This window comes from Adiantum capillus-veneris, chromosome 9 (assembly GCF_014529385.1).
Source record: "Adiantum capillus-veneris isolate H3 chromosome 9, ASM1452938v2, whole genome shotgun sequence".
Classification (NCBI taxonomy): Eukaryota; Viridiplantae; Streptophyta; class Polypodiopsida; order Polypodiales; family Pteridaceae; genus Adiantum; species Adiantum capillus-veneris.
The window spans coordinates 123,835,684-123,979,862 of NC_140939.1; positions in this window are offsets into that span (position 1 = coordinate 123,835,684).

Here is a 144,179-nt window from a genome sequence, read left to right on the forward strand (position 1 = left end):
CTTGGCCACTTGTGCACCTGCCCCTTTGCCTCACGTCGATGTGTGGATCCCAGTCTCCTGTCTCCCGTCCCACCTCGATTTCCCTGACTCAACATCTTGCTTCTTGCTTTTCTCTATGATTAGCCATGTGGCCTTGCATGAATACGGGTTGCCTTAATAAAGTTAAAAACATGATTTTAAAAAAATCACACTATCCTGACCATTGGTTGATTTGCAAAAGCATATGAAGATTACATTGGTGCACTTGCTTTGCCTCCTCTAGGCACAACCTTGAGCTTCCTTGCTCGGCCTGTATTGGCATATCCTGTAATAAATGTGCTCCAAGAGGCGACATCCTAATAATGAAGATTATCATGGTGCTTTTGTGAATGCACCATAGATCGACATGTCAACATAAGAATTTTTGAGGTATTGCTAAGCAAAGTTTGTCCTTGCAATGAGCACGCTCTCCAATACCAATGGGATAGGTGTGCAACGGGGCCAACTAGAGGCAATGGGGCCGTGAAGGAAGCTCATGATAGGGGATGGGAAGCATTGTGTCTGGTGTTGCCAAGGAGAGACGACAACAACAATAGTGCTACATGCTATAATCAAGAGTACAAAAGGGACGTATGATGGCATCGACAATAGAGCTAGGGCCACATAAGTTTTGTTGGACAACACAAAACATCAATGCCTAATCCATGGAAATGGTAGGGTTGAACATGTAGGGTGTAATCTATTGGAAAACATGGGAATGCAAGGGGCAAGCGAAGCAAGCCTTGTGAATGGTAGGAGCATGACATAGATCAACCCCAATGACGTAGAGAGAGAGAGAGAGAGAGAGAGAGAGAGAGAGAGAGAGAGAGAGAGAGAGAGAGAGAGATTTTGGTGCAAGGTATTGGCTCCTCGCCTCAACTCCGTGCCTCCTTAATAGAGCCCATAGACGCTTGCTTTTTCAGGCAAGGACACACACACACACACACACACACACACACACACACACACACACACACACACACACACACACACACAGGTACAAGTACCACTATTTGTTATTGGTCCGGACACTTCAAATGCTAGAAACCTCCACTTCCTTCGTGGGATGTTCTCCCTAACAACCCCCCCCCCCCCCCCCCCCCCTCCTTGGATTAATGTTGGTGGTTGTCGCTGGAGTATACTCTCATGATAACAGGTTGGTCATGATTTTTCATGAATATGACTCCTCAAAACATGTACCAGATCCGACATTTATAAGCAGGTGAGGGTTTACCTGTCACTTAGCCTTGGCGCTTGTGTTTTTCTTGTGTGCGTGCATAAAAAGTGAGGTTTTGTGTGCTTGGACAACCGCTTATTGTGTTGCAATGGAGATGGTGAAATATAAGGAAGCATCTTAGGTTGGTGTTTTTTTTTTTTGCAATTCTCTGCAGCACTTCAAAGCATGCTTGGATTTGGTAGCTAATGGTGATTACTGTGTTAAAATTGGTTCACGTGCAGCTTTTAGGAAAAACCATAGATACACCTTTTTGCTTGATAGAACTCCTAGATGATGTTCTGGCTCATATTTAAGGCTATTTTTGTACAAGCCATCATGGCGCATTAATTTTTTGATTTTTGCCATAGATTCTCTGTCCATGCTTTATGCTGCCTAAAAATTGGTGTTTTTTAAAATATTAGGGTGGTGTGGTATACCCTTGAAAAGTAGATGGTGGATTTGGTACTACTAGCACCAAGGGGTGACAGATGGTCTATTGGTTGCATACCGTGGTGTTACTCTTGTTACATCTAATACCAAGCTCATAGCAAGCTACAAGCCTGCTAATGGGGGCTACCTTTGATGTTGTAGTGTTTCCACCTTTGTTAAGGATAAGTTGACTTGATTTAGAAGATCTTCATCTCATTTGGCATACTAATTGTGGTATGCTAGATTCTGTATAGGATTTGGTTCTGCCTAGCGAAGTTGGTTACCTTAAAACTATCAAATGGTTTTTTTTTCTAAGCTGTGGATTTGGAGACGTTTTATGACTTATGGTCCTTGGAAAGGCTAGACAAAAGTTGAGCTTAATAAATCTGGCAATATAATTTGAAAAATGTAAAAAACTAATCTATGAGTTGCTTGAGGGATTATGATACTTGGATTAGAAGGGGTGGTGGCCTTCTGATCAAGATAATATGTATGCTATTACCTATTTTAAAAAAAAGTTTTTTTTTAAAAAAATGGGGCTATATTGAAACCATACCTACAAATACTTTCATAAATATATGGGATAAAAAAACTTCTCAAAACAATAAAGAACTGAAATACATAAACACTTTGGACAATAGTTTTAAGTTGAAAAAATTGTAAGTTGGACATGGATAACAACTGATATAGTCCATTGACACCTGTAAAACACATCCAAGGCTAATGTATCTGTTGTCTTGTTTGGATGGATGCAGGTGAGAACTCTATCCTTTCTTGGATTTCTTTTTGGCTTGAAGCAAATGAATTTTCGTGAAATCACTAGCTCTCACTACTATTTGGGACATACTTTTTATATCAGTTATTGTATTTTTACACTGGAATGAGATCTCATTCTTATAGCCATGTACATATATAATTCTAAGACTGAGTTGTTTTTGTACTAATCATTGTAACTTTTCTAAAGCCAGCTATCATTTGAGCTTGAAAGTTCATTTATGTCCTATTATATAAGTACAACTACACACACGTCTTATACATAAGGTTTTTCCAACTCTACGAGGATGTTGGCTTTGGAAACTAGCTCAAATCATAGTTCTAAGTTGGACCGACTGTCTATGTTTCCTTTTTTGGTTGGCTGGTGTTAGGTGGTCCCTCTTAGGCTATATTTCTGGATACCTGCTCATGGATATTATAGTCTCTGACTTTGCTAGTTTATGGAGTGCAGGTCAACCTACAGTACTAATCATAATTTCCTATTAACTTTCAGGATCACAAACATTATAAACTGACTGCTCGCATGAGAGTCATCCACAACCCGGATAAGCATACAAGGATTTTAGAACAAATTAGGTTTTACCTAAAGGACCATTCTCCAAAAAAAGCCTTGGTTGTTAGGACTAGACCTTTTTTTGCTCGACGGGCCAAAAGCTATGTTACTTCTTACCCTAAGTAATCCCTTGCTTACTAACAATTTTGACTATTGCAGACCCTTGCTCTTTTGCAAGGCCTGGAATTATCATCTGAACCCCTCTCTATGGTGGCAACCTCTCTTGTGCTTATATGTATTTGTAGTTTGGATGCTTCTCAATTAATCTATGATTTGGCCCTAGCCACGGATAAAAGCTATCTATCTTATACATGCTTTCTTTCAATGATTGGTCAAAATTTTGGCTACCTTGGACAAGGACTCCAAAGATGGGGTTGCTATGATTTCCCATTACATAGCCCAGGCTACCTTGGACAAGGACTCCAAAGATGGGGTTGCTATGATTTCCCATTACATAGCCCAGCTACCTATACTTTCTTTACAATACCAACAAGAGCTAGTCCTGTCTCTTCTTGTAGAGATGAGCTATCTAACTTTCTCAAAACATTATGTAGCTTCACTAGGGGAAGAGGAAGAAACACTCCCATATGGCACCTCCTTGACTTATGATCACCAATACTGTGTAGGCTACTTTTGGCCCATGTGGAAGGATGCATCTCACTAGGAAGACCTTTTCCAAGGAGTATATCTACGTATATTGTTGATTCCAAAGTGAACTTCTAGTTGGGTGCACCCAAAAACAATATTATGTGAGTGTTTTGACTTACTTTTTGGCAATCATGAAATACTTGATAATGTGCTCATTGGTTGCAAGTATCTACAACCTATCAAGAATCTTATTTGTGCAACCAAACAAAAAATATGTTCTAACTTCCTCCAAATACACTGTAACCCCTTTTTGCTAGTAAAAAACTCCTTTGAAGTTACTCTTAACCTCCCCAAACAGATATTCCATCTCTTCACATCAGATATCATTCAATGCTATGAGAATATACCTATGGAAGGAGAATTAGGGATGAAAAATGTTCTAATACAAATGATTGGGTTAGCATTTAAACCTGCTAGGAAGAATGGTTTCTTCTACATTTCTATCTTTAATAAACCAAGGTGGATTAAGAAACCCCACTCTTCTCACCCCTTACACTTCAATGAGGAAAAACTATTTAGTAACATTTCTTGGGTTCTTGATAACTGCACTATTCTCTTTGGAGGACGATGCTTTAACCAAAGCCTTGGCATTCCTATGGGATTTTTCTGTTCACTCCTTATGTGTAATTTATATTTAGCCTTCTTTGAATACAAATGGTGTCTCAGAACCATGGGTGATAAAATTGACTATCATAAACTCTCCCTATTTAAGCACACTTATAGGTATATGGATGACATCTTAAGCCTCAACAGTAAAAATTTTTCAGAGGAAATTAATCTTATTTACCCTAACTGCCTTAAGATTGAACCAACTTATGGCCAAGGGTTTACTACAACCTCTGGCTTCTTTTCTACTTTGGTACAATTCCTTAGCTTCACAATTACACTTCATAACTCCTGTAATGGTGGCTATGACTACCGTTTCACTTGGAAAAGAGACCTATTGAATATCCCTCCCATAGAATTCATAAAAAAAGAACAGTAATCGACCTCATAAAGCTGCTCTTAGTACTTGTGTCAGCCTCCTAGATTTGATCTTATATTCTTCCTCTAACTGCCTCTTAGCATGGGAAGACATCAAGCTGCTTATTCACAAGTTTTTCTTTAATGAATTCAAGAGGAGCAACTTAATAAGCAAAATCACCAAAACTATCTCTTGAAATGACTGGCTTGGCTTACAATTCAACCATGCCAACCTCATCTCTCTAATTAGGTAGTAGGCCCATACACAATGGGCCTACTACTGACCCATTGTGTATGGAGCCTAGGACACGGCGGGTACACACACACACACATACGCGCACACACACACACACACACACACACACTCGGTCACAACATCTGATCTTGATAGCATATAGGGGGCTTCTGATTGTGTCTTGAATCACTGTATTTGGCTACAAAATATGACATCCGACCTTTTACACTCAAACTAGATTTGAATTGTTGCCTTATGGGAGTTTACCTTATGATTTACATAATAATTATTGCTATCTCTTGCTATGGAGAAACACTATGGCTAAGTGAAGCTTTCCACTATGCTATTTTGGTAGCATGGTACCTCTAAAAACCTTACCCTATGGGAATAGTCCCTTCTGGAAATAACCCTTGGAAAATGAAACCCCTTGTCGTTCTAACTTTAAAAATATTTTCCTGTATCGAGCCTCCTGGCTTAAACCGCTACGGGGAAATCTATGTCGCCACCGATCCCCTTCCCTTTCTGATGATGATGGCGGCCCGCGACGAGGCTTGTAGCTCAACCTTTCACAATATCTCTAGGGCCCGCTCATGATCCCGAAGGGGATTGTGCACAGCTGAGGGCTTGCAGAGGGTGGCCATACCTGGCACGTTGTTTGGGTGACGATTGCGGACATATACACAACCACTAACCCTATGTAAAGGTGAGGGGCTCTTCCCTTCACTTAGACTTGGGTCTGTCTAATTATTACTAGTGGATGCTTGGCCCTGCAGTCCGCTGCTACTGTGTTGATTATTAGGATGGCTTCCACTTCAAAGGTTTTCTATTCACTATCCTTAATGTGTACCATGCTTGTTTACCACATTGGCTTTTTACCGCTAATCTAGGTTTGACAGAACCTCGTGCTTATGATGTATAAATGATGGTTAAATGGTTGATATTTTGATGAAGCAGATTAAGGAAGTAACTCACTCAAATGGTAAATTTGCAAATTTTATCTGGTTATTAGTACATACACAGATAATACCATAATGGTTATCTGACTTAATATTTCTACTGAGGTAAGTTATTGAGGGGGTTGTTTTACTACCTAAATGTGTTATATTATGGTGATAAGGGGGGAAACTGTTCTGACTGTGCTGAACACTGGTTGATATTCTGGAATGTTATGTGATGGTTCATATTCCTTCAGTAAGTATACTGGTGGGTTATGTGGCAGTTCATAATCCGGCAGTGAGTTACATTGGAATTTTGTTGAAAAGGATTTCGGCTTACAAGTTTTTAGAAAACCATAAGAATTGATTTACTGATGGAATTTGAGCTTGGAAATTGCAGGTTCTAAACTAGTTATGATACATTCACTTGCAGATAAAACCATGATTATCTAGTGTTGTCTGGCTTAATCTCTCTACTAAGGAGGAGATGCTTGTTTGCTTTGACTTACTTACATCCTGTTGCTGATTAGTCGTTAGCTTTTTTGGGTCGCAGATATCTCACTTAGTCCTGAAAACTTGTTTTTTCAACTACAGCTGGCTGTTGACGGGTACTGCCATAAATTGTATGTAAACTTATACATACATGCATATTCTAGGTTTGATGCTTGGCATAAAATCTATGGATACTGATCTGATTTTTCGTGCTTTACTGCCAAAATTTGTCCTAGTCTCTGGGTTAGGTCTTACTCTCATAAACTGGCTATATTTGGATATGGTTGGAGATGGCTGGATCTGGCTCTGGTTCTAACTAGTACATCTCTGGCTAATACTACTCTGGGCTGTTTTTAGCAAGATCTTTTCGTCCTTGCTGACCTTGCTGGACTTTCTCATGTTGGCCTTGACTTGCAAAAAATATGACATACAACATGCTGCTAATTACTAGAATTAAGGTTTGGCTTTTTGCTTTATACATAATCTCGTTTTTCAGCATAAATTCTGATCTGGTCTTGTTACTGATTTGGTGAGTACCGATCTGGCCTTTTGGTGCTCTACTACCTGAGTATGGTATGGTATTGTGATATGGGGGAGGCTATTTGCATTGACTAAACAAAAAACTGACCTTCAGCTTGGTACTTAGATTGCTGGCTTAGATCTGGTCCTTTTTCAAAAAACCATATTTACTACTGGTAATGCTACCTTAAAATATATGTAAAACCGTATGTATACATACATATTTTATTTTTTTATGCTTTTCTACCTAGAGATTTGGCACAACCTAGAATTCTAACGAGCATATGGTTACTAATAAGGTTTTGATGCTTTTAATACCTGAACATATTATGATGTTGAGATATGAGGGAGTCTGTTTATCTTCAAAGAAGCTGACGTTCAGCCTGTTGCTATATATTGCATTATTATGTGGCTTCTGGTTCTTATAACTAGCTCAATTATTGGATCACAAGCTATTCCATGAAATAATTAATGTATGGTATTTTTTGTTCTCGATAGCTGTTTATCAAAACTACTAGAAGTAGCAGTAGGCTGACCTTGATCTTGATCTCTCTTTTCATTATTACTGGGAAGTAGCACTACTATAGTGTTCAACTTGGATCCATACAACATAATTGTAGTCATGGAAAAAAAACATCGTTGATAACTTTGAACCGGTAAATTGAATACTCAAGTTTTAATTATGGTAGATTTTTTAACAGGTTGGTACACTTCAATAATATTGTCGAAAAAAAAAACAAACATATGATTACTACTTTGAGAAAGAAAATCTAAATGAGGATTAATGAAAGTACTAGGGTTTTTTTATATACTTGCCAAAGAATATATATACTACTTTAAATTAGCAAATCCTTGCTTGGACATAATAGTTTTGGAAAAAAGGTTGAAGTACGTTCAGTATTTTTAAAGGACAGTAGCTAGTCTAATAATTTTTAAGTTGGACTTGGAAAACAAATGATAGGTTCTTTGAAGCCTATCATACGTAGCCAAGTCTAATATATATGCTATCTTGACTATATGGATGTAGGTGAGGATTATATCTTGACTTAAAAAGGTTTAGCTTGCTGCAGTCCAGCTTTGAAAACACTTGATGATTCGATTGGTAATAGTTTTGATACCTTTGTACAAATTCATTTGGATTGATACTTCATTCTTATTATGTTGTACAACTATGAATCAAAGACTGAGTTATTTATGTACTTATCTTTGCCTAGACATCTTTAGCCAGTCATCTTTTTGAACATCTTGTACATTGGTGTGTATTTATTATAATTAAAACAGCTACACACATAGGTACAAGTACCACTACGTGATATTGGTCTAGACACTTCAAATGGCAAGGAACCTCCACTTCCTTCGTGGGAGCTCTCCCTAAATTGGTATTTGGCCTTGAGTTTTATGCCTCATAAAATTCCCCTCTTAGGGGGGGCGTGAATATTTTCTCCTCCTTGGGAAGCAGATCATGCAATAAGTCCTTTTCTCCCCCACTCTCTCCGCAACACTCGTCTGTGTCACTACACTCTACTCTTGACCCCCAACCTCCTCCCCTCCTTGGATTAATGTTGGCGGTTTTCACTTAATTATACTCTCATGATAACAGATTGGTCTCAATTTGCCATGAATATGACTCCTCAAAACATGTACCAGATTCGGTACTTATAACCAGGTGAGGGTTTACCCCTCACTTAGCATTGGTGCTTGCATTTTTTCTATGTGCGTACATAAAAAGTGAGCTTTTGAGTGCTTGGACAACCGCTTACTGTGTTGCAATGGAGATGGTGGAACACAAGGAAGCATCTCAAGTTGGTTAAAAGGTTTTTTTTTTTGCAATACTCTGCACCACTTCAAAGCATGCTTGGATTTGGTAGCTAATGGTGATTACGTCCATATGCTTTTTGGATTAACAATTTTTTTTTTCGCGGCGTCATCTCTCTTTTGAGATAGGATTGCACCACTGATTATTAATTGGCTCTTGATTATTGTGTTAAAATTGTTTCACTTGCAGCTTTTAGGAAAAACTATAAATACACCCTTTGGCTCGATAGAACTCCTACATGATGTTGTGGCTCATGTTTAACGTTATTTTTGTACAAGCCATCATGGTGCATTAAATTTTTGATTTCTGTTGTAGATTCTTTGTCCATGCTTTACGCTGCCTGAAAATTGGTATTTTTTTCAAGATTAGGGTGGTGTAGTATACCCTTTAAAATTAGATGGTACTACTAGCACCAAGGGGTGACTGATGATCTGTTGAGTACATACCATGTTGTTACTCTTGTAACATCTAATATCGAGCCCATAGCAAGCTACAAGCGTGCTAATGGGGGCTACCTTTTTTGTTGTAGTTTTTAACCTTTGTTAAGGATAACTTGACTTGATTTAGAAGATCTCATCTCATTTGGCATTCTAATTGTGGTATGGTAGATTCCGTATAGGATTTGGTTCTACCTAGCCAATTTGGTTACCTTGAAACTATCAATGGTTTTTTTTTCCAAAGCTGTGGATTTGGAGACGTTTTATGACTTATGGTACTTGGAAAAGCTAGACAAAAGTTGAGCTTAATAAATCTGGCAATATAATTTGAAAAATGTAAAAAACTAATCTATGGGTTGCTTAGGGGATTATGATACTTGGATCAGAAGGTGTGGTGGCCTTCTGATCAAGAATCATATGTATGCTATTAATTTTTTTTAAAAAAAATGGGCCTATATAGAAAACATACCTATAAATACTTTCTTAAATATTTGGGATGAAAAAACTTCTCAAAACAATAAAGAATTGAAATACATAAACACTTCGGACAGTAGTTTTGAGTTGAAAAAATTGTAAGTTGGACATGGATAACAACTGATATAGTCCATTGACACCTGTAAAACACATCCAAGGCTAAAGTATCTGTTGTCTTGATTGGATGGATGCAAGTGAGGACTCTATCCTTTCTTGGATTTTTTCTTGGCTTGAAGCAAATGACGGTCCGTGACATCACTGGCTCTTACTATTGTTTGGGACATACTTTTTAGATCAATTATTGTATTTTTACACTGGAATGAGATCTCATTCTTATAACCATGTACAAAGATAATTCTAAGACTGAGTTGTTTTTGTACTAATCATTGTCACTTTTCTAAAGCCAGCTGTCTTTTGAGCTTAAAAGTTCATTTATGTCTTATTATATAAGGAAGACAACTACACACACACACACACACACACACACACACACACACATAAATAAATATAGAGAGAGATTTGGTGTTTTGCTGCCTCCTTGATCATGGAATGTGCCGTTGTGTGTGTGCATGTGTGTGTGTGTGTGTGTGTGTGTGTGTGTGTGTGTGAGAGAGAGAGAGAGAGAGAGAGAGAGAGAGAGAGAGAGAGAGAGGAAAGAAAGAAAGAAAGATTTGTTAACTAGTTCAAATTCTCCTTGTTGAATATTGAGAAAGGACTTCTTTTTTGTTTGTTAATTCAACTACCATTTTTTTGAATGGATACTGATTCAACTTAGGTTTCCTTAAACATTTTGGAGAAAGAAAAGAATGAGTGCTACCACAATCTATAAGTAATTCAAACTTTTCACTTGTTGGTTTGAATTAGTTTGAATGATCTCATATTGCTTGCGCGCTCCAGGATTGTCAATTTCAGCAAACAGGGTTGCTCTTTCATCTTCGTGATTTATTAGGATAGGCTCTCCTACTTTTGCATATGCGGGCTCCTCTTCCTCTTCCCCTGCCATGTCCTCCATTTCTTCCTCCTCTTTGTAAGTTACCCTGGTTGACTTGAGGTTGGCGGCTAGGCATAGTTGTAGCTCTAGGATCTAACTCTTGGGGATAGTTATGCTTATAGTGTCCCATATGACCACATACATAACATCTTACATCAGGGAAGGTTTGGTTCAGGGTTGCTGTAGCAGTTACTGTACGCCATTGACTTCCTTGGTTAAACTGTTATAATTATAATAGTTTTTTGTGGGATTTTTTCCTTTAGCTGCAAGAGTCTTGGCCCTAAGAAGGGCATCTTGAATTGATATAGGTCTCATGGCTTCGAGACATGTACTCAGAGGCTTGTTGAGACCTTGTTAGAATCAAGCAATTTGTTGCTCCAAGGTCATCTAGGGAGCATAATGTCATAAAAACACAAACTTGGTATAGTACTCCTCAAGTGAAAGTCCTAACTTCCATAGACCAAAGAATTCATTCATCTTAATGTCTTGGGGAGCAGGAGGAAGATATTGTTGTTTGATGCCTGCTTCATCTTCTCCCAAGTTGGGTTACTGGTGGGATTATCTCTACAGTGTTGTTTCCACCACAGCTTGGCCTCACCACTGAGACATAACATACTCAATATTGTTTGGTTTTCCTGAGTACTTCCTATAGCTATGAAATAATAATCCATATCCTCTAATCATTCTTCTACATCCCGCTCTAGATTGGGTCCTTCTCCCTTGAAAATAGGGAGTTGGACTTGCTTTAATAGTAATTTCTTTTCTTGTGTAATAGTGTAGAGGATATTTATGCAAGGGTTACCCTGGGATTAATTTAGGGAGTTTAATGTTAATTAAAACTTTATCTACTTTATTTTTATTTCAAAGCATTTAGCACGTCATTCACATTGCAATGATGAAACAATAAATCCACTAGTCTTTATTCCAATAAACATGACATACAATATTCCGGGAAAACCCATGGTATATACAATGACTGATACAAGAAAACTTAATATGTACAAGGACATCAACACTCCTAGATAAAAAGCCTATGCACCATGGGTGGGTTGGATACAGGAGCAAAAATTACAACATCTCTTGGACCTCTAAAGCTAGGACCTACACCCATGGGCCTGATTTTTCCTGGTAGACTATGGTAGTTACTTCATCAAATACCTATTGGTTTTGTGACACTAGCCTCCGTCCACTTGAGTCTTTTAAGATTTAACGCAAACCCTTCCAGCTCTCTCGCATCTATGAGAAAGACTCTACCAGACCTTCCCTAGCTGATTCCCCAAGTGGGTGGAGAAAACATGTAATCCAATAGCTTCATTACACTCTTCCCTACTGTATATCTTTGGGAGGTGCATGCTCCCATAAACATGATGTTGAAGATCAGAAACTTGCAAAAGGCCTGATGGAATTCTTCCTACACAGATGGGGACAATAATTCTCTTCTCTCTCTCTCTCTCTCTCATTTCAATTACACACATTTTTAATTTCTTTTGTCAAAACCCAATTTCCCCTAATACCTTAATGTTTTTCCTCTAGGTCCAAGACCTTAATTAACCATGCTCTGATACCAAGTGAAAGGGCCCCAACCCACCTGTACCAAAATATGGATGGGGTCCTTGTCAAGTCTCTAGGCCTATGAAAAGTCAGATTCTCTAAGTAAGAAGGGTCCAGGGAATAGACATTTACCATTGAGAATGGCTTGGGCCTATAGACCTAGAAGAAGACCTAGTCTTGTCTCTCAACGAAAACGAGACAACATCTTAAAAGTCCAAAACTCTTTTGGCCCTATAACTTCCACAAATTGAGCTAAGGTATCCTCAACCAACACTTTTTCCCCCCCTAACAGATGTGAGGGAACAACTATTGGTGGACTCCTCTTCCAAGTGGAGAAGTTTTCTATACATTTTTAGCCAACGAGGATGGATAGTTACATGACTAATCAGATCCCCACCCATCCGTGATCGACAACCTTAGTCAATCCCCACTTACCACCCCCACTCACACATGATTCTTTTATTTCCTAATTACTACCACATTATTTTGACATTTAAAATAACTATTTCCTTTTTAGATCTCTTGAATAGTAATTCGTTAAGACAAGTCATGAAAATCAGCATTAAAAATAGTCTTTCAGAAAAAAACATCTTTACACTTAAGACAAGGTACAATCACTTATAATATTTCCTGACAACCCTGACACATACTCCACTTGTCTCAAGCACACCTATACATGGGTGAAACAACATCACCCTATAATCTGGGTGGAAACCCATCACCCAAAGTTTGGGGCGCCCATATCTCAAACCATTACCTATATAACCGGGTGGTTCCCCTAGGATAAAAACGGTATCTTAAGTAGTATCCACAAACATAAACATGTAGGAGGTAAAGACTCCACGTACATGGGAGAAACCGACTCATCCATGGCTAACAAGCCATCATTACTCATCACCTGAAGGGAAAATATTCCAAGAAATGAGAGATGTCTTGAGACAAGCTGTCTTAAGGATGACCAATCATTCTTTCCCAAGTCAACCAGCCTTAACCCAAAAAAATCATTCGTAATTTACAAACAATTGCACATTGGTTTCTTGGAAGATGTCTTCCGTTTTCAGCCAGTTTTACTTTTCTAAATCCTTACACCCTTTTTTACATATGCAATGTTAATACTTAAAGAAGAACTTGAATTATTCATCTTAAATTATAATGAAGACACACTTGGGACTAGTCGGGCATTTGTTGGAGTGCTGGGACATGAATGCTTACATCTGTAGGCCTACTACTAGGCCCGGCCTCGTGGTCATGTGACGCTCTAGCCCTCTTGGGAATATTGCCCTCCTCATCATATTAAGGGTTTTCTTGGGTCCTCTTTGGTGCTATGACTTCGATCCTCTCTTAATTACTTAGTTATTGCTTTCTTAGTGATTTTTGTGAAGTATCTCTCTCGCACGAGATATTTCTGGCCAGGACTCTGAGTCTGAGAGAGTTGTGAAGCAAATGGTCCTATTTATAGCTTTTTCAAGTACTCACAGGCTGAATCTGGCAGTTACTTATTGCTCAAGCAACCCCTAGGCTCAAGAAGGGACCATCTTCTGCTAAATCTAGCCTGAGCAAGTCCAGATACTCTCTCCTACTACCTGCCTACTCAAAAAATCAAGCGTGCTAATTTTTTGTGCTATTTTGATAAATATTTGAAAAAATAATAAGGTTTATAATGAAACTCCTAAGGTTTAATAATTACTAAAAATCATCTAACTATTTTTTAGATTTAAAGCGGCAGTGAATCTTCCAGAGAGGATAGCGATGTTAGTTTTTACCCGAATTCAGTTTTGAGAGTTCCTAGCTATAGGTTTGTCATGCTTAAGATTTTAAAAACACCAATATTAACTGCTTTCAAGATAGTGTTTTACCTATTTGTACGCCCAATACTTTCACCTAAAGCTTTGAGTTCATTTTCCTGCAGCTAGAAAGGTGGAAACCTTACAATCACCCCAACTTAAGAATTTAAGATGTCCTGATCTTAACTGAAATTGGGAAAGTCTTTGAGAAGAGAGATTTTATCTTCCCAAATGGCATCTTCGGTGGGATAATCCTTCCACTTTACCAAATGTTTCTTGATTACTCTATTTCTAAGAGCTCTTTGTGTAGTTTTAAGGATACAACCTGGCTGAAGTTCGAGCACTCCTTGTTGTTGCATTACAATCTGTTTGTCATCCAATGCATGATTGGGATTTGGAATGTAGGGTTTTAGTAGGCTGATGTGAAATACATCATGAATTTGATATATTCAAGCAGCTTCAATTTGGAGGCTTGATCATTGAGGACCTTGATTATTAGGACCGAATACTTGGGACTAAGCTTTTTGAATTATCCCAGGGATAGGTTGCTTCTTTTCGGATGCACGCGAAGAAAGACCTTGTCTCCTTGCTTGAAGATTAAATCGGATCATTTTTGGTCCGCATAATTCTTTTGACGATCCCTAGCAGCTTGAATATCTTGCCATATGATTTTGGTTTGGGCTTCCATTTCTTCCAACATGTTCTTTGAGGCCTCTACCCTTATAGTAGGGTCTGAAAAATTCAATGGTGATATGCATTCATGCCCATATAGATCATTGAAAGGTGACATCCCAATGCTTTTATGAAAGAGAAGTTATAGGCAAATTCTACCAAGGAAAGGAATTGAATCCACTTGCGAGGTTCTCTACTGCAATAAGCTTGAAGGATATCTTCAATTACCTGGTTTACCCGTTCTATCTATCCATCTTTTTGAGGATGATATGCCAAGCTAAAGCATAGTTGTGTTCCTAAATCTTTAAATAGAGCCTTCCAAAAATTGGAAGTGAACTTTGCATCCCTGTCACTGATAATTCTCTTTAGAAGCCCATGTAGTTTAAAGATTTCTTTAACAAAGATCTGGATTATATCTCATGCGGTGTAAGCGGTTTTTACTGGTATTAGGTGAGATGCTTTGGTGAGCATACCCACAAATACCATTAGAGAGTCATACCCTCCCTGAACCGTGGAAAGACCCATGACAAAATCCATGCTAATGAATTCCCACTTCATTTGAGGTATGTCCAAGTGTTTCAGCTTTCCTGGCATTATCACTCGTCTAGCCTTGTTTCTTTGATAGGAAAGGAATTATCTGATGTATCGAAGTACATCCCCCTTCATTATGGTTTGGAAGTAGCTTTCCCTTAAGGTATTAAGAGTTTTTTCATATCCCAGGTGTCCTCCTACTGGGGTATCATAAACTTCACAAATAATTAATTGTTTAGGAAGGTATCTTTAGGAATGTAAAGTCGATGTCTGTAGTAAAGAAGGCCATCCTCCATAGAATGGTACTTAACTAGGGAATTTTCTTTTTTTTGTTGCGTCTACCTGGCTGAGAATTTGAATGATTTGAAGATAGACTTCATCTTTCTGTGACCTTATCCAATATTGGATTGTTGGCCATGGAGATGTCTCCACGGAAGGCTTTTTTGCTAAGGGCATCATCAACCACATTTTCCTTGCTGGGTCTTTACTTTATTTAAAAAATATATTCCTAAAGAAATTCTATCCAGCATCTTTGTCTCATGTTAAGAGTTGGTTGGGAAAAGATCCATTTTAGACTCTGATGATTAGTGATCGGCTGAAACTGGCATCCCAATAGATAATGTCTCCATACCTTGAGGGCATGAATAACAACTAATAATTCCAGGTCATGAGTTGGATAGCTCAACTCATGAAGCCTTAAATTTTTGAAAGTGTAGGCAACTCGTCGGTCTTTCTGCGTTAAGACTCCTCCTATAGTGAGTCCACTTGCGTCTCTTACCACCTCAAAATCTTGAGTAAAATTGGGTAGCTTGAGTATGGGAGCGGAGGTGAGATATTGTTTCAATAGTTGAAAACAATCTTCTTGTTCTCTCTCCCATGTAAGCTTGGAGGATTTCTTTAGTAGTTGAGTCAAGGGTGCAACAGTGAGTGCATAATCTTTGATGAATGTTCTATAATACCTAGAAAACCTCGAATTTCACTGATAGTTTTAGATTGTTGCCATTCTATTTTTTCCTTTCGCAGGATCCACTGAGATCCCCTTAGAAGATATGATAAATCCAAGGTAGTTGACTTCAAGAGTACAAAAAATATATTTTCTCATCTTGGCATATAGTTGATGTTGTCAAAGAATACTCAAGACCTTGCATACATGTTCCTCATGCTCCCTAGCATCTTTAGAATATACCAATATATCATCAAAGAATACCAAAACCAAATCATCCAAGTATTCAGTTGGCCTCTAAATCTTCAGCCTTGTTTAGTTTGACCAGGAAGACTTGTCCCTTACGTGAACCTTTAATAAGCCTACTAGCCTTAACTAGATGGGCTTTTGATTTCCCATTACGTCCCTGAACTAAAATTTCCTCTCTTAACTCATTTCTAAAGGATAAACTACCCTATTCACAATGGATGTGAGCTTGATTTTTGATTAGCCAATCCATTCCCAAGATACCATCGTAGATTCCTACAGCTAGGGTGCAAAAGTAGGATGAGGTGGGAACTCCTCCTCCTTCAAATTCTACTTTCTCGATTGAATATTGAGAAAGGACTTCTTTTTTATTTGCTAATTTGACTACCATTTTTTTGAATGGATACTGATTCAACTTAAGTTTCCTTAAAAATTTTGGAGAAAGAAAAGAATGGGTGCTACCACAATCTATAAGTAATTCAAACTTTTCACCTTGTCGGTTTGCAGTAGTTTTAATGATCGCATATTGTTGAAGTGCTCCAGGATTGTCAATCAGCAAATAGGGTTTCTCTTTCATCTTCCACATTCATTAGGGTAGGCTCTCTTACTATTGTATATGCTTGGGCTCCTCTCCCTCTTCCCCTGCCACGTCCTCTATTTCTTTCTCCTATTTTGTAAGTTATCTTGGTTGACTTGAGGTTGGCGATTAGGCCCAGTCGTAGCTCTAGGATCTAACTCTTGGGGACAATGCTTATAGTGTCCCATATGACCGCATCCATAACATCTTACATCAAGGAAGGTTTGGTTCAAGGTTGCTGCAGCAGTTACTGTACGCCATTGACTTCCTTGGTTAAAATTTCCTCTAGCTCTTCATCTATAATTGTTACAATTATTATACTTCCTGGTGGGACTGTTTACTTTATCTTCCTGAATTGATATAGGTCTCATGGCTTCGAGATGTGTACTCAGAGGCTTGTTGAGACCTTGACAGAATCGAGTAATTTGTTGCTCAATGGTCATCTGAGGAGCATAACATCGTAAAGGCACAAACTTGGTATAGTACTCCTCAAGTGAAAGTCCTAGCTGGCGTAGACAAAAGAATTCATTCACCTTAATGTCTTGGGGAGCAAGAGGGAGATAGCACTCTATGATAGCCTGCTTCATCTTCTCCCAAGTTGGGTTACTGGTGGGATTATCTTTACAGTGTTGTTTCCACCACAACTTGACATCTTAGCTGAGAAGAAACATACCCAAAATTGTTTGGTTTTCCTGAGCAGCTCCTGTGGCTATGAGATAATCATCCATAGCCTCTAACCATGCTTCTACATCCCGCTCTAGATTGGGTCATTCTCCCTTGAAAATAGGGAGTTGGACTTGCTTTCATAGTAATTTCTTTTCTTGTGTAACAATGTAGATGCTATTTACGCGAGGGTTAACCTGAGATTAATTTAGAGAGTTTAGTGTTATTTAAAATTTTCTCTACTTTATTTCTATTTCAAAACATTTAGCACTTCATTCACATTGCAAAGATCAAACAATAAATCCACTAGTCTTTATTCCAATAAACGTGACATACAATATTCCGGGAAAACCCATGGTATATACAATTATTGATACAAGAAAACTTAATATGTACAAGGACATCAACACTCCTATATAAAAAGCCTATGCACCATGGGTGGGTCGGATAGAGGATCACAAAATACAACATCTCGTGGCCCTCTAAAGCTAGGGCCTACATCCATGGGCCTAATTTTTATTGGGTAGGCTATGGTAGTTACTTTGTCAAATACCCATTGGTTTTGTGACAGTAGAATACCATCTACTGGAAAGGTTTCATTTGGATCCTCTTATCCTATGAAATTGTCTACTTCAATTACTCCAAGCTCCTCCGTCCACTTGAGTCTTTTGAGATTTAACACAAACCCTTCCAACTCTCTTGCATCTATGCGAAAGACTCTACTAGACCTTCCCTAGTTGATTCCCCAAGTGGGTGGAGAAAACACGTAATCCAATTCATTACACTCTTCCGTACTGCGTATCTTTGGGAGGTGCATGCTCCCATAAAAATGATATTGAAGATCAGAAACTTGCAAAAGGAGTGATGGAATTCTTCCTGCACAGATGGGGACAATATTTCTCATTTCTCTTTCTCTCTCTCTCTCTCTCTCTCTCTCATTTCAATTACACACATTATTAATTTCTTTGTCAAAATCCAATGTTTCCTATTACCTATATGTTTTCCCTTTGGGTCCAAGACCTCAATTAACCATGCTCTGATACCAAGTGAAAGGTCCCCAACCCATCGATACCAAACATGGATGGGGTCCTTGAAAGGTGTCTAGGTCTATTAAAAGTTGGAGTCTCTATGTAAGAAAGGTCTAGGGAATAAACCTTTACCATTGACAATGGCTTGGGCCTATAGACCTAGAAGAAGACCTAGTCCTGTCTCATAGCGGAAACGGGACAATACTTTAAAAGTCCAAAACTCATTCAGCCCTATAACTTCCAAAAATTGGGCTAAGTATCCTCAACAAACAAATTTTTACCCCTAACAGATCTGAGGGCACGGCCTCTGGTGAACTCCTCTTCCAAGTGGAGAAAATTTCTAAACGTTTTCAGCGCGTGGGGATGAATAGTTACATGACTAATCAGGTCCACCCAACCATGATTGACAACCTTAGTCAATCCCCACTTACCACCCGATACTCACATATGATTCTTTTGTTTTCTAATTGCTACCACATTCTTTTGCATTTAAAATAATGGTTTCCTTTTTAGCTTTCCCGTACAATAATTCGTTAAGACAAATCATGAAATTCAAAAAACATACATTTTTAGACTTAAGACAAGGTACAATCACTTATAATATTTCATGACAACCTTGACACGTACTCCACTTGTCTCAAGCACACCCATACATGGGTGACAATCACTTATAATATTTTGTGACAACCTTGACACGTACTCCACTTGTCTCAAGCACACCCATACATGGGTGAAACAATAACACCCTTCCTTGTTTATAATCCGGGTGGAAATCCATTACCCAAAGTTCAGGGCATATGCCAAACCACTTGCCCACACAAACGGTGTGGTCTTCCTATGATAAAAATGGTATCTTAAGTAGTATCCATAATAATACACATGTAGGAGGTAAAGACTACATGTCCATGGGGAAAATTGACTCATCCATGGCTGACAAGCCATCATTACTCATCACATGAAGTGAAAATATTCTAATGAATTAGAGGTGTCTTGAGACAAGTTGTCTTAAGGATGATCAATCATTCTTTCCTAAGTCAACCAACCTTAACGCAAACAATTCATTCCTAATTTACAAATGATTGCAAGTTGGTTTCTTGAAAGATGTCTTTCGTTTTTAGCCAAGTTTACTTTTCCTAATTCCTTATGCCCTTTTTTACGTTTGCAATGTTGATACTTAAAGAAGAACTTGAATTATTCATCTTAAATTAGAATGAAGGCCCACGTGGGACTGGTCGGGCATTTGTTGCAGTAATGGGGTCTGAATGCTTTCGTCTGTAAGCCTACTACTAGGCCTGGCCTCGTAGTCGTGTGACTCTCTAGCCCTCTTGGGAATGTTGCCCTCCTCATTAGACTCAGGGTTTGCTCGGGTCCTCTGTGGTGCCATGACTTCTATCCTTGCTTAATCACTTAGATTTTTCTCTCTTAGTGTTTTCTGTGAAGTATCTCTCTTGCATGGAGAGATTTTTGGCCAGGACTCCAAGCCTGAGGGAGTTTGTGAAGCATAGGGTCCTATTTATAACTTTTTTTGGTACTCACAAGCTCTCAAAAGTTGAATCTGGCAGTTACTTGCTACTGCTCAAGTAGCCCCTAGGATCAAGAAGGCACCATCTCCTGCTAAATCTAGCCTGAGCAAGTCCAGATACTCTCTCCTAGTACCTGCCTACTCTAAAAATCAAGCCTGCTAATTTTCTGTGCTATTCTCTGCTATTTTGATAAATATTTGGGACAATATCTAAGGGTTATAATGAAATTCCTAATCTTTAATGATTACTAAAAACCATCCAATTATTTTTTGAATTTAAAGTGGCAGTGAATCTTCCAGAGAGGATAGTGGTGTCAATTTTTACTCGAATTCAGTTCTGAGAGTTCCTAGCTATAGGTTTGTCGTGCTTAAGATTTTAAAATACCAATTTTAACTACTTTCAAAATAGTAGTTTACCTGTTTGTACTCCCAATGCTTTCTCCTAAAGCTTTGAGTTCATTTCCATGCAGCTAGAAAGGTGGAAACCTTATAAAAGCGATGTGTGTGTATGTGTGTAGCATTGGTATTGAAGAGAACGTGTGTTTGTTTGCGCATTGAAAAAAATGAGTGAGCTAATTAGAGGAGAAAGGTGGTAATGGTGGGTGGCTTGCCTTCTCATCAACATCAGCACGTAGGAAGCACGCCCATGGAGGTATGCCAGCAACACCTCTTCCATCAATTCTAGAGACGACAGGTGCAAACACCATCCCTACTAAGCACTTATCAGCGTCTGCTCTATTTGCTTGAAAGAGCGCTTGCTTTCCCTTGCCCTTGCCCTTGAGCTCAAAAACAAAGAAGTGAGAGCTCATGTACGTGGAGTCAGTAATTGGATAAATCCAATTATAATGGTGCAACCTACCAAGTAAAATAAGAGAGAAAAAAAGGAAGAGAGAGAGAGAGAGAGAGAGAGAGAGAGAGAGAGAGAGAGAGAGAGAGAGAGAGAGATAGAGGGAGGGAGAAGAGCCATTGTGTTGGTTTCAATACATGATCGTTGCCATTAGTTAATACCCAGCTTTGAAATGGGCTTATCAAAACTAGGATGCACCCTTTGATCACTTGCCTACATAACGCAAGTTTTTTCCTCGATTGTCAAGCCAAACCCAAGAGTCTCTCTCTCTCTCTCTCTCTCTCTCTCTCTCTCTCTCTCTCTCTCTCCCCCCCCCCCCCCTTTAAAGGCGGCGACCTGCCGGTGTAAGAAATTACGTCGATTGAGCAAAAAAGCCACGCATAGGTAAATTTCTTGTGATATGTAGTAGTTGGCAAGCTCTTTTCTTGTGAAACGGCAATGTTGTCTCTCTCTCTCTCTCTAGCGTGCACCCCGGACCCCACTATGCACTCAGCTGACTATCTGCAACCCGCCCTCCTCCATGCCGTTGCCGCCTATTCACCTTCCTGGAAACCAGCCCCAACACCTTCTGGACGTCCTCAGGTTGCACCAGCTCAGCTTCATTTTACTTTGACCACATGGCAGCCCCGAATCTTATTTTCCATAATAGAGTTATATAAAAGATTCATGTTTAGCGAGTAAAGATGTATCAATTTTAAACAATTTAATATTAGCGAGGGGCCTAAATGACTTTGAATTGAGCCTCGACACAAATTTACTGCTCGGAGTTTACTGCCAACTGGCCCGACCATCTCATGGAAACCTGCCCTTCCCTACTGCGGGTGAAACTCTCGGCCATCGATCGTTTCACACTGGCCATACAATGTCCAACCGTTCACAACTTCAAAAAGAGGGTCCCAAAAAATTCAATAAAAATCGTCGAAAAGAAACCAACAACTAAGGTTAGCAGTTGCCACATCCTTGTGATAGTAATTAGCAATTTCCACGTCCTGGTGACACACCCCCCACTTGAAATCACAAACGTCCTTGATTGAATGCCATATATACATGCCATTAATGATCTTGTGTTGTTAGCACGCTTTTATCATCTCCTATACCCGCAAGAAAGGTCAGAACACATAGATACAAACAACTTAATGAGACCTTCATACTTTTGTCATTTCAATCTATGATAGAAGTGAGCATAATACCTTTAGCATTTTACAAAATCCATAAGTACATCTGATGTGCTAGCATAATCATTACCCCTCCTTTAAACAGGTTGAGTTGGGGCATACGTAGCCTGTAACCCAAAGGCCTCAAGGTAAAGCTGCAATACATTTGGTGACTCTAATAGATCAGACTCTTCCATCCATTTGCATCCATAGGTGGATAGTTCTTGAACTTCACCAAACTGCCTCAAAGATTTTGTCCTTTGTATGCAAAATGGCAGGAACCTTTTTGCCACCTTCAACAATCTCAAAAGGTGCCTTGCCCATGGATGAATACATCGTATTGTTGTACGTATACTCAAGCATAGGCAAATACTGTTCCCATTTTCCCTTATTATGTGACACATAACACTTCAGCAGATCCAAGATAGTAGCATTAGCCTCTTCTACCTGTCCATCAATGTGTGGATGAAATGAGGATGAAAACTTGAGCGTGGTGCCCATGTTTTTAAATAATCCTCTCCAAAACAAACTCATCATGCGAGGATCACGATCACTGACAATTGACTGTGGCATACCATGGTACTTAAACACATTGTACATGAACAATTGTGCCATCTGGTTAGATTTTATCTTCTTCCTGACATGAATAAAATGGGCCTGCTTGCTGAACCTACAAATAATGGTGCATATACCATCATTCCCTGTCGACGCTCTTGGAAAATCAAAGATAAAATCCATAGCAATGATTTCCCATGGCTTATCCAGAATCGGTAGTGGCTGTACTGACCGTGGTGCCTTTTGCCTGTGAAACTTGACCTTTTGGCAAATCACGCATGCTTGCAAAAAGGCATCCACATCTCTCCTAAAAGTAGGCCAATAAACGAATGGCTCGACCGCTTTCACTGTCGCATCTATACCATGATGACCTGCATATAGTGGGACATGGATTTCTACCGTAACCTTAGGTCGCAATAGCCTAGTGACGCATAGTCTCCCATGCATGATCATAAAACCATCCTTGAGGAGGTAGTGCATATGGCGTTTCCCATGTTGCAACTGTTCAAAGATCCATGCAAAATCTTTATCTCAAGCATGTTGTTCCTTCATGTCATCAATCTCATGATGATAAGAAATTGACACATCTGAAATTTGTGGCTTTCTTGATAATGCATCACCCACAACATTCTTCTTGCCTTCCACATGCATAATCTAGAAGTGGAACATAGAAAGAATGTTTGCCCATTGCATATGCTTTTCTAATAGCTTTGACTGTGTCAAGAAGTATCGCAAGGTGTGATGATCTATCTGAACAACAAAATCAGTACCTAACAGGTGATGCTTCCAACTAGAAAGCACATGAATCATGGCCAAAATCTCTTTCTCACAGATTTGCATAGTCTTCTCTGGCCCCTACAAAATTTTGCTTTCATAAGCCAATATCCGTACATCTTCCATTATCACTACTCCGATGCTATTGCCACATGTGTCACACTAGACCACAAATGACTTCCTAAGATCTGATAAAACAATCATGGGATCTTAAGTCAACTTTTTCTTTAAGAGACTGAAAAGTGAAATCTCTTTTTGGGTCCATCTGAAAGTGACCTCTTTCTTTTGCAAAGCGTGAAGAGGTGAAGCTATCTCTACAAAATTCCTGATAAACCTTCTATAGTATGAGCACAATCCCAAGAAGATTTGAACATCATGCACAATCTTCAAGTTTGGCCATGTCTTAATAGCTCTTCGAACACAATGGTCAAGTGACACCTATGCTCCTCTTCATTCTTCGAATAGACTATCATGTCATCAAAGAATGTGCCAACAGACTTTTGATGCGAGCGGAAATCCGGTCCGTCATCCTATTGAATGTAGCAAGAGCATTTGTAAGACCAAAGGGCATCACTAAAAACTCATAGAGACCAAATATCATCCTAAATACAATCTTGTGCACATCCTCTGGCCTTATACGAATCTGATGGTATCCGCTCTTAAGGTCTATCGTGATGAAAATTGCAGCACCCTCTAAATGGTCAAGAATATCATCAATACTTGGAATAGGAAACATGTTCTTGATGGTATTCTTATTCAACACACGGTACTCAATACACATGCTCCAAGAGCCATCCTTCTTTTTCACTAGGAGCACTGAGGAGCAAAAAGGTGAAGAACTAGGCTGAATCAACCCCTTGTCTAAAAGCTCCTCAACCTGGCCCATAATCTCTTTCTATCGAGCCGCACTAACCCTGGAGGGAGGTCTGTTTGGTGGGCTACACCCTGGCATGAAATCTATTGCATGGTCCTCATGCCTCTCTGATGACATTGTGACAATAAGGATTCAAAAAAACAGTCATTAAACTCTCACAAAAATGCTGACCTTTCTTTATCTAACACAGATAAATTTGAATGACAATTATCTGAAACATCAGGTGCAAAAATCAAGTACACAGAAAGATGATTCTTAATTACAGAAGTGATAGCCGAAGTAGATGCAATACGGACAGACTCCCCTTTAAGCTTTACATCAAGGATGTGAGTTTTGCCCCTATGTTGTTGAAGGGTGATCTTTTTGTTGAAGACATCCAGCACTCCATGTATATGGAACATCCACGAGATTCCCAATAGTGCTCACACCCTTCTAATGGCATGATATAGAACTCTTCTATGTCCACATATGACTCAATATGCAGACACAACTTTTCAATGATGGGAGTAACACACTTTGAGTGGCCAGGACATGCCAACCCTACCTTTTCCGTGTACCCCATCTCTTCAGCTTTGATGCCCAGCTTCATAGCTAACTTTGGTGAGATAAAGTTTGCTTTGGCACTTGGATCAAAGAAAATAAGTGTCGTCTGGTCTCTGACTATACCCCATGCTCTGCATAACTCGCTGGCATCCATGCTTGGCCTATCACCCACCATGTCCGGCACTAAACCTGTCATGGACTTGGGCTTCTTTCCTTTCTTGTCCTCTTTATCATCTGAGTCAGCTGGTCTTTTCCTTTGTGGACAATCCATAGCAAAGTGACCAAGCTGCTCGCATATAAACCATTTATTCTCATCCATCAAGACCTTCTTTTCCTCAAGCGAGTTACGCACAAAAGGCTTCCTTTTTTGTTTCTTTGCTTGTGCAGGTAGAACTCTTGGCTAAGTCCTTGTCCTTGTTGACCTTTTCTGACCCTTGTGATTCTTCAAGAGCTGTTTTCACAAAGGGCTTCTTTGCTGAATTTTTCTTTTGCTACCCCCCTTTCACGTTGCCCAGAGACCCACTGTCCTCTCCCTTCAACAATGCAAGACCAGTGTCAACAACTTCCATAAGCTAAGTGAGGGTAGCCACTCTGCTCTTTGAATAGTAATCTTGAAGCCCTTTAGGCATCCCACAACAATATTTCTCAAACTGCTCTATCAGTGGCGCAAACCTATAGGAGGTTACTGACAGCAACGCTTTACAAAACCTCCAATTGTACTCCTATAGGCTCTTGCAAGTAGCCGCAGTGAGTTGGTGCCAATCCATCATGACATTGGCTTCAAATTCATTTGACAACCACACATACACAAATATTTGCTTGAAATATACCCATGTGGTGGGTGCTTGTCCTTGCATCAACAGTGTCGTCCACCAAGTAAGCACATTGCCTTTCAAGAAAGTGGAAGCTTTCCTGACCTTAGAGGCCTGTATCAAACTGTTGGAGGAAAGCGCTTGCAAAAAATCCATAAACCTTGGGTTCTACACCAGTCGAGTGAAAACATTCAGAACGGCAACCAAATGAGTCCTGAATGCATCATCTTCAAGTTGACCAGTCATAAAGCCCTGCACTGGAGGAGCATTCACATCAGCAAGAGGTACAAACAGGGGTGGCCGTGAACTCTCACCAACCTCACACACTGTAGGAATTGCCTGTTTGTCTTGCGAAGAGGAACCCTCTTCCATAATGCCTTTCCCTTTTTCGGCCATAGTGTACTCCAACGTTCCTGTACTCTGTGTCTTCACCAAAAACCAACCGAGGCTCACTTCTAGAGGAAAAAGTGATTCGGTCCCGGCGACCTAAACCGGCCCGTAGGGCGGTAGACTTTGGCTTTCACCCAAAGAAACTTTGCAAATAAAAACCTGTTGCTAGAATTAACACTTCAAACACACACGGCTTGGAAGCTAGAGCGCTACCAAGTAGACGCTGACAACCTATTGGCCCCAAAGACGGGCGTCCCTTTTGGTATTTCTTTATTCTTATCAGAATGGGGATAAAACTTGCATTTCCCTACGAGCTATCCCGCATAAACCAGGCTGAAAAGACCTGGTCTGGCCCGATTTTGGTAGCATAACCATACTAGGAAGCTTCACAGACAAAATCCCCACATAATGGATGACTTTCCCAACGCATACAGACACTTTCCCAAACATGGGGAGAACTTGTAGCATGTTGAATTCTCTATTTTCTACCCGAAAAATGCACCAGATTGCATGTACAACGATCCCCTTGCTTCCTCGGACCTCCACGGGGTATTAGGGATCGATTAGGGCCAAAACCCTAAACTTGCAAATCTACACATCAGACTGTAAATTCTTGTTTTGGGCTCCGTTTCGCGTGCCGATCGCATGCGTAGCAAGCCCTCGAGCCCCAGAACCTATAGGGCTACTTGCCCTCTGAATTGGACAAGATTTCTCGCGTGAAATCTCTCCAACTTAACCTGTACCTGTGGGGGATTAGCAACTAGTCAATACCTGTGCAAGAGGCTCTTGCCTTGGCAATCGCGCATGAACCCACACAACTGTACATACAGATGAAAAGCCCTCGAGTGGGGCATCACGTTTTTGTATTCAAAGGGGGAGAAAGATGCGCGAGAGCGGAATCATTGGGCTACATAAGACAAGGGAGAAGGCAAACTTTCCATTAAAGCTCTGAAACCTGCACTTGCTACTCACCCACACTTTGTAGTCACTTATTGAGTAGCTCACAGACCGCAATGTGTCCAATTTGCCTCTTTTGAGTTGATTTCCTAGTACCCACCAACTTATAAGTGTATCGAGGGGCCTAAATGACTTTGAACTGAGCCTAGACACCCTTTTACTTCTTGGATTCCAGTTCCAACTGGTCCGACCATCTCGTTGGCGACTTTCCCTTCCCGACTGCGGGTGAACTCTGGACCATCAACCGTTTCACATTGGCCACACAATGTCTGGCCATTTGCAACTTCAAAAAAAGGGTCCCCAAAAATAAAATAAAATCGTCAGAAGAAACCAACAACTAAGGTTAGTAGTTGCCACGTCCTCTCGTGAGAATAATTAGCAATTGCCACGTCCTCATGACATATATCCTTTTGCCAATACTCATTTAGACTAACTTTGGCCAAAGCATAATATGGCCTTCTTTTAGTCTGGTTATAGACCGCCATATCATTTTGGGTGCTTGTCCAAATAATGGTGGCCTTGCTTGGAATGGCAGGTGGGGTGCTTTTGGCAAGGGTTACACAATACCAAGGGGAAAAACAAATAGATTTATGGCTTCTTGCTTTGATTCGTCCTCATAAACATGGTGGAGGCAGTGCTAGTTTTGGGCGATCCCAATGTCCCATCTAAAACCATCTTGAATTTGGCACCGAGTTGGCATCCAACTAGGATTTGGCCTATTAGGCAGAATGGTCATGTGTAAAGCGATCAAGCATCCATAGCCTATGTGCCTTGGTTTGATAGGGGAAACTTCGAGACATGGCAAGTACTCTTTGCAGTGTGTAACCAGCCTTAGTTGGCGAAATAAGGAAAAGCTCTTGGCATGCCCAGCCCAAAAGTGTTTACTTTAGCACTTCTCACAAGATAAACCGTATCTATAAAGCAAGCAAAGAATAAGTGGACGATGCTGCTTTAGCAAAGAATATCATATTTTCAAAGCAAATCTTATGGCACATCGAAATCGGAAAGGAAAGAGAGTTTTCCATTTGTTTTTCAAGATCATAACATCATTCACTCACAGTTGAGAGTATTGCAACAAAAAAAAAAAAGAAACCATAACATGATTGGAAGGGTGGCTTTCTTTTACATTTTGAAGGCCATAAATAATTTTCTCCATGTGCTGCTCAATGAACCTCCTTTGAGAGGTTTGCACGGACTTTCTATGTCGTAAATGATCTTTGACCTCGATGCTCGAAGTTCAAAAGTTAGATACATGTATTCGTGTGTGTGTGTGTGTGTGTGTGTGAGAGAGAGAGAGAGAGAGAGAGAGAGAGAGAGAGAGAGACCCATTCTCTCGATGTGTGTGAATATAAGAGACAAAGTCGACGTGTCATTTTTCGAGGTGTTGGCACATTGCACGAAGGCTTCCCACATTTGCATTGCATTAATGAAGTACATTGAGCTCAACAATCAAGCATATGAGTCCAAAAATTTGTTATGGATGTCATGCACACATTTCGTGTGTGTGTGTGTGTGTGTGTGTGTGTGAGAGAGAGAGAGAGAGAGAGAGAGAGAGAGAGAGAGAGAGAGAGAGGCTCTCACACCGACACTAGAGAGAGACGGAAGGGAGAATAAGCATTGGTTTTACATTTGCATTGCATTAATGAAGTACATTGAGCTCGACAATTTAGCAATATGAGTCCAACAATTTGTTATGGATGCCCTGCACACATTAGTGTGTATGTGTGTGTGTGTGTGTGTGTGTGTGTGTGTGTGAGAGAGAGAGAGAGAGAGAGAGAGAGAGAGAGAGGGTGAGAGGGCTCTCACACCGGCACTAGAGAGGGACAAAAGGACACTAGAGAGGGACGGAAGGGAGAATAAACATTGGTTTTACATTTGCATTGCATTAATGAAGTACATTGAGCTCGACAATTTAGCAATATGAGTCCAACAATTTGTTATGGATGCCGTGCACACATTAGTGTGTATGTGTGTGTGTGTGTGTGTGTGAGAGAGAGAGAGAGAGAGAGAGAGAGAAAGAGAGAGAGGGTGAGAGGGCTCTCACACCGGCACTAGAGAGGGACAGAAGGGAGAATGCATCGGTTTTACAATCAACAATTGACAAAGCAACAATGAATGAAATCCACCGTCGAGAATCAAAAATAAAAAAATCGACATCGACATCTACGAAATTGAGGATTGACAAAATTAAGAGTTGACGCAATTTAGAAAGTTCAATTCGACAAATCCAAGGTAGAAGATGTGCAAGCCCAAGGTAGGAGCAAACTTCAACAAATGGCAAAGGTGGATGACGGGAGGCAACTCCGACAATTCTTAGCTATTTTTGAAGGTTTTTACGATAGATTTCTTTGAGCTTTGTCAGTTCTCTCTCCTTTTGGGTTGACTTAGAATTCAAAGGTGAATTTTAAAATTTATACGTGGGATTGCACTAAATCTAGGTTTTCTCGAGCATTTAAAGGCAAATTAAATTTTTTGAGGTAAATTATAAAATTTTGTAAAGGGGGTTACACTAAATAGAGTTGAGGTATAGTGCCTTCTCCTAAAAACTTAGAAAACTTGCATATGAGAAATTATAGGGGCAACTTGATTATATTTGAAGGCTTTTACACTCAATTTTTCTATACCCCCTAGGTTTCCCAACCTTCAAATCTACAATTTAGAGATAAATTTCAATTTGCAAGTGGGATTACACTAAATTGAGGATTTTCAAGCATTTGGCTATACCATATCTTTTTTCAAACATTTTAGAGTCAAATTTACTATATTTGAAGATTTTTGTAGTAAACTTCTCAGCACTAGCACTTGCACTTTGTAGATTTCCTAAACATTAATTTATGTTCTCTAACCTTTGTAGTTTCTTTTCGAAAAGAAATTCTCTTAAGAGCTCGATTTGAAGTAACTAAAAAAGAATACATGCAAATGTTGGCATATCCTTTGCACAAGGGTCTCCAACCAATACAAGAAATGCACACTGTGATCCAAAACATACACAAACATTTTCGCAAGTACACCATATTTCTATCAAGGACCCATCTTCTTCTTAAGCCGCTTTCTCCTGCTTAATAAAAGCCATTTGCAATTACAGACAAATATCAAAAAATTTAGATGGGATAATACTAAACCTAAGTTTTTTCCTCCAAGGATGTCATAACATTCAAATTAAATCTTACGAGTGTATGGCCTTTCCTATGGATAGATAGAGAGAGAGAGAGAGAGAGAGAGAGAGAGAGAGATAGAGAGAGAGAGAGAGAGAGAGAGACCCTTTTCTTGGCACCCGATCCACTCTCTTTCTTTCTTTGCCTTGGTCTCTCTCTCTCTCTCTCTCTCTCCTTTCCAAGCCCTTTCCTTATGTCACGTGGCAAGGGACTCCAAGGTGCATTAGATATAGTTTTGAAAACTTGTAGGTGAGATTAATCTTAACCTAGGTTTTCTTTAGCTGTGGGGTACACATTAGACTTTTTCTATTATTTGATAGTTCAGTATCTATACTCTTTATAATGGAGTTTGGAAAATTAGAGGAAGGAGCGGGCCTCCACATGTTGTTTTTTGGTTGATTTGCATGGCATGTTGGATCAACACCGAAATTCATTTGTTGAGTCCCTGTTGGGTTGTCCTCTTACCATAGAAAAATTAAAGAGCCTTTGAAAATTGAGTGAAGTAGTTCAGATTCTATGCGATTCCATTGTTTTTCAATGTCCTGCAATAGTTAAAACTAGAGAGAGAGAGAGAGAGAGAGAGAGAGAGAGAGAGAGAGAGAGAGAGAGGGCTCTACTACTAGTAAGTAAACAGAGAAAGAGAAAGAGTGAGGTGGGTCATCATGACCAAAACCAAGACCTTGATCAGGATATCTACTAATGATCATATAGAGGCAAACAAGGGACAATAACTATCCATTGGTGGGGAGTGCTTGGTAGTAGAAGATGGATGCTCAAGGCAATAGGTGTGTATGGGTTTACTTGAGCCACTAAGAGTTTGGTCTGGTAGCAAGAGAGTAAACAATTATTGGCTTAGGTGGGAGCAGTTGTAGCCACAACTCGGACAAACTCTGTGTGTGTGTGTGTGTGTGTGTGTGTGTGTGAGAGAGAGAGAGAGAGAGAGAGAGAGAGAGAGATGTAGAAGCCCATTTCATTGTCCAAACTTAGGGGAAGCATTCTTCTCCATGCTCTCTCTCACCCCCCCATCAGCAACGATGGTACTCCCTTGTACATTAGAGCATTTTGGGGGTTGATGTACTTAGAGATATTTATCTACAGGTTATGATGGTGATATTGTAATTGAAGCGAAACGTTAAAATGGGTCATTTTCTTGCAATGGTGAACATAAAAACACCTTAATTGGGGATGCAAGGATGTAGAGCATCTTAGCATTGGATGCATTTGGGATTTTTCTATGGCTAGCAATGTTGTTTTAGCTTCTAGGAGCTATTGCCGCTGACTGCTTTAGCTTCACACATTTGGAGAAGTTATAGATTTTTACATCTATTGCAAAGTATGTATGTGTGTGTGTGCGTGCGTGAGAGAGAAAGAAAACATAATTTTAAACAACATAGGAACAATCCAAAAAGGGAAATTGGTGTGTGTGTGTGTGAGAGAGAGAGAGAGAGAGAGGCATTGTTATCTTCCTAGAGTGATTCCAAGGACTATAATTTCATTCTCCTCACACGTATGCAAATAGATACACACACACCTATCTATATATGACTTTATGTGTGTGTGTGTGTGTGTGAGAGAGAGAGAGAGAGAGAGAGAGAGAGAGAGATCCAATAACCATGCTTTCCTTGGCCATAGGAGCGCGTGGGTCAGATACTAGTTCCTTTAGAAACGTTTCTATACTCCAATGTGCAATGTCATTTGATCATAGTTCGATGTCATTTAAATGTGGATATCTACTCTAAAATCCCAACCTATATTGAAATAATCACAGTCGTTTCTTTACATAGTTCACTACAACATTTATCTCAAAAAGGAACAAATTAAACTTCCAAATTAGACCAAATTTGATCAACAAGTAACTTTTCCATGTTTACCATTGAAACAACTTAACTTAGTAGTCACCTTTTGCAATATATCTATTACTCCCTTTATATTATACCCTCTTTACAACCTTTCAAAGTATTTTTTTGTGAAAAAGTAAATTCTACAAACACAACCCTCATTTACTTTTGCATTACCTTTTCTTAGCATGCCACCGTGATTCTTTACCTTGTTTCGAGCATTGATGGGTACTAAAGCCTTTAGCATACCGGAAAAAAAACTATTTAAAGATACCTATTTTGTACTTTATCACTTCTTGATTGAACTATAAATAGTCATCATTTGGGTTGTACAATGTACCACAATAGTCCTTTTGAAAATTTGATAGTCTGCACAAAAGAATGTAGTGGGTGCCTTTTGTGAATTGTGATGTGTGAGCAACATTAAAGTCTTTTGTGAATTGTGATATGTGACCAACATTAAGTAATATGTGACTCATGTACTTATCTTTGTACTTACATTATGTACTCATGGGCTGCACATCAGGTGAACATGCTTTCTAGACAATAAAGACCTCTCATCGTGGGAACAACTTGGGAAAAGACGAAAAAAAATGTCACTTTGAGGTTTGGTGTACCAAGAATTTAGTGGTATTTGGCCAACTCAAAGGAGACAATGTTATCCTTTCTATACATATATAGGGTAAGGGAGCCAGTTTAGAGATGAAATTTTTTGGCCCCCGGGTTAGATACATATCCACCTCCAATTTAGAGGCAAGAAATTTGGCATATTCCAAGAATCTTGCTTATGTGTCATGTTGTGATTTGCTGAAAAGTGTACCATTACTGGGTCTTGAGTGTCTCTAATGCTTCAAAATGCCTCAAAAGTTGAATTGTTTCAAATGGAGCATTCAAATAAAATCTAAAAAATATTGATTTTGGTATCATTAGATTCACCTTTTCATGAGGTATCTCGTGCAATGCATAAATATTGAAAATGATGAGATTTGTAAAATCCCCCCCAAAAACATCACGTTTCCACAAAACGCCTCTAAACTGGCTCCCTTACCCTAATGGAGCTTAAATATTTTGAGGAAGGAGAGCTACTCCACATGTCATGCATTGGAGGTTCTGAGCCTTTGAGAGTTTTGAACCTTTGGGAGTGAAAAAAAGACTTGACTTTTGCACCTTTGAAAAGCTGCTCTTCACCTCACCTTCAAGTCCGTCAGACTCAAGCACATACTGGCTTAAAATAAATAGAATCCTAAACTATCACAATAACCCCCAGATATTCCCCCCTTCTTTTCACGTTAGAGAGAGAAATTGGTTTCCGACTTTCGACCTGGCACACACAGAGAGAGAGAGAGAGAGAGAGAGAGAGAGAGAGAGAGAGAGAGAGAGAGAGAGAGAGAGAGAGAGAGAGAGAGAGAGAGAGAGAGAGCTACGCACACACCTCTGTGCTTGTCCCTTTGCGCCCCCCTTTGCACCTCTCTCCCTCGGCCTTCGTCTCGGCCTCGTATTCCCTCTGGCTGGAGACCACCTCGTGATGCTATGAGAGAGAGAGAGAGAGAGAGAGAGAGAGAGAGAGAGAGGGAGAAAATCTGTAGAGACAATACGCAGTCATAGAAAGATGAGGGAGAAACCTCTACGAGGTTTATCCTGCAAGGACCAAGATCGCTTGCGGAGAGAGAGAGAGAGAGAGAGAGAGAGAGAGAGAGAGAGAGAGAGAGAGAGAGAGAGAGAGAGAGAGAGAGAGAGAGAGAGAGAGAGAGAGAGGCACGCTCAACTCATCTGCATGAGATATTGGTCTGCAGAGTGTGCAAGCAATAGAGGGAGAGAGAAGAGAGACTGAGGAAGGCGGTAACGAGGGAAGGGGCATGGCCCCCATATGTCCTGGACTACCCCATAGGGCCACATGGCCCCTCCCAGCCTTGCCACCTGCAGCGCACCCCCGCTACTCCTCCACCAAAACTGTGAGCATCCTGGTTGGATTCCGCCTTTCAACTATTTTTTAGAATTGACTAGACATACAGATCAGATAGTAGAAATAAATGTTGGAAATTTGATAGGAAAGTTGCACTGCCATCAGGGTACCATGCATGATGCAAGCCTCGTGGCACTACCAGGCGGCAGGAAGGGGTGAAGAATCCAATGAGAGTATGGGTTAGCTGACAGTTTGCTCTATGTGTGTGTGTGTGTGTGTGTGTTTTTTTTTTTTCTCAAAGGCAATATGCGTCTCTCGCATACCTTCAAGCCACGAGCACATAGCTCTCTCTCTCTCTCTCTCTCTCTCTCTCTCTCTCTCTCTCTCTCTCTCTCTCTCTCTCTCGCAGTCTCAAGCATGGCAGAGAAGAGGCTGGAGCACTAGCTGCTCTTTTCCATTAGGTGGAGCCGAGGGATGATGCTCTCTCTCTCTCTCTCTCTCTCTCTCTCTCTCTCTCTCTCTCTCTCTCTCCATGACCAGAGCTTGCAAAGTGCTCCCTAGGCTCTCTCTCTCCATGACCAGAGCTTGCAAAGTGCTCCCTAGGCTTTGACTGCTCATGGGCGTCGATCAGCTACCGAGAAATCGGATCTCGACATCATCATACCACGCTGTGCAGGCAGGGGCGGAGGTGGAGGAGGAGCTACTGAGCGGGAGCACAGACTAGTTCAACCTGGCGCTGTGGAGAAGCAACAACACTGGCCATTTCAAAATAGCCATAATGTGGAGCAGTAGCATTCGCAGGGCAGATGCTGCGAGCCCAGACGTGCAGGTGTTTGACTCCACGAAAGGGCTGCGGAGGAAAAGGTGTGTTTCTGCGGTGTGAGATAGATGGCGGAGAGAGAAACAAAGAGAGAAATATCTCAGCCTTGCCTCATGAAGCAGAGGTGACGAGCTCTGCAGGGCGATGTGGAAGGGTGGGGTGGGGAATATCTCCTAGAATCTTAGTGACTAATGAATTTTTCTTAAGTAGTGAGGAAATGACCTCCGCGACCTCGACACTCAAATGACATGTGTGTCTGTGTCCACTCTCTGAGAGAGAAGCCTTGCACGCCGTGCACCCTTTCTGCTCCCTATTGGCTCTTTGCAAGCGTCTGCCGGTGCGTGTGATAGAGATCTAGAGAGGGGGAGAGAGAGTCGTACGAGATGAAGTATTTTTCGTAGACATTCAGGACTCAACATATCCACATGTTGTGTGTGTGTGTGTGTGTGTGTGTGTGTGTGTGTGAGAGAGAGAGAGAGAGAGAGAGAGAGAGAGAGAGAGAGAGAGAGAGAGAGAGAGAGAGAGAGAGAGAGAGAGAGAGAGAGAGAATGGGCGCCTCACGGTGTTTGCATGCGTGAGAGAGAGGGAGAGAGAAAAAGGACTCCCGAGGACCCGGCCTTTTGAATTTGGAGCTCATAATTGAGCTTGAAGAAGCGTAGAGACCCGTTGTCATCGTTTTACTAATTGGGGTGCCAATGTTCAAAATCTTCAAAGGCCTTTGTATGAAATTGACCCACCTCACTTGGCTACCCTTGTGCTTCACAAAGTGGTTGTACCTTCTCGCGCTCGCTCTTGGGGAAATATTGTTGCACATTCTCTCTCTCTCTCTCTCTCTCTCTCTCTCTCTCTCTCTCTCTCTCTTCCGAGTGTCCCGTATACGTCTCGGCTTTCTTGGCTATGGAGCTCTATCTTTGGCTATGGAGCTCAAAGATAGAGTAGTTTAAGTGAGCCCGTTGAAATATTTTTTGGTGTAATAATTAGATGTTGGTAAAGTAAATTGCACATGAAAGCCGCTCACGTATGATAGCCTCTGTTACACCAAGACATTCTTTCTTGAGGAGAAGCTATGTCAGGAGGAAGTACCAAGGTAAGGCTTCCTAGGTCAAGTGAGGGCAAGTGGTACCATTGATATTTAATTTGTTAGCACTTAGTCTAGGTAATTTCTGCTCACTTGCTCTCATGTGCTTGCCTATCTTTTGGATGAACAAATGCATGGTATAATAATTAAGCTTGAAGAGCATCTTGCAATGGGATTACACTTATTGCGGGTATGTCCAACATTGGCATAGCCAAAAAGAAAGCTCTGAGCTGTTTTTCGCAAATGTAGAGCAGAGGCTTCATACATTTTTATCAGTCCTTGGAAGTCCTTTGGGAGAGCTGCAGGCGTGATGTGGTGTACTTTTGAAAGTACAAGCTGTGACGAGCTTTCTATTTGGAGCATTGTCCCTTGCATGGTACCAAATTGTAGGATCCGCTTGAAAGAAGCAAGGTCAAGAAGCACAAGGGTGTTTTTAGATTTTTTTGAGTGATGTTATGTCTCCAATGTAGTCCCTTGGAATGGACTTATATGAGGGAGGTGCCGAGCAAGAGCCAGCCAAGGAAGCTTCTTATTGTTTTTAGTGGACGTAATAGGAGGACATCAATCCACACACAACACTTTTGTGTAATTTTCTCTATAGTCAGGTATTCATTGAGGTCTATGGGATGAGGGCCCAATATACTATGATAATATTAGAGGAAATTGATGTTAGTGCATTGAACCAATGGCACTATACTTGCATGTGGTTGATGTCTTTCAGATCAAGCATGTCATTCTTGGAAGGCGGGGTATGTCCAACTTGGGGAGCAAAAAACTTTGGGTTTTTTTATAGTTCATGTGAAGCAATCAATTTCTCTCCAAAGTCATCACTCCCGCTCGCATTGCTAAGACATGTACGTTATGTACAAAATTGGCATGGGCAAACACATACATAAGAAGTTTGTTAGGATGGTGCTCTTTTAAAAAACAATATTTATTTGGCATGGGCAAACAAATTCATCGGAACTTTGTTAGGATGGGGCTATTTTAAAAACCAATTTTGTATTTGGCAATGGTTTGGTGAACATGTACATCAACTGAGGTGTCTTGACAAAATTGAGTTGTAGCCTCTTGGAATGCAATTATAGGTGGGACTTGCTAAGTTAGAGCTAAGAAATGAAACTGTAATCTCTCTGAATGCAATAGAGAACATTGTCTTAGATGCTCTTTTGAATGTTCTCTTGGAAAGAACTTACCCTAGGTATCTCCTCAACAAGGGCAAGTGTTTTGATTTTTAAGTTTTGTTAAATTTGTTCCTATGCTTGCATCTTTGGTGAGCATATTTATGGTCAAAATATTTGTCTTCAAGAGCTTTGTACACTTGGCATGCACTTTTTGCAGGTATGCCCGATGTTGGCAAGGCCAGGAAGCTCTAGGTTGTTTTCGACAAACGATGAGACAGGGCTTTCCCAAATGTGACCGGCAATGTGTACATCTGATTCCTGCTTGGAAATGCTTTGGTCAACATATAGGCTGTAATTTTTGAAAGTAAAGAAGTTGTAATGAGCTTCTATGTAGAATGTTATCTCTTGGATGATGGCATGGAAAGAGCAAAGAAGCTATAGCATACGGCCCTGCTTTTATCAAGGGCAAAGCACTTGATGACCTCTCTTTGAATGCGATTACTTATGCTTGCATATTGATGCATGTGGAGTTATGCGAGCAATTGACAAGGGTGAACACATAGAGGCATGTGCAATGTTTTCCCAATACCCACATCTTTACTTTTTATTAAACGGCTTTTTAATTCCTTGGACACTTAGCCCTTCCATGTATCACCATTTGAAGTCTCGTGGAGAGAACCCACCAGCTCCGAATGTCCAGATGAGAGAGAGAGAGAGAGAGAGAGAGAGAGAGAGAGAGAGAGAGAGAGAGAGAGAGAGAGAGAGAGCATAGGCTTTGGGTTTGCAGAAGTCTTGAGCTTTGCTAAGATTGAGTCTTCAGACAGAAGAAGAAGAAGAAGAGAGAGAGAGCAAGAGCCAACGAAGAGGGGAAATGGCAAGCACAATAGTAGCCATGGCTAGCATTGTGTGGCCGATCACTCTTGCCTTACACTCCATCTCCAAGGTCTCCACCTCTCCTCCCTTCTTGAAGCCCGCCATCCGTGCCAACATCTTTTCTCAAACCTACCGATCAATGCTCTCACTATGCCCGCCTCTCTTTGCTACGCTCTTCACCAAGGAGGCTCTCACTACTAATATAAAGATGAAGTTGAAATTTCCTCCTCCCTTTAGTGGTCTACTTGGAACCAAGAGTGCAGACTAGGCCTGTTATACAAAACTTCCATTGAAGGAGAGGTTCACTTACGGTAGTTTCCAGGGCCAAGGAATTTGTAGTCGTTGGTTGTGGAAGTGCCAACGCTATAGGTGGCAATTGCATCAAAGCACACACAAGAGCAATAATATGCATAACATCTATACTTTTTATAAAGTAGCTAAAAATTTCCTTGGGCTCTTGGTGCATTCATACGCCACTCTCCGCGCAGTCTTGATGGAGCCCGACTTTGTCGCAACACACACACACAGAGAGAGAGAGAGAGAGAGAGAGAGAGAGAGAGAGAGAGAGAGAGAGAGAGAGAGAGAGAGAGAGAGAGAGAGAGAGAGAGCACTTGCAGGGCTATTGGTCGATCAAGACTATAGTATCTTTGCCGGTCAGCAGTGTTGGTTTGACGCACATGTAGGTTCAACCAACTGAAACATCTCCTATTGAACTCTACTCCGCACGGCTGATCTGTTGCTCCCACCCTATTTCTTAATCATTCGCATAGATCATTTGCAAAAAATGGGCAGGATGAACTTCATTGCTGTGTGAACGCTTGCAATTGGATAGGGAAGAGCTTTGGCTTTCTGATTGGTGTGATGGGTTGACGATCAAAAAGGGGTTAATAGTCCAAAAAGATGGTGGGACAGAGGTGAATCTTGGCCAGCTAGAGAGATCTTCTTGGTGCATGCGTGCACCTTGTGTGTGTGTGTGTGTGTGTGTGTGTGTGTGTGAGAGAGAGAGAGAGAGAGAGAGAGAGAGAGAGAGAGAGAGAGAGAGAGAGAGAGAGAGAGAGAGCTACTACGTATGTTGCAATTGCTTCTTGCCATCAGCATCCCCATGGCCCGTAGGAGACTTAGCCTAACCAAGGCAACATTACCACTACACAACAAGGAGAGTGACATAAGAAAACCTTGCCAACCTCTTCATGCAAAACGTACCTAAGGAGCCTCGGCTAAGCACATTGGCATTATTTGGATATCTGGATTGCTAGCTTCCTTGGCTTATGAATGGTCAAAGCATATACCCACTATCTTCATGTGAGGGTGCATGTACAAGCGACTACTTTGGTAGCTTTGGTAGAAGCATCTATTGTGGAATATTATGAACACCAATCTAGCCGAAAAGCTAAGCTGTATGAAAAGCAGTTTTGAGGGTGAAAACACTAGCTATGTAGAAACCAAATTCTTTGGGTGGCAGCAATTCCATTGCAATAGGCTCCTATGTTGCACACATGACACTATTCAGTAAGGCGTTCGACTAGCTGGATCTGCCACGCCCCTACACACATGGCATCAGATGAGTTAACAATCTTATCATGATGGAAGCTCCCTGTTCATCATGTTCACATGAATGCCATGGCATTTAGTAGGTAGGAAGAGAGGAGAAAGGTTTTGAGTTGGTTTGAGGTGCCAACACTTGATGTGGAGCATTCTACTTCTTCTTGCAGCTTTCACCAGTGTTGTCATCAAGACATCAGCTCTCGGTGCTCTCCACCAATTGGCTTCATGTGCATAGACAGATAGCTTGTAGGAGATGGTTAATGGTGTCGACGGATGTAGGCCGAACGTTCCATGTGTGCACTACATATATGTCAATTGTATTCCAAAGGCTATAGAGCTGGCATTTATTTTTTTTACCTATGTCAAATCTCAAACGTGCGTTGCGCACATCACTCGAAGGGTGAATCCAGTCCTCTATTGTAAATAAGTTGTGGTAGCTTTTTCTGCCAAAAATGTATTAACAGATTGTACATTGCAACGCCAAGTTGTTTGAATACAGTCTCCTCTGGGCCTCTTTGAAGTACATGCTTTAATAATTTGGATTTTTTTATTTTTTATTTTTTACTTTTGGGGGAGAGAGAGAGAGAGAGAGAGAGAGAGAGAGAGAGAGAAAAATAAACTTTTGGGAGAGAGAGAGAGAGAGAGAGAGAGAACATGCTTACAAGTCACACCCTCAATTATGCAACAAGTCCTTCATTTTAATATGATGCTTGAAACACTTGCAAAGATAAGCAACTCAACGATCTTTGTTTGCTTTCATTAAAGGTGCCAATGGCACTAAAATACACTAATGAACAATATGTGCCTTATACATAGAAAGAAAGCATTGATATTTTTTCACCTCAAAAATGGCATTTTATGAGTAGAGGCCATGTTTTTTTAGCCGCAGCAACGCACGGGTCACATACTAGTTTGCTTTAAAAGAAAACCATACTTTATTGTGTGTGGAAATATTATATTAACTATGCAAAGAATGTACAATGAGCCTCAAAGTAGGTCTCTTTAATTTTTCTTTTGGGGTTAGGAGTAGCTTGAAGGTTTGCGCATAGCTGAATATCGAGAGGGAGAGAAAGATTTTATGATTGTGTGATTTTATGCGCAATTGAGAGAGAGAGAGAGAGAGAGAGAGAGAGAGAGGAGATGAGAGAGACAAAGTATTTTATGTAGATGGTGATGTCAAGAGAGAATTAGCGCTAGCAACAACACTCACCTACTACAGTAGGCTAGCACCACATAGAGATAGGGGTAGTGTAGAGGTTACGAGAGGGGATGGAGACTTGGCTCACGTCGGAGCTGCAAAAAGGAGCTGTTGCAAGGGTTGCCATGCTTAGAAAAGGGCAAGGGGATGGAGAAAAGGGAGAGAAAGAAACAGTTAGAGGGTCTTTCTCCCAAGGGCTCAACATGTGTGTGTGTGTGTGTGAGAGAGAGAGAGAGAGAGAGAGAGAGAGAGAGAGAGAGAGGCAATAAGTACGGCAAGTACGTGGATACATAAGGGTATAGGGGTTCAAAGCCTCAATCATGGAGTAATATAAACAAGCACAAGGTTGGGCATTGGGCAACTACGTAGCATAGAAAGGGGATTTGAACCGGGAGGAGGCAAAAGAAAAGGTGTACGAGTGAGTAGCAGTGTTTGGGAAAAAATCATTTTCACAACCAAACATGAGCGAAATTTTACTATTTTTACAATATTTTTCTCAAAATCTAAGCGGGATTTTTCCTTTTCCTCTTCCTTTTAGAAAGCATTTTCAAATTTCAAAGCAACGCAATTGTAAGACACATTTTTCTCGAGTACTGATGAGCAGCCTTTGGCAACCAAGCAAAGCCGTAGGCTTCGTGCAACTGAGGGACTGACTGAGGAACAGTGCGAGAGAGAGAGAGAGAGAGAGAGAGAGAGAGAGAGAGAGAGAGAGAGAGAGAGAGAGAGAGAGAGAGATGGGGGGATGCTAAGGAAGAGCAAGGGGTTTAAAGGTAAGAGGGGCCATGCCACCGCCGAAGGCGGCTCCGTTTTACTAGAGAGAGAGAGTTTTAGAAGGAAAAAAACCTCTCTAAGGGATCTGCGCCAAATCTACGGTGCCGCAAATCCCTTAGCACTACAAGAGACTATTCATATTAGCGACGCTCACACAGCGACGCTCAAAAAAAATATTTACCGGCGTCGCTATGAGCGTCGCAAATTTACAAGTAAGTTTGCGACGCTCATAGCGACGCCGGCTGGGCTAAAAAAAATAACAGAGAGCGCCCAAAAACTCAGATCTCAGATCTGAGTTTTTCGGCGCCCTCAAGCAAAGAGCAGGTAACGCTCTCCCTCTCTCTCTCTCTCTCTCTCTCTCTCTCTTTCTTCTCCACACACACACACACACACACACACACACACACACACACACACGAGGAGAGGAAGGAGAGCCAGGTATGCTCCTTCCCTCTCCTCACTCTCATGTTCCCTTCCCCTCTTTCTCTCTCCCTCTCTCTCTCTCTCACACACACACACACACACACACACATAGTGTTTTTGAGAGAGAGAGAGAGAGAGAGAGAGAGAGAGAGAGAGAGTACAAACATAAACAAAAACGCACACACACATACATAAACAAAGAATGCACACACACATTGAGAGAGGAAAAGAGAGAGAGAGCATGTATAAACAAAAAACGCACACATTGAGAGAGGAAAAGAGAGAGACAACATGCATAAACAAAAAACGCACACATTGAGAGAGGAAAAAAGAGAGAAAACATGCATAAACAAAAAAACGCACACACATTGAGAGAGAAAGAGAGAGAAACTAATTTAACGTCGTAGGAAACTAATTAAAATTAAAAGACCTAAAGATCTAGCCGACGAGGAGTTGAACTCAAGACCTATTATTCAAGAGGGAAATGGCATAACCAATCTATCATACTTGGCATGGGTGATAGAAAGGTTATACCATTTATCTCTTTTTATTGGCACACACATCCACACACGCGCACACACACAAGAAGAAGAGAGTTATAACGTCGTAGGAAACTATCCTAAAAGACGTTAAAGATTAGGTTAGATGTAGACTTACGTTAAATTAGATTTAGGTTTATTTAAGTTAAATTAGATTAGATTTAGGTTTATTTTTAGTTAGATTTACATTTATTTACGCTAGATTTAGATTTACGTTATATTAGATTAGATTTAGGTCTCCATAGATTGCGATGCCTGCATGAAGCGGGTGAAGAAAGCCCTCAATGGAATATAGGGTATTGTTGCCTTCACTCATGGTGGGCTCCGTCGATCCAAAAGTACTGGTGAAATGTCTTCAGAAGATAGGGAAGAAGGTGGATCTTCAGGGTGGCAAGAGTCACTACATCCCCGACAATGACCATCTAGACAACCTCTAGTCATTCAACAGCAACTTCAAAGTTAGTAACAAGAGCAAGAACGGTCCAAAGGGCCAATTGTTGTCCTCAGATGTGGATGGAGATGAGGCAGCGTCACCGCCGGAAGTTAACTCTCACATCTTTAGTGATGAGAATGCCAACTCTTGCCGAGTTATGTGAAAAATTATGTGTTAAATCAGTTTTAAGGTTCTTATAATCCCTGTTAGTTTAGTTCTTTGTTTTTAATATAACATAATTTACGTTAGATTTAGATTTATGTTATATTAGATTAGACTTAGGTTTATTTAGGTTTACCCACACACACACACACACACACACACACACAAGAAGAAGAGAGTTTTAACGTCGTAGGAAACTATCCCAAAAGACGTTAAAGATTAGGTTAGATGTAGACTTACGTTAAATTAGATTTAGGTTTATTTTTAGTTAGATTTACATTTATTTAGATTTACGCTTATTTACGTTAGATCGAGTCCACGCAAGAATTACTTACGGTTTAGGGTTTAGAGTTAGACGAACAGTGAAAAGATCTACTGTGAAAAGATGTTAAGATGCTGTGAAGTGCTACAGCTAGAGAAGAGGCAAAGGGGTTTTGTCCACTACATGCAGTATCATGTAGACGTGGGTATGTAGATTTCTTGTATCCACAAATATAGGTATTGACCAATAAAGACGAGATTATAACCCGGTGGTTCTGATCTCCGTGCACCTCTAGACCGAGGTGTGCGGGGATTGGACATGACTAGAGAATGTGAGGTAGAGAGAGAGAGAGAGAGAGAGAGAGAGAGAGAGAGAGAGAGAGAGAGAGAGATAAGACGAAGAATGCCAATAGAATATTAAATTTGTTGTCCAGGTTATAAGATTTTTATCCTCATTATGAGTAGTGAGGAGGATGTGGGACCGTCCAACCGAAACACCTATCTCTCAACGAGGGTCTTATGTCCTTGTAATCAATGCAAGCATGCTGTGCGACGGACAAGACGTGTTTCTTTGCAGCACGTTTGCGAATTTGGCAAGTTCGATCCATCTATTATAGATCGAGTTGTTGCCAATTATAACTCGTCGGACTCTGACGCTGGCCAACAAGCAGCAATCTTGCAACCCAATAGACGTGTTCGTAGGCGCTTTGGTCAAGCAGCATATGTGAGGCCACAAGATGTAGCCTTTGACAGCTCGGGGGATGATCATGCAGAGCACATTCCCAACGAGGCAATGTTTGAGCCCGAGATTGATGAAATGATCGAGACGATCATGGATTCAGAAAGGCTTATCTATGATGATATGAAAAGTGAAGCCGATACGCCATTGTATAATGGAGCACGTATGTCTAGATTGAAAGCACTCCTGGTTCTTCTCAACATGCAGGCAAAGTTTGGATGGAGTGACACTAGCGTCACAACGCTTTTCAGGTGATCTATTACAATTAGTTTACTTTAATAAAACTCTAAATGTATAATGATCTGATAGATTTTTACACGACTGTATCGTATTTTTATGTTGTGTAGATTTCTTAAAGAGCACATACTACGAGCTGACAATGTGATGCCAGATTCCCGAGATGAAGCAAGAAAGATTTTGCGAAACTTGGGGATGGATTACAATTCTATCCACGCTTGTCCTAATGACTGCATTCTTTTCAGAGGGGAATACATAGACATGGAGAAGTGTCCGAAATGTGATTCCGAAAGATATCGAGTAGATCTCCACGGGACAAAAATTCCACAAAAGGTTTTGCAACATTTTCCTTTGCTTCCTCGCATCAAGCATTTCTTCGAATGTAAGTCCATGGCCGCCCTAGCATCATGGCATGAGGAGAATAAATCTTCGGATGGTGTGCTACGAATTCCTGCAGATTGCGTAGCCTGGAAACATATAGATGGAACATGGTCGGATTTTGCCAGGGAAGCTCGAAATTTACGCTTAGGCCTGGCTATGGATGGCGTAAATCCATTTGGTCAAAGATCAACATCTTACAGTGTATGGCCCGTTGTCATCGTCAACTACAACATTCCCCCGTGGTTGACTACGAAGAAGGGGCACCTATGGCTAAGCTTGATTGTGCCAGGGCGATATAAAGTGGAGAATATGAATGTGTATCTTCGTCCACTATTGGAAGAGCTACAACAATTGTGGATTGGCATAGAGGTGGTGGATATGAGCCGACACACAGGACGACGAAATGCTTTGATCAGAGGCATTCTAATGTGGACCATGCATGACTATCCCGGGCTAACAGAATGCTCAGGTGATCTATTGACACTCCTCACTCAGACACTGTAAATCTTGTTTTTTCCCATAGTTGATCTATTATCATGTGTATACATGCAGGGCTTCAAACAAGCGGATACAGAGCATGTGTCACATGTGGACCTAGACTAAATGCACGTAGGGCGCCCTCACTGAAGAAGCAAATCTACGAAGGTCATCAAGTGTATCTTCCATAGAATCATGTGTTACGTGACGGCTTTTTGGGAAGAGAGCCACCAAGGATGTCTGCACAAGCATGGTTAGAGCAGAAGGAGATGTGCGATGAAGGATTGCCTCCAGGGATGAAGAGACTATCTCTATGGTACGAGTTACCATACTGGCCCCGACTCATGATCAATCACTTGCTCGATCCAATGCACATATTCAAGAATGTGGGTAATCTACTAGGGGACCATCTGACCGGCAAGAAAGATACTTTGGGAGCCAGAGTTGACCTTAGAAATGTGGATCGTATGGAGCAATATTGGCCGCAAACAGCGTCTGATGGATCGAGAAAACTCCCTAAAGCACCATGGATTTTCACAGGAGCCCAAGAACGCAAAGTAAAAGAGACCATTCGATCTTTGCGGACCCCCACTGGCGTAATGCACTCGCTCCGAACGTGTTTTACTAAAGAAGGAAAGCTTACCAGTTTGAAGTCACACGATTGGCATAAAATGTGTCAGGTACGTTCATAGTGGACTTTAATATCATTGCATAAAATGTGGACTTTAATATCATTGCTGCACATACTTTACAGTTTATTTTACCGGTTGCCATTGAGGGATGTTTGTCTCTCGACATCCGTAACACAATCTACAAACTTGCAAAGCTGGTGCAATGGATCTCACAAAAGGAGATCAACGTAGACTCCATACCATTCGCCAAACTAAATGCTGCGGAGCTTGTGTGCATGTTTGAGAAACATTTTCCTACTACCATGCTAACCATTCAGGTGCATCTTCTTGTTCACATAGTTGATGAGGTGGAAATAGCTGGCACAGTTCATTCCAGATGGATGTTCTTCTTAGAACGTTTCATGAAAACGCTTAAGGGATATATGCGTCAAAAGGCACGTCCGGAGGGTAGCATGGCAGAAGGTTGGTTGGTATCAGAGTCCCTAGTGTACATTGGAGAGTGGCTAGACAGATTTGATAAAGCCCGGGACACGCTATGGCGAACCATAGATGATGAGCGCATATCTGGGATTGTCATGTGCAATCTCGGTGTTGAGAAGAAGATGAAGGAAGATCTAGAGGCTAAAATCAACCGATTTTGCATGCTTCACAATCCAGTGATGCAAAAGTGGATTTCACAATATGAGGATGCAAAGCAAGAGCGACAAAGGGCACGAATCGAGTGGAGACGGGGAAGACGACCACCGATGCACTATCCGACGGGTCTGGAGAGCCTACCAACATTCATGAGCTTAAGATGGTTGCACAACCAATTGAAAAACGCACAACAATGCGGTGACGAAGTGACTGAGGAAGAGTGGGAGTACTCTCGGGGTTGCGCGACCAAGGTAAGTTTGCAATGTACGACTAGCTAGTGACTTTATTTCTAAAGGTTTGAACGGCCACTCATAATCTTTGTTCGTTGTAGTATAAGTCATACACAACAGCAAGGTGTAAAGGTCGACATTTTAGGGTGGAACGGATCGACAAAAAGTGTTTTACTCAAGATTGTGGAATCATGGCAAAATTTGAATAGTCTAGTCGACGACGTTCCTCTGATGCAGATCCTGTGGTGGCGGAACTCACTTACTTCGGCACGCTACAAGAGATTTTGAGGATCGATTACAGAGGATTTTTTGTCGACTTGTTTGACGTGCAATGGTTCAAGATAATCATGGAGGGTCGCAACGCTACTGTGCGTAGAGGAGAGTCTGGTTTTCTTGAGGTGGATTCTACTAAGAAATGGACTGACCTAAGAGACACTTTCGTACTACCCGAGCATTGTGAACAAGTAAGTATGTAAATAGTTAACATCCCCCTTTTACAAGTGATGTGCTTGAAAGCTCTCATGTAAGTTATGTGGCTCTGGCAGGTAATATTTCATCCTACAAAGTCTACATCAAACTGGTGGTACGTCATAGAGGTAGCCCCTCGTAGTGCAAGGACGTATGAAGGCTACCATGTGCCAATCACAACGGCATCAATGGAGGAGATCAGAGAAGATGCTCAATCAGAAGCCGCTGCGGTGGTGCCAGACGAGCATCAAGATGCTACTACTCTATATGGGGTGCATGCAGAGGAGCTACAAAATGAAACAGAGGATATGTGTTTAAACGGAGAGCTCTATATAGATATAGGAAGTTATGCTGAGTTATGCGAGGATGAGAGAGAGATCTCTTAAAGCCACAAATATTGTATTTGAACAATTTTGCTCCGTGTTGTAAAAGCTCTGGCTCTCTAAGTACCTTCCATGGTGTATAACGCTCTTTTCTACTCGTGCTCACATCTTTTGATTGAAAATTCTGAGTTTTCGACTTGCCTCTTCTATCACTCAATTCATTGCGTCATTGTATTTATATGAGTCATTACGTCATTGTATTTAATGGTCTTTGCGTCATTGTCTACTCTATTTATTCAATATTAAGTTTAAATATTCGTGTGTTTAATGCAGGTATAGATGATGAGGAGTTTCTTTCTTCTTTGTCACCGCAACAGAGACAGTGGTACGTGGAGCGTCATCGCTCTGGCGCATCATCGCGCGTTCCTACTCCATCCGCATCTCCCTCTCTTTCGGAGCATTCGGCGCGCTCCGAAGCTTCGGTGTCGACGAGACGATCTTCACACTCGTCTAGACACCGGCGCTCTAGTGGTGGCAGTGGCGGTTGTTGTGGGGATTCCGCCGCCGATGCCTCCACACTGCCTCGTGTTCGACGAGGCTCTTTACCCTCCCCTTCTTTGCCCGCCCCCACACCAGCCACAGCATCGCCATCTACGCGAGGTTTTGCGCGGCTGACTGTTCCTAGCAGCTACACACCTCTACCTACTCCGCCAGGAGCCACCCCACTCGACACTCCTCGCTTCGGGGCCCAGACGCCGGTGGAGACACCTGACGTCTGTACCCCCATCGACACGCCGCTAGAGACCCCTGCCGGGACACCCAGGTTCACGCGTCACCGGCCAGAGGGCTTGCCTTACTCCGTCGACTTCAGAGGCGGCATCATCATGGATGATGACGGCAAGAAGGTGATCTCGCGCATGCGTGGTCTTTCCTCTCAGCTGTTTAGACACTACATACTAAACAAATGGAGTGAAGTACCAAGTGATTTAAAAGCCAGAGTCATCAGCATACTTCATGATGAGTTTCCCGTTCCAACACGGGATCAACACTTCAATGAAGACCTGATGAAGATTCGAATGCGCGAATACTGCAAACACAAGCGTTCCGAAGTGCAAAAAGCAATCAAGCATGGGTGGAACAGGCCAGATTGGCTGGCCAAAGAAGATTGGAAGAATGCGAAGAAAGTAGCGCGCGAGAATCCCGACAAGTGGAAGCAACAAAAGGATGCAGCCAGAGCGCGAGTAGAGGCAGGGAGCTCGCACCACTTGGGGAGCGGTGGATGGACATCATTTGAGGCCGATTTTGTAAGTGTTTTCGCATTGCTCTTTATGTTCGATAGTTTAGGGTTTATGAGTTTTTTAATTCTAACATAATGAAATCTTTGTATGTTTTGACAGTGGTCGATGACAGGACGTGATCCCACACCGTACGAGCGCGAGTACGCAGGCAGGAAGGGCTTAAACGCCCTGATGGACATTCTCAGTTCTCGCGGCGGCATGGTTAGTATTAGGGTTTACTCTTTTCTATTTTTTGTATTGTTTTATAAATGTCGTTATATGTTTATACTTACTGAAAGCTGTCTTATTGTCTTTTTTTTGCAGAATCCGACAGATACGCCGCTTGGACGCGATGAGACGTCTGACTAGACGACGTCAGTTTAGCCGTAGCTAGATAGCATTAGTTTAGGGTTTCTCATAGCTTATGTATCATGAGACGGATTTTATACGTCTTTTTGAACCATGTATATTATTACATTTGTCACCGCAGTTCATTTTGCCAATCAATTCTTTATACCTATGATGTTGTACAATTGTCATTATTACATTTGCCAATCAATTCATTTTGCCTATGATGTGTACAATTGTCAATTTTACGCTTGTCAATTTTGCACACAATGCGTCTTGTGGGTGACTATTTTGGGTCTATTATCTACCCTTGCACTTTTTTTTAAAAGTGAATCAAGTACAATAAGGTTGATGGGTGGCAGGGCATTCAATGCCCTGTCACCAAAAAAATTTTCTCTCGTGCGTCGCTATAACCGTCCCTATTTATGGCTCTGGAGCATCGCTATAAGCGTCGCTATAGACTTCTGTGTAAACGTCGCTATAATCGTCGCTATGAGCGTCGCTATGAGCGTCTCTATATAGCGACGCATATAGCGACGCTCTCGTAGCGACGCTATTAGCGACGCCGGGGGTTATAAAAACCCAGTGTATTTCCGTCGCTAACAGCGTCACAAGAGCACACAACCTCTTGTAGTGTAGGGACGTTTTTTTCTTTTAACTCTCTCTCTCTCTCTTCTTTTTATTCAACTCGTTACCAAGAATCTTCACAGATTCCACTTGAGTCATGAGTTAGAAAGTAAGCTGACTTTGTCAAGTGAGTTAAGCGATCAAACTCTCAATGGTGATGTTGCCATAAAATATCTTTCTTCGTCATCCAGCTGTCCTAACCACAAGGCTCCCATATATATATATATATATATATATATATATATATATATATATATATATTATAATAGATAATGGGGGAGGGAATTCGGGTTCCCCCTGCCACGTGGCTGAAGCTGCTGAGTCCAGTGCCTTCGGGCTGTGAAGTCTACGGAGAGAGAGAGAGAGAGAGAGAGAGAGAGAGAGAGAGAGAGAGAGAGAGAGAGAGAGAGAGAGAGAGAGACGACTCATAAAGGCCTACTCTCAATGCTATTCAAGTCACGGAAGCAGTCGTACTATAGAGAGAGATTTGATTTAGGCTGCCTGTAGAGCTGCTAGCGAGTGAGCACGAAGCCACTCCCATGTATAGTCCCTACCATAGTACCATGGCTTTGTTTCTGATGTGCAATAGCTCTTTCCATGACTTGACTAACGTGCGCGGGCCAGTTGTAACCACTCCCAAGGCTAGCTGTTAGAGAGAGAGAGAGAGAGAGAGAGAGAGAGAGAGAGAGAGAGAGAGAGAGAGAGAGAGAGAGAGAGAGAGAGAGAGAGAGAGAGAGAGAGAGAGAGAGAGAGAGAGAGAGAGAGACTCTGTGTCGAGGAAGGTGCACTGTGCAGAAGAAGCTAAGGGAGTCGCCATGGTTTCAAGCAGCAGTTACCTCCAGCTTCGAAGAGTGCATGGCCATGTACCACCACACATGCTACAGGATATCATGCCCCAATTTGAGGAGTTTCATGCTGCACCGAAATCTCCTAAAGGGATTTGCCCATCGTGAGATGCATCCCACTCCGAGGGAGGTGTGCGCAGATCATGAGAGATCGACAACGACTCCTAACGCCGCTTCCGCCTGCTGGCTCCGAAGTCCGTGACCTTTAGAACCGTAGGTTATAAAATATAGACTCCCAAGGCTAGCCGTTAGAGAGAGAGAGAGAGAGAGAGAGAGAGAGAGAGAGAGAGAGAGAGAGAGAGAGAGAGAGAGAGAGAGAGAGAGAGATAGATAGATAGATTTTATTATCGTCCTCGGAGGTCAAATATGACCTATGGGACCAAAGTTACATGTGATGTAGTATGTGTATGGCTGATGAGTGACTCTCGATGCTCCAAAATTGTAGTGATGAGAGTCGCAATGGAGAGCCCACACTTTGGCTGGGAGAGGAAAGTGTGTAGGTCTAAGTTATGACTGAAAATGTGAGAGAAGCAAGTTCGGATGTGATCAAAATTTGAGCACTCTAGTAGTGTGTGGTACTCAGACTCTCGAACTTGCAGTGAGCATAATGTGCACAATCGATTTGACTCTTCTCCATTGCCCCAACGCCCTATCTCGGATCGAAGGAAATGGGAGCTAAGCCGAATTGCTGCGATAGTGCGTATCGCGGACAAGGGAATAGGCTCAAGCATGTAAGTGTGAGTACGGTTTCCTCTCTCAGCGAAGAACATGGTTTTGTAGTTGGGGGCAATATAGGTGGTGTAATGTATGAAGCGTGACCCACCGGATTTCTCCCAAGCCGTAATACATTGGCGTTGTAGAAAAGCTTCATTCACTTGAGAGTCAATTGAAGCATCATGTAGCAAGTGTAATGCATCCCATCTCCCAAACCACTTCTTTATGTCTTGCATCCATCCCGAGAGAGAGAGAGAGAGAGAGAGAGAGAGAGAGAGAGAGAGAGAGAGGTGCAGAAGAAGCTGAGGGAGTCGCTGTGGTTTCAAGTAGCAGTTGGCTCCAGCTTCGAAGAGTGCATCGCGATATCCCACCACACATGCAAAGGGTCTCTTTTCTCTCTCTCTCTCTCTCTCTCTCTCTCTCTCTCTCTCTCTCAACTAGGTGGTTGCAGGCGTGGAGCTCGCAACGGAGTTAAACTCGCCATGATGAGAACAGGGGGAGGGTTGATCCCTTTGGAAAAAGGTTAAGCCAAGGGCATATGAAAAGATTTTATTTTCAAGCCACGGCCCCCGGGGGGGAGCATGGGCTACCAAGTGGAGGAATCTCTGGAAGCAACCAGCTCGCCATAGAAGAGGAATCTCTGGAAGCAACCAGCTCGCCATAAAAGAGGAAGGAGGAGCCATCAAGAGAGCACCGGGGAGAGCTGCAGAACCTGCAAAAGGAGAGAGGGAGAGTCTACGAGCTGAAGGGGGTGTCCAAGCTAGGACATGGACGACGTTGTCTGAGGCTCATGTCGAAAAAGGCAAGGGGGGCGCTGAACCAGATCACTAGGCAGGGGGAGATGTACCCCAACATGGTGATCTCAGGCTGCATTAATCAAAGGTGAGGAGCAGGGCGTGAGCAGGTAATTAAGGAACAAACCAAGGGGCCACCTTTAGACACAGAGGAGGGCGGCCCATAAGGTGGTCAATAAGCAGGGACTCAAGAGCGAGCCACATGGCTGATGGGCAGCTGGACAGTGCTTAGATAGAGCTAATAAAGGGAGCTCTTTACAGGGAGAGCTTGCCATGCGAAGGAAGTTGGGGGAGGGAAGTCGCCAGTTGAAGAGGAGAGCCATGCTTAGTACATAAAGGAGCCAAGCTATAGAGCGAGACTGGCATGGGAAGGCATAGGGCTTTGTCAACAAGGTGGGACTCAAGAGGCAGCCAACTCAAGCGAGCGCTGCAGGGGAAGGGGAGCGGAGCTCAGATCAAGTGGCCCATCTCGGAGCAGGGGGGGACTCAGAGGGAGTTAGAGAGGGGTGTATCATCAGGTCGACAAGGCCATGATCTGAAATTTAGACAGCCTGGGCGAAGCTAAGAAGTGGAGATATGAGCCGAGGGCATCCAGTTCGAAGGAGACGCCAGGGAGCTCTGGAGGAAGGGCCGAGCTAGATAGCAAGGCCTAAGGAAAGGCGTCTAGGATTTGCAAAGGCAAAAAATCTTTGGGCATATTGGGTAGATGAAATCATGAGAGAAATAGGGTAGCTCAATCCACGATGAAAGTTTTAGCTGATGATGTGCTGTGCTTGACAGTCGACGGGCCGGAGGCTGATGGTTATCCACGATGAAAGTTTTAGCAGATGATGTGCCGTGCTTGACAGTCGGCGTGCCGGAGGCTGATGGTTATTCACAGAGAGATTGGGAGACCTCAGAAGCAGCGAAGGGGAGAGCTTCCTAGGTGAGGGTACACATTGGCGGCACCTTCAGTATAGAGAGGGAGAAAGCTGGGTGTGATCGCATGTTATTATCACACACAATACATAGTAATCAAATCCAAGAGTCAAACAGGACCTTAAAAATGCTATTTGAACGCCTTCATTACCACACAAAGTAGAATATATACAACACAAAATACATGTACATTGTATTAACAAGCAATTCTACTTGGTAAGACCTTAGAATTGCATGGAATGGTCTCAAGCTTGATGCAAACGTTATATCTTTGCATACTTCTTTTTTGGAACGTTTGTAGCATGATGGGGATGTGTAATAGGTTGATGCCGGGTGTGATTGCAATGCAATGGACACACCATTTAACCAAACTGTTTTTGTGGCATCAATCGCACACATTGGGGTCGACACGAGGCCTCAACTGGTTCCTCATGAGGATTAGCACTCTAAAAGCCCTCTCTCTCTCTCTAGCTCTCTCTAGCAAATAAGAAAATTTTAGGAGTAGCTTGAAGGTTTGTGCACAACTAGAGAGAGAGAGAGAGAGAGAGAGAGAGAGAGAGAGAGAGAGTAGATTATTGAAGAAACTTTATTGACCTAGCAAAGAAGAAAATTTCAAGAGTAGCTTGAAGGTTTGTCCACAGCGAGCGAGAGAGAGAGAGAGAGAGAGAGAGAGAGAGAGAGAGAGAGAGAGAGAGAGAGAGAGTTATAGCAAAGGATAAAAATTTAGGAGTAGCTTGAAGGTTTGTGCATAGCTGAATATCGAGAGGGAGAGAAAGATTTTATGATTGTGTGATTTTATGCGCAATTGTGTGTGTGTGAGAGAGAGAGAGAGAGAGAGAGAGAGATCTAGAGAGAGAGAGAGAGAGAGAGAGAGAGAGAGAGAGGCAATAAGTACGGCAAGTACGTGGATACACAAGGGTATAGGGGTTCAAAGCCTCAATCATGGAGTAATATAAACAAGCACAAGGTTGGGCATTGGGCAACTACGTAGCATAGAAAGGGGATTTGAACCGGGAGAAGGCAAAAGAAAAGGTGTATGAGTGAGTAGCAGTGTTTGGGAAAAAATCATTTTCACAACCAAACATGAGCGAAATTTTACTATTTTTACAATATTTTTCTCAAAATCTGAGCGGGATTTTTCCTTTTCCTTTTCCTTTTAGAAAGCATTTTCAAATTTCAAAGCAACGCAATTGTAAGACACATTTTTCTCGAATACTGATGAGCAGCCTTTGGCAACCAAGCAAAGCCGTAGGCTTCGTGCAACTGAGGGACTGATTGAGGAACAGTGCGAGAGAGAGAGAGAGAGAGAGAGAGAGAGAGAGAGAGAGAGAGAGAGAGAGAGAGAGAGAGAGAGAGATGGGGGGATGCTAAATAAGAGCAAGGGGTTTAAAGGTAAGAGGGGCCATGCCGCCGCCGAGGGCGGCGCCGTTTTACTAGTATATATATATATATATATATATATATATATATATATATATATATATATAAAATCTATTGGTCACCTGCACTTCTGCCTTCTGAGATGGCACTTGCTACTACCACCCGGAGTTTGTTATGCCCATCTCTGTTTTGCTTTCCTCTGATGAACGCGCGTCAGGGTCTCTCATCGTCGTGCATTGTTGTTCAATTTCCATGCCAATATCTTCCGTTTCATTTTCTTACCTTCATTTACTTCTTTTTGTGTTTTCATTTTCACCATCTTTTCCCCTCCCTCTTTCTCTCCCCTCCACCTGCCGCTTCACCCTCTCAAATCCATGCAAGGCAATCCCCCCTCAAAAAGAACATTGTGACACCTTATTTGCTCCTTTTACATCACCGAAAATCTTCAAAGATGCCACAGTTTGCAATGATTTTTAAAACCCTCAAACTCGGGCACCGTGAACAAGCTTATTGGAAGCAACTTCCCTATCCACTCAGGTGAGTAGCATTTCATGCTCCATAACGTCGCTACTTTGCAGAAAAAAAGATCCTTATGCCGTCTCCTTCTCATTCCACGTGGCCTTGTCGACTTCTCCTGTCTTGTTTCCCCGCACCCAAGTGGAGGTCTTCCCTGCTACGTACCTTACCCTTTTGTGTTTCCCTTTCTTTGCTTCTCTTTTTGGCCTGCCCAAAGGGCAAAGGCTATAGAGATGCCTTCTCTTTTTGCTGACTAAAATAGAAACAAATATTGAGTTGTATTTTCAAGTATTTTTTGATAGGTAAAAAATGCTGATTGGTTGAAATAAGATAGTGGACACTCAAGTTTGATTTTGGTTGTCAAGAAAATGATGACGCATCGGCTTTAGAGAAGGTAATTAAAGTTCACGTGCGCCCTATCCCTTCAGGTTGATATTGGCACGTTCTCTCTCTCTCTCTCTCTCTCTCTCTCTCTCTCTCTCTCTCTCAGGTCACTGAAGACTCTGCAAATGGATTTTGTCGTGCGCCTCACCCCCTATTTCTTCAGGTTGATATTTCACGTTCTCTCTCTCTCTCTCTCTCTCTCTCTCCCCTCAAGTTAGGTAAGACTCTGTGAATAGATTTCTATCGTGACTTCATTGATGGAGGGCTAGGCCACTTGCAGTAGTGCACGAGGAGGGTGAAGCTGAGTGGTATGACTGCAGTATATTAACGTGCTTGGGGTTGGACTGGGAAATGAATTGGGTTTGCTTGAGGATGGGGGACCGGGGTGTTGCTCGTCCATTGGCTGCGTAGTGCGGCTGCATCGAGGGCAGGTCGAGGGTTGCATTGGGGGTTGCCAAAGGTTGTACGCCTACATATAGTGGTCCGTGCAAACTGTTGGTGTTGTTCCATGTAGGTGGGTTGAAGCGGACCCCCTTCCTGCAACAACAGACTGTCTTGATTCGTACAAAGTATCACCTTCTCTGCAAACGCTGTCTCGAATTCTCCTTGTGCCACCAATAATAAGTGGCTATTTAGTGTCGAAGCAAATCTCTAGTTCTCGATTGTTGCCCGAGTTTTCTAGGAGAGTTAAGACTCAGGGCTTGGAGTAGGGAGTACACTCATGTGATCTCTGTCGCAAACCCATTATTGTGTAGTACGCATCCTTGGTTAATCGATGACCAGGTGGAAACAAAATTAGCATAATTGTAGGATTTTGTGTTCGGGCTCTGGCCATAACGCAAAGTGGGGAGGAAGGCAAGCAACAAGTGGGATGGGTGAGACTGACAAGCTGTGAAGCTCTTGCCTTTTGATCATGTGTTCTCCTTTCTTGCAACTTAGCCTCATGGTCAAGTTTGTCTACAGATGCTGAATTTCGATTATTTGTGGCTCTTTTCGCCTTGGTGAGTGTGAAGCAAAATTGCGTTTTGTTGTTTAAATCTTAGCTTCCTTTCATGGTGACCTTTTTGTTCTCCTACATCAAGCTCGCAATAATTGGGAAAGAGGCTCTAGGAGCATTCATGCAGTGCTCTGTAGAGGCAGGCAACGTTCTACTTGTTTATTTGTGCTATAAGTGCTTGGGTGTTGTTCCCCTTATTGTAACTTAGCCTCATTTTATAGTATCCTTGCATATGTTTTCTTTTGGCATAATTACTTATATTTGTACCTCTTCTTTCAACTTAGCCTCGTGTTCAAAAGGTTCTTTTTACATGTCGTTGATTCTCTTAAAGTGGTGATTTTTTTCTGGTTATTGATGCTTAACAAGTCAAGGTTGAATTTGAGTTGCCTTGTGTGTTTGTTTATTGTTGTGTCATGCTGCTGCTGCACAAAAATTGCTTGTGTTTTTTTTTTATAAAATTAGCCTAATGCTTAAAGCTCCTGTTTGTGGGGCTAATTTGCTTTTCTTTTTTGTTTGCTTGATGTCCATGTTTTGGTGGTTGTGCTATCGATTTATTGTGTTTGACTTAAGTCAGTGGCCATGGAAATGGTCTTACCGCCTTCTTGTTTTGAATTAAGAGTTGAGATAATAATATTTTATCGGATATTGTTTTGTGTAGGTGAATTTGGAGATTAGTCTATTGAAAATTTTATGGCCTCGGAAGAGGTTTAGGATTTTTTCTTTGGGTCTTGCAAGTTTGCATTTCAAAAATGGGTGATCAATTGTTAGGCTTTACCCCTATTTTGCCCAAGGCACAATAAAAGGGATACAAGGCTTTTAATATACATGCCATGTCTCCCTTGTGTAGTAGATAAGGGTGTACAACAAGAGGACCAACCCATTGTAGACCATATGATGAAATGTGTAATTGCAAGAATAGTTGATTGCAAGGAAGCCCAACCTCCATTTGCTAAGTGAAAACTTTGAATCATGAATTTGTTTACTTATGTAAATACCTTGCGTAATGGCAATGACAAGAAAATAAAGACACCACCTACACGAAGAAGAGCACAAACTTGAATGTTAAAGAGAGTATGTGTATATTGTGATTGAGAGTGTAGAATGTAAATAGTTACCATAATCTACATGCAGAATAGTCTCTACAAAGTAATTGCCACTACATCATTCTCGTCTATAATCTCTATAGCCTACACATTACACATGAGTATTTTATTTGTGTTGCTCAAAAGATTAACATTCTTGAAACTTGTCAAAATATCATTCTTGTCTGTAATCTCTATAACCTACACATGATGTATTGCTCAAAAGATCAACATTCTTGTAACAAAGAGGGAAATTAGATCAACATTTTATCTATTTGATTGGTAAAAAATATTAGTGGTTGATAATAATATAGAACTCCCTAATAGCTACCTTGAAGTGGAGGCCTTGTGATTTTATCACTTGTTTCCCTCCAAGGCATGAAGGCATCTACCTTAGATCATGTTGACCTCCAGTTGGTCTTGTCAAACCCTCATGAATCTCATGATTGTCATTTACTTAACAAGTCTAGTAGTTTATTAATGGTCTAACTTAGGTAGTTACTAAGAAACGACGGATATTCTTGTAAGCGTTCCAAAAAAATCAATTTCACAACCATACAAAACCCCCAATAGGATAAATTCAAAGAGGAAATTTTGTAAAATAGCCGAGAATTTTCTTAAATTTTTCAAGCGGATTCTATCCTTCTCCTTTAAATTTTCAATCAGCTCAAGCCTAAGCTGAGGCACACTTTTCTCGAACACTGATTCTTGTGACTAAAGTTTGGGGAAGCATTTGTGTGAAATTGTTTTATGTTTTCTTTTCCCCATAGAAATAGTGAGTGGAGAAGGTATTGATAACCAAAAAATTTACGAGAGTAGCCCTGCCCAACCCAAGCTAGGGCAACTGAAGACCACATCACAAGAGACGGCCGACAAGTGAGCTACGTTGCCACATCAACAACCACAACTAAGAGCTAACAAGGGAGACCCTAAGACCCTAACAGATAAAATATTGGTTGATGTAGGAGCCACCCGGAGAGAGCACACAACAAAAAAAAAAGTTGAGAAAAGTATGCCAATGAGCTAGGAATGTTACCACCCACCCTAGAATGTCCGCTAATCGGACACAAAGGAAACAACAAATAATGCCGAGAAGATCCTAAGTCACCAAAAGGGACATTGAAAAAAACTGACACGGATCGTTGCACCTGTCTAGAAGATGCACATGAGGCTCCTCAGTAGAACCCGAACCCTCCATAAAACTACCACGTGTGAGCAACCGGCCATAGGGGCCTTCTACCGGATTTTGAGGGCCTACACCCTCTGGAGAACTTCGCCCATAGCTAGTGAGTAGAGGCGCATTGGAGTGAGCTTAGTCTGAGAGGATTGGGGTGTGGATGGAAAAATCCCCCCTTGTAATAAACTCCCCATGGAAATTGCTTGCACCATCCCCATCTCTTTCCCCCACGAACTAGAGCTTGCCTAGCTCTCTGCACATTAGCTCACCGTGAGACATGTAAGGTTTTCCTCCCAATAGGAGGAGGCTGCCAAGCAACCTTGGTCCCAAAAAAAGGGACCTCCAAAGGAAGAGGCACAATGGAAATTATATTATATTGAGAATAGTCTTTGTTCTAAAACCCATCAAAACATTATAGTGAAAACATTCTTGGCTCTAAAATTCATGAGATCATTATATTGAAAACATTATTGGTTCCTTTTCTTTCACTTTTTTTAATATCCACTAAGCTTGCAAAAGAATCTATAATATAGATTCTGGCTCAAATGAAATGGGTTAAACCATTAGGCTTCTCACATATGGCGCTTCTCAAGCCCTCATTCTCCGTATTCGCAATGCCCTCATTACCTATCTCTTTCAATTATAAGAGTTAGATACTATACATATTATATCTCTCAGGTGTTATTTAACTCAAAGATTTCTTTTTCAATGTTTAATTTTAGTAAAGAAATTGTTACAATGTTTAGATGTATGCACGCGCGCACGCGCGCACACACACACACACACACACACACACACACACACACACACACACACACACACTAGGTCACTTTACCTAGATTGCTTCTCAGTGAATTCACACACAATTCACTCTTGCTTTGGTTTCAATTGTGGGATTTGATGGTTATACTGTCTCGAGGTGTGTCCACTCTTCCTATTGGGAGCCTCTGGGGTTAGCAAAACTTATGTCTCGCCTATGGGTCAGTTTTTTTTCGACTTATCAGGTGGGATATACCCCTAAGCTTGCTTGGATTAGGTTGCTACTCTTGTGTTGGTGTGAATGCTCCCCTATAAAACTTACTATCAAAGGGTGTAATTACCTTGGCATTAGTTTATACAAAGTCTTTAAGGTGACCCCCCTCCCAAGCATGATGGGCCATGCTATTATGGCTCTCTCTCACCACTATGAAATGCTCTTTTGGCATCAACCTCGCCCTGCTCACTCTGCACCCCATTAGCTTGTGACGTTGTGGATGGCTCATTGGTGGGATACCTACACGCACCTATGCTAACTTTGTACCCAAAAATGGCTCTTAATGGATTAATTACCCCTGGCATCATTTTGTACACTCTCTTAAAAGATGTCTCTCGTCCCGAGCGTGAGACAATTCTGATGCAAGCTGTCGACCCTACCTATTGCATAAAAACTCTATCCTGGGTCCCTCTCTTCCTTCTTCCCTCTTCTATCATCTCTCTTCCACCAGCGCCATCGTGGTTTAATTGCATATTACACATGGAGCTGCAATCTCTAATTCATAGCTCATCTTGCCCTAGGAGATTTCTTGTGCTAAACACACCATGCGAGCTTCCATTTCCTACTAAGGCAAGGGATGAATCTTCTTGGTTCTATGTTGGTTCTTGGAGCAGATCCTGCAACAACTGTCACCAGCCTTATTCAATTGATAGAAATTCTATATAAAGGTGAGGGATTCTCTCATCCCTCACTTAGCCTTGAATTTTATCTGGTCTTGCATGAGGTGAAATGAGGAGCGTGGTTTGCTTACCGGCTCGCTCTCTGCATTATGGAAATCATTGATGATGTTGAAAACCTCTCAGGTTGGTGACGGTATTAATTTTTAATGGTAATCTTTAAACTGTTGCAACTTGGATTTGATGATCTTCCCCAAAGTTGATATTGTTTTACTCTATGATACAAGTAAATCTACTGTGGCTTAATCTGCTGATTAACAGGTTTAACCCGGTCATGCCAAGCCAGTTCATGTTTCCTATAAATTCTTCGCAAATTGATATCTCCATGAGATTGATTGAGCAATAAGAGCTCCTTCTCAGTGGTTTAGACTAGAGGATAATTTTTGTGGTTATAATGGCTCAGAGTGCCTGCATAATTAATGAGCTTTTAAGCTTCCTTACTTGATATTGATATTGCTTTGTTAAAATGGGGCACATTTGTTTTGTATAGGGTACTAAAGGATATATTTTATCTAAAAAAGAATGGTTCATTATTTGTTAAAGTGACGGTTTTCAACTTACCTAGTGCTAGGTTGATAAACTGGCTAATTTCAGGGCATTTTTCCACTAAGTGATAATGTTGATCATTTAAGTGATGGTGGCTATTTGTTGACTTGGTATGCTTGGCTGGAATGGAATTATTAAGCTTTCCCACTTATAGTCTAATTAGACTTAAAGATATTCTATGTTTTTTGGCTGGGATGCCTAGTTGGGTTGAGGTTAATAAACTTTTTCTATTTTTTCTGATGATATGATTAAACTTCGGTTCACATACTAGTAGTAATAGGTTTTACCAGCTTAGTATCATACCTACCTAACTTATGATGCATACTTTGGTGATGATTATTTCATAACCTGCCTGGTGCTTGGGAATCTGTAAGGGGCATTTGGACTCTGGAACAAACTAAACTAGGCAAAGCACTACTATGTTTAGATTGTATAACAAGAACTTGGGATCACTTACATAGTTTAGTTTTGGAAATATGCTCAGTTGATGTAAAAGAGACAGAAGTAAAGCGATCCATCCCCTTCTTGGATTGGTTACTAATAACGAACATGACTCGGGTAGTTAGTACTCTTATTGCTTGGGTTAAAAATCATTGCAGTTCTTTGCATGGATATTACTTTCCATGCTACTGTTTATGGTACTTACACTCTTAACTGAAAATTTGATCCTAGTCACCCCGCTATGGTACTAATCTGATAGCCTTAGATGGTAGCCCCTAGACATTAAAACTGTTCTTAGTAAATAATTCTGGCTCTTGTTGATCAAGTTCATTGTTGGTTCCTGATGTCTTCATTGATCCGGTATTTTTAGAAGTACCGTCCCTTACTTCGGGTTTTTTTGGGTGTCCCTTTATTGACACTAATAAAGTAATATTATTATGTCTTGGCAATACTCGAGCATAATTTGTGGGTTTAATATACCTGGATGGGGCATTCAAGAGTGTCAAACCAGGGTACTGAGGCTTATTTAGAAGCAATTCTTGTCGGATGTTAGCATATGGATGTATTGACTCTTATAGAATTTTTTTACCTCAGATATATGTTCTGCTTTTGGAATAACTTGTTACCTAAATTATTGGTTAATGGTTAGCTTATCTTTTTGAACACTGTGATTGGACATCACTAATAGGTTGGTTATAAGCTGATTGTGGATCTTGCTTGTATCACGTGTAGCATTTTTAGGTCTACTTCTTAATTACAAAAAACCACTTTAGACTGTTAGTGGCTTTAGCAAAAAGACAGTTCACTTGAGCCCTTATTATTTGGAAAGGGGGTGTTTCATCTCAAACCTAGTTTATCAATGGTGTACACTTTGATGAATGTTGATTTATAACTTATCTAATGCCTGGTTTATATTACCTTCTACTAACTAGCCTATGCTAATGCGATTTAACTAGGAAGGATTTAACATTTGTAACTCCTAAACTGCATGTTTGACAGTTATATTGTTTTGATAGTTAGTGAGTAAACCATAGCTGGTTTGGACTAAGATCCGATCAAATCATTGTTCATTTCATTACAAAACAAGGACATATTAAAAATAGAGAACTTCATGCGATAAAAAATGGTTAAGACACTTGGATCAGAAGGGGTGATGGCCTTCTGATCAAAATTTAATCTAAGTAATATGTATAATTTTCTTAAAAAATTGGGTTAACTGCTACTTTTACAACCTATTATAAAGATACCACTTGGATTAGAAGGGGTGATGCCCTTCTAATCACAAGCCTAAAATGAATTTTATAAAAACTTTTTTGAAACACACATTTTACCTGATAAGGAGGAGTAATGGCCTCCATGTCTCACTGCTTGACAACATTATTTTTTTTGGCTCGGAGGATTCACCTTTCAATACCCCCCTATATAATGTAAGTTCAAGGGGTATTAAAAAACCCCTCTTTTAACATGTCTGAATGAATAAAATGACTCCTTATTTTAAGAATTTTTTTCAAAATTGAATATAAAACCTCCTTATTTTAATGTATCTCTGTTAAATTGCTTAAAATTTTTGCATTTAAAAACCCCTCCTTTTGAACTCACGTTATACATTAACATGATTACATAGTGCACCCCCCGAGTTTTTTGGGAATTAATACTTGGTGAATTAAACTCTTCATGCATGGTAGGTATAAGTTTAAAAAGGTTTTAAGTAGGGCATCGATAATAACTCATAGGTTCATTCACACATGTAAATACGTATTCAAAGCTAACAAATATGTTGTCTTGTTTATATGGATGTAGGTGAGGACTCTATCTTTATTTATGATCTTTTTGGCTTTGCTATTGTCCGTCATCTATATACTTGGCCTTTGTCACTTTAGTATTAGTTGTTTTAACTATGTTATGTACACATCACTAGAATAATACCTCATTCTTATTACGATGTACAAAAATGAATTAAAGACTGAGTCATTTTTATGCTAATCCTTGTCCTTTCTTTAAAGCCAGTTGCATTTTGAACTGATATGTTCTTTTGTGTATAAGTATTAGTTTAAAATAGCAACACGCACACACACACACACACGCAAATATAAGTAAGCAAAGCTAAATATTATAACTAAATATTCAAGTTAAAATCCTCTCTATTTTCTTTTGTGTGTGTGTGTGTGTGTGTGTGGATAGAGTATTCCCCTTATTGGAGAATGCAAAATGCTAGGTATTGCAGCTAGATGTGACAATTGTAACAAGTGGATGTGGGTGTTTTACACCTATTACCCATTCAATACATTATTAGTTTTAAATGTATGTGTTGTTTGGTTGGTTCACAAGTGAGTCTCTCATCCCTCAACTATGAATGCTTGTGGTAGAAAGCATCTCCTACCAAATTCATTTTCTTTGTGAGTTTCACTTTGTGAATTTGATTAATACTAAGTTCTTTTGTAAATTATGATTATGGATGTAATTTATTTTGTATTGTAATTCCAATCTAAATTGTATCTAAACATATGATTCCAATTGTGGTTAAGATTATCTACATAAAACACACACACATAATGCTTCATGTTGCTTACCCTTGTCAGAGTTTCAAGTGTCTCTAACTCAAAGGTGGCAACGGGTGCTAAGTAAGTTCAAAGAAAAATAGGTGATATCAATGAGGAGGGGTCACTATGCTCAATCTCTTGATCCTGTTGAGCATTATGTTGTAAATATTTTTGGAAAGCCCTTGATCGTGCACATTTTGTGGAATTATAAGAAAATTTGAAAGATCTACAAAGCACATGTTGTTGCATGTAAAGGCCTCTATACTCGACTTGATCATGTCCAACCAACCACACACTACTTAGTAACTCATTTACTTTATTTTTAATCTTAACCAATAAGCCTAAGGGTACTCGTGCATATCGGCTATCTTGTGGCTTCACAAGTAGGGGTACCGAGGGAGCTTTTTGAGGGATCTTTTTATGAAAAATGGACCAGATAGCAAATTTATTGAAAAATCTCTCTCCATGAAATTTGTACTGGATTCCCTAATCTTATGCAAAAAGCTCTCTTTGCCAAATGTGCGTCAAGGTCGCAGTCCGTCACCCAAAATTATGCTGCCACATCAACAGACATCGCTACAACATGGTGGTTGGACATCTTATGTGCACTTTAAGAATGTCCTTGCACACAAGAAACAATACATATGAAGACACATGCATAAGTTTTACACACAAAAGCATTATATGATATGACTCATGATTCTACAAAATAAGCAGTAGATTTTTCACCCTCAAATACAGTTGAATTAAAATACGAGCACCAAAGTAAATGGTGCTGGATAAAAATTCTTTGATGCATCACTTGGTCCATTGTAGAGGTTAGCCAAAGACAATGCATGTGTGCATGATTCAATTATTAAAGGATGCAATGCACAAGGGGGGGAAGGGGGCGGGGGGGGATGTACTTAACAATTCAATAGAGAAAAACACACCTCAATTGGCATGTTGCTACAGGTGTGAGTGTCAGTAAGACTATACATGATCCATTTACAATTGTTTTTTTAGTAATTTCTCGAATATCAATTCTACACAATTACTTGGGGCAAGGTCATGTAAGTCTACTTTACTCCCATCCTGCTAGAGCAACTGATTACTATCTGTCATGTGTATGCCTCCATTTTTTTGTCATTGATATCCTTGTTTGAGTTGTCAGCATTGACTGCAAATCCAGGCGATGCTCCATCTTGCCCTTTTGCTGCTTTTTTAGATTTTTCTGTTGTTACTGTCGTTGGAGATGGTATAGCACTAACTCTTTTTCTTTTGGAGAGAGACAAACTAGGAGATGGAGACACTTTCTTACAGTTCTTTCCTTGTTGTCTTGGTTACTCTCTAATAAACAAACAATATAGTAATTATCAATCAACAATTAAACTAACAATAGACATTTAGCAATATACACTCAAAGAGAAACCCATCCAAAGCCTTTATCGAGATGAACCCAAAAATTATCAGATCGCTTTTAGGCCACACAACAAGACTTTTTCTACCTTCTTCAGAGTATTCATTTCTTCGTCTATGTAAGAAACATGAGGGAGAGGAGCGTCCTTGCCATCATATACTTCTAGCACTGCAACGGAGAAGCACCCATGTGGCCATCTGCTCCCATGAAGCTTAGCCAAGTTTGAAGTCTTTTCTATTTTACCAACACCAATTGCCTCTCCATTGTAAAGAAACTCAACGCAAGCATCAATATCATATTTCTTGGCCATCTTTAGTTTGAACCCAAAAGCAAAGCACAAATGACTGATCTGCAAAAAAGAAATATAATTTTCATATGTTTTCTTCTCTCTATTTCTTTCCCCCGTACTTTTGCTCCGTTTAATGCCATCTTTAACCCCACTCTCCCTCTCTATCCTGTCCCTCTCTATTATCTTTTTCCTCTATTCCTCTCCCTTCATTTTTCTCTCAACTCTTTAAATATCTACCTGCTTGTATCTCTCTCTCTCTCTCTCTCTCTCTCTCTCTCTCTCTCAACCAATTGCTCCTCCAACCCTCCCTTCCTCCATCTCTAGATCTTTTTCCTCTATATCTCTATCTTTTCTCTCAGTCTCTCACCCTTGAATTCTTCTTCTACCCAATATATCTCTTCTTCTTCAAACCTCTCTATCTCTCTCGTTCAATCCCTTCCAATCTCTCTCCAACCCTCCCTCCCTCTCTCTCCCTCCCTGTGTATGTGTGTGTGTGTGTGTGTGTGTGTGTGTGTGGACCAAAAACATACATAATGGTACAAAAACTGTGTGTGTGCGGGCCACACAGTTTTTGTTCCACACACACACACACACACACACACACACACATACATACACATATATACATATATATATATATACATATATATATATATATATATATATATATATATATATATATATATATATATATATATATATATATAGAGAGAGAGAGAGAGAGAGAGAGAGAATTGAAGATGGAATATGCAAGTGAAATATAATCAAGTCCTTAGTGCATTTTGAAGCAACAATGCATACTTTCTTATTGGGTTGGTGGTGGGGTGCAAAAATGCTCAAGTTTACGGCATGCAACACTATCTTACTACTTGCTTTGATCCCTAAACCCCATGACTCAAAACATTTGAATCTTGATATTCACATCTTACAAAAAAAAAAAGCACTTGCTTCACTCTATTGTTTGATGTAAAATCGCACACCGACTTGCACCTTTTATTACCAATGAAACTCAAGAATCAAGAGAATGATCTATATCCATTACACTGAGGGATACTCAAATTTTAAAAAAGAAACATCTGCAATGCTTTTGCATATGTATATATCGTAAAAGTATCAACAGTGGAACAAAGCTGTCCTCATTGTAAAACTAACGCGATTAAAAAACATTAGTACATGGGGGGGGGGGAGAGAAAGATGGATGGTGGGTGGGAGAGAAAGAGAGATCCATTCTCTCTCTCTCTCTCTCTCTCTCTCTCTCTCTCTCTCTCTCTCTCTCGGATGAGACATGATCAATTTATACAAACAAAAAATGATATTTATCTTTCTACTGTATACATGTGAATGGATGGAGCAATGGGCAAGTAGACAATCTTGCTTGTGAGTATGACACATCCTTCAACACCCAAAGACATGGTTCTGCAAGAAACACCGTACGATGGTAAGCCTTCAACTTTCATGCTTAGATCTCTTGCCACTTCCATGTGCATTGGGAACCATAATCTGATATGTCAGCATAATTGATGCAGCAAGGTGAGACCCATGTGTGTAAGTGGTTGATACGATCAATTTATACAAACAGTAAATGTTATATATCTTTCTGTTATATACATGAAAATGGATGGAGCAATGGGCAAGTAGACAACCTTGCTTGCGAGAATGACACATCCTTTAACACACAAAGACATGGGTCTGCAAGAAAAGCCTTCAACTGTCATGCTCAGATCTCTTGCCTCTTCCATGTGCATAGGGAATTGTAATTTGATAGGTCAGCATGATTGATGCAGCAAGTTAAGACCCATGTGTGTAAGTGGTCAATATCAGAGAGAGAGAGAGAGAGAGAGAGAGAGAGGTGATGGCCACTTGTAGAAACCTACAAACAATAAAAAACACAAACCCACACCCAAAAAATGCAATTCATCTTAGAATGTAGATCCATCCACCCAAAATCTAGTCAATTGACATCTGAAAATTTGAGGCAAAATCGATGTTTTGATATAGAAATCTTCGACCCAAAAAAATTTGAATTGGTTGAGCAGATGGTCTTGTTCACATAAGGATCGAGGCCACCAATGGAGAATAGCTCACCATAAGCACCTGGCTTCTCACTACCCACAAACATGACTGGTAATCCTCCTCTTAAGAGCACCATAACATACTGCTCTGGCTTGCCAATGGTGGTGGCCATAGCACAGGATGTCAGAGATGGATACTCCATCCAAGGGCACATTTGTCGTGATATTCAAGGTGGGCATCCTCACGCCACAGCCACAACCACAACCACAACCACACTTGACAAACGTTTGACTCTCTCTCTCTCTCTCTCTCTCTCTCTCTCTCTCTCTCTCTCTCTCTCTCTCTCTCTCTTTGTAGCATTATCTCTATGTTTGTATCATTTTCTAATCCAAGTGCTAGCACCCACTAGAAACGCCCAATAAATAGAGCTATATAAGCCTTTATAGAGGCAATCCCTAATTCCATCTCTCTCTCTCTCTCTCTCTCTCTCTCTCTCTCTCTCTCTCTCTCTCTCTCGTTTTTGAAGACCAGGTGCTAGCACCTACTCCTTGAAAGAGTATGTGTGTGTGTGTGTATGTGATAGAGAGAGAGATAGATAGACTTACCTTGAATTCAAGCAACAATAAAAAATTATGTAGCAATTTAAACTTCAAATGTGTTTATATAGGCATACCCAACTTCAAACCCCTTTCCATCTATCTCTCTCTCTCTCTCTCTCTCTCTCTCTCTCTCCATCCCTCCCATCCTCCCTCCAATAATCGTTATTTTAATCTTGCTCTCTTTCTCCATAGCATTCTCTCAATCTCTGTATGATATTTCCAAACTAGGCGCTAGCACCCAGATCATGGATACATGTGTGTGTGTGTGTGTGTGTGTGTGTGTGAGAGAGAGAGAGAGAGAGAGAGAGAGAGAGGAGAAAGAAACACACACACACACACACACACCCAACTTCTCTCTCTCTCTCTCTCTCTCTCTCTCCTCTTGTCAAGCTCTGGCGCCCACTCCATCCCTCCCATCCTTTTTCTCCATCCCTCCAATCCATATTAATGTCAAGGATGCACAACACTTGAACGAGCGCTAACACCCACAACTTTGATATGCAAGAAAGAGAGAGTGTAGAGAGAGAGAGAGAGAGAGAGAGAGAGAGAGAGAGAGAGAGAGAGAGAGAGAGAGAGAGAGAGAGAGAGAGAGTATGGGAGGGAGGGAGATAGAGACAAAGAGAGAAGGAGAGCAGGAGTTGAAGGTAGAGGACCCTGTAGAGGTTGAGAGAGACATAGAATTTAACCTTTTAAACTTTTATAATCAAATGAGATAGAGAGAGAGGGGGAGGAATGGAGGGTGGATGGAAGAGACACACACACACACACACACACACACACACACACACACACACACACACACAGAGATTAAATTTGATATCCCCTCTTAGAGAACCATATATTGAAACTTGACCAAAATATACTAGAAAAGACAGTAGAAAATAGATAGAAGACAAATTTACTTATTTTTTTTTGGTACGATCGATTCTGGTAGGAGAACAATTAAGCCTCAAAACCCATGAAAGAATAGACCTATACCTGTCACCATCCAACACATGCAACCAGTTAGAACATGGGAAACCTTGATGGGAAGATAGGTATCCAAATAGTCTATTCTGCTTGTTACTGCTGTCCCATAGCCCTAAACCTCTTCACTCTCCTTGTATGCATTTCTTGGGAGTTTTTTCTTTGCTTCTCTATCGAGCATGATCCGTTTTTTAATGGTGTTTTCTATAATGGGTTTGCTGGGTAGATTTTTCTCTACCATAGTTTGAGATGGTAGAATAGTTGTTTCTCGTTTGATGAGGAAGACTGATTTGCATCCTTCTTGGAAATCACATATGGCGGAGGGACGTGGCTTTCCATTGGATAAGTAACATCTCTTGCGAGTTTTAGGACTGGCATCCTCAAAGGATGGTATATTCCCCGTAGTTTGGCTTTCGATAGAAAGCAACATACCCTGTATTACAATTTCATAAACCAGATATTATCTATCAGTGGTCTATGCTCAATGATATCTTCTAAAAGTAGCTGTAGAATGCTAAGCCTGAAAGCATCATTTTTTGTATAGTGCTTACATGTGCATTTCTTAAAAAAAACTTACCCCACAAGTGGATAGAGTGAGAGCCTGAGAGGATATAGAGAGAGAGAGAGAGATAGAGAGAAAAAGAGATTAAAAACTCCATTTTGGGGTTATGTTGCTGATATAAGATATATACTACTTTTAAATAAGAAGTAATGTATGCTGCCAAAATTTTGGCAGAGTTTCGTTTGTAAGTAAACTCATTTTTCAAAAAATAAGCCGGCCCTCCTTTATTAGGAGCCTCACATGAGGATTTCGTTTTTGATGATAAGCCAGAATTACTTGACAAAGTACGTACGTATTTTTAAGGACACGGTTATGTCAGACTTTTAACACCAAGAAACATCTTTTCTCTTTTGTTAAAATTTTGGCAGAATTATGTTTGCAATTAGACCTATTTTTCAAAATAAACATGCCCTCCTCTCTAAGGAACCTCACATGAGGGAAAAAACCATTTTGAAAAACTTTCCCAAAAGTTATATCAATAAGCATAAAAACAACTTCCTTTCCAAGTAATTTGATCAAATTTTGAAGTATAAGGCCATCCCTTTTTTCCTTTACCAATACCAATTACACAAGTTACTTTGCTTTATAAGCTTAGTGTTTTAAAAAAAAACCAATAAGATATTAATTTAGGCTAGTCATTCTCTTCGTAGATAGGAAGTCTACCTGAAAGCTCGAGGTTGTCATTTGCACAATGTGTGTTGGCACTGCACCTTGTCTGTTACCCTGATGTGTGGCCGCCAAAAAAAAATTCAATATGCCATTCCATGAGAGGATGTTCACATTTGTATGCCTTTCAAGTAAACATTGTTCTCTTTTATGTCAAAAAACATTTAAGTAAGCTACACGTTGTGTATATCCAATCATTTAGAAGTTACCAATATAGTAGGTACATGTTCCTAGACTCAATACATCATATTACATCTCGGTCTCGGTTATGCAAACCATTGTATATATACTAAAAAACCAACGTTTTTCCCCCTGATGCTATTATGAATAACCAACAAGAAACAGCTTTGTACAACATGCTTATGCAAACCAAAGAACATACAATCTATCCCAATGTACCTGGATCAACAACACTGAAAAATAGTTAAGAATGCTTCTTACCGTGTAGTATTGCCAATGCCATAAAGGATCAAGTTTTGGCTTGTGCGTCTTGATGATACTCATCATTTGTGTGTTGGGGTAGCTTGCTATAAAGATTGAATGACTGTGTGTGTGTGTGTGTGTGTGTGTGTGTAGCTTTTTTATGGACGACCGGGGCAGTACCTCCCTCAAGTGTACGTGTGTGTGTATGAAACTAGATGTCTCTGTGCAAAGTTGTTAATCAGGGACACATCCGAGCAACGCTTCTCTCAAGTGTGTGTGTGTGTATGAGAATAAACGGACTCGTGTGCTGTTTCAAAGTAGGGTACGCTACTGCAGGTTCTCATTGTTTTTCATACACGCACCCACTGTGGTGTCTTTACGCTTACCATGTGTACAAGCCAACTGTTTAATCTATTTTAAGATTTGCCCAAATCTGTGCAGTTACCAATTTTCAAAGAGCTAGGTTAAGTTACATGCAAGAGATAAAGAGATGGTGCTGCTCTCAAAGCTAACTTCCGGGATTGAGAGAGAGAGAGAGAGAGAGAGAGAGAGAGAGAGAGAGAGAGAGAGAGAGAGAGAGAGAGAGAGAGAGAGGTAGCAAAAGAGATAGATTTGTCAAGACCACTTAATTTTTGTCAGTAATTTACAAATACTTGTGGATTTTTGGGCATACTTTCTCAACAAGGGTAGCAACATCCGGGATGGTGGGTTTTTTTTAATAAAGTTGGTGTTGTTCTTATTGCTAACATCCGGGATTTAGAGAGAGAGAGAGAGAGAGAGAGAGAGAGAGAGAGAGAGAGAGAGAGAGAGAGAGAGAGAGAGAGAGAGAGGAATGGATGGTGGGTGGGAGAGAAAGAGAGATTCTAGAGAGAGAAAGAGAAATGGAGGTAGAGTGATAGAGATAAAGAGAATTAGAGGGAAAGGGAGGGAATATGAGAGAGAAAGAGAAAGCTCTTGAGTGAGAGAGAGAGAGAGAGAGAGAGAGAGAGAGAGAGAGAGAGAGAGGAGAGAGATACAAAGAGATCCTATGAGGGTGAGAGATAGAGATAGAGAGAGGAGGGGAGCGAGAGAAAAGAGAGAGAGAGAGAGAGAGAGAGAGAGAGAGAGAGAGAGAGAGAGAGAGAGAGAGAGAGAGAGAGAGAGAGAGGAGAGATTGAAAGTAGAATGTCAATAGAGGGAAAACGAGGGAGAGATAGAGAGCTCTAGAGAGGATTCGGGGAGAGAGATTCATATATGGAGAGAGAGAGAGGGAGAGAGAGAGAGAGAGGGGGGGGGGGATAGATAGATAGATTTATTATTGTCCTTGAAGGTCAAATATGACTTATGGGACCAAAGTTACATGTGATGTAGTATATGTATGGCTGATGAGTGACTCTCGATGCTCCAAACTTGTGGTGATGAGAGTCGCAATGGAGAGCCCACACTGTGGCTGGGAGAGAAAAGTGTGTAGGTCTATGTCATGGTTGAAAATGTGAGAGAAGAGAGTTCGGATGTGACCAAAAGCTGAGCACCCTAGTAGTGTGTGGTGCATAGTCGATTTGACTCTTCTCCATTGCCCCAACACCCTGTCTCGCACGGAAGGAATTGGGAACTAAGCCCAAAGGCTGCGATAGTGCATATCGCCGACAAGGGGATAGTCTCAAGCATGTAAGTGTGAGTACGGTTTTGTCTTTCAGCGAAGAATATGGTTTTGTAGTTGGGGGCAATATGGGTGGTGTAATGTATGAAGCGTGACCCATCGGATTTCTCCCAAGCTGTAATACATTGGCGTTGTAGGAAAGCTTCATTCACTTGGGAGTCAATTGAAGCATCATGTAGCAAGTGTAATGCATCCCATCTCCCAAACCACTTCTTTATGTCTTGCATCCATCCCGTGCTCAAGATCTTGCTTTTATGCATCTTTTGAACTTTTTTTCTTGCTTCCCATGCAATTGTAGGAAGTCGATGTGAGGGGTTTTGACGCATCTTTACCATGTACTCCACAACCCTTTCCATGCCCATAACCTCAATTGGAAGGGATCTCGACTCAAGAAGTAGGAGCATATATGGTGTTTGTGTCTTAACTTAGAGAATGTATGTGAGAAAACACTTTTGGACATTCTCAAACTCTTTCCAAGTAGACTTTGAGATGCTCTTGCCCCACACTTCAACTCCTTTAAGAAGGACCGGTGTCACCAATGCATCAAAAAGATACTTCTTACAGCCCAACACTTGATGTTTCCTGCATTACACATGTTCTCAAATGCATAATATGCTCTCTTTCCCGCTTCCAAACGACGCATAGCACATTCATGCCACTTGTGATTGGACGGAACCTCAAGGCCAAGGTACTTAAAGCTCTCAACAACTTCAAGTGTCTCATTGTTGTACACAATGCATGGCTTCTTCTTATGATTGGTTTTCACAACCATAATCTTTGTTTTTGGATTCATTCACAATCAACCCACTATGTAAGCCATTTTTCTCAAGGACAACCATAAGCTTTTGTGCATCTTCTAAAGTGTGTGCTAGAAGCACTACATCATCCGCATACAACAAAAGCATGATTACCGCATTGCAAATAGTGACTGACCTCTTCAATGCCTTCTTCTTGCATAAAGTCAAGTACCATTTGTTCCAATTGATCGATGCATAGGCCAAAGAGAGTTGGTGACAACGGATATCCTTGTTTAATCCCAATAGTGCTTACAAAAATTGATGAAATTTCTCTTCCCATGTGCAATTGACAAATTACCGTCTCATAGATTCGAGAAACTGCAAGCATAAACTCACTTAGCACTCGGTGTTCTTCCATCCTTCTCCACAACTTGTTACGTGGAATCATATCAAAGGCTTTCTTAAAGTCCACAAAAAAACAATACAATCGCTTGCCTTTCAACCGACTTTCCTCCATGAGAACACGAAGAGTGACAAATTGATCAATGGTGCTATGGCATTGATAAAAACCCGCTTGTCCTTTTGCACGCTTGTCATTCTCTTCGGTCCAATCACTCAATTTCATCTCCATTATGCACCCAAACAACTTTGCTACTAAGCTATATAAAATTTTAACAGCGATGACTTCCTTCTCATCCTGCAAGGTGAGTTTGTTCTTTAATATTGTTACTGGTATGGTGACATTCATAATCTTGTTCTTGAGTTTGTTCTTCCACTATGGAGACAACATCCAGACTTCACAAAACAAGTGGGACAAAGCAAACCCTACATGGACTGCAAGCATGTTTACTTCATCTTCCTTTGCTACTTTGGCTCGAACCTAAATCACAATATGTTTATCCCCAGCGCAAGCTAACAAAAGAGGATCTACTTTATGTGTTCAACGGTCATCGTACAACATAAAAAGGTATTGTAGTTAAGTAATTTCTCACATCTTCTAGTGTCCATATGTAGTTGTGTGGCACAAATTGTAATAGTTGAATCTATATTGTAATTCATTTTGTCGGAACTCATGATTTGAGAGGGTGGCTTGTGTCTTCTTGTCCTTCTCCTATGTTCAAAGCATATTTTTTTCCAATGCACATGTCACTTTAAATGCTATATTAGATTGTGAAATAACAAAAAGAAACTTCCTCCAAAAATCTCTCTCCAACTAGGCACATAAATCTTTTCCACTTAAACACTATACCATTGAAATGCTTAGAAAAATCTCCCTTCAAAGCTCTCTCCATTCCCATCCCCTAGCTTCACCCAAAAACCAATTTTTCTCCCCTTTCTCCATTTTGTTCATGTGCATGTATTTGTGATTCTTCAATTGCGGTATAAGATCCATCTATGCCCAAGCTTGTTTAAAAACTTCAACCTTCACACAAGAAAGGCACTTGATTTTGAAAGAAGCTCACTCAAGGAACAAGTGTGGATAAGCTTTAATAATAAGACATTATAACAAGGTTTTGCTTCCTATTGCAGTTAAGTCATTTTTTCAATAAGGTGATCAACAAAGTAACAAATCCACACATAATAGTCCATAAGAATGCATCAAGAAGTGCAAAAGAGCTCACTCATGGCAAAAGGCACAATTTACCAACTCCCTTCACTAGATAAGTGACATTGTCAACACATGCACTTCAATATTGATCTTGATAGAAAATGACAACCTCAAAATAAGTGAGCATATCAAGTATGGGGGCACTATCAACGTACCATACATGTAAGTCTAGTAAAAATTGTCCACTTGGGACAAAACCCAATATGTATAGCACCACTGATATAGCAAAGTATTTACTTAAGAATTGCCAATGCTTAGACCCTTACACATGAATTGTTGTAGCTCTAACCATATAAAAATGATATATGCTACCGTCTAGCTTAGGTCTTAGCTTTAATACCAAGGATGTTGTACACCTCGTTGGTGTGTGGTTTACAGAAGTGTCCATCTATGGGCCATTGCCATGCTTTCCACTCAAACCTAGACTCGTAGGTCGGTAGGCAACAACTATCAAGCCGTTCTAAGACTCTACCGACCAACAATCTTTTAGTCTCATTGAGATTGAACTGGGAGGCTAGTTGATTTGATCCTTTCCAATCACTACTACTGTAGTTCCAAAACTGCCCCAATCATTGGAGTCCTTTGTCGTTCATCTTTTTGGCCACCTCCCTCCAAGTAGGGTTCAACAGGATGCTTCCCACCTTAGATAGCCAAGGGGACTAGTGAGACACGTGTGAAAATATCTAGTTACCTCTCCCCATTCCAAGGCGTGTACTGCTCTGTTGCACTTTTGAGCAAGCTCACTAGCAGTTAAGCCCTCAAGATTCAAGTTAGACCATTGAGGGGCAAGCAACTTGTCATGTAGATCTAGCCCTTTCCATTGGTCACCTTCCGAGCACAATTTGGCATTGTCCATCATGGCCTTTTTCATAACAGCCAAGGCTTGATCTTGCTTCGTGATTGCAACCACAAACTTGGCACACTGGGCCTCTGCGTGAGTACTAGGGTTTAGTATTCCAAGATTGCCTTGTCCCACCGGTTTTTCTATGGCCTCCTAGCTTGCCCATTGGCAAGGCAGCGAGTGTTTATTGTTGTTTTGCCCGAGGAATCTTTTCACCGATTTTAAGAACTCCTTTCAGTTGCATTTGACTATCTTAAGCAGTGGGCCATTAAATACTATATATGGGAGCATAAACGAGTTGGTCACTTTCAATATTCTGACAAAAGGGAGAAGCACATACTCCCACCTACGCAACTTGCTCCTTATCATGGGCGTCAAATAAACTTGCAACATCTTAAATATATTTTTTAGTTGCAAAATCCAAATGTACAATTGCATAAATCAATTGCAACATTTTACAAACCTAGTGGTTTTCCGCATTTAATTTTTCCTCAACATGCAAGATATCAAAACCATCAATATTGTGAGCTATGGTTAGTGATTACACTAAATGCAAAAGGCACTTGTGTAGAGGAAGAATTACACAAAAACAAAGTGTTCTACAACACAACCCACGAAACAATGCAAAGTCCATATTTTGGCAGGAAATTGTGTTGTCACAAAACCTGAGCAAATGGACAAAATTCCTTGCACAATGCTAATTGTAGTGGAAATGGGGGTCAACTTAAGGCCTCATGAAAATTCTAAGAGCACCAAATTTTGTGGTCTTTCCCCTTGAAAATGCCAAAGATCATATCAATATAAGAAATCGAGAGAGGGAGTTGATAATAGAAATTTCTTGGGATGTTGAAGCTTGATCCTATACCAATTCACAAATTTAGGGTCATACAAATGCACACAAAAAGCACAAGAGCACACAGCACAAGATGTAATGTTACTCTATTTGCAAGTACAAAGGTAACTTATGCTCTAAGGCTACGGGGGTATTGACAAGCAAGGGAAAAATAGGCTCTTAGTGATGAAATAAAGTTCTCAAGTACTACTCAGCTTAAACCTCGACCCAAAAAATGAGATAAAACTCACTTTTATACTTAGAGCTCTAAACAGAGACAACTACGCTACAAGTTTAGAAGATATCAACACAATAATGGAAAACTGAAGCGAAAGCCTAGAAGTTGTTCAAAGAATGAATGAAGTCAATGTTGACTGAGTTCAAAGAGCCAAAGCCAAAATCAGGAGGCTGAGTGTTGGTAGACAAGATTTATGAACGCATTAATGTAGCTTTGGAAGATTTTCAAGCACGTTCAAAAGCAGGTCAGACAATGGAAACAAAATGGAAGAACTACCCAACACCTAACATGGAAGCAATGAAACTAAAAGCTTACAAAATCTAAGTGAAAATCATGCAAGCAATGTTGGAAGCACAGAAATTGAAGGTGGAAACCATTGGGAATCCAAGAAAGGATGAAACACAACTAGAACTAGTGGAAGTAAAAGACACTAAAGAATTGAGGGATTCTTAGTTGAAAATGACAAACCAGAACTGATAGTAGCAGACAGTGAGGTCAAACTAGAAGGAATCCCCTTAATGGAGGAAGATTGACCAAATCAGTTGTGGGAAATATTTAGGCAGGTAAACGCTGGAAGCTTGACCTTGAAATCAACTCCAATCAAGGGAGTTTGGCTTCATCAACCACCTTGGAGTTAGATGGGCAGTATCTATATGGAGATTGGGGGAGGGGTGAAGTTTTTTAAAGACCCAAATGCTCAAGACCTTACCCTCATACGTGAGAGACAATGAAGAAACATCATTGGTATGCAAGACCTTGAACTAATTGGACAAAGCAGACTTTGGATGTGCATAACCTACAACGAATCATATCAACATATATTCAATGCACCATAACATTGGATAAATTGTTAAAGATCAAACCACAACTATGGAGGGATCTGCAAGACACTTTAGAAAACATGGGTAAAGGACTAACAAAAGAAAGATGAAGATTTGCGCTTAGAAGAATATCAAAGTAAACTTGTCAAATCCGTTCCTATGAACAGAGTTGGAGACTATTGCGAGGGAAATCAAGGAAACACACCTCTTTCCATGGAATATGACGATGTAAAAATCATGGTTATATTAGACAGTGGAGCATATTGTATTTCCATAGAAACAAAAGCAGTCTACAAAGCCTAGGGTAGACCAACAGCATCGAGTGACCAATGGGATTGCTAGAAAATGTGATAGTCAGCTCGTGTGGGATTGACTACCAACATACATTTTCCATTGTAGGTTTTGTGAAGAAACTCAACTACAAGATAATTTTGGGACGACCGTTCATGAGACAGGTACAATTGATCCAAGACTGGGACAAAGATTACCCAACCCTTGGAGTTTTGCAAAGCCAAATTGAAAGCGTGCCATAAAGAATTTACTCCAACCTTGGGAATCATAAACCTGAACATCTTTGTGCACAAATTTCCCTACCCACACACATTTATTTGCATTCCAGACGAGCACATGAATGAAGACACGGTATTGGATTTTCCAATTTGTTCAAAATTGGGATGCCAAGTATTAGAACTAACACTCAAAGGTGGACAATTAAAAGTCCCATTTGCTTACAGGAAGGAAGAGTGGAAGGCATACCTATGGGCTTCGAAGCCAACAACATAGAGTACAAGCACAACATCTATGTCAACTGCTAAGCACAAAATCTATCTTAATAGCACATGTATGCAAGGAACTAGGAAACATTGGGCCCCAAAAGTTTAGCTATAAGCAAATCCTAAGCAGTTTTGGATGTCCAAAGAACAATTAAAAAGCAATCAGAGTACCTCTAAACCAACAAAACTAGCTCCACAATCCAAAACCAACAAGAAAGTGCAACCACCTAAGAGCAAGTGGGTGTAGGTGCAAAGTAAAGGCCCGAAGCAAACACAAAAACCAAGTTGACTTACAAGTGGATGCCAAAGGACAAGGACATGCAAAGAAACCAAGAAAAATGATTTACAAATGGGTGCCTTAGCTTCAACAACCACAAAATCAATAACCAATTCTTACTAGATTGAGCGGTCAGACAAAGATGGTTGTTTGCCAAGGACTATCATAGAATGAGCACAACTGCTCCAAGATATTTTTTTCAAGAGAATTAATCAACAGGAAACCTCGACATCAAAAACCCCTAAGTAATCCGCTCAAGACCCTCCTCTTGCACAACATAGTCTTTTAGAATGCACTGACACCACAAGCATGGTAGATCCAATCAAGGCTATGCATAGACAAAAAATATTAAACCATGAATTGCACAACCTGGGCTACACACGATCGTCCCAGAGGAATCCAATTAAGAGGAGGAGAGGCATTGTGAATGCGGACCCAAAGAGATGTTACCTGCTAGGAAAAGGGCAATGTTTGAAATGTTTGTATGTTGACATGTGATTTTTTCACAAAATCTACTGAAAATGACTTTATAAATTAAAAAATGGGAGAAATGTACTATGATAACCCCTAGGTGTGTGTAAACAATGTAAATATCAGCCAAAAAGGCAATAATATTGTAATTTTTACTCTTTTGAGTGTTTTTTGGTCAAAAAATTGATGTAAATGGAGCAATCCACATAATTAATACTAACTACAGTATGTATATATGTTTTGGTATTTTTTGAATTGGATGTTTATTTTTAGGATTTCTTTGGTAATTTTCTTTTATTTTCATAATAAAAAGATAAAAACTAATAAATAAATAGTAAACAAGCTCATATAAAAAAGTGGAGTTACCCTAATGATCAAGAAGAAGACACAAACAAGCATATCAAATCTTGTTCAATTTTGATGACGGTGATTGGAGGTTGACTTGATTCTGCAAAATCTTCAAAAATGGTGCAATTGAAATCCAAACGATTTTTTTTTTTGAAAGCAAAGTATAACTCGTCATGTATTAGGGCTAATTGGGGGATATGAGAGAGATTGATTTAAAAAGTCCAGATATGTATATACTAGGTAGACTAAAAGTAGCCTCATTTCCACTAACATCTTTGGAGAGAGCTCTTGGAGGGCTTTTTGTGCGCCCTTTCTGCAGCTTCTATTGGACTCTATGGTGCACAGTTTCACACGAGACATAAGAGTTAAGTTCTTAATGAAAGCCCGGCTATGGAGTGAATGCAAGAGAGGGAAGGAGAGAAGGGGAAGGGGAAGGGGAAGATGAGCAGATAGTCCTTTGGTGGAGCATTAGAGAGTAAAGCTCTCTACTTATTATTAGCTATATAGCCAAAGAATAGGTAGCCCATGGCCACGGGGCCTGAAACCCAACAATCTCTCACTTGAAGGCCAACCTGGCCCAAGTGGCTGAAGGATGTATTATGTACAAGTATACAAAGGTGGAGCATGATTGTAACTTCACCCTACATCCATCATCTCTATCAATGTGCGAACCGCTCTGAGGCTAAGCTCTTGGTAAGAAAATCCATTGGGTTTTCATCTGTGTGAACTTTGACTAACTCAATGCGTTTGCTAGCCAAAATATCCCATAGCACATGATACCTTACCTCTTTGTGTTTCGACTTGTAGTGAAACACGGGGTACTTTGCTAACACAATCGCACTCTAACTATCACAATGTAGCACTAGAGTCTGGTGTATACCAAAGTCTCCCACTAGACGAGATAACCACACAACTTCCTTACTAGAACTAGAAACTGCAACATACTTTGCCTCAGTCGTGGAAGACGAAGTGCAATTTTGGATACATGATCTCCAAGAAACTACCGCTCCAACGAACAAGAAAACGTAGCCAAATGTGGTCGCCTAGTGTCCACACAACCTGCATAATCTGAATCAGTGTATCTAACTATGGATGCATTAATGTCCCAAAGCATAAGCACTTGCTAGTTGAGCCCTTGATGTATCTCAAGATGTGCTTCACTGCTTCCTAATCCTTTCTGCCTGGATTTTCCATAAACTTACTTACCACTCCCAGTGCATATGCAATGTCTGGCCTTGTGCTAACCATGGAAAACATAAGACTACCAACTGCCAAAGAATACGGCACCTTTGCCATCTCTACCTTTTCAACATCCGATTTGAGACAATCATGCTTGCTAAGTTTTTTGTATGCAGTTATAGGGGTACTCAATGCTTTCCACCCTTGCATATTAAAATGTTTGAAGACCTTATGAATATACTCTTCTTGTGAAAGTTTAGGTATACCACGTTTGCGATCTCTCTTGATACTCATACCAAGAAAATGATATGCATCACCCAAATCTTTCATAGCAAATTGCTTGTTTAAGGAATCTTTGAGAAGTGAAATATCATCTTTTTACTTCCCGACTATGAGCATATCATCCACGTACAAAGTTAGAATGATGAGGGAACCATCGTTCAACCTCTTTGTGTACAAGTAGTTATCCTCTTGGCTCCGTACGTAATCATGGGATTGAATGTACTTATCAAACTTGATGTACCATTGCCTTGACCATTTCTTTAATCCATACAAAGCTTTCTTGAGTTTACACACCAGTTCTACCCGTGTTGGTTTGTTAGGCTTCATCGCAAAACCTTCTGGCTGTTTCATGTAAACATCCTCTTCAAGATTCCCATGAAGAAACAATTTCTTCACATCCATTTGGACCAATTCCAAGTCCTTGATGGCTACTAGACCAAGCACAAGATGCAATGTAGTCATCTTGACCCCACTGAAGAAAAGATTTCATCAAAATCCACGCCTTTAGTTTGTTTGAACCCTTTAGCAACCAATTTTGCCTTATACTTAGACTGGGGATCATCTTTGATATACTTCTTCTTGTACACCCATCTGCATGGAATTTCCTGTTTACCTATTGGTAACTCTGTAGGATCCAAAGTTTTGTTGGCTAAAATTAAGCTATACTCAAATTGCATAGCCTCTTCCCACTTCACGCTAGCATCCATTTGAATGGCCTCTTTGTAGCACGTGGAATCACTGCAATCAGTGACTAGCAAGTAGTCCAATCCTAGCTCAAAATGCTCAGGTGCATGAGATGTACAAGTAGATCTTTGAAGTGCCTGACTGCTAGATTCCCCTCTCTCTGGAGAAACATGTGTGTGTGTACTAGTGGAAGGTGCATCATTAGTACGTCCAACATTCTGTGTAACAAGTGGTGAGGAAGCAGTCTGTGATACTCAATGTCTTTCACTGGCTTTCAATGCATCTTAGACTCATTGAATATCACCTCTGAGTTGGGTATGACCTTCTTAGATTTCGGGTGCCAGAGACGATATCCCATGTCTCCATCTGCACCATATCCAATGAAGATTCACTTGTGTGATTTGGGGTCCAGCTTTTGTCTAAGTGCTTTTGGCGCATGTGAGAATGCTTCACACCCAAATACACATAACTTGTCATAATTGGGCCCTTTGCCCATCCACATCTCATGCACAACCTTGTACTTTAGTGGTGTAGTAGGTAACCGCTTGATCAAATAAGTAGCCATCATAACATCTTTTCCCCAAAATTCTTGAGGTAAGTTGGCCGTAGACAACATAGAAGTGACCTGTTCTTGAATGATTCTATTCATTCTCTTAGCCACACCATTTTGGGCAAGGGTGTAAGGCCTGGTTAATTGTCTTGTAATGCCTCTTTTATTACAAAAGTCCTTGAACTCGGAGGAAATGTACTCGCCTCCATGTGCAAATCTTTAAGCTTATTACCCAATTGGTTATCTACTAATGCTAAGAACTTTTGAAAGACACTGAAGACGTCACACTTTTCCTTCAAGAGATAAACCCACACCTTTCTAGTTGAGTTATCTATGAATGTTAGGAAGTATAACGCTCCTCCTAGAGACTTGACTGGAATAGGTCTGCACAAGTCGCTATGAACAACACTTAGAGGACTCCCCAACTCCTTGTCCAAATGTGTTGATGTCAACCTAGTCTATTTGCCATAGATACAATGCTCACGTAAAGAGAAGTTAGAGTAATCTAACACAGAGATATAACCAGAATGCTTTCATTCCCTTTTGACTCATATGTCCTAGACAGCTATGCCACAACTCTGTAGACGGCAGGTCGGTTACAAAATGAAATTCTCTTTCACAGAAGAGACATAAAGTGAGTACAATGATCTAGATTTTTGGCCTTTAAGCATGACCAGATTTCCCTTCTTGAGCAAATATGGTAGTGTAACCCAAGTCATCCAATTGACATCAAACTCTTTATCAATTTGGGTACATGTCTGACATTGTGCAACATAAACTCGGTGCCATTACACATAGTAAACTTGACGCTCCCCACATTGCATATATCAAGCTCGTAAGAATTTCCTAGCTTCATTGTGCCATGTGTGGTAGTGTATACATAAAACCACTCCTTGTGAGGAGTCACATGACATCTAGCACCTGAGTCCACGATCCAATTCTGCGCATAACACTCATCATGAGCTAACAATGCATCATGACTCAAATCCGATGTGAAAATCAACACATCATTTGACACTCCATAAACTATCTCAATGCTTCCAGACTCAACCACATTAATTTCTTCAATCTTTACACCGCTTTTAGGTTTGTCAGACTTTGCTTTCTCTTTGCCCTTATCACACCGCATTGCGAAGAAATCTTTCTTCAAGTGTCCCTTTTTATCGCATTAGTATCACTCTACATTTTTCCTTTCTTTGCCGCGACTCTTGCTACGACCTTGCTTGCAATCCTGAGAACGACCGAGGATATGACCACGCTGCCTTTGCTTGTCACGATTACCACTAGCCATATATGCATCGCCATGTCCACTTGCATCAAGAGATTGACGTCGAATCTCCGCAGTGAGCAACACACCATTAACACCAGTGAAATCTAGCGTTTCATTGGGTGCAGAATTACTTATGGCCATGTTGAAGGTATCCCATGATGATGGTAGCAAACATAGAAAGAAAATGGCCTTCATTTCATCATTGAAATTGAGACCTTTTCAAGTAAGGTGTGAAAACAGGTTGTTGAACTCGTTCAAGTGAGAACTAACATTATTGCCTTCTTTCATGTTCATGCACATCAATTTCATCATCAAGAAATCCTTGTTCAAGGCGTTGTTGCCATCCCGAGCTTGACATAGAGCATCCCACAAATCTTTGGCATTGGTATTATCCATTATGGAAAAGTAAATGGATTCACCATGGTGTAGGCAAATGGTCGTCATAGCACGCTCATTCAAGCCATCCCACTCATCATTAGTGTATGCATTCTCTCTTCTTGCACGCAAGGGTTCTATCAGGCATTTGTTGATCAAAACATCCCTTGGCGAATTGCCTGGGATAATTTCGGCAGTGTTTCCCCTAGAACAGGAGCAAAAACTCAAATGAAAATGTAGTACAATCATTGTGCAAGAAAAGCTAGTAGTGTCAAGAACGCATAATAGGGACTTGTGAGAAAAATCCGGCAAAATCTCCTTTGTATGAGGAGTCAAACCTTAACTCAAAAATGCATAAAATACTCAAAAGAACCAATGGGCATTAACTGCTCAAAACCACTGCTGTATGACCACCAACTCGGCATCAAAAGCACAAAAAACCATCCAGATACATGTCCTATGGTGAGGGTACTGTAAGAGTAGAACTCCAGCTACCTGTATCACCGAAGGTATCTCAATATTCGAGAATACCCCATCTCAAAGAAAACCTCACGCTATCGTCCCTCCAAAGGCTAATGCAGACACAAAAGGACTATCCACAGTCTCAGAAAAGACTCTTCCCATACGAGTTTTAGAAACGATCGGGAAAACTGCCAAAATAGCCAAAATATGGCTCCACACATAGTACAATGGGCAGTGTCCACAACTCAACGTACATGAGTGAACCACACTCAAACAGGCACAAAGAACTATTGCATGCAGTAAAAGTGATCCCTGCGGGTATATATGGTCTCAAAAGATCTCAATAGCACTATTGTGTGCTAAAGTAAACATGCATCTGTCTACACATCTGTCTGCAGAGAAACTGTTGTTGAAATGATTGTCAAATTGCCTGTGAAAGTGTTGTGTTTGTAAGTGCCTAGAAACCTGGAGAATCTATGTGTAAATGGGCTCAAAAGCCCCCTGTAACCTGCTTGTTGGTGTAGATATGTGCCGATTTTTTCCGTCGGGCAAAAATGTGCTCGTCGAATAGCCGCCAAAGGTGCTCGGAGTCGAAACAATGCCGTAGAGCACAATCAATGCGCTTGATGCCGATGCCGGGTCTCACTCCTCTATGGTGGTAGAGGCTCATCACCCGTGCTAAAACTGATGTCGAGTTCTCCCCGATATTGAGCCTGCTGAACGAATGCCGATGATGAGTAGTCGATGTTGAGGTTGGAAAACCCTATTCTCTCTCTCTCTCTCTCTCTCTCTCTCTCTCAAGCTTTAGATGAAGAGTCAGGAGGAGGCAGTGGGAGAAGAGTGGGTGGTTGAGGGCTCCGGGTGGGAGTAGCCCCTTGCACACAAGGAAGTGTGTGAGTAACTTGGAGTTTAAAAAATAGTAATTGAATTCTCTGTAATGACCTTGCGAGGTTTTGACAAGCCTACCTAACGGCTGCAGGGTCTCTGTGTTGGTGTAGAACAACACACACACTTCTGCTTGCTATTCAATTCACTACCAGCACTAGCTCTTCTACTATCTGCTATCACGATTTTGACCTGCATTCGTGGCCTCAATTCTCACCTCCTTCTTTGTTGCACCAAGCTCTTGATGCTTAAGGTGCAAAATGTCTTCCCAAGCTTGGCTCTCAATATGATGCTTCACTTGTGTGGGACGTGTGTCTAACTTCATCATCCTATCTTATTACAGTATTAGCGAGAACCATGATTAAATTGTCAATCCATGCGATGAAGCTGACTCGACTAGTGCATAGAGGCTACAAGAGATTGTCAATCTCTCGGAAAACAACTAACAACTCGCATCTAACTCAAGCTACATTCAAGTGACTGAAATCACCAAAAGCCAATCGCTCATCGGCAAACAAATCACATCTGTTACAGCATCAAATGACATCCAAACGTAACGAAACTTCTAGGACAAGTTTATAAGACCTAAGCACACATGCTTATGGTCTCAAACCCCACTTTAGGTCAAGTTCTAAAATCACAATTATTAACAGCAGTGGATTTTGACCTAGTCGTTTTCGACCCAGAATGCATCTAAATGCTTAGCAATGATGCTCCAATACCCCGCCTATGCTTAGTTCTTGATTTGAAAGTGTAAACTCCTAGTTATGATGAAATTAGGTCGTGGATCGGCGACGCCAAAAAGCTACAAAATATTGTGAACTCCTTACGTCAATGCGTAGAGCTCTTACCTTCGGTGGTTGCAATGCAACAAACACAACTGCAATGTGACAACTCGGGAGAGTAGGAAGCGCAAGAAGGAGGGGAGTGAGAGTCATTAGCTCACGCTGTGTATTTCTTATCCCAAAACTTGTAAAAAACTTACAAAAATTGGCTTTTATACCTTAGCCAAGGTTTTTGGATGGTCAAAACTATAATCTGGAGTTCTACCAAAGTTGGGAAGTGACTGGCTGATACAATTTGGAATCTTGTAGCCCTGGCTCATTAGTTACAGAGTTTATTCGAGAAAATAGGAGCTACAATATTCCCGATTTATCAAAATATTAAATGTTTTACAAAGAGAACTCTGAAAAATGGTATCCGTGTTAGCTTACTGCTAACATTCCCCCCTCCTCGCCTGTGTCGTCCCTTGACACAGCTTTATGGGCTGAAATAGTCTTGGTGTTGACGGTTGGCGAGGCGGTCTTTAAGCGCATACAATGCCTTCTGGTATCTGATTTTTCTTTCTTTGTCTAGCACTTGCAGAAACTACATGGTCACTCTCTTCTTCATCTCCACCGCTGAGTAGCCTACAAATCTGGATGTGAGGTTGTTGATCACGGGTGCAAAGATCTTCATTCGCCAAGTGAAGAATCCAGTGTAGAAAGCTTCCTCAAATGCCAACATATTATTCGATGGCAAGAACATACACCGAGCGTAGAAGCCATAGAGTACTTCTTTAAAAGGCTGACTACTTAGATCATAGCATAACCCTTATTTCCCTCGAGGAATGACATCCATGGGGTGCCTGCTTGCTCTGGCTCATGAAATACTTCAATGCAAGTGAGTAGCATTCGTCATATTTTATATAACATGGTGCAAGAGAGATCTAGTAGACTCTTGAAGAAAGACATGGTGCCCATTAGGGTTTTCACCATGTATTCCTTTGTTGCTTGTCCTTTCTCTGGAGCTGGCAGTCTAGGGTAGTTCAGCCAGGTTGGCCACTTCTTTGTTAGTGCCTCATGCTCTTGCCATGTCCTTACTCTGGGTACATGACAAAATGTGGGATCTCTTTGCAGGGTTGCAGGTGCTCTTGTAAACAGAATCAGATATCTCGAATTCTTGTTCAACCAGCTCAACTTCCACTTTGGATGGTCTTTATCCGCGACATCTTCTTGCATGTCTTTGTAGAGCCTCTCCTTTACCTGTAGTAGCTCCACTTTTATGAGAGGGTATGGCAAAGACTGCTGATGCCATTGTGCATTGATCTGATTGGGAGTGAGTTGAGTGACGTTGACAGAGTGTAGAACTCTCATCCACTCTGCAAGGCTCTTATTCGTAGAAGTCTCTCAGTCCTAGCCTACGGTTGGCTTCTTTGGTCTTTGACTTCGTAGCAAAATCATATACTTCTTTGGGTAAGAGTTGCAACTCCACGTGATGCCCCTCTTCACTCTTGAATCTACCGGTGAAGACTGTAGTATAATGCTCTTCTAGCTGTTCTTTGGAGAGGTATGCTGCCTTGGCTGCTTTGACTGGATCTGGGTCTAGTTGATATGCGGGCTGTTCCTGCAACTTCTCCTTTAGGTTGAGCTTCTTCTTGGCCCTCTCTGCTGCTTGCATGGCTCCTGTTCAGGGAATAGAGTGCAAAGTTAGCAGATTTGTCGAAATTTTCTTTGAAATGTCCTTTAGTCTGGAATGCTAACAATTTTGGTCCAATTTGCTTCAAATCAATTTTTGAACAATCATAGATGCATAAAAACATGCAAGGAACAAAACTCTGAAGTCAGAACAAATTTTTGTAACCAAAGTAAATAATCACGATTATTTAGCTGAGCAAATTTTTCAACTTTTTGCACACTTGGCTTCATAGGCTTGAAGTATACACGAAATACATGCTCTGAGTGAAATATGGTCTCACTTGGATGCATAGGGTGAAAATGGTACCAGATTTTGACTTTAGGCCTCTAAAACATTAGATATAAAGAAAATTTGAGATTGCTCCAAATTGGTTCAAACTTGGCTAGTGGGCTTAACACAATGTATTTTGGATGTATGATGGCAAAATATCCAAACTTCCCAATTTTGGCTAGAAAGTAAATAATCACGATTATTAACTTTTCTTCCAAAATTAACATTTTTTCGGAAAAACTCGTTCTAGGCATTGTACAGACCCTGTATATGAGATATAAGGTGATTTGGATCAAGAAATGTGGTCCATAACCAGGAAATTGGCTTGCAAAGACTTCTTTGCGTTTTTTGATAATTTTCCAAGTAATGGGTGGTCATTTTGGCTCATACTTGATTTTTTGGCATGTAATAGGTGTGTACACATGATGGGTGAGGTGAGGTGACAATTTCCAAGCAAAAATGATGCAAAAGTAAATAATCGTGATTATTTACAACAGTGACAAATTCTTTGCAAAACTTACAACTTTTGACCTAGACATATCCTATACACCTAAAACAAGTCCTAAATTGAATTTGGTCAAGTTTGGTCATGCCAGCATCACTTTGTGCTTTGTCGACTCTGAAATCACCGTTTTCTATGACTACACTGCCTGTTGGGTTGGTCGGTCAACTTTGAGGCTTTGGACTTGTCCACAACATAGTCGTGAAGCAATTTGTCTAATTCTGGCTCATTTGGAGTCAGTTTGACCCCGTATGTCGAATTTGATGCTTCGTAACCTTCGAGCCATTTTTTGCTTTTCGAGGGCTTTGCTTGATTGATTTCACCAAACCAATCATATAGATTGTATATGGACCTCATAAGCAAGCCATCTGTGGAATCAGATTGGGATTCTAGCATTTTCCAAAAACCTAGCTTTTCTATTGGGAACCCCCTCAACCCCTACTGAATGGTCAATTGTGGGTATAGAAAGGTTCTATTATGTTAGGTCATGCTATGGTTCAAATCCCATCTGATTTGGTCGAGCTGGCAGGCTGCAATAGTCAATTTTTGGTCGTAGGTCTTCATGCACTGCTCGATTTCTAGGGTTTTTTCTAGGGCTTTAGACTAGCTACCGGATGTACAAAATGGATCATTGATGAGTAAAGAACTTATCCCTCATGTCTCGTGTGAGACGGCACTGAAAACGGTCAACTGTGGGCTCCGAAAAAGTCGCTCAAAAGAGGTCGAAATCCCTCTCTGCAAAGGCTGCAAGTAGAAATGAGGTGGTTTTAGCCTTACCTTGGATATCTATACCCGGACTTCCCGAACCAATTTTCCCCATATTCCTTCGTTAGCCCTACTAGCCCATGAAATCTATGTTAGACTCAAAAATTTCCCTAATTGGATTCCTGTAGCTCATTCTGCAAGAATTTTGCAAAAGTAGGTTTGGTCGCCTAATTTAGGCTTTCCGCTTCCATCTTCTGATTTCATTGAAAATTTTTGTGCTTGTCCGCCTTGTCTTTCTGACCACCATCGTGTCTTCCGTTTTTCCATCCGAGCTTCCCTGCTATTTATTATTAAGTTTTGACCTGTTTATTTGAAAAAATCAAAGAAAATAGCAAAATGCTCTAAAAAAGTAAAGTAAAAATCCAATAATTAAGAGAATCCATTGAAAAACATAGCTTTATTATTTTTTGTTGGATTTTTTTATTTTTAAGCCTCATTATCAATAAAATGATGAAAAATACCCCAAAAAAGGACTTTTTTTTAATTTTCTGATAGTATATTCACTATTTACACTCATCGAGAAGATATTATCATTGAATTTTCTCTTGATGATGAATTATAAGGGCATTATTTGGTAATTTTGCAAATCCACCCCTCCTAGATGGCGTACTTCGGGACGACTGTGTGCATGGGTTGAACAATTGTGTCTATGCATAGTCGTGGTTGGCTCTACCATGCTATGAAGATCAATGCAATTCAAACCAATATGTTGTGCAAGAGCTAGGTCTTGAGTAATTAGCTCAAGGATTTCTGATGTCGAGGTTTGCTGCTGATGTCTTCCAAAGAGTAAATCTTGTAGCTTGTGTGCTCTCTGTTTTATTGTACCATCAGGATGCTTCAGCACACTGATTGCTTGAGATGTTGCTGGCACTTTTGTTTGTTGTCAAGATTTTTCTAGCCATTGGTAGCTTGGTCTGCTTGGTGCTGATGGTTTAGTGGAGTCTTTTGAGACTTAACTCGCCATTGCTCGATTGGTTTTACGGTGTGTGGAGAAGATAAGTGCTTCTTTTTCTTCCAAACCATTTTCATGTTAGGTTCCTTGCTTGGAGATGCTCGTCTTTGTGCTTTAACCCTTGGAACCTTCTTTTGTTTTGTCGGTGAAATTTTAGGCACCCAGATCTTAATCGGTTTATCCTTAAGCTGTGCTTTTGGCACCCAAATTTGCCTGAATCCTTCCATGCTACTTGTAGCATTTGCGAATTGAGGGGATGGAGAAGATTGACTCCTTCGTGGTTTGGTCTATTGATTGCTTCTTCTCCATTCCTCCTTGCTTGGTGCAATTGGAACAATGAGTTGCCCGCCTTTAGGTGATAGCTTTAGCTGATTTGTATCCCAATATGGTACTGCTTTGTATGTTCGCATCCAGGGAATTCCGAGAATCATCGTCTCATTCATGTGTTCATCTGGTGAGCATACAAACTGATGAGGACATGAACATCCATGTACTATAACATTCAAGTTGACTACTCCCAATGTTGGGTTGGGTTCTTGTTGCATCCTTTGATTGTCGCTATTCCTATTGTCAATGCTTGACTTGTTGTCTTTTTGTACGTGGAATAACTGACTGCATTTACTCTAGCTCCTGTGTCGATCAAAGCATTGGTTCTATGATTGTTGAGCTTTACTTTGATGCGCAAGTTCATTTCGTCTAACCAATCATCATCTGTTGAAACTGCGTCTTTAGGTAATTCACATTGCCGATCATCTATTTCCAGAGTGTTGATGGGAATCGATATCTGTTGATGTTTGAGAGCAGCTTTCTGCTTGAGTACCCAAAGCCGAGCTTCCTCTTGGGCTTCATCAATTACTTGTTGTCGTTTAATCTTCCTTTGCTTGGCTGCATGCATTCTTTCTAGCAATTAATTGGTTAGTGGCAAATTGTATTTCTTTAAACGACATCCACTAATCTAATTAGCCACCGGTTCACCATCTAGGGTGGACAAACTTATTGCACCACTTGGAGATACATCTTTAATGGTAAACAGTCTGTTTCCTTTTTTCTTAAACTTGGGAATGTTTTGCTTAAGGGAATAGAGTAAAATTAAGTCCCCTTTCTTGAAGATTTTTGTGATTAAGTGGGAATCAAAAAGCTGTTTTTGTTTCCGCTTTTGTGCATAGATATGAGCTACAGCAGTTAGTCTTTGCTCATCTAGCTTTTCCAAATCTTCAAGTCTTTCTGACAATTCATGTCCAGTCCACTCAAGATTCTGTGTTGCCCTTAATGTTGGCAATAGAAATTATATTGGCAATATGGCAATAAGGTAAAGGGTGTAGCATTCAAAACTGTTTTGAATGAAACTCGATAAACCCATAGAGCTACATGGAGATTCATTTCTTAGTCCGTTCTTCCTGAACTAACTACCTTAGTCAGCACCGAGCTGAGAATTTTATTTGTATGCTCAGCTTGTCCGTTTTCTTGTGGGTTATAGGAAGCTAATTTGTTATGGCTGACCATAAACTCATTAAGCAAATACTCGATTACCTTATTGAGAAAATGAGTTCCCCGATTACTGAAAATTTCTATTGGTAGTCCATATCTCGTGAATACATACTCATATAAGAATGTAGCAGTGGTTCTGGCATCATTCTTTTGAGTGGATTTAGCCTCGGCCCACTTGGTCAAATAGTCCGTAGCTACAATGATATATTGAGCTTGGGTTCATAAGCAGGTGGTTGTATCGATCCAACAAAATCTATACCCCATTTTGCGAAAGCTCTAGCCCCCATCATTGGTCTTGAGGGAATGCTATCTACACGTGTTGGCATTTTTGCTCGTTGACAGGCATCACACCTTCGAACATATTCTTTGGCATCTGCCAAAAGTATTGGCCACCATATGCCTGCCATCAAGATTGCTCTTGCGGTGATCTCACTAGAAAAGTGACCTCCAGCTAATCCACGATGTGCTTGTTCTATAACCGGAATATACTCGTTTTCATTGCACAAAGACGCAAATGTTGATCTTTACCTCTCCAATACAATTGGTTCCCAATAAGAGCATAGTCTCTTACCTCAGTTTCAATTGCTCTTTGACGGCGTTTACTCATATCCTCAGGAAATGTTCGGCTTGATAAGTAAGTAACTAGATAGTCACTCCACTTAGGAACAGTTGATATTTGAAACAATGTTACATGAGGTATGGGTGTTTGTTTTTTACATTGAAGGCAATCCTTTACAAAATATCGAACATCTCTCCTCATAGTCGGCCAAAATACTCCAAGTCTCAAGATCCGTTGCATAGTTGGTCTTCCGCAAAGTGAAGTCCTACTATGGTAACATGTGCTTGACTTAGGTACTGTTCTTTTTCTTTAGGATTAATGCATAAAAGAAATATCCCGTCCCAATTTTTTTTATATAGCCGACCAACTAGTAATTGATACATAGCCGATTGCTCGATTAATACAATCGTGATAGGAAGTGGTATTTATGAATCCACTTGAGCTATTGTCATCAATGACACAATGTTTTTCGACCATCGAGGTATCATGTCCACGGACAAGAAATAGGCATCTTGTAGATCATCATCTACCCCTTTAGGTGATTCTCCTGAAACAATCCTTAACAAATGATCTGCTCGTTGATGTGTAGTGCCTTTTTTTACAACCATAGTGAAATCAAATTCCAAAAGAATGATGAACCATCGCACTATTCTCCCTGTGCTGCATGGCTTGTTCACCAAAGACAACAAAGCTTGGTGGTCCACAAAGAACACAAACTTGTTGGCTAATAGGTAATGTATGTACTTTTTAACGGCATAGATCATTCCTAATCCTTCTCTTTTGGTGGTGGTGTAATTATTTTCCTCCATGTTCAATTGTCGGCTAGCATAAGAAATAGGAAAGTTAATTTTTCCATCTCCTGGTTGAGCTAGTATACAACCGATAGCAAAATTGGAAGCATCTACATGTACGTGGAATACCTTATTCCAATCTGGTGCTTTCAATATTGGAGCTGAGGTGAGAGGTTGCTTAAGCTTCATGAAGGATTCTTCACATGCCTCGGTCCATTCAAAGTGTATAATCAAGCTATACATGGGTTTTACAATTATAGCGTACATGTAGATGAACCGTTGGTAATATCCACAATGCCCCATGAAGGCTTGTACCCCCTTTACTGTTGTTGGTCTAGGGAAATCAAAAATGACATGAATCTTCTCAATAGCAATAGCTATGCCATTTTTAGACACTATATGTCCATGAATTTTTCCTTGTCTCCCCATGAATGTGCACTTTTCAGGATTTAAGCAAATCCTATAAAGTATACATTTTTCGAATACCTTTTTGAGGTGTTCAAAATGATCAGGCCAGATTGATGAATGTACGCATAGATCATCCATATATACTTCTAAGAATTTCCTAAGATATTCTTTGAAGGCATGGCTCATCAACCTTTGAAATGTGGCTGGAGCATTAGTTAACCCAAACGGCATAACCCGATAGGCAAATATATCCCATTCTGTTGCAAAAGCGGTTTTATGTTGTTCTTTTGGATCAACCAAAAGTTGATTGTATCCCGAAAAGTGGTCTAAGAAGCTGTAAGCTTCTTTTCTTGCAACTCGTTCTAAAACATGCTCAGTTACCGGAAGAGGAAAGTTGTCTCTAATGGTAGCTACATTCACCTTTTTGAGATTAGCACACACTCGTAATTTTCCATTCTTCTTGGGTACTACCACAATTGGAGACACCCAATCTGTGTGTTCAATTTCGTAAATGAATTCGGCTTCTTTTAGTTTTTCAATTTCTTCTTTTATCTTCTTGGCAAATGTTTCATTATACGTGTATGGCCTCTGTCTACTTGGTTTCGCATCATCTCTCATGGGTATGGTATGTTGACAAATTTTTGGATCAACACCCTTGAGATCCTTGTAAGACAAAGCGGAGATATTCTCGGTATTCCTTTAACAAGCTCAGCAAAAGTTCTTCCTCTTCTTTTATTAGGTCATTCGCAATGTAAGCACGCTAAGCTCTTCTCCTGGTTCAGCCAAGTCTATCCTTTTAGCATTTTCAGGTCCTTTGTAAGACTCGCCCTGTTTCTGTAGTTCCCTAACAGGTTGTTCGACTATGATTTTCCGATCTTGGAGAGTATACTTTTTGTAACGGGATGGAACACGCATTACATCCTTACCATCCTCTTCCGTGGTTTCAATTTCGGTTGTGTATATCTCCTTTAGAGCTTTTTTCAACTCTTGATATTTCTTTTTTCGCTCAACTCTGGTCATGAGTGGTTTCTTATCTTGTGATTTTGCTTGAGTACCCTTCCTTGTTTTTCTTGATGTTTGAGATATTTCTTAGTTGTTGTTTGAAGGATATCTGTCAGTTATTTTGTCCTTGACACAATCATTTGTATCTATCTGCATTAGAAATTGTGTTCTACTGGAGACTGATGGCATAGGTCGTGTCGTGTTTTCACAATTCCGGTGTCTCTTTTTTGTCTATACCTTTTTTGTCTTCTTGATTTTTGGTTTGGAAAGTTAAAAAACTTTTCCTCCCCTCCTTTTAAGAGTAGCTTAGCTTTCATATGTTCTTTTTCTGACCCCGAACCTTCTGAGGTAGCTGAGTGTTCATCTAACTCATCAATTGCATCATAATAGAGGTTTGAAAAAACTTATTGAGCTTTCATTAAGTCCTTGGGTTCCTCATCTTTGTCTTCAATGTTGAGGATTGAAATCATTTGGATGGAAATTTTGTCGTAGCCATCCTCATTGCAAAATTGAGTACGCATAGACGTATGCACACATACATCCATTGTCGCTAAAATTTGAGTCCACTCGAATGGCTCAAACAAATGCTCTGAAAAGGACTCAGGTACATAGGCTTTGTCTGTGCAGTCCCTTTCTAGGATTCCTTCTTCTCGTCTTAAGGTTCCATTTTTTGAAGCTCCACACATCCAAATAGGGGTGTGTTTGTTTAACCAAGATGGAAGTTTGGTTTGAGTCAAAGAGACTGAACCAAACTCTTGGATGGGTGTTTTCAAGACATCTTTACAAGTGTCATCTTTTAGATTTACTCTTGTTATAGATCCCACTTGCTTCAAGTACAGATAATTGTTTCCCCAATCTTGGATAAGTTGTATTTGCTGCATGAAAGGTCTTCCCAATGTGATTTCATAGTTGAGTTTTTTCCCAAAGTCTACTATACAAAAGTGTGTTGATATTCAATTCCACAGGAATTGACTATCACTTTTTCAAGCAGCCCTAATGGTCTCTCAATGTGTCCGTCAGCCAACTACAATTTCATTCGAGTTTGTCTAATGGCTGACTGTCCCCGGGATTCCCATACTGCTTTAGTGGCTATGGCTATGCCTGCTCCACTATCCACTATTGCCATGGTTTCAATGTCATTATATTTCACTGGGAGGGTGGTGTTTCTTTCTCTTGGCCTGGGCTCTAGTGGTTACCTTGATTCGAACAATCGGTTTACTCTCTGATGAGCTACTAGGTATCACTTGGAGTACGTTTACTACGATTTTACCCTTGTTGAAAGGATTTTTAGGACAATCTTGCGGAAAGTGTCCTCCCTTTTTGCAACATTGTATGCAATAGGCTTCAACTGGTTTGAGGTTTTTGTCAGGCTCTGGACATTCATTGTTTCAATGATCATTAGCACCATAGTTATGATAGTTTCTTGTTCTTGGCTTCATCATGGGTCTTACCATGGGAGATCTGACACCTTGATTAGCTATATAATACATTGGTGCGAGCTCTGGTGGAGCATAAGCCACGGTTTCTTCCATTGGTGGTGGATGTGAATTATACCAATCTCCTTCTCCCATTACTGTAGACAGACTACGATATGCATAGGGTGTAACAGACACTAATGCTTGTTCATCTATGACTCCTTCAGAGTGCATGTACTTTACAGGCACTGCATTATGTCCTGGATATGGAGGTTGTTGTCCCAACACAGGTTGAGGTCTTTCCATACCCATTGGTGGTCTTTGAGCTTGGGCCATATTAGGATGATATATGTACATGGGTTGTCCTTATGGCCTCATGGGCACGTACTGAACATTCCCATCATACTTTGGTCTGAAGTAGCACTTGTGGGTCTCATGATTGGTCCATTTACCCTCAATTGCACACCACTTTTGTGGCCTATTGGTTGTCCCTGGGGATTCATCCCTTGTCCTGGTCCCCTCATAAGTGCTTTTTGCATGTTGTTCATCATGTCCTTCATCCTTTTAAGCATATCTTCTATGGCTGAGAGTGGTGCTGCAGTAGCCGTTCCCCACTTGTGCTGGTTAGTAAATGTTGTTTTCTCACTTTGGTTATCCTTAGGGACATCTTTTTTGTTGAAGATCTCACAATTGTCTCCTAAGACAATAGCATCTGACACACACGCTTCTAAGGTTGTATGCTTTTTACTATAGAGTATAGCATGAAGTTCTTTGTTTAGCAGTCCCTCTAAAAATAAGGATACAAGTCGTTCTTCTGCAGGTATCTCTAGCCCTGGGCATCTAGAAATATATTGTTTCATTCGAGTTGCACAACCCCTAACAGACTCACCATGTTTCTGTTTAAAGCTGTAGATTTGAGCTACCGTATTATGCTTGATCCCCGTTTTGAAACAACAACTACAAATCCTTGAGCTAATGTGCTCAAGTCCATGATTGACCTTGGTGGAATGTTTTGGAACCATGTCAATGCTTTTCCTTCTAATGTCATTCCAAACCCCTCGAATTGGGTATGGAGATCGAATATACGTTCTTCTCTTAGCACTTGCTTAAAGCTTGCTAAGTGGTCTGATGGATCCCCCAATCCACTGTATTTTTTGACCCATTTTTGAAAATCAACTGGTCTGACGCATCTGTTTGGTTCAACTCCAGGTCTTCTGGCAGTTGGTTATGTTCCGAGTCCTTCAAACCAGTCTGTTGGAAATAGTGACTCATGTAGCCCTGGACTGGCCTTAGTATCACCCAGTTTTCTACGTGATGAGGTGGTTTTTGGTTTCTTTACATTACTCTCAGATGATCTCTCACGGTGTTCGTCTCTTGGAATTGTTTTTGGTCCTTGCCCCAATATCCAATCCCATATGGAAAACCCTTGGTATTTGGTTTGTTCTACCTCCTCAGGAGTCATCATAACAAAGTTGTTGTTATAACAATCTCTAAACAGGTAGGTTGGTATGTCCGCTGACCCCTTATCTTTGATCTTGAAGATATAGATGATCTTCATGGCCATTAGTTGTCCTGGTTTAGCATGCGAAGTCCATAAAAGATCTTTTATGTTTCTATCTTCCCAACAATAGACTCCGATCCTAGGATTATCCGTACTAAGCCGTTTCAAAGGCTTCAAACCTACTTGATCGTATCCCTCGAATTCTAAAGTTGGTGGTTCTTCTTTTCCTGACACATCTGGGATTATGGTGTTTACTTCTAACCCCAATTTGTCTACCACATCAAGGTTTTTAACTTGTACATACTGAGTTCCGTTTTTATCCATGTACCTTTTTTCTTGTTTGTTTGCCCTAATCTCTTATTCAAACTCAATACCATGGTCATCAATGCGAATAGCATACTCCTAGTTAGGGTCCAAGTAAACCTGGGCTCCATGACAATTAGTCTTGTAGAAAGAGATTATATGCTTATAGCGCATTGTTGTTCCGGTTTCCGAGTGAGTCGAATAAGAAGACATTTCGGATGTTGAATCTGAAAAATGTCTGAGACGTCTCCAAGAATTTTATGCAAGGAATTGCCTTGATTCACGGTTTCTTCGATGGATACTCTACTGGAGGTTTCTCCGAGTATGCCCTGATTTTCTAGTACACAACCAGATCTAAGGTTCATATAGACTTATGAAGCCCTGGATAGAGTACTCACCTTTGGATCGACTTGTCGTCAATTTCCACTTGATTCGATTGCGACTTTCCGTCAAGCCATCGATTCCTCGTCTGCAACCTCGTTCATGTACAAATTTGATCAAGTTAAATATTCTTCCATAAAGACAGTAGAGTTTTTTATAACTCTCGTGATTGGTCTCTGTGTATCACTTCAAATCGAGCTATGGAAGTCAAAATTTGACTGTCAGATTCGACTTGGCAAAAAATCAAAGGTTTGATCTGCAACCTGGAAACTAAGTCTACATGTACCAATTTTGATCCGATTGAATCCAAAATTGCCCTGTAGCTTTATATTATGTTGGTATAACACTGTATAAGCTCAAAAGTCAAAAGTGATGTCTCCGAATAGCAGAAGTAAATAATCACGATTATTTACTTTTGTCAGTTTTTTGGCACTTTTTGGATTGGTTTGGCAAGTGTACAACTTGTTAAAGTCTCTGGACAAGTTTCAATAAGTTTAGACAAAATCTGATCAAGTTTATCAACTGTTTTGTGTCCGCAAACTCTGATTTCAAGTATCTGGATTAAGTCTCACTTTTGAAATCCAAATTTTGCCAAAATTAATTTGTGAGGTCTACTTGATGTGCTTGACCTCGTGGTATACTCAAATGTGCAAATTTCTCAAATTTTGAAGCAGATGTAAATAATCGCGATTATTTACTTCAGCTATATTTTTGTAAATTTTTGTCCCAACTTTGACACAGATCTGTTAAGCACCTCTAGTTAAGGTGACTAGCCAAGTTTCATCAAGTTTGGACAATTTTTGGTCAAATGGTCATCAATTATCAGTCCGTAGACTAACTTTGCAAATTTGGTCACAATTTTCAATCCAGTGATCCAAATCTTACCAAATTTGGTTTGGGGCTTACTATAACATGTTAAAAACTAGTGGTATGCTGACTTGGTCAAGAAAGTTGAAAAATGGTCAACTGAGCATGTACACATGTTTATCACATCAATATAAGCCTATGAATCAATTTTCAACAAGTTAGACAAATTTTTTCCAATTTACACTCAAGATTCAAAAAGTCAGTACAAGCTTTAGTTTTTACCAAGTTTTTTGCCAGTTTAGTGATCCAAATCTCTTGGGTCTTTAGTAAATTTGCTTGTACACATGCAATGAGTCAATGGTATGAACCTTGGTCAATTTGGAGCAGAAAGTTAATAATTGCGATTATTAACTTCAGGCTTGAAATGAACACTTTTTTTTCAATTTTTTCAAAGACAGTCTTTATATGAGCTATTTTAAGCCTATGAATCAAGTCAAAACTTAATTTTGCCTAAAATGTCAAGAAAAAGTAAATAATCTGAGTTTTGGTCAACTCTTGAAATTTTTACCTCGAAGTGTCTTTGAGCTTACCAACTAGTTCAGACAACTCTTAAGCTTACTCTCCAGTCGGATTGAGTGGTTTCGAGTCTTTTCAAGCTATTTCTAATTGTAGACCTAAAATTCTGCAGCTTCCAATAACAACTCACACTTGATTCTTTCAGAGAGAGCAATGTTTTGAAATCCACCTCGGATCCTACTTACCCTACTCCTAGATTCTCATGCAATGGGGTTACGGAAAGTGTCCACAAACACTCGTTTTCTTGTGTTTTATGTTTTTTTGAGCATTGATCTTAAGACATGTCTCGTCTACCAATCATTCTCAAAATCCTAATCTATTTCTACAATCCTACAATCCTAAAGGCACTCAGCAAGTACGACACTTCCAAGCTACCTCTACACAACAAAAAACGACAATCTTAAGCTATGCGGTTTCTGAAAGAACGTTTTGAACTCTAGGCAAACTTGGAGGAAGTTAAAGGATAACTTCACAAGACGCTCGTGTTTTTTCCTAGTTTAGGTCTCTTTGATCCCCGGCAATGGTGCCAAATGTGGGACGCATGTCTAACCTCACTATCCTATCTTATTGCAGTATTAGCGAGAACTACGATTAAATTGTCAATCCATGGGATGAAGCTGACTCGACTAGTACATAGAGGCTACAAGAGGTTGTCAATCTCTCGGAAAACAACTAATAACTCACATCTAACTCAAGCTACATTCAAGTCACTGAAATCACCAAAAGCCAATCGCTCATCGACAAACAAATCAAATGACATCCAAACGTAACGAAACTTCTAGGACAAGTTTATAAGACCTAAGCACACATGCTTATGGTCTCAAATCCCACTTGAGGTCAAGATCCAAAATCGCGATTATTAACAGCATTGGATTTTTGACCTAGTCGTTTTCGACCCAGAATGCATTTAAATGCTTAGCAATGATGCCCCAATACCCCACCTACACTTAGTTTTTTAGTTGAGAGTGTAAATTCCTAGTTATGATGAAATTAAGCCGCGAGTCGACGACGCCAAAAGCTACAAAATACTGTGAACTGTTTATGTCAATGCGTAGAGCTCTTACCTGCGGTTGCAATGCAACAAACACGATTGTAATGTGACAACCGGGGAGGGAGTAGGAAGTGCGAGAAGGAGAGGAGTGAGCGTTGTTAGCTCACACTGTGTATTTCTTATCCAAAAACTTGTAAAAAACATACAAAAATTGTCTTTTATACCTTAGACAAGGTTTTTGGGTGGTCAAAACTAATAATTTGGAGTTCTACCAAAGCTGGGAAGTGACTGGCTGATACAATCTAGAAGCTTGTAGCCCCGGCTCATTAATTACAAAGTTTATCCGAGAAAATAGGAGTTACAATATTCCCGGTTTATCACAAAGTCCATATTGTGGCAAGAAATTGTGTTGTCACAAAACTTGAGCAAATGGACAAAATTCCTTGCACAATGCTAATTGTAGTGGAAATGGGGGTGAAATTAGGCCCTCGTGAAAATTCTAAGAGTACCAAATTCGGTGGTCTTTCCCCTTGAAAATACCAAAGATCATCTCAATATAAGAAATCAAAGAGGAGGTTGATGGTGGAAATTTATTGGGATGTTGAAGCTTGATCCAATATCAATTTACAAAATTTAGGGTCGTACAAATACACACAAAAAGCACAATAGCACACAACACAAGATGTAATGTTACTCTATATGCAAGTACAAAGGTAATTTATGCCCTAAGACTACGGGGGTACTGACAAGCAAGGAAAATATAGGCTCTTAGTGATGAAATAAAGTTCTCAAGTGCTACTCAGCTTAAACATCGACCCTAAAAATGAGATAAAAATCACTTTTATACTTAGAGCTCTAAACAGAGACCACTACGCTACTACAGGTTTAGAAGATATCAACAACAAAGGAAAATTGAAGCGAAAGCCCAGAAACTGTTCAAAGAATGAATGAAGTCAATGTTGACTGAGTTCAAAGAGCCAAAGCCAAAATCGGGAGGCTGTGTTGGTAGACAAGATTTATGAACCCATTAATGTAGCTTTGGAAGATTTTCAAGCGGGTTCAAAAGCAGGTTAGACAATGGAAACAAAATGGAAGAACTACCCAACACCTAACATAGAACCAATGAAACTAAAAGCTTACAAAATCTAAGTAAAAATCATGCAAGCAATGTTGGAAGCACAAAAACTGAAAATGGAAACCATTGGGAATCCAACAAAGGATGAAACACAACCAAAACTAGTGGAAGTAAAAGACACTAAAGAATTGAGGGATTCTTTAGTTGAAAATGACAAACCAAAACTGATAGTAGGAGACGGTGAGGTCAGACTAGAAGGAATCCCCTTAATGGAGGAAGATTGACCAAATCACTTGTGGGAAAGAGTTAGGCAGGTAAATGATGGTAGCCTGACCTTTAAATCAACTCCAATCAAAGAAGTTTGGCTTCATCAACCACCTTGGAGTTAGATGGGCAGTCTCTATATGGAGATTGGGGGAGGGATGAAGTTTTTTTAAGGCCTAAACACTCAAGACCTTACCCCCATACCTGGGAGACAACAAAGAAACATCATTGGTATGCAAGACCTTGAACGAATTGGGCAAAGCAGACTTTGGATGTGGATAACCTACAACCAATCATATCAACACATATTCAATGCACCATAACATTGGGTAAATTATTGAAGATCAAACCACGTCTATGGAGGGATCTGCAAGACACTCTAGAAAACATGGGTAAAGGACTAACAAAAGAAAAAGCTGAAGATTTTCACTTAGAAGAATATCAAAGTAAACTTGTCAAATCCGTTCCTATGAACAGAGTTGGAGACTATTACAAGGGAAATCAAGGAAACACAACTCTTTCCATGGAATATGACGTGTAAAAATCATGGTTGTAGTAGACAGTGGGGCAAGTATTGTATTGCCATAGCAATAAAAGCAGTCTACAAAGCCCAAGGTAGAACAACAATTAGGCAAACAAGAATGAATAGCAATTGGTAGATGGACACATCCCATGACCAATGGGATTGCTAGAAAATGTGATAGTCAACCGGTGTGGGTTTGACTACCAACATACATTTTCCATTGTAGGTTTTGTGAAGAAACTCAACTACAAGATAATTTTGGGACGACCTTTCATGAGACAGGTACAATTGATCCAAGACTGGGACAATGATTACCCAACCCTTGGAGTTTTACAAAGCCAAAGTGAAAGCGTGCCATAAAGAATTTATTCCAACCTTGGGAATCATAAACCTGAACATCTTTGTGCACAAATTTCCCTACCCACACACATTTATTTGCATTCCAGACGAGCACATGAATGAAGACATGGTACTGGATGTTCCAAGTTGTTCAAAATGGGATGCCAGGTATTAGAACTAACACTCAAAGGTGGACAATTAAAAGTCCCATTTGCTTACGGTAAGGAAGAGTGGAAGGCATACCTACGCTCTTCGAAGTCAACAAGATAAAGTACAAGCACAACACCTATGTCAACTGCTAAGCACAAAATCTATCTTAATAGCACATGTATTGAAGGAACTAGGAAATATTGGGCCCCAAAAGCTCAGCTATAAGCAAATCCTAAGCAGTTTTGGATGTCCAAAGAGCATATAAAAAGCAAGTAGAGTACCTGTAAACCACCAAAACTAGCTCCACAATCCAAAACCAACAAGAAAGTGCAGCCACCTAAGAGCAAGTGGGTGTAGGTGCCAAAGTAGAGGCCCGAAGCAAACACAAAAACCAAGTTGACCTACAAGTGGATGCCAAAGGACAAGGACATGCAAATACACTAAGCAAAATGGTTTACAAATGGGTGCCCAAGCTTCAACAACCACAAAAGCAATAACCAATTTCTTAGCAGATTGAGCGGTCAGACAAAGATGGTTGTTTGCCAAGGACTATCAAATAATGAGCACAACTACTCCAAGATATTTTTTTCAAGAGAATTAATCAGCAGGAAACCTCAACATCAAAAACCCCTAAGTAATCCGCTCAAGACCCTCCTCTTGCAGAACATAGTCTTTTGGAATGCATTGACATCACAAGCATGGTAGATCCAATCAAGGCTATGCATAGACACAAAATATCAACCCATGAATTGCACAACCTGGGCTACACACTATCGTCCCAGAGGAGTCCAATTAAGAGGAGGAGAGGCATTGTGAATGCGGACCCAAAGAGATGTAACCTGCTAGGAAAAGGGCCATGTTTGAAATGTTTGTATGTTGACATGTGATTTTTTCACAAAATCTAATGGAAATGACTTTATAAATTAAAAAAATGGGAGAAATGTAATATGATAACCCCTACGTGTGTGTAAACAGTGTAAATATCAGCAAAAAAAAGCCTTTAATATTGTATTTTTACTCTTTTTCGTGTTTTTTGGCCAAAAAAGTGATGTAAATGGAGCAATCCACATAAGTAGGATTAATTATAGTATTTATATATGTTTTGGTATTTTTTGGATTGGATGTTTATTTTAAAGATTGCTTTGGTAAATTTCTTTTTATTTTCATAATAAAAAGATAAAAAATAATAAATAAACAGTAAACAAGCATATCAAATCTTGTTCAATTTTGACGATGGTGATCGGAGGTTGACTTGATTCTGCAAAATCTTCAGCAACGGTGCATTTGAAATCCAAACAAATTTCTTTTTTGAAAGCAAAGTATAACTGGGGGATACGAGAGAGATTGATTTAGGAAGTCTATATATGTATATACTAGGTAGACTAAAAATCACCTCGTTTCCACTGACATCTTCAGAGAGAGCTCTTGGCGGCCTTTCTGTGCGCCCTTTCTGCAGCTTCTATTGGACTCTATGGTGCATAGTTTCACATGAGACATAAGGGTTAAGTTCTTAATGAAAGTCCAGCTATGGAGTGAATGCAAGAGAGGGAAGGAGAGAAGGGGAAGGGGAAGGGGAAGATGATCAGATTGTCCTTTGGTGGAGCATTAGAGAGTAAAGCTCTCTACTCCTTATTAGCTATATAACCATAGAATAGGTAGCTCGCGACCACGGGGCCTGAAACCCAACAATCTCCCACTTGAAGGCCAACGTGGCCCAAGTGGCTAAAGAATGTAGGGGCTATTGTGTACAACTATACAAACGTGAAGCATGATTGTAGCTTCACCCTACATCCATCATCTCTATGCAATGTGCAAACCGCTTTGAGACTAAGCTCTTGGTTAGAAAATTCATTGGGTGTTCATTTGCGTGAACTTTGACTAACTCAATGCGTTTGCTAGCCAAAATATCCCATACCACATGATACCTTACCTCTTTGTATTTCGACTTGTAGTGAAACACGGGGTTGTTCTTTGCTAACACAATCGCACGCTAATTGTCACAATGTAGCGCTAGAGTCTGGTGTATACCAAAGTCTCCCCCTAGACGAGACAACCAGAAACTTCCTTACTGGAACTAGAAACTGCAACATACTTTGCCTCAGTGGTGGAAGACGAAGTGCAATTGTGGATACACGATCTCCAAGAAACTACTGCTCCAACGAACAAGAAAACGTAGCCAAATGTGGATCGCCTAGTGTCCACACAACCTGCATAATCCGAATCAGTGTATCCAACTATGGATGCATCAATGTCCCAAAGCGTAAGCACTTGCTAGTTGAGCCCTTGATGTATCTCAAGATGTGATTCACTGCTTCCCAACCCTTTGTACGTGGATTTTCCATAAACTTATTGACCACTCCCATTGCATATGCAATGTTTGGCCGTGTGCTAACCACGGCAAACATAAGACTGCCAACTGCCAAAGAATACGGCACCTTTGCCATCTCTACCTTTTCAGCATCCGACTTGGGACAATCATGCTTGCTATGGTTTCTGTATGCAGCCATAGCGGTACTCAATGCTTTCCTCCCTTATGAATATTTTCTTCCTGTGAACGTTTAGGTATACCACGTTTGCGTCTCTCTTGATACGCATACCAAGAGAATGATGTGCATCACCCAAATCTTTCATAGCAAATTACTTGCTTAAGGCATCCTTGAGAAGTGCAATATCATCTTTTGACTTCCCGGCTATGAGCATATCATCCACGTACAAAATTAGAATGATGAGGGAGCCATCCTTCAACCTCTTTGTGCACAATTAGTGATCCTCTTGGCTCCATACGTAATCATGGGATTGAATGTACTTATCAAACTTGATGTACCATTGCCTTGAGCCTGTCTTTAATCCATACAAAGCTTTCTTGAGTCTACACACCAGTTCTACCCGTGTTGGTTTCTTAGGCTTCATCGCAAAACCTTCTAGCTGTTTCATGTAAACATCCTCTTCAAGATTCCCATGAAGAAGCGATGTCTTCACATCCATTTGGACCAATTCCAAGTCCTCGATGGCCACTAGACCAAGCACAAAATGCAATGTAGTCATGTTGACCACTATAGAAAAGATTTCATCAAAATCCACGCCTTTCATTTTCTTGACCCTTTAGCAACCAATCTTGCCTTATACTTAGGCTCGGGATCATCTGAAATATACTTCTTCTTGTACACCCATTTGCATGGCAATGCATGTTTACCTACTAGTAACTCTATCAGATCCAGAGTTTTGTTGGCTAAAATTGAGTTATACTCAGATTGCATAGCCTCTTCCCACTTCACGCTATCGTCCACTTGAATGGCCTCTTTGTAGCAAGTGGATTCACCGCAATTAGTGACAAGCAAGTAGTCTAATCCTAGCTCAAAATGCTCAAGTGCACGAGATGTAGATCTTTGAAGTGCATGACTGCTAGATTCCCCTCTCTCTGGAGCAACATGTGTGTGTGTACTAGTGGAAGGTGCATCATTAGCATGACCAACATCCTGTGTAACAAGTGGTGAGGAAACATCCTCAAACCGTAGTCTGTGATACTCAGTGTCTTTCACTGGCTTTCTATGCATCTTAGACTCATTGAATATCACTTGTGAGCTTGGTATGACCTTCTTAGATTCCGGGTGCCAGAGATGATATCCCATCTCTCCATCTATACCATATCCAATGAAGATGCACTTGTGTGATTGGGGTCCAGTTTTTGTATAAGTGCTTTTGACACATGTGAGAATGCCTCACACCCAAATACACATAACCTAATATAATTGGGTCCTTTGTTCGTCCACATCTTCTGCACAACCTTGTACTTTAGTGGTGTACTAGGTGATCGATTGATCAAATAATTAGCCATTGTAACATCTTCTCCCCAAAATCCTTGAGGTAAGTAGGATGTAGACAACATAGAAGTGACCCGTTCTTGAATGATTCTATTCATTCTCTTAGTCACACCATTTTGGGCGAGTGTGTAAGGCGTGGTTAATTGTCTTCTAATGCCTCTTTTATTGCAAAAGTCCTTGAACCCCGAGGAAATGTACTCGCCTCCATTGTCACTGCGCAAAGCTTTAAGCTAAGGACTTTTGAAAGACACTGAAGACGTCGTTCTTTCTCTTCAAGAGATAAACCCACACCTTCTAGTTGAGTTATCTATGAATGTTAGGAAGTATAACACTCCTCCTAGAGACTTGACTGGCATAGGCCCGCACAAGCCGCTATGAACGAGATCTAGAGGACTCCCTAACTCCTTGTCCAAATGTGTTGATGTCAACAATTCTTCACATAACACTCATCATGAGCTAACAATGCATCATGACTCAAATCCGATGTGAAAATCAACACATCGTTTGACACTCCATAAACTATCTCAATCGTTCCAGACTCAACTACATTAATTTCTTCAATCTTTACGCTACTTTTAGGTTTGTCAAACTTTGCTTTCTCTTTGCCCTTATCACGCTGCTTTTAGGTTTGTCAGACTTTGCTTTCTCTTTGCCTTTATCACGCTGCATTGCACAAAAATATTTCTTCAAGTGTCCCTTTTTATGGCATTAGTATCACTCTACATTTTGCATGTCTTTGCCGCGACTCTTGCTACAACCTTGCCTGCGATCCTGAGAACGACCGAGGCTACGACCACGCTGCCTTTGCTTGTCACGATTACCACTAGCCACATATGCATCGCCATGCCCACTTGCATCAAGAGATTGACGTCGAATCTCCTCAGTGAGCAACACACCATCAACACCGTTGAAATCTATCTTTCCATTGGGTGCAGGATTACTTATGGCCATGTTGAAGGTATCCCATGATGATGGTAGCGAACATAGAAAGAAAATGGCCTTCCTTTCATCATCGAAATTGAGACCTTTTCAAGTAAGGTGTGAAAACACGTTGTTGAACTCGTTGAAGTGAGAACTAACATTATTGCCTTCTTTCATGTTCATGCGCATCAATTTCATCATCAAGAAATCCTTGTTCGAGGCATTGTTGCCATCCCATGCTTGACATAGAGCATCCCACAAATCTTTTGCATTGGTAATATCCATTATGTCAAAGTAAATGGAGTCACGAAGGTGTAGGCAAATGGTCGTCATAGCATGCTCATTCAAGTCATCCCACTCATCATTAGTGTACGCATTCTCTCTTCTTGCACGCAAGGGTTCTATCAAGCCTTTGTTCATCAAAACATCTTGCATACATTGTCCCCAAATGAGCCATCAAACTTTTTGATGTAGTACTCTTCTCTTTCGAAAGCACTACTTGCAACCATGATTAAGAGAACGTAGGCCAAAAAACTTTATGGCGAATTGCCTTGGATAATTTTGACAGTGTTTCCCCTAGAACAGGAGCAAAAACTCAAACTGAAATGTAGTACAATCATTGTGTAAGAAAAGCTAGAAGTGTCAAGAGCGCATAATAGGGACTTGCGAGAAAAATCCGCCAAAGTCTCCTTTGTATGAGGAGTCAAAACTCAACTCAAAAATGCATAAACTACTCAAAAGAACCAATGGGCATCAATTGCTCAAAACCACTACTGTGTGACCACCAACTAGGCGTCAAAAGCACAAGAAACCATCCAGATACATGTCCTATGGTGAGGGTACCGTAAGAGGGGAACTCCAGCTACCTATATCACTGAAGGTGTCTCAATATTCGAGAATACCCCAGCTCAAAGAAAACCTCACGCTATTGACCCTCCAAAGGTTAATGCAGACACAAAAGGACTATCTACGTCTCAAAAAGGGCTCTTTCGATACAAGTCTTAGAAACGACCGGGAAAACTGCCAAAATAGCCAAAAAAATGGCTCCATACATAGTATAATGGGGAGTGTCCGCAACTCAACGTACATGAGTGAACCCCACTCAAATAGGCACAAAAAACTATTGCATGCAGTAAAAGTGATCCTTGCGGGTACATATGGTCTCAAAAGATCTCAATAGCACTATTGTGTGCTAGTAAACATGGATCTGTCAACGCATATGTCTGCAGAGAAACTGTTGTCGAAATGATTGTCAAATCGCCTGTGAAAGTGTTGTGTCTGTAAGTGTCTAGAAACCTCGAGAAAATATGTGTAAATGGGGTTAAAAGTCCCTTGTAACCTGCGTGTTGGTGTAGATATGCGCCGATTTTTGCCATCGGGCAAAAATGTGCTCGTTGAATAGCCGCCGAAGGTGCTCGGAGTCGAAATAATGCCGTAGAGCGCGATCAATGCGCTCGATGCCGATGTCGGGTGTCACTCCTCTGTGGTGGTAGAGGCTCATCACCCGTGCATTTCGCAAGCAGAGTTGCCCGCGAGAAAGCGCTCGTCTGCGGGAACACTCTACGTCGGGATCGGATGTCAAAAATCTGTTGTAATGAGAGGTGATGTCGAGCGGATGTCAAATTTCAAGAATCGATGTCGAAATCGATGTGTCGGTGCAGAGTGACAAGTAGCCAATGTCGAGGCCGCTCTCCCAAATGTGGATGTCGATATCAAGGTTGCCTCCCGCCAGCAAACAAGAGTACTCACCGTACCTGCTAAAATAGATGTCGAACTCTCCCCGATATTGAGCCCGCTGAACGAATGCCGATGCTGAGAAGTCAATGTCGAGGTTGGAAAACCCTATTCTCTCTCTCTCTCTCTCTCTCTCTCTCTCTCTCTCTCTCTTTCTCTCTCTCTCTCTCTCAAGCTTTAGACGGAGAGTCGAGAGGAGGCAGTGGGAGAAGAGTGGATGGTCAAGGGCTCGGGGTGGGAGTAGCTTCTTGCACACAAGGAAGTGTGTGAGTAACTTGGAGTTTAAAAAATAATAATTGAATTCTCTGTAATGACCTTGTGAGGTTTTGGCGATCCTGCCTAACGGCTGTAGGGTTTGTGTGTGGGTGGAGAACAACACACACTTCTGCTTGCTATTCAATCCACTACTAGCGCTAGCTCTTCTGCTGTCTGCTCTCAACTTGCTACTGCCTGGCTGCCACGATTTTGACCTGCATTCGTGGCCTCAATTCTCACCCCCTTCTCTATTGCACCAAGCTTTTGATGCTCAAGGTGCAAAATGCCTTCCCAAGCTTGGCTCTCGATATGATGCTTCACTTGGTGTCACCAAGCCTTGCTAACTTCAAGGCTTGCAATCTTGCTGCTCCTTGCAAATTGGTTACCAACCTTGTCTGCCCAGTTCTACTTGTTAGGGGTCACAGCCCTAACAGGTATTCAATACAAAAAACATGCAGTATAAAGGAAAACGAGTACAGGAGACTGCTCATTTAACACAAAACTGCAAAGTATATGCATAAGAAACACCATAATTAAGATAAGAAAATATTTCTTCACTGTGTATTCATCATCACCATCAAAACTACAGGGAAAAATAGCAGTACGACTACAAGGAGACTGCAAACTGCAAACTGTTAGTTGGTTTCATCCAAAAAACGTCTACGCGATAAGACATTTTGGGTATTTCAAACTACCTAAGCAAAGGCACTTGTAAACATACCCCTATGGTTTTAAAGCTAAGACCTTAGTTAAAGTCCAAAAAGATAAGTACCTTGACACAACAGGCTCTAACACCTGCCACTCTTGGTGGGCAATATTTCTCAAACATTGTGAGAACCCATCCCTTGATTAGAAACTTCAACATCAACATGATCTTTAACTTCAGGCTGCTTTGAACTCTCCCTTCAGTTGCAGTTTCCTTACCATCTTCACCAAATCCTGCATCTACTTCAGTTTCAATTCTTTTCTTTGTAACCTCAGTAGTCTCCTTATTGAGTATATCTTCAACAATAATCAGTACTGGATCTTTACATTTTTGTTTTCCACCTGTGCCACTTGCCTCTTCACCTACAGCTTTAATTGTAACTGCATCTTTAGTAGACTACATCTGAACTTCAATTTCCATTGCTTCTAGCATTACAATATCACTCTGAGTATGCAATTGTTCAGGTTGATGATGTCTCTATTGCTCCAACTACTTCTTCAACTCTTCATATTGTTTTCCTCTGCAAAAATATGATATGGTTTACTGGCCACATCATACATTCTGACTTTGATTTTCTCCCACACCCCTTTCATGTAGTCTCTCATTTCAGTCTTTATCTTGCCCACCTTAACCAAGGCAAGATACCATCCTTCTACATCTAGCTCCTCCTCTGACGTTTCTCTGATCTTTTCTTCAACTTTTCTTCATGCAATAACCCTGTTCAACAAAACCATGTTGCTGCTCTCCAAAGTGGCATTCAAGGTACTCATTCCAGTCAACTGGCCTTGCAAGACACTAAACCACTCATCTCTCCATTTAGTAATTATGGCTGAACTCTTCTGTATGTATACTACCAAATGCTTATATGAGGTTAACTCCTTCTACATCAACTCTTGACTTTCAATTAATTCATGAAATTTCCTCTATCTCCTATTCTCCCTCTTCACTAAATCCATTGTTTGTTGCTCCACATATTATTTCACTACTCCAATTGCATTCTTAACCTCACTGAAAGATACATTTAAAAAGCTTGCTTTGGATATATTTGGCTTTTCAACTACAAATTTCCCAATTGTTATGACAGGTGTCTTTACTCTAGACTTTCCTTTTAGCTTTCTAAGTTTAAACCATGTCTTTACCGACAGAAGTGTTGCTGCCTTTGCACTTGTTTCCATCCCAACTTCAGGAAACAATTCCTTAAAGTCTTTGTCCATGTTCACCTTCATTGCTTCCCGAGACTCCTTTGCTGAATATCCTGCAGAAACCAAATTTTGCACATCCTTTATCATGGCAGGATTTTCTGTTCCCGATGCAATTTTTGCCTTTTTTCCTTCCTTTCTGTAGATCCTGAGTCTTGAATCAATTGTCTGCCCCTCAAAAAAATTTCCCTTGCAAAATGCTCTTGTTGTTCACATACCGAAAAATTACTGCCAAATATGGTCCAACTTTTGTAGATTTATCCTTTCTCTTTTGCTTGGTGTAAATTCCAAACTTGATCCTATCAAACAAGATGTTTGCCCATCCAATTTGCCTTCCAGTCTCAGATGCTAGCAATATGCCATAGTTTTCCGTGCTTATATACTCTTATTTCACCAACAAAAATATTATCTCAAGAAACCATTTCACCTGCTGCAGTCTCACATGGTTCTTCATTCCTGATAGCTGATAGTAATGCCTCCCACCTTGAGACTGACCAAAAGCCTTTGTCATGTCTTTTTCAGTTGCTTTGCTAACCTCGTTGTCATCTGCAGTAGGTATATCAAATACCTGAGCAATCAGTTCTTCAATCAAATAATCTTCTGCAAAGATACGTCCATCATTGGCCTGCATATGCTTTAAGTATACCACTAGCATTTGATTCTGCCTCCAACTCATCCAAGGTAACCTTGCAAAGTTCAATAACCCTATTCTCTTCAACCATGGAATATTCTCCTCATTTGCCACTAAATCATACCTGAAGTCCAAGATTTGTACTCTGGGACTACTTCCTCTTTTGAAGGTGGTAAAGCCTTGATGGGTGTAAGCATCTCTATTTCATCCTCCTCGCTGGACTCGTCCACCACCGTCCTCTGGTAACAGGTTTTTCGTAGAGGCCGAGGGCTCTTCTTCCTCCATCCTAGAGTCAGACCTCGTAGCCACAGGTGTATTGCAAAGGCTTGACATATTGTAGCAAGCAAGAAAGTGGAATGGAGAAGAAAAACGCAGTGAAGTGGAATTTTCCACACCCCTCAAAATGATGGCTTCGTCCGCTGCCTCGCATGCATAAGACATCTCAATCCCACTCACATCATTAATTTGATGCTCAACTCGAGTACCCTTTATTTCTTCAAAAAATGGTTTGAGTAGAAAACCATTTATTTTACTAGCTTAGCAATTACTTGTCCCGACTCATCAACCAAAACAAACGTATTGGGTCCCACAGGCCTTACTATCTGAAACGACCCTACAAACTTGAGTTTCAATTTTCCAGGTTTGTGTCCCAACTTGCTATTGTAAACCATCACCCAATCTCCTGCATAGAAAATTTTGAACTTTATGTTCCTGTTGATCCAAGATTGCCTTCTTTGTTGGATAACCTCTGCAATATACATGCTCTAAATTCTAGTTTCACCAATGCTTCTTTTTTGCAGTTAACTGTCTCTTCAGGTGATAGTTTTTGTTGAACTGCAACCCTAAGGCTTGGTAATAAAAACTCCATAGGAACTACTTCTTCCAATCCATACACCAACTTGAATGGTGTCATGCATGTTGTCACTTTAAATGTTGTCTTAAAAGCCCAAAGTGCTGAATCCAACTTCTCATCCCAATCTGTCATGTTCTGATTCACCAATTTCTTGACTATCCTTATCAAAATCTTATTGGTACTTTTTGCTTTCCCATTTGCCTGAGGATAGTACACAGTTGATTTCTTATGCAAGATCATATGCAGTTCATTTAGTTTACTGATCACTTTGTTAATGAAATGTCCTCCTTGATCAGAAACCAACTCAATAGGGCATGCAAACCTGGTCATATTATTTTTGTACAGAAAATTTGCCACACTCCTTGCTGTGTTATCTCTCAAAGCCACAACTTCTGCCCATTTTGTGCAATAATCAATTGCAACCAATATATACATGTTCTGTGTCAACCTTGTAGGTGGCTTGATGGGACCAACAAAATCTAATCCCCACTTCTGAAATGGTTCCAAAAGTAATATAGGTTGCAAGGGTATCCTATCTACATTCAATGGTCTACCCTCTCTTTGACATAACAAATAGTTCTTACTAAATCCCTGAGCATCCTTTATAATAGTTGGCCATCAAAGTCCTGCTTGAAATATTTTTCTTGCAGTAACATCTCCTGAAAAATGTCCTCCAGAATTACCTGCATAAGCTTCTGCCAGTACTACTCTTTAATCAAACTCAGAAACACATCTCTTGATCACTTAATCAATTCCTTTTTTGTACAAAACCCCTACAATAATTGTGTAAGGTTTTCTTCTTAATGCTAACCTCTTTCTTTGATCCTTAGTCATTGCTTCAGACAACACCCCTTCACTCAAAAACTGAAGCATGTCTTCATACCAGTCCCCTGACTGGTCAGTCACCTGAACTAGAAACAACTCTGCATCAAGTAGTTGATCAGGTACACCTCCAGAATCTTCCTCTTATGTTTCCAATCTACTCAAATAATCAACTAATACATGAAGTCTGCCTGGAGTATGTATTACCACATCATCAAATTCCTGCAATAGCAGTATCCATCTTGGTGTGGTTTATTCACCAAGTAGATCAATGCATGGAGATCTACATGAAAAATTACCCTATCTACCAATAGGTAACGCCTAAACTTTTGCAATGCATAAACCATACCTTTCACTTCATTAGTTAATCTTTTCAACAACTATTGGAAAAATGCAGGTACCAACCTCAACATTTGTTTTACAGTATATTCTATTGGAGCTGACAACAAAGCTTCATAAAATTCATCACCACTGCTCTTTTCTTTCAGTGCAATCTTACTTTTATCTAATGTACTTTTCCCCTGATCAACCAAGGATCTTGCAGCAAACTCCCATTCTTCAGATAACATATTCCCACCTTGGGACTCTCGTACTTCCTTGAGTGCTACTGTTCTCACTTCTTTCTGCTGCTTCCAATTTACAATGCCCTGATCTTCTTTTTCCTACAGAATTTCCTTTCCTGGCTTTGATTTTGATCTTTGTTACAACCATGACATTAGTGCACCCACTACTTTCAGGAATATCCTCAATTTGGATACATGCTGCACAGTCACAGTTGTAATGCTTACTCATTCCTTGAGTATACTAGCAATCTTGTACTTTCTGAATAGGCTTCTATTTCTCCTGATGAAACCTTGTCTTGAATCCATTCTTCCTCAATCCATTCTTCTTCAATCCATTCCTCTAGCACTACTAAACTAGCCTCACCTGGAGGTCTTTGTTGCTACTAAGGTGGAGGTTGTTGATTCTGTTCCTCAGGCCTGTTAATATTGTTGTTATTGTTATTGTTGTTCCTGATGATAGGAATGCCTCTATCATTTATGTGTCTACACCACAGTTCACAATCAGGACCTTGTCTATGTCCTACTGCTCCACAATAATTACATTGCAGCTACTGCATAATATTTTGACCTCTGTTCTGGTATCCCCAATTATTTTGGTTCTGAAATCTTCTTTGAGGTGCAAGTCCCTAATATCTCATGTTAACACTTTGAGGAGCTACCACATTTGCAGCTATCTCCCTCATTTTCTGAGTAATATACTTAGGTCTTCTTCCCCTAAAATATGGATTATAATAACAATTTTCATATTCATGACCAAATCTTTGACAAACCTTACAGTATGGTTTTTCCGACATTCCAAACTAACTCGTTTCAATTGTCTGCAACTTTTCCTGAATGATTTTGTTGACTGCATTTGCAGTTACTACTTCCTTTCCCTACTTCTTTTTATTCTTTTGCTTACCCTTATCTTTCTTCTGCTTCTTCTTCTTTTTCTTCTTCTTTTCTAACCAATCTTCATCATCAGTATCAGTTTCCTCCTCAGTATCCTGATCTGAATCTTCATATTTTGACTCTGACTCTTCTAACTCTGAGTCTGAATCCTCAGTCTTCTTGTTCTTCTTTTCCTTTAGTTTTGTCTTACCTCCATATCTTCTTTCAGCTCTTGCAGCTCCTTCCACCAAATCAATAAAATCTTGTGCATTTGCTAATGGGGGTCTCCATGCCACTACACTTTTGAACTCCTTTTTGAGTCCCTTACAAAAGTAGTCTCCCAAATTGCTCCATAAAAGGTTGTTGTGCTACCTCCAGTCTATTATTCAAATTCTTAAATTTTTATGCATAATCTTCAACCAACAAATATTTCCGCTTCAATTTTCTCAACTTCGTCAAAATGTCTTCAGGTGTTTTATCCTCCCTGAACCTTAATAAAAATCTCTACCTCAAATCATTATAATCAGCAAAAGCTTCCATGCTATACCGCAAGAACCAATCCAGGGCCTTACCCTACAGTGTTGCTGCAAAATGCTCTTTCTTCACTACATCCGGATGTAACGCCTCATAACCACTTGCAAACCACCTTGTTTGAAACTGACCAACGTGGCTGTCAGCATCTTGAGACTTTTTCCCGTTGAACTTTGCCGCCTCCACTTTTTGATTCGGTGTAGCCATTGGAGGTATCGGAAGTGTTTTGAGTACTCTTACTGGGAGTGGATTGAAAGGTAAAGTACATGTCCCTGATGGTACAAATTGCAATTGTCTTCTTGCGCTTAAGATTGTCTGAGTTAGTAGTACGTTAACCAATTGTCTCAAAAGTGGGTCTACTGTGGAGGAGTTATTTGTTGGCCTCCTTGGTTTGCAGGTGGGGTCTCCTGGAGCCTGTGTTCAGGTTCTTGCAGTTCAGTCCCCGCCCTAACAGTTTCTACTCCTACAGCAAGTCCCCTTAACAGGTTCCTCTTAGTCATCACATCACTACCCGACTCTTCTTCATGTCTTCCCCTTGCAGCGAACTCTCTTCTCAATCTAAACCTTGTGCCATATGAGTGTTGTGGTAAATTGGACCCTTGCCCTGACCCACTCATACATTGTTTCTTCTTTTCTATCTTAAATATTATACCAACACTTTCCTTTCATACAGACTGTAACATGAAGGTAAATTGCATGCCTCAAAAGGTAAAAATGATGTAACTACCTTGTCAGCAACTGCAATTTTGACTTCCTTTGGCAAATTAGGGATTAATTCTTCCAAGAACTTTGTTGCATATTCCTTAGACTCTTTTGCGAGGTTACCTAGTTTGAGAATTCCTGCAGGTGGTCTATGTCCACCAACATATCAGTTCCTTGTTGCATTCTTGAGGGCCATATGGTTCAGGCTAAATTTGATTCAGTTGTTGCAGAATCGCCAGTGTTAGGGGCTCACAACCCTAACAGGCATTCAATACAAAAAACATGCAGTATAAAGGAAAATGAGTAGAGGAGATTGCTCATTTAATCACAGAACTGCAAAGTATATGCATAAGAAACACCATAATTAAGATAAGAAAGTACTGCTTCACTATGTATTCATCATCACTATCAAAACTACAGGGGAAAACAGTAGTACGACTATAGGGAGACTGCACACTGCAAACTATCGGTTCGTTTCACCCAAAAAATTGCTACACGTCATAGAACATTTTGGGTATTTTGAACTACCTAAGGAAAGGCACTTGTGTAAACATGCCCCTAAGGCTTTAAAGCTAAGACCTTAGTTAAAGTCCAAAAAGATAAGTACCCTGCCACATCAGGCCCTAACACTACTGTCGTTTTCGATTCCCACCCAATTGCTCCAAGGTGCCAACCTCCCTTGCTGCTCACGGTCCCAAATTGCTGCTCCTCAATTTTCTTGCATGTGCAGAGCTTTCAAGCTCTCATGGATTCCAAATCCAAGGAGAGTTATACATGCGGGGTAGTGAGCGGGATTGGAGCTAGCCTCATGGGCTCCGATACCACTTGAAAGTCCGACTATGGAGTGAATGCAAGAGAGGGAAGGAGAGAAGGGGAAGGGGAAGGGGAAGATGAATAGTCCTTTGGTGGAGCATTAGAGAGTAAAGCTCTACTCCTTATTAGCTATATAATCAAAGAATAGGTAATGAGAGGGTGCCTGGCAACAACCTAGCCATGGAGCCTGAAACCCAATACCTAACCTACTAATGAGATTATTTGAAGGTGCATATGAGGTCATAATAGCTCCAAAAAACCCTAGGTTAACAAAACCTTCCATGGAAAGAAAGTATGCCAAAATGATCATAGCCGCGAACCTGGTACACCAAAATTGATAAAAGATATTCCACAAGCTTAGATGACCATTCAATTGGGGTCTAAAGATAATAAGCCCAAAATTTGTCTTATGTCAAAATCAAGTTCCGACGTCATAAAAGGCTGGAACCATAGATGTTATAAACAATGTACCTCAATGGGAGTGAAACAAAACACCATCTGGGGCCTATGGCACTTGAAAACAACCCGAAGGCATGCAAGGCATCATTTTTTTACCAAAGGAAGAAAATCAACTCCCAATTGACCCAAAGTCAACATGGGGGTTCTACTCGACATTTGAGACAAGCCCAAATGCTTTGAGGCAAAAAGTTGTCACAACCAGAGTTGTAAAAAACACCACATGTGTCAGAGAGCAATTTGGAGAAGACAACTTCAAGCCAACCATTTCAAGCTCAAAATTGTTGTGTACTAGGTCTAGTTAGCCTCTTTGTGACCCAAAAATTTTACTTTGGTAAAAAATTGCAAGGGTAGATAATAAGCGCAATTATTATCTAGTAGCCCAAAATGACCCAATTTTGTCAAAATTTATTTACACCATGCTTCCACATGTCATAATGAGCCCATATATCCCTTGAAACCAAAAAAAGAACTTTTTCACCTTTACACTTAGCTAAAAATTGCACCAGTTTTGAATTTCCAAAATTTGACCCAAGGGCACTTGGAGAAACCAAATTTCACCAAATTACATTTAGAGCTTCGTCTCATCAAGTCAACAAGGGTGTATAGCCAAAATGTTTTTAAAAAAAGTTGTCAAAATAGGGGATAGATAATAAGCGCACTCATTATCTTCGTGCTCAAAATTGGCTCAAGTTCACAAATTTTTTATACATCCTTGTCATCAAAAAACCCTTTGGTTGAGGCTAAATAAGGGTAAATACAATGTATACAAAAACTAACTCGAATTATTAGGGTATCATTTGTCAAAGAATTGGAATAAAATTACAGCTTAACTAGAGTAATCAATCAATTATGTAACATTGAGCATATTTGAGCATGACAATTGCAAAGCAAGCAATAACTTAGACTAATCACACATCACATACATGTGTCAAAACTATGAGAGAGAGAGAGAGAGAGAGAGAGAGACTAGTTCAGGGTTGGACTTTTTAGAGCGGACCCCCCTACGAAAGGACAATGCATTGATCAATTCTTCTTCTTCAGAAGATCTTTTGATCAATGCAATTGTGGCTAATCGCACGTTTAACTGCACAAATTGAAGAGATGGAAGCTTTGAAATTTGGTAGAGATTGCGATTAGACTTTTCACTTAAAACATCTCATTGAACTCAATCCCAAGGCCCTAAATACCTCGTGGGTGATATGGTCTATAGGGATTAAGCAAGAATCGAGTTGGAAAGAAGACATGTAAGCATTAAGAAGTAATAACTTGCCATTTTCAATCAACCGCACGAGTCCATTTTTTAGAAATAAATTCTTTTTTGATTTATTCCATTCTAGATCCTATAAAAGGAGTTTTTTATTTCTAGAACTACTCCGCTTACCTTCTCTTTTGTACGGGAGGCTTGTGGACCACATCCCTTATCTCCAAGTAGCTTTAGGTTGGCATGTGTGGATAATAACACCTTGGCTCCCATTCCCACCTTTTGGTTATCCTTTTCACTTTTGAAGGCTTTCTGGATCCCTTTTGGACTCTTTTGGGCTCGCATTATTCCATCGTCACCCCATAAAATCCCAATTGAATCCTTATCAAATTTCATTAACACTTTTGCAAAATGCAATTCAAATTTTGGAACTCTCTAGTTCATGAGCACATTCCTCTGCCCATTGTACATAATTGACCCTTCTATTATTTTTATTTTCTCTCACTAGAATGGCCAATTTTAGAGAGACAAAATTCATTTAAGTACCAAAAATGAAATTTGGTGACAGTACCCCTCCCTTAAAATCATAGTTGTCCTCGACTATGCTTCAATTCAAGAGAGGTATTCTTGGTCCATTGGATTTTTGCTCAAGATCCACTTTTAGCACATTGGACATCGTTCCAAAGTAGATGACCAATCTACTTAGCACTTAAGAGAAAATTTGCTAAAAACATTAGGACTTTGAATACAATTCATTATAGGTAGCTACAAGTGACATACTATCCTTCAATAGTGGCTCTTACATCCATTTAGCATCTTCAAAAGGGTATTTTTTAACTTTAATGAGATACTTAGGTAGTAACTTACCGATTATATGCTTGGGTTGCATTTTCTATTGAGCCCCTTCAAATTCAGGAGGACCTTCTGCTATTGGCTCTTGTCACGGATCGCCATTGTAGCCCTTTAGTAGACTTACATGGAATGCATATGGACTGGCCAATGAGAGGGTAGCTTAAGTTGATAAGCCGTTTCATTGATTGGCCGTAGAATCAGGAATGGCCCATAACACCTACATGTTTATTTTCCATAGTTCTTTTAATGACTTGTGAGTTCTCCATGCCAACTTTCGTCCGTAGTGTGCCTTAAGCGGCATTGGGAAACTTTAAGAGAACTCAGTCATTCTCTTTGAGCAAAAGAGTTCTTCTATGCTTGTCAAAAGTAGCCTTGTGCTTTTGCTATGTGATCGAGATAACTTCTTTGATCTTAGGAAAATCATCATATAAGTCACGACCATAATCACCACTTTCCATGCATTTTCAAAATGGGGGGAACTTTTGACCTTCCTTTGATTATCTCAAAAGGTGCTTTACTTGTAGAAGAATGCACAATATTTTTGCATGCATATTCTACTAAAGGTAGATACTTCTCTCATTGGTTGTGTTGGTCTACTTTCGTTACATAAGCTTTGAGTAAATCAAGCATAATGGAGTTCAAAATTTCACTTTGCCCATCCATTTGAGGATGATAGGTTGAAGAGAACTTGAGCTTTGTTCCAAGATTCTCAAAGTCCCTTCCAAAAGCTACTAGTCATCCTAGGATCTCTATCAAAAACAATACTCGTTGGAAAACAATAATACTTAAATATTTGAGAGATGAATAGTTGCCATATGTGGAGCCTTAATAGTCTTTTTGATAGGTATAAAATGAGCTCGCTTGATAAACTTGTCTACTATTTTCCATATCCATGTATTCCCATGATTAAACTTTGGTAAGTCAAAGATAAAATCCATAGTAATACTCTCCCATGGAGAATGGGGATTTGGAAGCGGCTAGAGCAAACAAGGTTGCTTTCAACATTCATATTTGATCTTTTGGCAAGTGATGCATTGAGTCGCATATTCTTGTATGCCCTTTTTCATTGTAGGCCAAAAGAAATATGTCTCAATTTCATTCATTGTTGCCCGAATCCCTCTATGCCCAGCATATGGTGGAGCATCCGATTCATATGTGACCTTATCTCTTAACCTTTTAGTAACTTATAGCCAAGAGCCAGAGAGAAGATAGCCATCTTGAACCACATATGGTTCTTGCATCTTCCCTAGTGTTGTGGTAGACATAACATCTCAAAAATTTGGTTCAATCGCATACTCATCTAGTATAGAGGTTAGATCATTGTGAGAGGCTAATGACATAGCATTGCATTGAGGTCTATATGAGAGTGCATCGACTACTTGATTGTAATTTCCATGAATGTGAGAAATGTGAAAGGAAATTTTTCCATCTCATTTTTTTTTTGGAAACTTTGGTTTGTCTCATGAAGTACGAGACTTTGGAGATCCATTTGAATGATGAAGGGCATCACACGTAAGTAAGTTTCCATGTATCCATGCACGATAGCTAGAACATTTTTCATAGATGCCAAGAATCATCGCATCAAAGTGCAATCAACGACTCTCATATGCTATGGCATGCCCTTCTTGAAGTAGTACTGCTCTAAGGCAATCACCACTAGCATCACAATGGACCTCCAATGGATTTGAGAGGTCTGCTAGCATGAAGACGATTTGAGACGGGAGATTCTCTTTAAGTTTAGTGAAGGATTTTCTCTCCTTTTTAGTCTATATAACTTGACGTTCTTCTTGGTCAAATTGTCTTCTTCTTTCACATGAGATCTCTCTCTTGTATCTCTATATTTCTTCTTTCCCCTTGCCTGACGTTGAGGGCTTCTTTCTCTTCTTTTAGCAGATGAGTGCTTCTTCCACTCGATAGAATTTTCTCTTTTTGAAGTTTCTTTATGAGATTTCACAGGAGAATCCTCTTTGGGATCAGGAACAATAAGTTTCCTTGTTTGTAGTTGTGTTAGGACCACATCCTGCAAAAAGTAGCATTTTCCATAGCTTCTTGTAATCTGTGAGCAAGAAATTCAAGTACCTAAATTCTCTTAGTAGTTGCAACATCATTGTACAAATCCAAACTAATGAAGTCAGTCACCCGCTCCTCTTCTTAATTGTGTTTAGACATGGTGATGGGCTTTGTGAATTAGAAGTTCCTTGTGAGATACAACTATTTCAGGTGAACAATCATAATTATTTACATGTTTGAATCAAGAGAAAGCTCTTTGGATCTTACACACCCTTGGTTTATGGCCTTTTATTAATTAATCAAGGTAGAGAGAAAAGTCATAGCATTGCCTGTCTTGAAGCCAACAAAATCCTTCCAAGCTTTATGTATGCTCAATAGTGATGAAACCAAAGGTAACTCCTATAAGATTCCACTATTAATATGACATCTCCTAGGGTGTTTAAGTTGCACAATACACAAGCTAATAGATCCCAGTACTCACTAACAATCGTTAATTAAAAGGGTCAACCTTTCATGCTCGATCCTAGAACCGCCCTTTCTTCAAAAAGAAAGATAAAACCTAGATATGCTCTCTTATCAATGTCAGAGAATTGGAATTAAAGTGAAACAAAAATTATAGATTAACTAGAGTAATCAATCAATTGTGTAACATTGAGCATATTTGAGAATGAAAATTACAAAACAAACATTAAATTTGACTCAATCAATTGTGTAACATTGAGCATATTTGAGCATGAAAATTACAAAACAAGCATTAACTTTGACTCAATCACACATCACATACATGTGCCAAAATTGCAAGAGAGAGAGAGAGAGAGAGAGAGAGAGAGAGAGAGAATTAAACACCGGTTGAGGATCAAACTTTTTGAAGCGGACTCCCCCTCTGAAAGGACTTTGTATTAATTAATTCTTCTTTTGATCAATATAATTGGCACTTTTAACTACACAAATTGAAAAGATGAAAGCTCTAAAATTTGGCAGAAGTTGCAATTCGACTTTTTACTTAAATCACCTCATTGAACTCGATTCCAAGGCTCTAAACACCTTGCGGGTGATAGGATTTATAGGGATTAAGCAAGAATCAGGTTGGAAAGAAGATATATGTAAGCATTAAGAAGTAGTAACCTATATAATTAAGTATGTAAAAGCTTGAGCAGCAATAGCTATGGAGACTTGTGTAGGAGAGAGAGACAAGATGATGAGTCTTGAGAAGAGCATGGAGAGATTCCTTTTGGCTGAGGATTGCCTAGAGCTTCAAGTGTAGGAAGATAGAAGTTCCCCTAGTCTCTCCAGTGCAAACTTGCTGAAAAACAAAAAAATCTCCTTCTTGCGGCCCTCAAATGAATTTCTTTTTAAAACTACAAAGTAGTTTATCTCATCATCTATTATAAGCTACCCAAGCTCTTTTTTCTAGAAACGCCTTCTTTTTTGGGTTATTCCAAATATATTCAACATAGGTCTTGTAAAAGCAGTTTTCTATTTTTAGAACTACTCCTCTTACCTTCTCTTTGATTGGGAGGCTTGTGGACCACATCCCTTATCTCCACATATCTTTAAGCTGGCATGTGTGGATAATAACGCCTTGGCTTCCATTCCCACCTTTTGGTTAGCCTTCTCATTTTTGGAGGCTTTTGGGAAGTCTTTTGGACTATTTTGGGCTTGTAAATATCTCATCTATACCCCATAAAATCCCGATTGAAATTCCGTTGGCACTTAAATGCATTCATATTTTGGAGCTCTCTAGTTCATGAACACATTCCCCAATGTACATAATTGGCCCTTCTACTAATTTTATTTTGTCTCACTAGAATGGCCAATTTTAGAGAGACAAAATTCATTTAAGTAGATCAAAAATGATATTTGGTGACACATAACCCATATACTCACAAAAATCCTTTGCCTAAGGTGAGGATGACTTGGAGTAAGTGAATAAATTTTGACTAAATTGACACTTAAGCATATGATACTAGGCCAATCAAAGGCTAGTTAGGAAACAGGGTGTGTGTGTTTTATGTATATAATCCTAACCACAATTGGAATCATATGCTTAAGTATGATTTAGATTGAAAGTATAATACAAATTGAATTAGATCCATGATCATAATTTACAAAAGAACTTAGTGTTAATCAATTTTACAAAGTTAAATTCACAACTAAAATGAATTTGGTAGGAGATGCTTTTTGCCACAAGAATTCCTAGTTGAGGGATGAGAGACAAACTTTTCAACCAACTATACAACACATATAGTTAGAACTAATCATGTATGAATAGGCAATAATTGTAAAGTGCCTCCATCCACATGTTATAGTTGTCACATCTAGCAATACCTAGCATCTTGCATTCTCCAATAAGGGGATACTCTATCGAGAGAGAGAGAGAGAGAGAGAGAGAGAGAGAGAGAGAGAGAGAGAGAGTAAAAAGAAATCACAATTTTGATAGAAAGCAATTTAACTTGAATATTTAATTATAATCTCTAACTTTTCCTACTTACATTTGAGTGAATGATTGTGTGTGTGTACATGTATATGCATTTGTGTAAGTATATAATGTATGTTCACGTGAGGCTGTGTTTTATTTTCTTGTGGCATGTGTGTGTGTGTGTGTGTGTGTGTGTGTGTGTGTGTGTGTGTGTGTGTGTGTGTGTGTGTGTGTGCACACATGTGGATGCAAGCATACATCTAAAAGAAAAACATTGCAACAATTTATTTACCAAAATTAAACATTGATGAAGAAAGCTTTGGGTTAAATAACGCCTGAGAGGTTTTTGTAAGAGTAACTCTATGTTGCCAATCACCTTCAAGAGTATGACGTCCAAGGGGTACCTCAATGAATAATATAGTGCTATAACTTACGCCTTGATTCACTTCTCAACCTGTGTAGGCATCATAGAACTATACTAATCAAGTAAGCAAATAGGTTTCTACATTATGATACAACACGAGCTTGTCCATACTCCATGCTCTTTTGGTTTGCAGCCATCACTCTTGTTTACCTTTTATCCTCTTATATCCTCAATCTATTGAAGAACGTAGTAACCTATCATTACATACAACAATCTTTGTTTTGCTTAGAGACAATCGGGAAAATATCTTTGCGTGTGTCTGTGTGTACATGCGAGAAGGGGAGAGAATGAGAAAAGTCGACAAAGCTACAATATTTTTCCTCCTCTTTTGGCAACACCATTTTGAAAAGACAATGGATTTTTTTATAAAAAAATTTGGGGGGGGGGGGGGGGGGGGGGGGGGGGGGGGGGGGGGTGTTGTGTGTGTGTGTGTGTCTTCAACAATCTTTCATCTAATTCAAAAACTTCCTTTGTTTGGTATGCATGAGAGATACGAGAGACCTAACCTCTTGGGAAGATGAGTCCTCACATGGGGGAAACTAATGATAAAAGCATCTACCGTAGGAGTATAGGTGCGACTAAGTCTTTGTCGTCTCTTTATCTTTCGTATTTAAATTCTATATATGGTTTCTTGTTTTGTATTGAGGGGACAACAGGGTACCCATCCCCACTCCTAAAACAAAAAAAGACAAAGAGAGAAATTTTCAGAGTGTTATCAAATTGTTGCCCATCTTTTTGACTTTTATAAAAAACAAGTGACAAAATCACAAGGCCTTCCTATATAGGAAACAGATAAAGAACATGAAAGTGAAACAGAAAACTGTAAGGATGGTAATCATATTGATCCATAGAGAAAGTGATTTGCAGATTACATCACAAAATGTTGACCGCGATGAAGGATTGAAGAGTATCAAAGTGGTATTTTGATAGGATAAAGGCAAGCATAATGTATGGAATGATGGTTTCTTTTTGTGGAGAGGATGAGGGAAGGGAGAGATAAAGGGAGGAAGGGATGGAGGGGAGGGAGGAAGGGAGTGATTAAAATGATTTAGGAATCATAAGATGAGTGAATGAATGATCCGACCAAAAGCAAAACCGTGTGCCCACTATGAATGATGCAGGGGGATTTTTAATCCAAATCTGATCGAGTTTTGAGTTGTACACAGTGGTTGCATCATGAATTTGTTGTGTGTAGCCATGTGATTGATATTTATTGTTTGTGGGGTCATTTTCTACATTAAAGTCCCCCATAATAACACTCATTCATTCAGGATGTGATTGTTGTAGCAAGGTACAGAGTCGTGACACCAACGAGGCTGATGAGGTTTTTGGAGATTTGTAGACGCATATGATTTCCCATTCAAGGTGTTCATGGATGCCTAAGACAACTTGAATGATCTCTATTCCTAGAGCAAGCACTGTGTTCGCAGATTGCAACTTCATGCAAGTCTTGTAGTAGATTGAAACACCTATTTTGCTATGGTGATGGACATGATTAAACTCTGGCGCAAGATCATTGGAAGGATTTTTTTGTTTTGTTTCTTGAAGGCACAAAATGTCAGAACTTGCAAAATTCAAATCTTGTTTGATATGGCAGAGATATTTTTTACTAGAAACGATGTTCAATGATTGAATGATATGCTGTGTGTGTTTGTATGCGAATGGAAATTTTGTGAAGTATTCCCATTTGGCTTCATTGCTAAGGCGATTAAGCTCATCAAGGACATTCTTGCCGACTTTGATTTGATTGGTTGGATTGGATTGAGAATGTGGAGGTTTCTTTGATGCGAGAAAGAGCTGCATAGACTAATCCATGTGAGTTTATTGATGTTGGATCAAAGGCCACTATGCTCATTGTCAAGCCTTGTGATCTATGGATAGTGCATGCGTTCGCTGCCTGGATTGGAAATTGGGTTCAAGACACAATGTTCAATGCATTTTTCCCAACCTGAAATTCTTTTGTTGTTTGAAAAATTGGTGTTCATTGGGGGTTAATGGAAAACGTGTTAAGGTGTTGGTGCACATGTCGTTGTTTGAAGCCTGCTGAGTGATCAAAAAACTCTATCCATGCAATAGGGAATGGAGGTTTGCTTTCCACAAGTTTGAGAATTCCATCTGCGCCATTCACAAGACCATTTGAGATATCGATATTCCCACCACAAATCTCAACAATCATTCCTGCTTTAAGCTCCAAGGTCGAGGCTAAGCCTGCAGTGTTTTGTGGGGTGTTTGGCACGACAAGGTTTTTTGAGCAAGTTTTATGATGGTTGTCCTTTGCGTGGATAATGTATATGTGAGTATGCAATTTCTCAAAAACAAGGTGGTTATGTGAGTCCTTCAAGTTATTGGTGAAGTAGAAATGGGGTGTTGTCAATTTGTCAAAGACCTTATTGCAATGGTTGGTATTCAAGAGTAACAAATCTTTGTTTGTGTGTTTCACTTTGTGCACTCTGTTGAGCGCATCAATGAAGTCATTGTCTGATTGACGCATTGTTTTTATCAGCTCATAGCATTTTATATGGGTGTGCTAAAATGAAGGCGAGAGTAATTGCAGAGAATCTTGTGGCTCACTAAATATCCAACGGACTCGGGCTTGCTTGGCATAAGTCACTGCAGAAAATGACATCTAGCCCGCTGAATGGCTCTACGTGATTGTGCTTGATTGATCGTAGTCTTGTGTCTATGATCCGCAAGAGTCTATTTCTAATCAAAGTGCTTCGTCAAACACAACCAGCTTGAGGTTTTCATAGAGCTGCGAGAGTTCGGCAAGACTTTCAGAAGAAAGAGAAGTGTTTGGTTGGAAGACAAGGGGCAAGCACAATGCTGAGTGAATTGTTGTGCCTCCAAAGTTGAAAGCTGCTTTTCCTGTATATGCCATCAGCAATGTTGAGGGGAGTTCAACATCTAATTCAAGAGAGTTATTGTCGTGGCCAATCAAGCCTTGAATGATTGCTTGCAAAGTGAAAGTTTTTCCTGTTCCTGCACCCCCAATCAAAAAGAGATGGATTGGTTGAGTTGGTTGCAAGCGTTTCCTAGTCATGATGTCATAAAAAAGGGAGCGTTGCTCAATGTTCAACTTGGAGATAAGTGAGTGGTATTCCTCATTGCACAATACCAATTTTCAAAATGTTGGGAAGGATCTTGTGGTTGGCTTCCTTGTTTGAATATCAAGGGCCAACTCATATTTGTAAAGCTCATTATGCTCAGATCTTGAGGATGAGGGCAATGAAAGTGTTTTAGTGCTTGTTGCTTCAAGTTCCAACTTACTATACTTTTGACGATTTCCATCTATAATTGTAAAGTTTACGTTTGTGGCATATTTGTCTTCCCAACATTCAACACTTGTCCCAAAGGTTTTCTCATCACCAATAAATGGGAGGAACAACAAACAAAGTTCATGGTAATGCTGCTCTTTGTCCTTCTCCACATTGAAGTTAGCATACCGAATGATTCGAGGTTTCTTGGATTCATGAGTGGAGCCACGTACGTATTGATAGTTGCTTGCGTAATCAGCCAAGCATATGTGTGCTAGCTTATCCGAGCGCTGAGTGTATTTGGTGACAAGGTCGTAAAAAAAAATGCTTGTATCATCAGGATTCAAAGTGTTCAAAGTGGCTCTTTGTTTCAAGAGCAATGTGCGTTGGCTTTCAAAGTCTGCATTGATAAACACAAATTGTCTACTTGCACTATGTAAGGGCAATGAAAGAGAAATATATGTTGCTTGTTGTGATGTCATCTCTTGTGTATTGATCAAAGCGTTGCCAATTTTTTTCAATCGATCTAACATTGGCACATTTGTTTTCTTGCAATCTTGTACTATGTTCGTGATGGTTTTGCTTGCGGTTGAGTCATTCTTAGTCATATATGATGTGCAATATGCAGCAACGCCATGGCCATTGAAAATAAATTGAATGTCAATGTTTGCATCCCATAGAAGACACAGCTCTTTGTTGAAGTTGTTTGTGTAAATGTCCTTTGGATCTCTTTTCAAGAGCAGTGTTGGCTCTGTGATGCTTACATAAAGGGATTGGTTGTATACTTCTTCCGTCATACCCAAAGAGGTCAACCATTCATCATATGACACAGTTGAATCATGTCCAAGAGCAAGCAATCATTCTTCAATGCATTTTTTGTTGGCCAGGGGTGTTTCTTTCTCTGTTTGGGATAATGTGGGTGGATATAGCACCAATGTTTCTCGAGAGGGAGGACGTGGAAACCAAAGCGGCACATGCTTTTGCGTTTTTTGCATGTTTTGCGATGAAAGTGAGTTTGTACGCCTCTAAGAGACTCATCTAATACATCCATGTCGGTAGTGATATGTGTGTCAACAAAACGTATTGTATCATTATCTGGTGCATTGCCAAAGAGAGGTACATTTTTTACCCAAAGCAATCCATGATCATGTTGGCTCCCTCTATTTTGAAATTCACTCACAAAAAAGTAATCCACTAATTCATTAAGGATGGTATTGTTGCACTTCAACTCCTGCTTCATGGCTTGAAATCTATGCACATAGTATCGAGCTGTTGTGACAGGATCGCACCGGAGTGCACGAATGAATGAAGCTTTGTTTGGGTAGTCTGACTCTTTGATATGAGGATTCAATCTACACAAACAGTCTATTAAAGGGTTCCATCTTTGCTCCGACATGAAAATGTAACAAAGAAAGTTGGCTGGCCTAATTGACGGATCATTGCAAACACGTTTCTCTTAAGTTTCACCTTGTAATTGATTGATGTGCGCAGTGATTGAAAATCATGATAACCAAGCTCAGACGAAAGTAGTTGTTCAATGTTAGTGCTCGCTTGAACATCTTTTGCCTGCAATTGTCTACCTCATAATTTTCCCTTGCGCAAGCGTACCCAAATAGAACCAAGGACTTTTGCAATAATAAATTTCATTGTTTTGAAGAAAAGATTTTCAATGCTGCTTGCAAATCGTCTATCCACATTCTTAAGCTCCCATTGTGCTACTTTTTGACATTTTTTCTTTGCCAACACATGATACTTTCTTCTTTGACCAAAAAACAATGTTGGGAATGACAACTCCTCACAAGATTCATCATCGAAAATGCTTAGAGGACTAAATCCCTCACAAGTGGCTATACTTGCAACTTGAGAATTATGGTCCACAACTTGTTGTGCAGAGTCGATACCATGCACCAAAGTATCCACAGGATTACTCTCATCGTCAACATCTTCTTGGTGTGGAATATAAGCAGATCAGCATGGAGTGTGAAAGAAGATGACCAAGACATATCAATTGTAACACCCATGATCAATGTACAATGGAGTGGCCAAAAGGTCAGCCAAAGTTTGAAGATTTGGACGCACAATGCCACTCAAATAAGCATGATCATATTCAAGCTTACGTTTAATCTCTACAAGGATACAAGCTTGATCATCAGAAAAACGTGGCAACACCCTTTGAACTCGTGACAGATCCGCCATTACATTCACAATGCTTCCACGCAAACCAATTTGACCTTCAAAGTTTAGTTCTCGAATTTGTGCGAATGGTATGCGCAAGGATACAAGACGACTCTCTACTAAATTTAATTTTTGTACGGTGGGTATTTTGCTATTGAAATGAACCTCTCTTTTCAAGCAAAACAATGGTTCTTCTTGTTTCTTCAACGCAGCCTTGGACAAATAACACACTTGCAACTTTTTCTTTTCACCAATGACCATTTATTTTATTTGCTTGAGAAGCAAAAATTCCACCTTTGACATGCTACACAAACTATGATGAAACATGAGAGAACCACACAAAGCACCAGCGAAAGCAGGGATATCTTCAATCGTCTTGACATGCAGAAGAGTTCTACTAGATGAAATGGTAGACCTTCTTTGGTGAATTCGCAATTATTTGGACATGTTGTAAATTTTAGTCTTGACTTGTTTGACACTAAAACAGTTTGGAAATAATTGCAAAAACATAGAGGCAATTTCTTGGAAAGCGACATCATGAGTTTCGACAAGTCTTGTTAGACAGAAGGTAACTTCTTTACTCCATATACAACGTTTACGTTTGGGTGACTGATCTCCACACGGATACCATAAAAAACAGCCACGTAAATTCAACACCGCAAGAGTTGGACAAGTGGACGAAGATGCACGATCACGTGCGCCGAGACAACGGACTTCATTCAAAGCGTCACCTTGGTAAAAGTAGAGTTTGCACATTGCAAAGAACATCTTGCAAACCACACTCACCAAGTGCACACTTAGCATCATTGACGAATGTCGACTACGTAAAAGCGACGTCAAAAATCTTTTTGATTAAAAGAAGGTGATTGTACATCAACAATCCAAGGGTCAACCCAAACTTTTAGAATGTCTTCGTTTTTTAGTTCTATTTGTTCTAGAATTTCATCGACAATTTTGGATTCAAGACATTGCAAAGAGAGGGCCAAGTGAAAAACATGTAGCAAACTTAGCAAAACATCTTTGTTCTCTGGAAAATTACAAGTAAATATAGGATCAACATATAGATTTCTGTCATCTGTGTGCAAAATGATACCATAGCCCCAAAAAGTAAAACCTTGATATCAACAACACAAACTACATGCCTTTGAATGCAGTAACCTGTCCCGCCTTGTCAATAGTGAACCAACCAGCCTTTTTGAAGTTCAAGAGTGAATATTTTTAACTCTACCAAGCTTTGATCAAAGAGATGCAGGAACGGACGAGAAAATCCAAGAACAGAATCAACTACAGCTCCTTGCAAGATAACAGAAACAACCTCTCCGTCTTGGGGATATAATTTAGTGGGCAACACAGGCTACTTGGTGATTGTAGAGAGTCCGCCACAAGAGTAGCAAAATGGGTTGCTAGCTTGCCAACTCACATTTAGACATTTGCACACACCGCATGAATGCTCGACATCCAAGCTATTCACACTCACAATCTCCAACGTTCCAAACACCTACGAATTCAACAATGACCATGAAGTGAACATAAATGCATTTTTGATTAATATATGCACACACAACAATTACCTCCTTCCCAAAGCCTAAGTTCGTGACTTGTTTTAGCAAGTATTCTTGGAAAGACACCAGCCAAAAAGAGATGAGCGGGCACAAGATAGTAGCGTCAACAACACTAAGGGTGTTTGACAGATGCTTGAAGACATTGATGTTACAAGCAACACATGAGTAGTATCCAATTTCTTTTACTTCGTGCACCATAAACTGATAGTCGACCCATCGTGTAGGCACAAAGAGAAGCTGCCATCAACATGCAAACATGAGAAAAGATACATTTGTGTTGCAAAGAAACTTTATCAACACTCACACTGGCTGAATCTCTTGTTGAAGGTCCATCTGCCACAGTTAAATGGAAGCTAGGAGTGCCATCGCTTTTAACAGCATTCTCTATTTTGACAACAATAAAAGCAACTATTGAAACAAATTCAGCAGCACTTGTGCTTTGAGAGAACAACTCTTTGATTTTCTGCTCAGGATAAAGTTGAAGACAGCAGTCAAAAGCCTCAGCTTTGACAACCAAAGTCGTAGCATCTGCATACAAAGCCCACAAGCAAGTTCCACCGTCCTTCGCAACAGCCCTTTTCACACATGCACCCTCAAGACGAACAAAGTCATTGACAGCAAAGGCCTCAATAAACTCTGAAAGGTAGATCTCAGTCACAACAAAGGTTACTGTATGACGAGATTCCCTGTCAAGAAGATCCGCGCGTAGATATCTACCATAGTTGGACTTGGGAATCTTGTAAGTGCCGTACTTACATAGGACTTTTCCTTCTAGAGAAAACCTAAAATTCGTAGTCTCAGACAATTTAGAAATTGTCAAATTTCTCAAAGCAGGGGTTATGGTCAATTGTGAGTTGAAAGATTCAGCATTGAGCTCCTCTTTCCCTTCTGAAGTGTTCTTAATCAAAGAAGATGAGAATGATGAATCTGCCAAGCATCTAGATGCTTTACCTAACAAAAAGCATTAGATAAGTAAGGGAGTGAAGTCTAACCATATAAACAAGCTGTAAATTTTGCCTCTAACAGAGATCAAAGCCTTTTTTTATAGCTAAAGATGAAGCCTTGTTCAGTTTTCCTCTAGGGCTGAGTTTCTTGCCGAGAGGAGATTCGGATGACTGCTTTTTGTTTCCAGATCACGGTGACACGACAGCAGCTGTGTTGTTCTGAATGCCAAGGTTTTTGTTAATCACAGCAAGTGATTCTAAGTCTGGTGGTACACCCAATGGAAAATCATCGAAGTTTACATCTAAATAAAATTGCTCATGTCAATGCTCTAAGTCATAGCTCATCACAGCTCATAAAACAACGAAACAAATGCATATACTAAGCATCCATAGGAATATCCATTAGGTAGGTGAAAGCAATCTTACTTATAACCAAATCTTTCAGCAGACAAACTTAGAGCTTGAAGAACAACACAGCTAGTGTACATAAGAGTGCTTGTTATATAGGAGGAGGAGAAGAGAATATTAAAGGTTGTATCTTTCTATGATGAGGAGAGTAAATGTCTTCACGCTCAACATGGACAGCTTTAGTACAGAGTAAGGATGATGGTAAGTAGTAGACAACTATCAAGAAAAGATGAGCAAAAAATAACTTCACTTATCTTTTTCATCATTAGTAAACAATTCACAAGGAAAGAAGAGACAAAAATAACTTCACGTTTCTTTTTCATGATTAAAGTTTTTTTTTTAATTTTCTTTCTTTTTTTAAACCTGATAATATTGGAAAATTGAAAACTCAAATTTTAATTATGGTAATTTTTAAGAATACAAAAATTGTGTTTTGAATTCAACACTACTTTTAAAAATTGTAAGCAATTTTTAAACTATTATAAATAAATCAAAATAGTTTAATCACTAACTATAATTTTTTTGGAAATCTTATTATTATTAAGGTATTTTTTCTATCCCACTAATCTTAATCAAGATAATAATCGATTCAAAAAGACTGAAATTAACATAATGTGCATTTTTTACGTTGCCGAAAGCTAGAAAGAGGAAATTTAATATCAATGCGGTCTTTAAAACTGTCCACAAGGCACCAAAGTGATACATTAGTTATTGCATTAACAAAAGTCCTCAGATCTTACACATGAAAAAAATTTGACTGCCAAAAATAATTCGGACCTTTTTTAAACCATAAGCTCAGAGAAAGTGACCAAATAATGGCATGAATCCATAATTGGTATGTGTTCATCATCATAGCTTATCTTGTATACCAAATCCCATCCATATCTAAAGCTTGCTCATTCTTCTCTAATTCTATCTGGAACATCTCAAGATGTCCGGGCATCGAATGAGACATCATCACAATTTCCGTCGTGAAAAAAGGACAAGAATACAAGCTTGATTTGTTTAATTACACGCGCAAAGCATGATAGAAATCCTAAGCGCTTAAGATAAAACTTGAGAACAATCTTAAATTTAAACCAACCCTATCCCACATAGACAACTATACACAAAAGCAACCATTATGCTGCTCATTCTCAGCTATGCAAAACATCGACACAAAATCTAAAATCTCGATGAAGTAGAGCTCAACTAAGTTTGACAATTACTGTCATAGAGACTGTTGACCCATCCCGAGCTACAACAAACACATCCGACCTCAGCCCAACCTCAGCCCAGCGCATATGAGAATCTATGCCTGTCGACAAACTCCGAACAGCCAACATTTCATTAAGATTATGTGTCCCTCTCGCACTTAAAGTGTGAAGTACATCACATGACAAAGGTTCTAACTGATGCAACTCGTAAAAGGTCATTGGACACCTGCTTACTCTACTTCCAATCATGGATTTTCCTCCCAAGTAGCATCATTCAACCACACCCACATCTGCAAAAATACCACATGGAAGTGTCAAAAGTATCCATGATGCTCATGAAAGCATCCAAAGTAAATTCACAATTCCCTAAGAACCCAACAGAAACAACAAGGCACCAAGCCTTTATAAACTCACCTAGATGCACCGCCCTCCACAGGACCATCCCGGCAACCTAATAACCTTGAAGACATCACTGCACCGTCTAATGCCAGACCCAGTCCGCCTAGTCGACGTCATAGGTATCAAATACGGGACGTCGTATCTTGGAATGCACTAATTGTAGCATATGATGCCCAACAGGGGCAGGGACAAGGCCGCAAGTGCAACTGCAGAAGCAGTGCCGCAATGGCAAGGCCGCAGGTGTAGGGGCAAGGCCGCGGGTGCAAGGGCACGACCGTAGGTGTAGTGGAAGCGCCGCAGGTGCAGGGGCACGGCCGCAGCCGGAAGGGCAGGGCCACAAGTGCAGGGCGACCACCTTCACAACCTCAGAGTTGTGCACAACAGCAAGATTCCGCACACAGCCAGCAATGACACTCTGCACTGCTTTCAACAGACAGCTACATAGAGAGAGAGAGAGAGAGAGAGAGAGAGAGAGAGAGAGAGAGAGAGAGAGACTCGGGACTGGTTCTGAGAGAGACTCGGGACTAGTTCACGTCATGAAGGGCTGCAAGAGGCACGTGGAGGGGGGAGAGAGAAGAAATGCAGCACATGTGCAACCCAGGTATTGCTGACACTGTGGCGGCTTCTTCACCTTCGTCATCCTCCACACAGTGCAGCTACGCCATGGCAGCTCCCGCTTCCTGCCTACCCCTACACGTCAGAAGCTTGGGAGCTAACAACAAGCCGTAAAGTAAACTAATGATGCAACTCACAACCCTAGAAGAGTCTTATCACTCCCTCCACAAATGATAAGCCAGTAGATGGTCTACACATGGCCAATCCTTATCGCTACCTCCACCAACCTCCTAGGATACCCATCTTGTGCGGAGAGTGGCCACTTTTCCAACCACTTTAATCATACCACATAGTGGTTCTTGATATAAATCCACAAAATGAACAAAATAAATGAAAAATATTTTAGTCAGCAAAGAGACATTGCATCGCTATAGACTTTGCCCTTTGGGCAAGCCAAAAAGTATAAGTGATGCCCCATATGTTTCCTTATTGGCTTTCTAAAAGAAGCCTTAGAGGAGAGTTGAGTTAGAGATACTTTCAATGTTTTCAATGATGATTGAGACTTACCTTAAATGTTATTTTGATTTTAAAATATTAACTGATTTTTTTATTTCACCTTTCATTTCAGATTCTCACATGTCTTGAATTTTTTTAGATTCTATTGTTTTAGAATGCTAAAATAGCTTCTTCTACACACATACACACATACTAATACTATCGTCAGCCTTCGGTCGTCTCTCTCTCTCTCTCTCTCTCTCTCTCTCTCTCTCTCTCTCTCTCTGAACGCACTGTGCCCTGGGTTGCAGGCTGCATTGCGAGAGGTGGCCGAACACATACGAGACAACACCTGTCTGGGGAGGGAGCCAGAATCCCTCCCACTTTTATAATAGTATAGATATATCAATGAGTTCTTTTTATTTCACCTTTCATTTCATAGCCTCATATGGCTTGACTTTTCTTACGATTTATAGCTTAATTCCAATCAATGTTTGGGAAAGTCTCTTTTATTAAATGGACACCGTTCGGGTTTCTTTCTTGCAAAGAGGCAAACCAAAAATACTAACAAAAATTTTAAATTTTGCAAGATTTTAAAACTATTTTCTCACATGTTTCATCGATTTTTCTTCCCTTTATCATGGTTTGCAAGAAGCTAGTCTCGAATTTCGACCGCCTCAAGGTTAAGCTGAGGCAATCTTTTCTCGAACACTAAAAGTTCCCGTTAAACTCAACCTAATGATTTTATTACTTTTTTATTGTTTTAGAAAGCCACCGTGAATCTTTTCACAACTACCACTCCCTTTCAAAAGACTTGAAAGAGATTCAAAAAAGTCCCTTCCATTTGTGTAGAAAGAAAATAGGAGCTCCTTGAAGCCTCCAAAATGAAAAGTAGATTCATCCTTCGAATATGCATGACCTTCCACTTGAATGACCTTCCAATTTGCGTAGAAAGAAAAGGGATTTCTTTAAGGCCTTCAAAATGAAAATTAGAGTCACCATTCAAATTTAAGGCTTGGGTGAAAATCACAGCAAAATCAAGTTTTTTGCGACTATCTAGATATTATAAATTTTTTTTAAAAAAAAAGCAAAACTAACAAAAGTTAGAGAATCACAAGGGTTTCTCCTAATTTTGAGAGTGAGTGCACTTTGTGTGTTTATTCTTTCTTTGTAACATAGCAAGACTTTAGTGTGTGCATGTGTGAGTGTGTGTTGTGTTTGTGCAAATCATAGTTTACCATTTATGCATACTGGATAACTTGGTACAAGCTTAAGATATATTTATACAATTTCATATGGCGATAGTTTGATACAATGTTTATGAAACAAGAGATAGTAGTGTTAGTTTAACTCCCTTTTTACAAAATATAGACGTATATGCATGTTCGTTTGTGCACATATGCATGCTTATGTATGCGAATTTGTTTAGTTCATGTGTGTGTGTGCACGCGCAATTGCACCCTTTCTCAAGCTCCATACTAAGTGACGTATTAAGTCCAACTATCTCATCAATATGATTAGTATGTAAGTAAAGCTTGATGTCAATCTAGTGGTTATCTCTAATAACAACCATAGTGAGAGTACTACTTAGTTTCTCTCAAAACCTATACAAGAACAAACAATGGTTCTATGAACGTTCTGTTCTACTCTGATAGGAGTTTTAAAGCTTTATGAGCCAATATTAGTAAAGGTTTCTATGAGCATTGTACTCCATTAGGAGTTTTAAGGCTTTGTGAGCGAGCATTAGACAATCTCTGGGATCACTGTACTCCAGTAGGCTGTCCGTTTAGATGTAGTGTTTCCTTGAAAAAAGACATCAAGTTTAGAGGCAAAATTTTAAAAAAGACATCATTGTACTCCGGTAGGTTGTCTATTTAGATGTAGTGTTTCCTTGAAAAAAGACATCAAGTTTGGACAAAATCTAAAAAAGGGAAGTGAAATTGGTAGAACCACGCAAATCAAAGGACTACAATGATTGTTAATAGGAACCCCGTTTAGGGTCTTTATCCAATCCGCCTAACACATGTCAACCTTTGCAAGAATTATTGACACTAGGTTTGTCCAAATACCATTGACAAAGTGCATTCTAGAGCCAGTGTCTTGGTCCACACAATTGCATGGGAGGACCTTGTGTTTAGACTATGTGTGTGTTGCCTTTTGTGTGTTGATCATTGTAGGTCGTAAAGAGTTTTGACTTATGAGCTAAGGAAAACATTGCCTAATGAGCTCGCTCATTTCAAGCCTTGAAAAAACCACGTGATGGCTCTTACAATTTTTTTTTGGAGAAAATGAGGGAAAATAAGAGTCTGTTGGATCCAAAAAATATTTAAACACATGAATTATGAAGCAATGTGAATATTGGGAATCTTCATCGATTTCCCTCGTACCTCACACTTTGAGAGCTAAAGGAAGCTCCTTGAAGCCTGACAAAATCTGCAGATGCCAGGATTGGAACGCGAATGTAGACAAAGCATTGATCAATCATAGTTGGGCTAACCCACATGCCACATTGTGTTTGCAACGTAAGAACCCCCCACTTCTTTTTAAAAAAAAACCTATGTGCACGCCCAACAAGCTGGCTTCCCTGTGTCCCTACCATGCACCCCTTCCATGTGCCACCAAACTGCTGACATTCGAATCCATGAGCAGCAACAACACAATTGCAAAGGCCTCCCTACATTGCCACCTGCCCCCGCTTTGTGTTGCCAACTGCAGCCCCCCCCCCAACCCCGATTTACTTTACTTTTACTTTTCACTTAAACCTCACATTAGGTAGCATCTTCGTGGATTCGTTTCAAAACAAATGTTTCAAAATCGTACCACATACTTTGAGTAGATTCAATGGTTTGAAGAAGAGAAAAGAAAATGGGCTCGAATAATTGTCAAATCGAAACGATGCAAATGAAAGCTTGTAGTGATAATAATAGTTGGGCAAAGCTTCAATGAAAAAACAAGGTGAGGGATCACGAGGGCCTGCCAATGGAAGGATTTGTGGAGGTGCTTTTAGGAAGTAGGAAGAGGGGAGCATTGGAATGTGTTTTTGGAGTTTAGTGGGAGCAGTAAGTAAATAATGGAGTGGTCTGACCAGAACGAGAAGTTAGTGCCTGTTGTTATGTTAGTGAAGGAATTTGTAGTCCAAATGTGATCCAAACTTGAATCGTAGATTGTCGTGGTTTGGGTTATATGTTGTGTCATGTTGTGTGTGGAGAGAAGGTTAGAAAGTGCAAGGTATTCAGGTGTTTGGTATTTAGCATTGATGTTGAAGTCACCGAGTAAAATGGTAGGGGTGTGTTGGAGGTGAGGTGTGACTAGTGTGGTCAATGTTTGCAGGAGCAAGGGAAGTGGAGTTGAGGGTCTGCGGTACAATGTTATCAGGGTTATCGGTGGATTATGTGGCGTGCTGAGGAGCATTGCAATGCATTCTATTTCATTCATGGAAATGATGTTGTGGTGTTGTAGATGTATGTTTTTGTTTGATGTAAAGAGGGATACTCCCATGGGGCCATTTGTTTGAGTGTGTGTGTAACCGTTTATGGCCACTGTGTTAGGATGTCGTAGTTTTGTTTCTTGGACAAAGAATGTGGGAGGCCATTAAGCGATTATCATGAATAAGGTTGTTGTGGTGTTTCTTTAGGGACACAATGTTAAGAGGTTGTATTATCAAGTGATTTTCGGGCAAAGAGTGGAGGTCAAGCTGTGTAGGTTGCCAAGTGGCATGTGTTTTGAGGCGGTGTAACTCAGTTAGAACTGTTTGGTCTACTTTAATATGGTTGGAAGTTAATTCTGCCAGGAGGTAAAGCTTGTTGGGATCTCTTACGCGGGAGAGGGCAGTGTACACAAGGCCGTGACTTCGAATGCTGGTTGGATCGAAAGCCAAGGTGTCTAGTGTCAAGCCTTATGCACGATGTATGGTTCTAGCAACTGCAGGTTGAATTGGGAATTGTGTTCTAGTAATAGTGTTCAGGAAGTTCTTTCCTATTTGAAACTCACGTGTTATTTTTTGGATTGGTGTCCATTCCTATCTATTGATGCAATGTATAGTTGTTGGTTTTCATACCTAGTTTTTTGGCCTACTTTAGTGGTTTGAAAGTGAATCCAGATTGTTTGTGTCGTGGAGTTTTGTGTTATCACTTTGAATATACCGTTGGCTCCATTGACTAGGCCATTTAGAATGTCAATATTTCCAGCACAAAGTTCTACAATTAGGCCTGGTTCCAAGTGAAGTTTTTTGTGAAGACCTGCTGTCAATTTTGGATCTATCAGTATTTGAATAGTTTTGCTGTAATTTTTTGCCCTTGTGTCTTGTGCTTCAATAAATAGTGGTGTCCCTATGGTAGTGTTGAAAATATGTTGGTTGTGTAGGTCTTTATCTTTGTTTGCATAGTAAAGGTGGGAGACGATGGCTGGATGAGGTACTGTGCGCATGTAAGGTGTATTGAAGTACAAAATGTCTTCGTTGGTGTGTTTTGAAACGCGTATCCTAATGATTATGTCAATGAATGTCTTGTTAGTTTGTCTCATGGTGCTTGTTAACTCATAAGACTTTATGCGGTCATGCCAGAAAGAGGGTGAGATAGCTTCGAGTAACTGATGTTTCCTGGAGAAAATCCAAGAGTCCCGCACAGGACTCTCTTGGCAAAGATCGGCGCACAAGAAAACATCAACACCACCAAATGGAAGGTCGTAGTTGTTCTCTATTGCACGCAGGCGAGAGTCTGCCATAGCGAAGACGCTGGTTCCAATCAAGGAGACTTCATCGAAAACGGCTAGCTGCAGGTCGCGATAAAGAAGTCGTAGCTCATTCAATCTCTCAGGTGATAGAGAAGTGTTAGATGATGTGAGCAGTGGCAAGTGGAGGGCTGAGTGGATAGTGGTTCCACCAATGTTAAAGGCAGCTTTGTCCGTGTATGCCATTAGCAAAGCTTTTGTCGTTGTTGGGCTGGAATGTGATATGTGGTTATAGAAACGTAGAAGTCCTTGGACAATCAAAAGGAGGGTGAAAGTTTTTCCTGTGTCTGCGTCTCCAGTCAGGAAAATATGGATTGGTTCTATAGGAAATATACGTTTTCTTAGCATAATATCATCGAATATTAGCCTTTGTTGTCTGTTAAGTAGTAGAATGCTCTTGTAATACATATCGTTTGGCTGCAGTAGTATTTTTATGGTTGGTATAGTGTGTGTATGCAGCTGGTGGTGTTGGATATTTAGGTCTTGTGTGATATCAACACGAATATGGGAGGAAATATTAGATAGTATTATAGATGTCGAAGGTGAATTGGTGGCTAGTGAGTTCGTGTTAAGGTTGTCCTTTAGTATTGTGGTTTTGTTGTATTTGGATTCGTTTGTATCGATGGTAGGTTTGTTTTGATTGTATACATCTTTCCATGTGAGTCCATCTGTTAGATGTTGAGTTTCATTATTTATCCATGGTAGAAATAAAAGACATTGTTCTCTATAATAATTATCTAGATTTTTTGCGGCATTATATTTGACATATCGTATAATTTTTGGTTTGGTACGTTTTTTGTATGTGTTGTTTGTTGTATTGTATGTGGAGGCAAATTCTTCCAATGATATGGCATTGAGCTGGGCAGGACGTGTACAGTATTTGTCTATGCTTGTCTCATAACAGATTTCTGTGCTAGTCGGCGGGTCTATGTTTTGTAGGAGGTGTTTTCGCTTGAGAAGCATTGTTCTCTCATGGGGAGGGTTTGTGTTTATGAACATAAATTCTCAAGTTGCGTTGTAGAGAGGTAGGGAAAGTGCAATATATAATGCTTGTTGTGAGCTTATTTGCTGTGTGTTTAGTATTGTGTTTCCTATTTTTCGAAGTCTATCATCTGTAGTTGCATTGTTTTCAATGCAAGAGTCAAATTGTTCTTTGATTGCTTTGATGAGTGTGTTATCAAATTTTGTTATATATGAGGTGCAATAGGTAGCTGCTCCGTGTGCATTTAAAATGTATTGTATATCTGAATTCACATCCCATAGCTTTGAAATGGTTGGATTGAAGTTATTTATGTAAATATCTTTGATATTTCTTTTCAACAAAAGTGTTGGGCATGAGATTGTGGATGATATAGCTTCGATGTAATCGTCAAATCGAAGGTCCATAGATAGGAGCCACTGTTTGAATGTAATATTTGCTTTATAATCTAGTAGTAGCATATTATCTTTGATTTGTTTGTGTTTCTTTCTTTTGTATTGGATATTGTTGTCTGGAGAACGATAGGGTTCTAAAATCATAGTAAAAGACATTGGGTAGCGAGGAAAGTCAAAGCGACATCCCTTGCATTTTCTGAAGCAAGTCTTCCTATGCTTGTGTGTTTGAATTTCTTGTAAATCTACAGGAAGGAGCATGGAGTCAGTTGTTATGTACTTATCCATGAAATCCACAACTTCTTCGTTGGGATCTTTCCCATAGATAGGAGCATTTTCTATCCATAGGAGCCCATGATCATGCTGGCTACCTCGGCTCTGAAACTCGGTTACAAAGAAGTAATCTTTGAGTTTTCCCAATATGGTTATATCCTTGGTTAGCAATTTCTTCATCCCGTTAGATCGGTTCAAGTAAAAGCGGGCTGTTGTTATAGGGTCGGCTCGGACCAAATCTCGTATGTATGACGCTTCTATCTGTGTGCTTGCACGCGTGATGCGATTGAGCTTAGTAAGTGCTCTAATCAAGGGCTTCCAACGTTTCTCAGCCCCGTAGAAAATGTGATGAGAATGTTGGTGGTCCAAGTTGTCTAATCATAGCGAAGGCGTTTTTTTTAGTTTCTCTTTGTAATCAGGTGATGTTCGCAATGCCTTGAAGTCACAATATCCAAGTTGGGAAGACAAGACCTTCTCAATGTTAGTATCTCCAACAACTTGTGCGGCCACTAGTGTATTGTGGTTTAGCTTGCCTTTGCGCATACGGATCCAAATGGATCCCATGAATTTTTTAATCATGACTTTGACTCTTTTGAAAAAAAGATTCTCTAAATTTAGTGAGAACCTTCTATCACTATGCATAAGCTCACATTGAGCCACATGCTGATATTTATGCTTAGCAAGTGTATGGTATTTACGGGGCTCACCATAGAAAATAGTAGGGATACTAAGTTCTTCACAGTATTCATCTTTGAAAATACTCAAAGGATTATTTCCCTCGGCAGGAGCTACAAAGAAGATTTTTTCGTTGTGATCTACTACTTGTTGTGATGACTCAATTCCATGGAGCATGACATATGTAGTTGGATCATCTTCTTCTGATGGTTGATTGTCGTCGGCAAAATCATCAGGCAAAGGACAATAAAGACTATGGAAATGGCTTACCCACTCGTTGTTCAGAGTAATATTTTTGTTCTTGTATAAAGATGTTTGCAATAGTTGAGCAGTGGCTTTCATTGTAAGCAATGGTCGAACAACCCCGGAAAGGTAGCAATGATTGTACTATAGACGACGCTTAATACCCACTATTATCGAGGCTTCATCATGAATAAACCTTGGAAATATTTGTTGTGTTTTCCCCAAGGATGCCAAAACATTAACAACGCTACCTCGCAAGCCAAATTGACCATCATATGTAAGCTCTCTAATTTTGGTGAAAGGTAGCCTAGGACTTACAAGGCGGCTTTCTAAATGATTTAGCTTCTCTACTGTAGCCAAGGGGAGGTTAAATCCTATGGAATTCAATTGGGTGAGCAGTGCACCATGTTCTTGCCTTCTACGACTGCATGAAGTGCAAACATAGTTTTCGTGTATCTCATTGTTTCTAGACCTCCCAAGTGCCGACCTACGCCCTTTTCGAGCTAATTGTGAAAAAAACATTAAACGTCCACATTTATAACATCGATATATAGGAACATCGTTTGTTGTTTCTATGTACTGTTGTATAGCTTTTTTTGATGGGGAGGCTTGTTCAATGTTTATGTTGGACAGAGCAGTGGGGTGTTTTTTTTTCAGTTTTTAAACTTTTGATGTTATTGCACCTATTTCTCGAATGGTTCCATCACCCAAGCAAGCAAATTGCCTCGCGATGGTGATAGGGAGCTCATTCGGTTGCTGGAGAATCAAAGCTGTCAACGACTCTGTCTCATTCTTGTCCCAAGTACGAGGCTTGCGTTTGTGTGAGGATCATAGAAAAATAGGCTACCACTTCTATCAACAATGATGATTTTATGAAATGTCGCTGGGTCGGCTCCACTATTGAATGTTGTGTTTTTGAGTGAAGTTATTGGCACACTGTAAATATAAACATCACATGCAATACTAAATCTAAAGGAGAACACATGGATAATATCAAGCGCGATACTAATAGATGATGTGTGGCTATTTAATCCTTGGGTCAAAATGGAGGAATCATGTTTACTGGAAGCCAAATGCGCTAGAGAAGGTGTGATCATTGGTGTTTGCTCCAATGATACTCTCACTGCCTCTATCATGATGTTAGTGATTTTTTGTAATGACGAGCGCAACTTTATTATTTTATTGAGCACGAGGAAAACATTATTATTCCATGGGTGATTAGCAAAGAAAGCACTATCAATATCATTTTGAATGAGTTGTTCAAAAGATGCATTATGGTTGGTTGAGGAAGCCATGTACATGCAGTTTCTTAGTAAATGAAACACGCACACACTAAGAGAGAGAGAGAGAGAGAGAGAGAGAGAGAGAGAGAGAGAGAGAGATGGGAATTTACAAGATGAGCAATGGATGAAAGCTGTATAATATAAAGGGTGTTCTTCGGCGTGGAGGTGATGGAGCTTCAATGTTGTAGAGGAGCACTACTTTGTCTCTTCGACAAAAGATGTGATGAGGCCTAATTTGTGGACAGTGAATTTGCTAGTGCGAACAAGGGAGGCTAGTAGCTCACGTGCATCTAGCACATGAGAAGCATATAAGTAAACAAAGTTTGTCAATGTGCAATACTTTGTCGACTATGTCACCCGCTAAGGAAACATCAATTGGGGAAGCTTTGTTGGCCAAAATCTTTCCTTCAAGCTTGGGCACCAAAACAATAGTTGTAGAGTTTGAGCAAATAGAGCAAAAATCCACCTCTTGTTGGTGGTGAATCTTAGTAGATTTGCATTGACCGCAAAAACGTTCCACCAAAATTGAGTTCACATTCACAAAGTGCAGTGTGCCAGTTACCTATGTATAGGCACCTGACGAGTTAGAGCTTTCTTGAGTTATTGCGGTGAAAAAGGAAAAGCAAGATCAATACTTACTTCTTGATAGTGACCAACA